We start from the raw sequence: 121,896 nt of genomic DNA, 5'->3' as shown, positions 1-121,896 counted from the left end.
ATCTTATGAGCGATGAGAACGGTATGTTGCAGTTTTGTCAGAGTAATGGAGGAAGAATGGCTCTGTATTTGTAGTTCAGGAGCTCCCCAGTGTGGTGGGAAAGGAGAAATGCAACCAAAAGTGGCACCTTAGTGCCGGTTGACTCATTGTGTGATGGTGGTAATTCATAACAAAAACACTACATATGAAAGAGGGCTTCTGTTTTTAATAGTTAAATACAGTGCATTCAATCAGAATAAAAAAAAAAACCTCACAAAGCAACATTCTTCATCCAAAGCTTGCCATGTACTACAATCAGATTCACTCAGAGATGAATGTACCCGACATTACTGCTTTGGCATTTGCTAAATTAAAGAACAAGAGGGAGAGAAGATAAAGAGGCACAGCAAAGAGATATAAGAAGAGTAAAATAGATGCTAGGAAAAGCAAAAAGCAAAAACGTCAGGAAATAAAAAAACGGCGAAGGCGAGTCTGAGCCAAGTAAGGATAGAAAGAGAAGCGAGGTAGGAGACACAGAGAACCTGAATTATTCTGCTGATTCACGTAACACCAGAACATGGCCTCGTCAGCGAGCAGGGAGCAGTGGAGGAGAGATCAGCTTTTTGCACATTGAACCTTTACAGCATTAAGGGACAACCCCGCCCACTGAAAGAGCTTAAAATCCCTGATCATACCTCTGATTGTAAATAAATATTTGAGCTTTTTCCACCCGGTGTTTCTGGTTTTTGGAATGCACACACACACACACACACACACACATTAAAAACACGACTCCAAATACACTTGTTTTACAAAGAGCCGTTATACTTCAATTTTTTTTTTTTTTTAATCCTACAGTAACCCCGTTGTGCACATTGATTCTACTGGAACTAATGAAGAAAATGTTTCACCTGAATTCACAATGACTGATGAAAGGCGAGTCATTTCTAGATGAAGGCAGATGAGTAAGGATATATACAGGCGTTTTAATCACGGCTATTAACAGTCAGGGTGTTTGCTTCTTGATGAGGCAGCAGAGGAGCAGAGGTCATCAGGGGGCGGGTGTGGGTGGTTTAAAGTGACCAGTCTTTCTGAAGTACCGCACGATGAGAGGCACGGACACCAGGGTGATGCTGATGCGAACCGGAGCGAAGAGCTTGTGGATGGCGTAGGCCAAGACGAACGTGCTCGTTCCTGCTGCCATTTTAGACCGAACGACCGCCTCGCTGAAGCCCACTTTGCACAGCAGAGCCGCCATATCAATCCCACTGGGGAGACGGATGACACAGAAGAACGGTTAGAAGTAAGTACATTGAAATCCCATGTTAGACACAGACACACAGAGTATTTAAAAATAATAAGACATAATCAAGTTAATCATAAACAAAACCAACATTACATTAATTTTCATTAAAAAAAAAGAAAGAAACCAATGAACATCTTGAGAATATAAACACTAATAACAATAATAATACATTTGGACTTTCAGCAACATCAGCCATACAAACTCAGGCCATTATGTGGATTACTAGTCCATAAACGCAAAACAAACCATCTCAAAGAAAAATGAACATTTCAATTTAGAGCCCTATAAATAAGTTCTAAAAGCCTGTAATAACACCTTTTCTTCTTTATCGCCAAGATTTTGCTCCCTTCTGTTTGCATCCTCCAGGATTTCAAAAGATTTAATATAAAAGTAGACAAGTCCCAGCCTCCCTTTAGGTTCAGCCGAGGTAGTTAGGAGTGCAAGTCAACTTTATTCCCACCAGAGGGAGCTGTGATTACAAAAGAGTGTTGTGTCATTTTTTATGTGGCCTTTTGAACCATTTAAACTGATTACATTAGCATAAGAAAAACTACAAAATCAAAAGGGGGTTAAACAAGCTACATGTATCACTGTCTTTGTGAGACAGTTCTGTAGAGCCGTGGCATTTTCATCTGAGCTATTTGGGAAAATAGATATGCAAATAGTGCCAACACAAGGCATAGAGCTTCTTCAATCAATACAAAAGCGCACGCGCACGCGCACACACACACACACACACACACACACACACACACACACACACACACACACACACACACGGGCTATGTGACCTCACAGTGATAATACTGTCACAGTCAGTCAGTCAGTCAGTATAGTTCAAGGGCCATTATCAGCTTCTGTGTAAAAGGACTGTTTACACTGTCAGATGATCTCTCCTGGCATGTGGCCACACAGACCGGCCGATACTCAAACTAAAACGAATGGTTGTTGTGCTGCTTTCGCTTTTCACTGTCTGCCACCATCAACCGAATATTACAAAGAACATAAGATAGCTGAAAGAAGTGTCAAAGATTTTACAATTCTGCATGTTGTTGTAAATAGTCTAAAAGAAACTCATGTTTTATTCAGCATGATTTTAGTGTCTGTTTCTGACTTGGCCAGTAGTCGTATTAGAACAGCAGAATGGCCTTCATAATGTGGCAGACTGAGTGGACCTTCAAGAGCCTGCACTTTGCTCGCTCTCGTATAACTGGTCCCATTATTTGCAAGAGACATTTAGCATTCCTCGGTATAAAAGCAGCTCATGGGATAGTCATTTTACTGTGGACATCTTTTGTAGGAGATGTTGCATCTTCTCACACTGCCAGATAATATTCTAAAGTGTTTTAAGTGTTTGATGCATTCCAGAGCAATTTTATATGTTGCGTGTCTTGCATTTAATTTGTTTCTAGTTTCCTTTCCTTTCAGTCCGCTTTCAACACTTCCCAAAATACTTTGAATTTTTCATGGTTTGTCAATTAATCTTCATTTCTCCTCCTACTGCTGCTGAGAATCAGTATGTCTAGAAATATGCTCCTAATCTTTGATCCAAAACGTCCTGTCAAATCATAGCCACACTTGACAAATCATGACTTCATAGCAAATAATCTCTCTTACAACAACCAACAAGTGTAATAAAAATATGTTCTGTTACAAAAATAAGAAAATACTACCAAATAAGGTCATGGTATGTAACACAATTGTTTATAACAGCGTTTAGGCCTTTTAGGGTGGAGTTGATTGACTTGTACGTTATTTTTACCAATCCCTCATATTTATTTTGAGGAAAGGGGAATAAAGAAAGTAGTCAATCCAGCTGCCAACAGGACGCACTATATTTGGCCACTGGCCTCCCACATGTAGAACAAGCTATAATCTGTGTGTTTGGTCACCTGGATATAAGGAGGTAGAACATTCCCAGAGACATCAGGGAGATCCCAATGTGAAAGGAAACTCCCACTGCTCCATATTCTTTGAAGACTTTCTTTAACTGCTGGGTCTTGTTCGGTTTTCCTTCCTCTGGCTCCGGCTCCCCTGGGGCCTTCGCTGTAGATGAGGAAGTAGAAGAGGCCTCCTTTAAATTCTGCTCGGCCTGGACAAAAAAACAGAACGCAGAATTGAAGGGAATGATCAGGACAAAAAGGAATGGGAGGAACAGAACGTGTCTGTAAGAAGACAGATTGTGCATCTTGGCAAAAAATGGAGGGGGGATACAAATGACAAAGAGGAAGTGGATTAAAATTGTGGGCATAGTTTCCACTTGGCATACAAAGTCGAAAAACTTTTCCTTTTAGTATGCCAAGAACTCCTTCACACTATAAAACTGACGAGCTTCAAGAGGGAGGCTATACTTCTAGTTCAACTAATGTTGCAGAAAAGCTCAAGGAACCAACAAATTATCCTTTAATATCTAGTTGGCATTAATTGACAATGTGTGTGAGGTGTTTGTATGAGTGGTGACACAGAAACCCGACAATGTATTACTCATGGTTCAACAGAAGACTAAGTTGTATTTTTAGTTAAAATACAGAAATGCATGCATCATCAAAATATATAAGAAAAATGTTGCGTTCCATCTAGTTCAAACTCAAGGTCATATTGTGCAAGTAGGTCAAACGGGCCCAGTCAGCTGATTAAACATGGACTGCTGCTGTGTGGTTTAGGAAATTCACATGATGACTTACCCTTTCACACACTCACTTGAACAAAGTCAGTCACTCTCTTACAAACACAGAGCCTCTCATACGCACGCACGCACACACACAGTACTCTATGTTTGTGACCGCCAGACAACACCATTCTCCAAGATGAACAAGTCCCAGACACAATCCAACCGTCTGACATGGAGCAGGCGGGTCACGTCAGTGTGTGCTAGCTGGAAAACAGATAAGTGAGAAAACGAAAACACACACACACACACACACACACACACACACACACACGGCTAGACGTGTGGAGGAGACGTGACTCACGGAGCAGCGAGAGATGCAGGAAATTAAAAAGAGATAAAGCCACCAGTATGTTGACACGGTAACCATGTTTACTGCAGCAGAACCTGTGTAGGAGGTATGCAACGCAACACTTTACAATTTGAGGGAACATATTAAAAAAGGGAAAATGTAATTTGAGTACTGAACTTTCTCAGTACTGAATTGACTAAACAAAAGTTATAATTGCTGTCATATGTGAAAAAGATTATCATATCCCTCCCTCAAAACCTAATTAGCTTTTTGATACAATACTGATTTCTTAGGAAGTGGTTTTAGTCGCTTTAGTCAGTGGTGCTACCCATTTAGGCAGTGCATTGATATAAAACCTCTTCAAACCATGTCTGGAGCAGTGTGTTACTTGAATAATAGGGCTTCTTTTAGGAATTAAAAAATTGGGTTTAGGGATAACTCAGAACTACGGAAGTTTAATATGTGTCATTATGAAGATATTAAAGAATTCTGGATCATGAAAGAAAATAATAATGCTGAATCACATAGAGATGAAGCATTCGTGAACATTTCAGCCCACAGAGAGCCCCGTGTTAAAATAAAAGTATGAATTCAATCAGGAAATATTTTAACCAAAGTAAACCAGCGCCCTGGAGTCTACATTCAGAGCCAAAATGGTGTACTATACAGTTTGGACCCAGTGCAAAGGACACATCTGTTGGTGCTCAAGGTCACCCATTTGTCTGATAATGCTGCTGTGGAAATTAAATTACAACAAAATAACTTTTATGGGGCCCTTGCAGATTAATTAGAGGTTTCGATTATGATTAAGGAAACTGAGGGAAAAAATTATTTCAGCTTTATTCCCTACTATTTTTTTCTTTTGGATGATGAGGGCTGTTAAACTGAAATTGAAACAGTAAAAAGGGCAGCTGCCAGAAGGGCATCGTGTCCATTGGCTTCATCTGATGCCAAGTTATTTTAATATATTTTCTACTGAGAGAAAACACAATCCTTTCCTGAGGACACAGGAAGTAGCTCGGGCCTGTATGGAATGAATCTTATTTGACAAAATATTGACACTATGCCTAAGTAAGTACAACAAAAAGTGCAGTGACCTCTTTAACAAGCAATGTAATATTATAGTAGACGACATGAAGTCAAGGTTAACTTGAACAGTGACAAAATTTAGGCTGATGGAAAATGTGTGAAGGAACATACTGTAAGGGTCTGAGGGCAAGGTAGTGGCTAGAATCTACAGTCCAGCCAGAAGGCTCCACCCACTCCTCGTCAGGTGAGCATTGAGATCAGGTGTGGGAAGAAACACACCTGATCCTGATCTCCTCGTCAGGGAGGTGAACGGAGCAGAGGAGACATGCGACGAGAGGAGAAGAGAGGCTTTCTCTTATCATGAAGTCGATTAAGCCGGTAAGTCGGCTAGCGGCCCGGCTGATATACTTTAGTTTGTGTAGTTGGTTGATAGAGTTCTGGACTGAGCTACTTTTTTCAGTTATTTTGTGTTTAATTAATTAAACTAACTAAATTAACAAACCTTTAAAACCTGCAGAACTGACTGCCTGTGATTGCTGTGCTGCCCTAACTTCTGTGTCCTCCGTACCATCCTGTTACAATACACAGAGACACACATACAGAAATGATAACTAGAGTGGAACTATGCTTTAAAATAGTAACTTTGTCTTACAAAATTAACCAACTGGATAAATAACAAGCATGCAATTCAAATAAAAAACAAATAAGAGCTTTCTCTCTGAAGGGACTAAAAAGGTGAAAGACTGTACTGAAATGTGCCAACTCACAATTATGAGTAACGGCATATTTATTGAACAAACTTGATTTGAACTTTGGTAACTTCTCCAGAAAGTCCTGCGTCCATTCACTGCCGTGTGTGATATTTTTGGCCGAACATACAGAAACTTTCATTTAAATCCTTTCACCCCGTTTTTTTTTGTGCTGCTCTGACATTCTGCTTGCTTCAGAGCGTCTTCCTTTGTAGGCCTGAGTCAGATAATGAATCATTAGGGCAGAAACAATAAGGACGAAGAAGGGAACAGGAGAAGAACAAGCTGATCTTTTCTCTTTGCGGCAATCTGTCTTGCTGAATTTTCTCCCAAGTTGCCTGGATGAAGCCACGGTCTTGGTGACATAGTCACTGGCATGCCAACAATGGACAATGGCAAGAACAGAGTGGGCGAGGGAGCAGGCCTTTGCCTTTCAGAGGCAAGTCAGGCCGAGCTTAAAGTAACGGCAGGCAGCAGTATGGGAGGGTCATGTGAGCGAGCGGCAGGCAGGGCGGGTGTATAGGAGGGGAACAGTGGCACTGCTGTGTCTGATAACAGCTTTTCAGAGACATGAAAACACATGCCAAGTCACCGTGGCATGCAAACACACTTGCAGGCAGAGCGGGAGATAAACGGTAAAGGGGTGAATCCCTCAAGCAGAGGCTAAAATGTGACCGCTAAGTGTTTGGTCTTAATAAGATGATAAAGTCAAACTGAACAAAGCAGTCACTTACGGCAGCAGGCGGCCTCCTACAACAGAATAATCTGATTTATTGTCTTGTTAAAAAGGGGAACAAAGTCGGTTTACAGGTCTTTAAAAAAAAAAAATGTATAAAGCCTTTTGTGGCTCGAAAGGGAGCTGTGCAAAGTACACTAAATTGCTTCAAGTGATGTCACTGTTGGTTGCGTCTGAAGATTGGACATTTAAAAAAAGGATTTTAGTTGGCTACATTAGCAGCTACTTTCATAACACACCTGAATATCCAACCAAACTGTAATTTCTGTACTGCCACGTTCGCCAACGAGTAACAACGTTAGCGTCGATATGATCTCTGCAATAAGAAGCCAATACACATTACTCTCGTCCGAGATAAAACTGTCAGGAAAAGCAGAGAGCTGTACATTTCTATTTGGGGTTTGGAGCCAAGTGCCAAATTTGGAACAGATGTTTTTTGATGCCCAGATGATGAATACAAATGAATCCTGACTTTTCCTCTAGCGCCACAATCAGGTTAAAATTGTATGTTTTTACCAACACTCTGCTTTGTGATTGCATCTCTTAATTGCTTCAACTGTACACTCTCCACATAGCATATGTTAGCATGCTAATAGTGATTGCAACATCAGCATGTTAGCATTCTGGTGTTAGCACAGTTAAGGCATTGGTGGAGCCTCTTAGTCCTTTGTAATTATCTAGCATAACAATTATGTATTTCAGAGAAAGCCTCAAGCTCATGACCTGCATACCAGTAAAGAGAATATAGTGTCACCCACATTTGTATCCACCGATGTTCACTCTCCACAAAAAAAAGGGATTTGCACTCACTTTACATTTTATTCAAATTAAATGGTTTTTGACAGTGACTCACACCTACTATGACTCCCCTGTATAAAAGGAGCCAGAGCAAATTGTCCAGTTTGAGTCAGGTGTCCGTGAGCAAGTTGAACAGTGAGTCAGCATGTGCTCTCTGTAAAATAGCATGCTGCTGCTTCAGATCCCAGTAGTGGAAGACAGATCAATTATGCATGGCCTACTGCGAGTCCCCTGCAAATGTAGACGGCCCACGCAGCTATGCGTGGCATGTGGTGGTTAACAAGCCTGCCTGCTTACAGGATGCCAGTCACCGGGGAGGCCTGGGCGCGCGGCTTTTTGCATATTTCATGTTTTTGAGTTCAATCCGGGCCCCACTGGGACACGTGTGGTTAGATCCCCTCACCAGTAAAAAAAACAACAACAAAAACAGTGTTTACACAGACGGGGACCTGTGCGCTCGTATTAAACTTGCCACTGAGGTTAGGCAAACACTTGAGCTGAACGGTTTAAATTACCCCTTTGTTGTTCGCCGTCTGCTCCGCGTCGGCGTCGCTCTCCTTCTTCGTGGACAAGGCTCTAGTCTGCATTGTCCCAGCGGAAAGGAGTCGACTGAAACCCCGCCAGTCACCTGTAAACAAAACATTCCCCACCGGCTCTCCTCTGCCGCTGTGGAGCCGGTTTGCACGCACGAGCGGCTGCGTGACAATGTCTCTGATACCGCCTTCACTTTGCACGCGCTGCGAGTGGTTCGCAGGTTCAGTCGGCACCCGGTCCAAGTGTCGCCGGTCCAAAGCACACGACGAGTCCCAGTTCTCGAGAGGTAGCCGCCGGTCCGGTTGCCGTTGCCCCAGTTGCGCAAGAGTTGCGTCGACACCTCCGACGGACACGCAGAAACACCGGCACCGCTGAAACGTGTAGCCCTTGCGTAATGTCAAAGTGACGTCCCTCAGTCTGGTCGCTCGGACTTGCACTAGAAACGAGTCCGTTGACTTAAAAGCCTGACCCAGAGCTGCTGAGGAGAGCCTCCCCGTACGGCACAAAAGCATTGTCGACGAACCGAGCAAAGGAAAATATATAATAAAACGAGTGAACCGGAACCACTAATTATGCCTGTAAGTAGCTGTAAACATGTTGTCCTGTGCCCTCTTGGTGACCGATTATCCCCGCCAGCCAATGAGAGCTGACGCGCAATCGCAGACAGCGAAGGGAAGGGAGGGGGATATTTAAAGGTGTAACCGTGTTAACTCCTACGATTCATGTCATGAAACGCCTCTGGAACATAACTCAGAACGCATTATGCATGGTTTTTTATGTTTTAAGTCGGGCAACTCTGCTTCAATTACTCTTTTGCAATGTAAAATGATCTGCAGGTTGTTGACTTATTTGTTGACATAAAGTGTAAAGTTCAGTACAGGCTTGAGCTGTTGCTTATATGACCACATTGTGTCTGCATACATCATGCCAGGTCTTGCATATTACTCCAATTGTCCTCTCTGTTAGAGCAGATCAGAAGATTAAGTGATCCAAACACAATCAAAGCAATTCCTTTATTTCTTAACTTATTCTAACCAGGTAGATTTTCTTCATGATTTTTTTTTCAACAATATAGACCCGATGAGGAAACATGTACATGTATGAGCATGCTGAAGGTAAACAAAGACATCAGTAAAATTAAATAACACAATTGCACAACATTCTTCCAATAGAACAATGCAGAATATCCCACGTTTCATTGTTGGCCCTTATGTTTTTTGGATGTTATGTTATGGGGAGATAACGTTGGTCAATCAGCAGAAGGAAAGACATTGACGACATCTTAAACTGTCAGGATGTTTTAGAGCCATGCATATCTCACATGAAAAATATAATGTAATGTATCAAAACATTGTTTTCTTCTTGTAGTACTACCACACTATAAATAAACCCAATCTTAATAGAATATTAATCATTTATATTGATCATTTATTTTAAGTAGAAGTACATACAAAAGTAGTTGTTTAATCTATATGAATATATAATGAACTATAAAATGATCATCTGAGATCATCCGGGTTCCATTTCGGAATGTCCGGGTTCCGGAATATCAGTTTTTTTCCCAAAATATCAGGGTTCCGGAATTTCCGGGTTCCGGAATGTCTGTGTTCCAGAATATCAGGGTTCCGGAATGTCATGGTTCCATTCGAGAATGTCCGGGTTCCGGAATGTCCGGGTTCCGGTCCGAAACGTCTGGGTTCCGGTCTGGAATATGCGGGTTCCGGAATGTCTGGATTCCAGAATATCAGGATTCCGTTCCGAAATGTCAGTGTTCCGGAATGCCAGGGTCCCGTTCAGAAACCCTGCTTAATGAATGTCCACCAAACCTAAAAAGGAAGTGGTGAAAAAGTCTGTCCTACTTAAAGATTTCAGTTTTGTCTGAGAAGGCTGAATCAGGTCTGTGGTCATTCTTTTCAGGAAACATATATATATATATATATATATATATATATATATATATATATATATATATATATATATTTCTTTAACAGACATTACAGTTAGAAACAACAAAGAAACCGTCAAAGACACAGGAAAGCAGTGAGAGATAAAGAGGGCGGCGTGTTTGGCAGGAAGCCACGAACAACAGCCCACAGTCGGTGCAGCAACGGAGCCTCTGACCTTTCAGCAAAGCAACAAGAGCAACATGTGGGCTGATTTAAAATAGCTCTTCATTTTAAACGCCCCTCTTCATATTTTGGTAAAATATACTGTTATTAATTAAAGAATGAAACAATTTGCCAATAGGGGCCATCACTGTGTGTAAATATAAAAAAGACATTAATAAATCTAAGTATAAGTACTGTAAATAATAATACATTTTTGTCTGGCGCTTTAATGTGAACTTCTACTGCCTCACAGCCGGCATGAAGAGGAAGACATTCACCCAAATTCTTTAAACTGTGATAACGGCTAAAGACGCTACATTCAGAGAGAATGAAAGGGAAAATGTGACTAATGTTCCCCAGAAATATTTAATATTTGGGTCAGAATTAAAATCTTGACACACCATCTTAATGAAGGTCAAGTTGTTGTAAAGGTTCAGATGAGATAACTATAACATTTTTATGACACGTCTTAACATGTTTGTTTTTTATAACGTACTATACTTTGACATTGTTACTGTTCTACAACATGTGTGTGCCATTTTTCATGATATAGTATAGTATGTCATAAAAAATGTAAATAGTGCAACCTTTATGGCATATGACATTTTTAGGGGATATTTTACGAAACACTAAATTGTTAAATGTATGATATACTATACTATGACTACTTTTATGGCATGCTATATATTTACTTTTTTAACATACTGTATAATTAAATTATTTATAGCGTACTATTCAATTACTTTTTATGACATTTTTTCATGACCGTCTGGTATTTATTTATTTAAAAAATTTGATAGGTGAACATTTACTGTTGACGAAGGAAGTGTTGCAGCTCAGGTGACACTCAGAAAACCGGTTACTCTGGTTTCTTGATACAAGCCTTACTGTTTGTGAACATTTTGTCTTTCAGTTCAAATTCTCAGGCCATTTGGTGTGTTTCATAATTCCAACTGCTGGATCATTTTTGCAGCTTCTCTTATTCCTACTGTTTACAGTACCTTCATGGGAAATATATTTCAATAGGTATTGGTAGCTTTTGCACTGACACTGCAGCTCATGCCTGAGAGTCACTGACTTGTTCAGCTCTACTTAAGTTAAATCTGAGTGTAAACCCCTTGGTCGATTGGTTTGTACAGACAGACCTTGACTCGCTTTACTTAAACATCCTAAATTCAAGTCAAATTGACATAGAAGCTCAGCAAAGTGCAACTTATTCTGGGAACCCGACAGACATTCTGACCCACTGAGCCATTCCCCGATCCATCCTTTTGTTCTTTTTGTGCAGCTCTTCTCTCTGTCCAATGGGCTGGCAGTATGGTCAATAGTTTTTGGCCTCCTCCCAGCGCAGGCCCCCTTTCAGGCCTGTCATCCACCCTTCATTTGCATGCAGCCTTGATTTCATCAGTGAAAACATCCCTTCGTTCCACCCATCACTCCATCACCGTGGTCAGTGTCTTCGCAGCTCCTGGCATCGGTTCATTATTTTCCTACTTCATCCTTTCACTCTCCTGACTGCTCCTCGGTGCAGTCCTTCATCATCCCTCCATTTGTGTGAGGAGCTGAGTGGTCAGTATGCGTCTGTGTGCTCGTTCTGGCAGCGAGCCACTTCACCCTTCAGTGGAGAGGACTGAAGGACTGGGACCTGAGCCAGCTGGCCTGGACTCAGTGCAGGCACAATAGCAAAAGCCAGGCCATGCAGATGAGGTTAATGCAGCCTGGATCATGTTTTCAGCACCATTGTCCTCCTTTCTATCCATTTGCCTTCGACAAACTGAGGCGGCTTTAGATTAATGGCTGATTTCTCCTAACATTTACTCAAGTAACATAAAGGACGGTAACTTGATGTAGATGTTTGACAAATTAGTTAATAATGTTTGGGACATAGTAGCCAGTACGTGCTGTGTTATAACAGCCTAATGTATTGTATACTGATAAGCATCTCCATAAAAGACAGACTGCTATATCCGTGCCAGAAGGTGACTCACTAAAACAACAGCAGTCAACGGGATGAATAAGCAACCATTGGTAGCCAGCGGCTTTTAGTTTTTCTGAACTGTCACTGAGGGGAATCTGAGAGTGGAAAAAGTAAAAAAATCTCAAAATGTTTCCCCTTAAACTGTCTTCTTTACTTCTTTCAGCTCTAACCCAGCTGTTATGTGTGCAAAGTGACTACAGGGTGCATCCTGTAGAAATATTGACCCATCTGACCCCACAGCCAGTGAATGAGAGGAAGTACAGAAAGAGGGAGGGGGAAAAAAGACAACACAGAACATCATTGAAGAGAGCAGTTGATGCTGGGCCAAGACCCTGACAGCTGTGTGCTGAAGGACGGTCCAGCCTCTGGCTGTTTCAGAACAGAAAAGAGCTGTAGAAGTAGGGCAGAGAAGGCATACGTGTCGGGGTGAGATCAACTGTTAGTAACCTTCAAATGGCATGCAAACGTGATCTGCACACAGAATATGTAACTTCAGCAATTAATGGTCTGAATACAGTTTTCAGGAAAATACTGGTGCTTCTAAAAGATGAGCAACAGAAAGAGTCATTTGTTTTCCCAACATGGAAGTGATGCCCCCACTTTTAAGACAGTCTTTGAAATGTCTTCAAATGAGAGGTTGGGCATGTTTGCTTATGTTCAGGCCCGCAAGGCACATTCTTATTAAAATAGTAAGAAATCCATTGTATCAACAAAAAAGAGCTTTACTAATTCAGAAGAGACCATATAAAATTCTCAAAATATACAATTTATTCAAAATATGTTAATGCAACGATCCACATATTCCAGTAATTATAAAATCAGTAGTTTTTCGTCTTTATAATCTTTTTGTTATAGAGGCTTGCAGACAAATACAAGCTTTGATCTATACCATGAGAACAGAGGGTATTTTTTAACAGGTGACTGTCCCTTTCTGGCTAATACTGAGTTCACTGACCAGGTCGCAGTTAAAAAATACAATTTAATGTGATTTAGATTCCATTAGTAAGAAAGCAGATCATACATTTCAATTGAATTGATTGCAGCAGTAGGGGTAAATGTGAACTGGAGTAACTCCAGTGAGTTTTAGCCCAATCATAACAAGATGACGCTTTAAAACAATAAATAGAGAAGGAACCAAAAATAGTGGACGTAGCAATCTCTTTGACTGACTTCTATTGTACTTCCTCAAATTGAGTTAAAAAAACGAACTGCCTTCAATGGGGCCGTTGCAAAAATTGCAAAAAAAAAAAAAAAAAAACGGCTGCAGACGCTAGTCACAAATATGATGATGACACCTGGGTGCACTCGACTTTCCAGATATATCTTTAAATATTGGGCTACTGAAGGGGGCTACAACCCTCTACAACCAAATATCTGCTAACAATGTTCCTCAATGAGGGTAATTGTATCTACATATATGTTCCTCAACAGTAACAACACATACATGTAAATGCAGAACACACAGGGGATACCAATTCAGACATATTTACAAATGCATCTGTATACATATTTGCCACTGTCCAGTTGATTTTATGGGGATTAAGTGGCAGTGGCATTGTGTGTCGTCACATGGGGTTGGACATCAGAAACAAACTAATTCATGTAAAGACAATCTTACACCAAAGTTTCACATGCCCCCCCATAAGACTCTTTGGCACTCTCAATGAGTTTAGAGGAGCTGCTATTAGATAAAAAGGAGCAGTTCAACATTTTGGGAAAAATGATTATTCACCTTCTTGCTGAGAGTTGGATGAGGAGATAGAAATATTAAGTTTCCAATCTTCTCATCTAACCTTCGGCAAGAAAGCATATCTCCCAAAATGTCAAATTATGTCCTTAATTAATTAGAGAAGCTACTTCTAGGACTTGATTTTATATTTCATGTTGAAACCACAATGCATTATTGACATATTGGTGTGGGCTCGCTACATACCAAATCCATGTGTGGATTACTGTTTTAAGAATAACTGAGGCAAGCATACAATTCCATACGAACAGCAATTCATTACATAACACTTACAACTTCTGTAATAAAACAAATACAGTGACTGGGAGACGATAAAGCCACACAATGGCCACCAGAAAGAAAAAGAAAAAAAAACATAAACAAATAACACTGTTATTTGTAGTGACACAAATATTAAATCTGTCCCAATAGGATGGCTTATTTGCGTGATTTTAATAACACATAGCAGACAATAACCCTCCTTACACTTCATCTGTTGAACGTTTGATTTTCCACATCAGGAAGTTCTTTACTGGAAGACACGCCAGCTCATTCTTATATTTCATTCAAGCTCTCTACACAACATCCACAAAATAAATACACTCAACTTTAGGAACCATCATTTTTTCTTTACACATTACATTAATTTAATAAATAAAAAAATGTACAGTAATTTTTAACCGAGTTTGCTTAAATTATTTAAACAATAGAGCGCAAATAGAGTAATGCATGAAACAGAGCGTGACCTGTCAGTTCAGGTTTGGTATGAGAGGACGGTAAGGTGAAGTATAGGTGGCAAAAAATATTAGAGACCGTTTCAAACACTAGTGCAGGACTGAAGTCTTTCCTGTTTCCTCTCGCTGTAGAGGTACACTTCCTGAATATGTTAACACTCTTTTATGGCATTCCTTCCCTTTACTTATGCAGGCAGCATTCTAACATGACAGATACTTCAAAGGAGACGTCGCAGATCTCTTTTTGCTACTTTTCTGATATGTTGATGTCCTGGGAAACATCAAGCAGATTGTGTGGTGGCTTTCACGCACATTTGACCAAGAAATATTACATGAAGAAAATGTTGTTTAATTACATTATAACTATATTTTTTTCAAAATATAGTTTTCTATCTTTACCTCTGAGGTCGAACATGCACCTTGTACCTTGAGATCGTCTCTACTTTCCTAATGTTTGACCCTCCAGGGGAAAATATATCAGATTCTTAATGGTGCCCAGGGACAGCAGCTTCTTACTCTCTTTCCATCCATTTGTCTTGTGGAGACTTTTAATTCAAGTGACACCTGGAGGATAAAAGTGGCACTGCTCGTTTCTTTTCCTCCTCTCTGCTACGCTTGACACATGCCTGCGTTTGTGGAAAATGTCTCCTATTGTCGCAGGAGTCACATGGCAGTGAGGTACAAGGTACATTCTTCAGGCTCGCCATCTTCTCTGAGAGAAGTTTAAAGGAGGGGAGGAAAAGGATTTTAAGAGACAGGAACACTCCCTCTTTTCTTCCTTCCTTCCTCTCCTCCTGCAGCACTTTCCTCGCCTTTTGTGTGCAAAACACTTTTGTTCCGTCGACAGTCACATGACCGGGGTGCTATGACATGCAGCAGCAGGTTCGCACCTTCGGCTGCTCGTCTTCTATTGGCTGTTTCAGTTTGAGGAGCGGCGGGTCGCCGCTGGCCGGGGTGTAGTAAACCGCGTTGCCATTGGAGGAGACCAGCGGCATGCGGGGGTCCTCGGAGTTGTTTTTGGCATCAGTGAAGGAGTCTGTGGAGCCGTTACCTAGGTAACCGTTGAACAAGGGGTGATTCAACAATTTGGCGGCAGCCCTCTGTTTCTTGAGCTCGGACAGAGTCTGAGCGCGCTCTCTCGGCCAGGCTTCCTCCTGACTGGACGGGCTGGGAATGGCCCCGCCCTTATCGGACGACTGCGTGTTGCCATTGGAGGGCGGTTGCTGCTGCGGCGTGGACGACGTCGTGGAGATGAGGCCATTCTGTTTGCTGCTGCCATCTTTGAGGATGGTGGGAAGCTTGGGCTTGTCTGGCAGCTCCACAGCCACGACCGGCTTGACCTGCAGAACATCAATAAAGAATACTTTAATCTCTGGAAGGCTTCTCTTTTAGTGCATGCAGGCCCAACTCTTCACAGTGAGATCAGATATCTTTGATCTGGTGTCAAGGATATCAAGCTCATTTTTTTGCTACTATAAAGTTGGTTAGAATGTGCTTTTCCCTCTCAGTATACTACCAATTCAGATTAGTATTATTATTATGTGGAAACAAATAGTTTTCCATCTTCTTTTTTTCCAGACTTATCCAAACAGAAACACATATCGAAGACTACGTCATTATACACGGTCATTGTTTAGGACATACTCCAATTTAGGAAATACCTGCCATACATGGAACCTCCCTGCTATGAGGTTACAATACAAGTCGCTGCACCACCATGACATGCCTTCATGACATATCATACGGATAGATTGCTTTGTACATCCCATACAATGACTTTTGTCATTTTTAAAATGTAATATTTTTCAACACTGTTTTCTTTTTTCCATACTTATTCAGACCTGGACAAATAACCAGAAGACTCACATTAACCACCTGGTTATTCTCCTGTTCAGACTCTTTCTCTTTTTCCTCCGCCTCCTCTCTCCCTCCCCTCCACACGATGGCCTCGGTCTCGTATTCTTTACGGCACAAGTTGTGTCGGTCCGACAGGCTGGCTCGCCGCACTACTTTCCTGTGGACACATGGGTTTCCAGTGAAGCAACAGATATAAGTACAGCCTTTATTAAATATAATTACAATTCATGCAATACTCGTATGTCGATTTTACTGACTGGAATTGGTCCCAGTTTAAACTTTAAGACTAAAAAGAGGCTGCTGTGCTCATATAAACAACAAAAACACATTGACTAAACTGGACATAAGGCAGAACAAGGACCAAAAAAAAAACTGCACTGTACCGGCAGTTCCCTTCACTGACGAGGATTTTAGTAAAATTGAAACAGTTTTTTAAATTAAATTTAGTGGAAGCTATCGGTACAGTGCACAGATTGTGTTTTGTGTAACTTGCCTCAATCTGCCGATATTTCCTTTCTCTTTGGGAAGGAAAGTACATCAACATTGGTAAATAAATACTCTTTGTAGTAGCAGCAGTATCACCAGCAGGTGGCAGCACTTACCCACGACTGCCTGCACTGGATGTCCGCCTACACAGCGAGGTCTTGTGTTTGAGCTGTGATTTCATGATAATGTCATGTTTGTGTTTCAGGTCCAGCAGGATGGCCCTGAACTCCTCATCCTCACACAAATCTTAAAATGAGAAGGATGAAGGACAGGAAGTGTCAGCTTCTTTAAAAAATAAACTGGGATGGTTATGTTTTGATACTCTCTTAAAAGTTACAATTAATTTGTTAAGATAATGATTATCCTTAGTGATGCTACTAGTTCCTAACACTGACTTTTAACATATATTTACGTTCATATACTCAAGTTGTAAAACCATTCACCAACCACCAAGACAAAAATGTAAATGCTGATATAAATAGACCTTAACATGATTTAAATCAGAACAAACGCATGGTGTAAATCTTGCATTGACTGAACAATCTGTAAATGAGACCATGCTGAAACGAGACATTTGTTTTCTTAACCCCCCACCAGGTGTATTGATAAGAGTGCTGAGGTGTAAATGTACCGATGGGGGTCTCGTCCAGGAAGGTCTTGGCATTGAGACTGGCTCCATGAGACACCAGCAGTTCTGCCACATGCATCTGAAACAACAGCAATAGCAGCAAATTATGTTAATGGTTTCGGAAACCTTTATGTGTGCCAGCTTATCTGCTTCCTGTTATGTTGACCTCACCTGACCCCAGCATGCTGCAGCGTGTAGAGGCTGCCATCCGTCGGAGTCTCTCAGGTCCATGCGCGCTCCGCCCTCCAGCAGCAGCTCTGCAGCCTGCACGTAGCCGCTCGCTGCTGCGATGTGCAGCTACGAGGGAAACAATAAGAACAAAGTGCACAGGATTGGTTATAGATATGCTCTGTGCATAGAATCCAGCGTGGATTTCACACAAGCCACAATTTAGATGGTACGAATAATGTACTAAAGACATTACACAATAACCTGTAAAACATTGTTCAAACACTGCTTTCTTTACTTTAAATTCTAGTGGAGATATTACGTTTCCAAAGATACCAAATATGTCTTTCACATATTTACATGTCAACCCAAAGAATTGTTGATCATAGAGGAAAGTCAAAGCCATTAAATATTCATGTTTGAGAAGCATGAATTGATTGATCAAAACTGCTGCCAAGTACGAAGTGATAACCAAAGTCATTGTTTTAGCTCTGCATCATATATTTGACGAGGAGCTGCAGACGCTGATATACAGTCTGTACCGACTGTATGTGATCTGTCTTGTCGAAATGACTGATGGTGATTTTAACAACCTTAAAACTCCTTCAAGGGGAAACGAATGGAGAAAGCCACGCAAACTCAACATTTAAGTGTTTCTTAGTTGCTTTGAATCTTATGCTTGAATGCTATGGTTATTTAAACCTTTTAGGTACAGCATTTTCAAGGGTTAATCAGAAGAGGAACATGTAGTACTTGTATTGGACATTTTCATTTTTTCTAGCCTTCGAATCAGTCTGAGAAACATACACATGTATAAAATGAAGCCGGTCTTCATCTCATCTGCATCAGATTATTTCTTATGCAGGGTGAGTTGGTTGCTATGGAGACAATAACCTTAGACACCACTAAAACTCTGACAATTGAGATCAATACATCTTGGTTTTGATCATAATAGAGTTTGAGCAACTATTGAATTGACAATTGAATGTCGTATCTTTCAAAAGCAGCTTTTTCTGTGAAGAATTCACAACGTTTATAACCCACAGTGAATATATCTACAGCAAAATATCCAAACATATTTGGAAAGGAGAATGTGAAGGCTGCATTCAGTGAATGTCCAAGGCTCACAGACTAACTGAAGTCACTCACACTTTGAGTACCTGACATGTTTAAATGGAGGTTTATCTGAGGTGCTAAAATAACCAGGCATTTTTAAGTGAGACTGAAAATGTACGCCATTATCCATATAAATTGAGTCTTTCTTCTCTCTGAAACCGCAAGCTTTTCACTCCACCTTCCATCTGGATCAGGTATAAACAAACATTAACACACACACACTCATATATATATATATATATATATATATATATATATATATATATATATATATATATACACACACACACATACTGTTGAGGTAGTTCAGCCTGGACCAAAGTGGTGAACCGATATATTGCCAACCCTAAAGCCACCAGCCAGCATCACAAATGTCAAAATGTTTTCATAATGTTTCAGTTTCCTCACACAATATCGCTGATATCTTGGTGCAATATCTGGGGTGCAGCCTGCCTCTTGCCAAAAGCATGTTGGGATAATCTCTCGCTGTCTTCTCCATTTTTTTCTCCAATAGCCTAAAGACAGGTTCAATGTACAGTTCAGGTGAACTGTACATTATAAACAGCTGGTAGATGTCACAGTGAGGCTGTTTAAGTATGTAACTTCCCTTAAAATGTAATGATTTGTATAATTTTCTACCATTTTGAATATGTTTTAAAATGATTTCAGAGCATTTTGTGTACCTTGTGCCTTTTATATAAAATGAATCTTGCATATAAAGTGTGCCTATCGGTATGGTTCATGTTATTTTATTACCTGTGAAAAAAACGTTGCCAATAATTGTTCACATAATAATACTTTAATTTTATATAGCGCTTTTCGAAGTACTCAAAGACGGTTATCACACATGACCTGCAAGAACTGGGACAGTTTAACTTTGTTAATATTTGTTTTACTTCCTTAGATCATCTCTCTGATCTGTTATTGTTAAGTTCTCATTTTTACTGTGTTTTTGATGTAAATTGATCATTTGGTTAGTACCTTGTTTATGCTCACCAACATACTGTAGATTGTACTTTCTCATTTTTTTGCATCACTTACATTTTACTGAGATAACTTTATGAATGAAATAAATGGTCTCCTGTTTGATCAACCCACAAGGGGTGAAAATCATTGCTCCTGCGCATCAAAACAAAAGGACACAAAATGAAAACAAAGAGATTAACCTTACATAACTTCCTACCAGTTCCAGGTCTCTTCCTCTCTTCTTTGCCAGAGATTTTAATAAGGCATGCTCTAGTTTGCTCCATCATGCTCGAATGAAGATTAACAGGAGCCATAAAGCAAGGAGACAAGCAGCTCAATTGGACAATCTGTAGTTAGACTTTAAAGCTTAACAGGGTTATTTTGGGCTACTACCATGTAATGTCCCTCGGCCATTTTAAATCGAGTGATCCGTCACGTTGTTCCCCCAACGTAGATAAATCCCTGATACAAAATAAAGACTTCATTAAAGTCTTTTGACTTCATAAGCTCTTCTCAGGAAAAATTACACTAATGATTTTTTTGTGCTCTACTTGACATTTTCATTTATCAGTGCACTGAAATACACAAAAGAAATGCAGTGACCAGTTTAGTTTACGTGTCTGTGACTCACTATTCAAAGCAAAAGAAAGTGTCTTCATGCCAATCCCATGCATGCTTGGGTCTTCTCTGCTGCGGGAATGTTAGTTTAAAAACAAAATGACGTGACGGATGCATTCATATTTTTTCTTGCCTTACAGATGCAGTTATTGGTATCATGAATATATTTTGTCTAAACATGTCTCACTTTATCTCAATCGGATGTGCCTTTCTTTTTGCTTATTTATGGTATGATATGGGATTGTGTTTATTTTCAGACAGCATAGATTATCCCAATTCTAAGTCAATTTTCGATCCAATTTTATGTATTCGGCAGTGAAATTTTACTTTATGAGTTATTGTTTTTCCCGGAAGCTTGGGGAGGCAATTTTACTTCAGACATTTTTTGTTCCAATTCTCTTGGCATCCCGGCAGCAACCAATGACTCAAATGCTCTGACAAAGAAAAAAGAAAATATGGCATCTGTTGCTGTTGTAGGACCGCTATGAGCCCGTCCAATCATTTCATTCAGCCTGTAAGAAATTATTGGATGGCCTACCTGCCCGTCTACCGACCTACCCTGTGTGCAGTCTGCTGGTGCAATCATGGTGTTTGATGGAAGTCTAACACAAAGCTAAGCTTAAACAATGCCCGTTGTTTAAGTTCATTATGATAATGGCATGTGTTTTCTCACATGTGAATGAGTTGTGAGCTAGTTGGATACGGTTAGTGAACACTCTCGTGGACTCGTCGTAGTACATTCAAGTGTTTCGGGGGAGTGGCTTTAGAAAGAGGGGTTTTCGGTTCAAAATCTAGCTCACTCAGTTGGTTTCTCCGAAGTTGCCGTGCCGTAATGCATACATATTTATCATGAAAGGTTTATTCTACTGTTAGATAGCTTCTAAATGTGATTGCAGGTGTATTCAGGGTTCACAAACAGATCCCTTTCATATCTGCAGAGTATTTTAAAAACATACAGCGGCTTTGCACTTAAGAAGATGATAATGAGTGTCTAAATGCTTGATTAGCTTTAACGGTTTTATAGCCCTCATGAGCCTGTGTTGCAGAGCGCATAACCATTAGAAGGTGAATCTATAATAAAGATGGTCCTCTGAATATTTACACACCTTTTCCTTTCACCTCAGTGCAGACTTGTCATGCCTGATCATTTTAAAAGAGTTGCTTAAACTCTTGTCTGCTGGTTGAAAGGCAGCGATGGAGTTAGTCTTATTTAAAGCTCTGTATTAGTCTCGGATCTTTTTACAGCTGCGAGTTAATGATCAATAATGTCCACACAATTATATGTCCCAAACAACTTTAGGATCATATCCTGTCTTATCGCCACATCACTCATATTCAAATGTTAGCTTATCTAATACATCCCAGTTTCTGTGGCAACATGGTGTGGCAACATGATGAACTGCATGCCACTATGGATGCAGTCTGCTCATTACAGGCGGCTCCAGCTGCAGCTTTGATGAAACTATGTATTGTTTTTAAAGACCAATGGCAGTGTTGTTGTTGTTATTTGTATTGTTGGTTGCTTTAAGCTAACTCTGTTCAAATACAACACATGGCAACATTGATGTATAATTACTGCACATGGTCCCTTACAAATTAAATATAGAAATTGAATAAATGCACATAAAACTAGTAACCTTGCATCATATTTACTGCTATTTTGTACGCGTTTAGAAGTATGTGTGCAAGCAGTATCTTTATTTCTTTTTCCCTGTCATATGCAAAAACCCAACAAACATTTATTGTACTGTTAATATTTTTTCTGATGTTTTGACATTTTCTTTATACCCTAGTCCTAAGAGAGAGAACATTTTGAGTCAGCATTATTTTCTTATACAGGAAAATTAATTATAAACTTGAACTTTAAACAAAAAAAGAAGAAAAAAAAACATTGAGATTGGTGAAGAAAGGTCAAAACTGAGAACAAAGTCTTACCAGCGTGGCTCCCTGGGAGTCCTGCTGGTTCACCTCCTCTCCCTGTCGCAGCAGGTCCTGAACGTCTCCCATCATCCTCATCTCTGTCGACGCTCGTGTCTCGTTGATCATCTCCTGGGTGATGCCTGTCGATCACATACACAAGCGGAACCACAGCGTTAATCACAAGGTGGACCGTTCTTTCCTGACAGCCTTGATATACGACCGCAGCATGCTGACGGGGCGAGTTCCTCGCTGACCTGATGCTCATGGAGGCACAGAGAGGCAACTTGGCCATAACGGGGCAGGGACACATCAGAATGCTCGTCATGAAACTGACTTCAAAGAGTCAACGTTGTAAAGAAAAAATCATTTTCAGGTTCGACAGCAACATTATTACACTGGGGGTTTTCTACAAGCAACGGTTCATGGTTTTCACAATAAAAAAAAAACTTCTCAGAAGGGAATACGACCTTGAAGAACAACAAGAGAGGACACGATTATATTTATATAGAGAAAATGATAGGTTTGAAGGTTTGTAGAAATAAGCGTTAATGGGAAAACAGCAGATACAGACCTATGTTAGTTAGTTTGACTTATCAAAGTCACTAAACCCATGAGTCAAACTAAGACGCAAGTCATTTATAACCACATGAAATAAAGAATAATATAAAATAATGTGGCCAATTAAAATTTGCAGATAATTATTTCAATGTATTTAACTTTGTAAGACCAATACAGAGCTGCCTTCAGAATTGTCTTTGAATGTGAAATATTTGACAGAAATAATTTGACTGTTTTGTCACGGTGGCAAACAGTATTTATCTTTCCTCCTGCCTTTCCAACTACCTTCTGCCAAAAGTTAAATCTGTTTGGCCCAGTTGAAGCTCAGGTGATTCTGTCTGTCACAGCCACTCTAAATTCCTCCTTTAATTCATTGCCTCACTGCCAGGTACGACTCAATACTGTGACAGACTCTCTTGACTTCTTCCCCCACAGCTTAGCAGTCCAGGAAATATAAAGAAATGTATAAAGAAAACAGCCTGTCAGTCACAACCGTGACTCTTATATTCTCACAGTGTGTGACTAAATATGTCAATTACTAAAATTACAATAAATCAAGTGCTGTGGAAGAAAATAAGAGACAACTATTTAAATTCATTTGTCACTTAAAAAAAAAGTCCCTCAAGGAACAGCAGCTGGAAATAAAAGCTCAGAGATGTTTGAATATTCACAAGGATTTGTCATTTGAAGATACAGCTTTGTTTTTGTGGAGCACGAGGGAGAATCAACAGAAACAGGCCACTTTTATTCAAATTAAAAAAACGAAAGTAGACAGACGTCCCCTGACTGTTTCCTGTGACACAGAGTTATACATTGAACCTGGGCGAGGGACGCTACTCAGCCAGCATCACAGCCTCCAGCTCGCCAAATCAAAATCAACTTCCTGTTTCAGTGTCACACTCGTGTTTTCAGCCATGGCCAAAATAGACACTGTGATTCTGAAAAATGGTGAAGAGGAAAATTGTATTCGTCTCTGAATTCATAAGCAGAATCACAGCCCGAGGGCGTTTAAAGAAGCAGGAATCAGGACGACAGTCCCCTTTGTCGACTTAAATGAAATGCATCCCTCCAGCTACTATTTTCTTCCCTGTTTTCTGTCAGCAAGCATCCGTCTCTTTGGTTATGTTTTGATTTAGTTACAGTGATGCCCTTCAACTTAACAATGCCCCAAAGGATTTAAAAACATGTATAATACAACAAACATTCCTCATTGTCACACTATGACAAATGTAGTTAACAGAAACAATGTCAATATATCATCACATGAATAAGAAAACAAGAGTTATTCTTGCAGCTGAAGACGGATCACAGGGCCAAGAACATTGCTCTATGGTACAAACCTGTTTTCCTTAACTTAAAGTGTAACTGAGTCCTGCAATGACAACAATACTTGCATAGTTAGTTGTGGATGAAAACACAACTAGAGGCACTACACTCAATGTCATAACTCTCCTCTGAATCTACTGACAGGTGACCGATGCAGGAGGTGTCGTGAAAAGATTGATTACAATCAAAAAGTCAAAATGTATAAAGCACATTAACTGCTAAGATTTTAAGTCTTGAATGAGGTATGTTTTGGGAGACACCCACTCAACCCACATTAAATCATAAGCTTGTTGCTACACAGAAGGCCAAGATGGCAGAGAAATACATCTAAATTGAATCGGGACAGCAACTAAAGATTATAGATTATTGATTAATCTGTTGCTCCTTTTATCCACTTTGAGCCTGATCTGATATCTGCAAACCGGTCCAAAACAATATTCAATTAACTAAATATACATTTAGAAAATAATAATAATTTAGCCAGTTGGAAGCAGTTTAGTAATTCTAAAAATGTTAATTAAGTTTCAAATCTTAAAAAAAAAATGGCACAAACCTTTGGGTGATATCATCAATGCTACTGCCACGTTTATCAACAGTCTAGGATTTGATTGGGGATCCAAAATGACATTAGCCGTGTGGTTTGACTGCTCTGCATCCCAACTTTATTTCACAAGGTTCAATTTCTGCTCGACGTTTGCCCGTTATCACTGTGATCAACAGGGGAGGATCAAGAGAAAGTCAGATCAGTCAATGGTGTGCGTGTGTGTGTGTGTGTGTGTGTGTGTGTGCCCATCCCTGCGGCGTCTCTGGAGAGAGAATTATAATCCAGCAACACGGTCGAGAACGTTACGGGAGCAATTAGCAGCGGCGCGCTCCCTTTGATCATCTTAATAATCATTCTTCTCACCTACTGTACCGCTATCTGCATTCTGCGGCTCCAGAGATCCCATTGTAAACTGAGAAGCTCATTTTCGGCGGCCTCCATTTTCTCTCTCCAAGCCCCGAGCCTCTCTCCGTGTTTTTTCCAGAATTGTCTGTTGTCTATTTGCACCGTTAAAAAAAAAAATCATTAACCCCATTTACGATGCAGCACTTATCACAACAAGGCTTTTTCAGACCTTCAATTATCTGAGGAAATATGACCGAGCACCTCCGATGCCCTCTAGCAGCACCCTGCTTCCACACTGTTTTCTTCGGTTTACCACTCAGCAGCTCGACTGAAGCATTTGGGATTCACCATTATGCCGAAGGGCACCTTGACCGAGGACAATTGCAGTATGTTTTAACCGCCTCGTCTTTGCTACTCCTTCTCTAGTAATTACATGCGCCACATTGACAGCAACCCACAGCCGGATAGACACATGCAAACAAACACGATGAATAAAACGGCAGGTTGGTCATAGTAAGTGCCTTATTGGATGGCGATTTGTCTGAAAATATAGGGAGTAAACCCCAGGAGCACACACATTAGAAAGTCTGATGAAAGAAATGCCAAATCAGAGATTGAACTGAATTACAGTGGTTAGTGGAACAGAGGCCGTCGACCCAGTTAGCTACTATCGCTAGTTTCTGTGTTCACTTCTGGTCGGCGTCAACGGATAATGTAAAACGGACTTCAGGAGGCTCACGCCGTTTGCCCGGACAAACATTGTTTTGCTCAGAAGTGGTGAAGGAATTGCTAGTATGCTCCAAAGTCAGAATAAACACAATTATGAGACTAAGACCAAGTTTGAAGACCCAGATTGAACCAACCAGCACCCAACCTCAGCAGATACACGAGGGCATTTCTCTCCATCCAAAGCCACAGATTTATTTGTAAAATATAAAATGTTTCTTTCAAAAAGGAGGACATCATTTTGCTCATGAGAAGATCAATACGCAGTAAATATGAGAGAGTGGCATCAATCTTTTCATCTAAATCTCCACCAGGTAACTAACGAGCAGATTTCCCAATTAACTATTCCTATAAACCAACCACACTTCAGCAGCCAACCCCAGCATTCACACTACGGCGTTCCTCTCCACCCAAAGCCCCCGCAGCCACAGATTCAGCCGCTTTGTTCTCCAACTGTGTGCCTGTAGATGGAACTGTTAACAGGAAAAACAAAACAAAACATTGACAAGAGCTTATGTTAAGAAGGGTTGAGTGTGATTTAACTCCGGTGTAAATAAAGCTGTCTGTCACCCGAGTCCCTTTGCATCAGTCTTCATTCACATCACGCAAACACCGACAGGAATGCAAACACTTCTCAAACGCAGCGTGACTTTCCCTCACTGATGTGACGTCTCCTTGAACTTTCTCTCCTCCTCCTCCTCCTCCTCCTCCTCTTCCTCCTCCTCCTCCTCCCTCCCCCTTTCCCTCTCGTCAGACAGACAAACCGTGCAGACTGTGTTTGTTGTGATACAGCATGAATATACAGTATGCCAATCTGCATCCCATCACGAGTGAGAGACCTGTGAATATCTCAGAGCTCCCCGAGGAGTCAATCCTGAATCTCTGTGGGACACTAAGTGCTTTCTGAGGTCACAAACCTGCTGCCATCTTCCTCAACAATCTGTTCCTGTGGCTGACATACTTTGAATGCTGCCAAAGGCTGCAGACACTCTTATCCCGCTGCTCAGGTTAAGGCGGCTTTATACTTTCTGTTACACGTAAGGGAAGAGATCGGGGGTCAAAGACTATCAAATACACAGAATTGTGTAATATTGAACATGATCTAGACCCCTCCCACAAACAGTGGTTGCCCAATCATAGCCTAGCAATGGTCCCGTGGCATGTATGTCAGATGGATTTGTAGCGAGACGAATTTATGAGCTACAGCAGCAACAAAGCGTTGCTGTCAAAGGAAAATATCAATCACCATCCGTATTAAGTCGTTGGTTACAGGTTCCGTTAAATTAAAAGCCAAATTCATGACCAGCAAATCCACCGTGTATTACTTCCACTAACTGGCATATAATTGAAGAAAGTAGACACAGCATTGTGACATAATTACTTTACATGAAGAAACCACATTTTCTCATGTTCAGTCAAACTGTGGACATCGTCGGGAGGAAAAGTTCCCAAACTTGTTAAAGGAAGCAGAAGAAAACGTGTTGATCAACTGAGTGCTACAGCTTAAAGATTCTGACCACGGTCCCAATGTCGTCGGTTGTGCCGTCTCTTTAAATATTTATACTCTACCTCGGTTGGCCATAGCCGTCTCAATGATGTCCAGCGTTGGGTCGTCTTCACACAGGTCGTACGGCATGTTCCCATCAGAGTTGACCCCCAGCAAATCTGCACCGCTGTGGGGAAACAAGCATATAAATGACCGGAATGTTAAGTTGTATAAGTTAAACAGAGTTTTTCACAACAAGTTACATTCAGGTGCAGTATCTGTCATCCAAATATACATAAAAATGTACATACAAGTTTTAAACATTGAAAAGCAGATAAATAGAATACTATAATTTTCTGATAATTTGGTTTGTTTACATCAGCAATGCTTTTAATTATTATAGTAAAAGGCTTATATTTTATACAGACCTGCTTAAAAAAAGAAGCTGATCCATAACTCAAAGTCTTGGCGAAATAAATCTCAGTCGGAGCACTAATTGATGATTCTAATTAAATTCTTTCACTCCTGAACAAGTTGGCCAGCATTTTTTAATCAGTAATTTCACTGTGGATAATGAGTCCGAGTGATATAATGAGTGGATCGACAAGTCCTGCATGTCAACAGATGGCAGCAGTGTGGCTGAATATGTTGTGTGTGTTTCTAGTTATTGCACACAGGCAGAAACAGTTTGAGTTTTCACATACTGTCAGCATCTGTGCATGTCTGTGTGGGTGTGCTGTTATATCAGAGGACCTCATCAAATATCCAATGTAACAATGTGTATGCAACTCTCTACAGAATGTATTCCATATGTTCAGATGTAAATGTGTCAGAAGACAGAAATCAACAACACATGAGGATGTTTTTTAGCACAGAGAAAACCTGGATCAGCATTATTAAATTATGCATCATATTTACATAACAAAGACTGCTAATAACGACTTTGTTTATCAATACATGCCCTCGGGTTGGGTGACAATTAAATATTACCCTTTATTGACTATGAAGATATGATGATTTCACATTTTACCAAATGCAGCCTTAATTAATGTCTCAGAGTAAATTGTAAAACTGTAGCATATCAGATGTAAAAGTCCAATTAAGTGTACTAAATGTCAATTTGAATATTTTATAAGCAATTTTCCATATCACTACATAAACTGATATCATTTAATAATAATGATTTCAACAGTATCTGTCTGCCCCAAAAGGTCCTATGTTTCTTTCCCACACCTGGTAATGGTGTAGGACATTGCTTATATTTTCAAATCTTTGTTTTTAAATAATTGTATTTATTACAATGCAATCATTTTTTTTTCTCTACTGCTATTAGTGTGTGATCTACTCAGCATTGCCTCGATTCTCTAGGTGCTTTAACATCAATGTCTGCTCCTCCAGGTTGCAGCTTCTGTTGTTTTAGGAACAGAAACACCTAATTTCTCCTGCCCAGAACTCAATTAAAAAACTAATTCATAGTTTCCTGCAAACTGCTTACAGTGGCCCACTGGGGACAGTGGTTGCAATCATTTCAGACTGTGGTGTGTGTGTGTGTGTATATATGTGCACACACAGTTTTCCTCTGGAAAGCACTTAGCGGAGACAGTTAGCGCTGCCCACCATTCTGTCTGATGAGCAGCCTCCGCGATTTGTCCAGCCGGTCAATACAAACTTTAAACTAACTTCACTTTCAGAGTCTAAAATAAAGTGTGCGTCTAAGTGTTGAAATCAAACTAATTTTAGCTTGGGGAAGCTTGGAGAAGCAAAAACTCAGATGTAGTTTTTAGATGATGGTTCAAACCGGAGATCTCATTTAATACTTCCTCCAGAAGTACTCTTTATTTCACTTGCGCTTTAAAACGCTGCAGGAAACCCCGGTGTAGCATGTCTGCAAGGCTTACTGTGCAATGAGAACCTTGACCAGTCCCGCGTGGCCACAGGTAGCGGCGGCGTGCAGCGGCGTCCACAGCTCGTTGTCCTGAGCGTTCACGCTGGCTCCTCGGTCCAGCAGGATCTTCACCATCTCCTCATAGTTATCTATGCAACACTGTCAGAAAAAAGAAAGGGGGGGAAATAAGTAATACATTCAATTATATTGTTGATGCTGTAATACTTGCCGGTATAATACCTCAGAATAAGTTAGATATGGGAAAATGTATAAAAGATTGATAAAGAGTGATTTAATGAGATATCAGGAGATAACATGAAAATAGTGTAACAGATATGAGTTAACACTTTGCGGCACGTATCTGCTGTATCATCAAGGAGTGTGAGATCTCTGGCGACAGACTAAGATCCACAGTTTCCTCTTGTTTGGAGGAAATGCATTTGCTCTGCATTTTATTATTCTCAGGCTGATGTTGCATATGATTCTCACAGTCAGTAAGCTGTGTTGCATCGATGCAGCTGCACCGTAATCATCGCAGGAAATGGATGAAAGAGACGTATGGTCGCAAAGAGCACAAACAAACGAGAAGTCCATTACGAAGTCAAACCCAATCTCCTCAAAAGTCTGTTATCGCATATTGCAGAGTGCAAAACTGAGAACACATTAAGCCAATTTGGACAGTCATTCTGACATTTCAGCTGTTGTGTGGGTTGTTCCCTGGATCTGTGACAGAAGCTGGAAATGCCCCCATAACTCACTCCCATCCACAGAGAAAAAGACTGAGACAGAAAGTATTTTCCTTGTTGGGTGTGATTAAAGGGTGAGGTGGAAGGAGAATTGTTCCGTATAAACCATCCTCTCATCTCGCTGCTGTCGGCAACAGCAGTTTTCTTCATCAGAGCTAATTGGTGTGAGTGTGTAAGTGCGACTCAAGTGTATGTATAGTGTATCAAAGAAGAAATGTCATAAAAATCCTTCTTTGTTTCCAGAAACAGCTGCATGTTTGTTTGTTTTTTACCTCAGAGCACATTCACTTTTGTGAGAAGCCACTGGAGTGTTGTCAGCTCTCCACTCTGTGCTTTGAAATCAAAATGAGTCATCGGTTGCTAATCTCCAGGTTCACTGTGGTATCTATAAAGAGAGACTTCACAATTATAATTTGGAACTTAGAAATGCAAGACAGGCCTTCTTCTCTGACATCAAAAACAAAAACAATACACGCGCCTTATTTGCTACCGTGGACAGGCTAACAAACCCTCCGGTGTCGGTAACGGCTACCCTCCAATCCACCTGGGCATGCAATCAATTTGCCTCCTATTTTGCTGATAAAATTCAGAAAATTAGACAAGCAGTCGGTGGCTCCACACCAACCACAGGATATGTGTTGTCCCCATCTTTAAATAGCATCCATTCAAATATCATGACACAATTTTACTCAATTAACCAAAGAAGCCTAGAAGACATTATACAACATCTGAACACATCCTCCTGCTGCTTTGATATTCTACCAACACACTTTTTCAAAAATATTTCACATTGCATGACCGCTGATCTTTTACAAATTGTAAACACATCCCTTCTCTCTGGTGTCTTCCCACAAGCCCTAAAAACTGCAGTTATTAAACCACTTCTAAAGAAGGCTAGTTTAGACCCAGAAATATTGAAAAACTATAGACCAATATCAAACCTCCCATTCTTAAGTAAAATAATGAAAAAAGCGGTTTTTCTACAGCTGAACAATTTCTTGGCCGAAAATAACTGTTTCGATGTCTTCTAGTCCGGCTTTCGTCAGCACCACAGTACTGAAACTGCTCTTGTTAAGGTTTTCAATGACATCCACTTAAACACAGACAGTGGCAGAACTTCAGTCTTAGTATTATTGGATCTCAGTGCTGCATTTGACACGGTTGATCATGACATACTACTAGACAGACTGAAAGTCTGGGTAGGACTCTGGCGCAGCACTTAACTGGTTTGAATCCTACTTGAAGGACCGACAATACTTTGTGTCGGTAGCTAATTACACATCAGAGCTGACTAGGATGACATGTGGTGTTCCCCAAGGTTCAATACTGGGGCCTCTTCTGTTCAACATCTACATGCTTCCACTGGCTCAGATTATGAAAAACAACAAAGTGTGTTATCATAATTATGCAGATGACACACAACTCTACATAACTATATCACCAGGGGACTATAGTCCCATACAAGGGCTGGCTAAATGCATTGAAGAAATCAATAACTAGATGTGCCAGAATTTTCTTTAATTAAATCAAGATAAAACAGAAGTAATTGTTTTTGGTCCCAAGGACGAACGATTGAAAGTCAGCGCTCAGCTTCAATCACTAATGTTAAAAACCTCAAACCAAGCTAGAAATCTAGGTCTAGTTATGGATTCAGACCTCAATCTAAACAGCCATATCAAGACAATTACAAAATCAGCCTACTACCACCTGAAGAATATATCAAGGGTTAGAGGACTTATGTCTCAACAGGATTTGGAGAAACTTGTCCATGCATTTATCTTCAGTAGACTTCACTACTGTAACGGTGTGTTCACAGGCTTCTGTAAAAAGTCAATCAGAAAGCTGCAGCTGATTCAGAACGCTGCAGCTCGAGTCCTCACTAAGACCAGGAAAGTGGATCACATCACTCCAGTTCTGAGGTCTTTGCACTGGCTCCCTGTCAAACAAAGAATTGACTTTAAAATCCTGCTGCTGGTTTATAAAGCACTGAATGGTTTAGGGCCTAAGTATGTTTGCGATCTACTGCTACCTTATGAACCATCCCGGCCACTCATGTCGTCTGGGACGGGTCTACTGTCTGTTCCAAGAGTCAGAACTAAACATGGAGAAGCATCGTTCAGCTTTTCTGCTCCACATATCTGGAACAAGGTCCCTGAAAGCTGCAGGTCTGCTGAGACCCTCAGCTCCTTTAAGTCCACATTGAAGACTTTTCTGTTTGCTGCTGCCTTTAATTGATCCAGATTCAATTACTGCATCTCACTACTGCATTTTATTTCTTAAACTGCACTGCAACTTTTATTCAACTTTTATTTTTTATGTTGCTTTTTCTACTTTTATTTTGCTTTTTTACTGTTTTAATGTTTTCTTAACTGTTTTTAAATCTGCATAATGTTTTGATGCTTTTAATGGTTTTATGCGAAGCACTTTGAATCGCCTTGTTGTTGAAATGTGCTATACAAATAAACTTGCCTTGCCTTGCCTTGATGCGATGGAATGCTAAATCTGCTGACTGCTGTTAATCCCGTTATGATTCTACCCACTGAATGATTTAAACAAAGTGGGGAAAACAGTTGGTAACAAACAGAAAGAAAAGAACAAAATTAATCTATCCATTTTATGAAGCACTTAAGCTGCCAAAAAGATTCCTTTAATGTTAAAATTACAGCCTCTGGAACGTTTCTGTAATTATAGATTTACATAGTGTTTTTGACATGACCAAAAAAGCTAACGGGTCCTGGTTCAGTCAGCAGCCAATGTGGATATTGTATCTTTCATTTTCCCTTTGGGGATCAATTCAAGTTTCTGTAGAACAATAAGACAATCTTGGTAGAAATTGGCAGAGTCAACATCTTGTTTTAAGCTCATCATTCTGTGTCTTCAGCTTTCTTACATACACAAAGAAGACGATGCAAGTGGAAACATTGTCCTTGAATGTATGCCAGATGGCCAGTCCACCACTGCTAGCTAGTGAACATGCAGGCTGCGGTGGTGGAGCAGCAGAAACACAGATGCTGTGCGCTCTAGTTTTTATACAGTGTTAGGGGTGGCAGGATGGCTCCAGTGCATTGTCAAGCCATGATTTAATAAATAATAAATCATTATATATGTTATCACAATACAAAAAAACCCCTGTGATATCATATTGTGGCTTCCTATCGTGACGATATATTATTATGGGACCTCTGGTGATTGCCACGCCTATACTTTGTTTCCCTAAAAGTACATTTTCCCCTCTTACACTATGTCTTTAAATACTCCACCACATAGCAGATGCTCACCATGGAAACCTTGAGAAGCTGAGGTGCGCAGAGCAGACTGTTTAAAAAAAAAAAAAGGATTTACATAGAGGATGAGCTGAAGTGCAATCTCTAGAGGTTTCTAGTATCTGAGAGAAGGAGCAAGAGCAAGTCACAGTAAGACAGCTAGAGAGGCACAAACATTAATTTAAAGTAACAGGGTAGAGATGCCAAGAAAGAGAAGCGGAAGCAGATTAGAAGATATCCAAACGTCAGTTTGGAAAATGCAAACAACAACAGCAGCAGACTCTTTCCTTCAACATCCTATTGACGTCATTCAGACAACGCGCTAACGGCACCAGTAACCGAAAATGAATGAGCAGAAAATGATTTGTCTCATTTCCCACACAACAGAACATAACCCAGCAGTTAAATACACTGGCACGTATTAGATGTTACTTTTCTGACAATAAATGTCCTTGTTGTAATGAGTGGGGAGTGTAATCCAGACAGGAAGAACTGAGCACAGAAGCTGTTATTGTGTGACAAGGCGAGCAGATCTGACTGTGGGATGATTTAATACTGAGGCCGTCACCTTTGGTACCACAAACATCCCTGCTGGCTTTCAAACAAAACCTCAATCTGTCTTCTCGGTCACCTGTAATGCATCTCTGTCTCTGCCTGCCTACCTTTTGAAAAAAATATATCTTAATCTGAGTGCTTAAACAACAATACATTAAAAAAAAGGCAACATTGACGTAAGGAGAACATTAGTTATGTGCATTCGCTGGAGTTTTGTAGCACCGACTGCCAAGGCTATGCAGATAAGGGCACACAAATGAATATACAACACAAGAAGGAAATTAAATTACTTCACAGATGCAGAAGACAGATAGCAGGAAGGCAAATAAGAGGTGAAATCGATGCGTAGAAAACACAAAGGCGGACTGACTGGAAACACTACTGGTTGACAAACACATCCTGGGACGGAGTTTAGTCAGGGGGAAAATAATATTGTAGTGATAGCACATTTAATGCAATTTTACACTCATTTTCACAAAAGAATCGTTGTGCATTTTTATTCCTGAGCCTTTATGAGAGTTCAAATCTAACTGTCCTAAAGAAAGAAAGTCTGACTCGCAGATCATTTTCACGTGATGATTTGTGTCAACAACTAGAAAACAGAAAATGCATCTGCGCTAACCACCTCGAAATCACTGCCCATGTCGCAAATGTCTAAATATGTCTGCAGTGCTCATTAACAGCTTCACCAGTTGGAAAAGCAAGCAGCCAAATCAGACATTTGCAGGCAGGATGAATTAAAGATGATATATTTTTATGCCATAAACAGAAACATTAATTGGTGAAGCGTGGGTGAGACCAAGCTAAGGAGCTTGATGAAAACTTGTTGGTTAAAAGATTGTGGGGTGAAAAAAATAGCTACATGATACTAAGAAGTCAGCACGAAAAAAAAAGAAAAGAAGAAAGACATAAAGACTCCAGTATGAAGGTCTTGGTCACAGAAACACAAGAAGTCCACTTTGAGGTTCCTCTTTTCTGAATCTTTTCTAAATCAATCTGCGGCAGACTTGATGTGAAAGGTTTGTGTGCATAAAAATCACAGCAATTAATTCAGTTGGCCTCTAGTGTCAGTGATGCTCTGCAAAGGAAGACGAGAGACAGACTGAGAGATAAACTGTCAGTAAGATCTTCCTCTAAAGCTCCAAAAAAGCAGAAGTGGTACTGGTGTATTTGTGTCAACTACTTCCGGTGTCAAAAGAGCAGCCGGCACAATGAGTTCAAAGGAAAAGACGGGCGAGCATGAGTCACAAATGTGTGTATCAGTGCGTGTGCGTGCGTGCGTGTGTGTGTGTGTGTGAGAGAAGGCATTCAATTCTTCCTCTTGTTACACCAAATGGTCATTCAGAGAGCAAGTTATGGATTTTCTTTTCTGTCCGAGTCTGGTAATTGGTAAGGCTGGAGATGTAATTCAGGGTAAATTAGCATTGAACAGCCTCATAAAACAGACAAGAACAAGACTCTTAAGCGACATGAAAGCATGTCAAAGACATCCACGACCCGGATGGATTCGCTGGCGTCTACATCTCCATCCTGCAGATGTCATCAAGAGACTGCAACCTAAATTAGTCTCTTAGCTTTTTAACACATTCACGCATACTCACAAGCGAACTAGCATCTACACTGAATTCTTCGCCTTCACATGTCAATCCCACATCTTCCAACCTTCTTCTCTTGCCAACAAGACGACGAGGCAAACAAGGACATAATGTGCCTTTCATGACAAGCATTCACACAAGGATGGGAGTGTGGCTCTGACAAAGGCTCAGATTATGCTGCTGGAAAACAACTGCACAGTCTTGCTGGGATCAGTCAGTGGACTGGGAGGACCGTGGTCTGGGTTGAGGAGCAAAAGGACGATGAAATAACAATTTTGCCAGGGCTCGTACCGTGAGGGCCGTCGATTCAGAGCTGGCCCTGAAACTGAAATACTGAGAGGTTGAATTGGGCACGACCAGGACCAGGAGGCTGAGACTGCAGCAGGTTAAAGGATAAAAGGGCTTTAAATTGACCGGGCATGACAGGACTCATGCAAATCATGAGGAGGGAAGGGGATCTGTGGGCAGGAACTTCAAGAGTCGGGAATTATACCTAAAATGCTAAATTAATTTAATCCGGGCTGTGACGAGCAGGTGGGACGTCAGAAGTGCGATGGATGATTTCTGGGTTTAGTTTTAGCTATAAACACGGTTGCACGCCATGCACTGACCTCTTCGGGCACTCTCCTTTACATATGGTGTAATGGGACACTTGATTACGTCTGAAAAATAATTGAAAAAAACAAAAAAAGTCCAGGAAAGACTAAATGAAAGGTCATTACTTAATTTGGGGAGCCGTGTATAAGAACATGGTACTGAAAGGCTGGATAACAGACTTTATAGTCCTCAAAGTCCACTTTGAGGATTGAAAAGTCTGGGACCACACAGGAATGCGTCTCAAAACTTCACATCTCAAATCCTGCCTCATTAGAGCAGTTAAAAGCCCGCCTCAGTCATCTCTCTCTGCCCGTCTCCATCATCTCCACATAAATATTTGAGTGGCTGAGCCACTGAAGTAAAATGTTTTTAAATGTCTGTTGATGTTCTGGGTCATCGTGCCTGAAGCGGAACACAAAACCTCAGAGCCAGATAACAGCGGTGACTCAACCAAAAGATGGGACAACACGAGTCGGGTGTGTTTGAAAGCATCGGCTGGCAGCGGATACCGGCTCCCTCCACCTCGAAGGTTGTTTGGTGGTTTGGAGGTGTTACTACCGATACAGGTGAGGGAAAAGAAAGACGATCAAGGGGGCTAAACTCTCCTACTACACGCAGTGCAGTCTGGTTAAATCTCTCAGAGTCATGAATCAGCCCACATTGGGCCTTATTGAACGGGAACTGCCGGGTTGCAACGCGCAGAACCTCATTTGGTCAGTCAGCTTTTTGTGTTCGAGGAGCAGAACTGAAAAGTACAACACGATTTTAAGGTTTTTAATAAAAAGGTCTTAAATCGTGGTTAAGAGAAAAACAACATTGTTCACACATTTAACACCCTCATACTTTTACTTTGTGTATGTATTCTCTTTTTTATTCTATTTTATTTTTAAAAAAGCCTCCTGTAGACAGATGTTGGATTCGCTATACACACTCAACACAGTGCATCTGGTTTTTCCTTTGTGCATAGATGTGTGTTAGGAATTCTAATGCCATTGTGATTCCCACATCAAATAAATGAAGTCAAACAGCAGCAAAACGCCCTGCTGACTCGCTCTGCTGTGAGCGCGCTCCGTAGCAAAAGCCAACCACGGCCATCATGTGACGATCTCCCTCAAAGCAAAGTCCTGCTTGATCGGCTCAACAGGTGTTTCTGTGCTGGTTGTTCAAGAAAGATCGTCATGTTTTACCATCAGCCAATACATAGTGAGCTGCTGCTAATACAAACCAAACATTTCCTGCTGCCTCACATCAAAACTGTACTGCTGCTATCACTCAATTATATCCACTGCTGCTATTATTATTATGATTTCTGCTATTACTGCCATTATTATTATCATTATGCTTCTATTATATTCACCGCTACTATTATGTTTTATTATCCCTATTGTAGCTTTTGTGTTATTTTTGTCGCTGTCTCGCTCTCCCTCTTACTACTCCACCCCCCCTCTCTCTCTCTGTGTCTCGCTCGAGGCAGATGGACGCCCACCCAGAGCTTCGTTCTGCCTCAGGTTTCTACCCTTTAAAGGTTTTTTTTCGCCCCAGTTCTTGCTCATGAGGGAATGTTGGGTCGTTGTCAATTATACAGTACAGTCTAGACCTGCTGTATATAAAAAAAGTGTCTCGATGATTTAACTTAGATGATTTGAACAAATAAATCAAATGGAAAAAATTAAAGCTGACCACCAGCAAACCAGCGGGGACTTTTATTGTGAAGCTGGCAAGGCAGATGCAATATATTGGTAGTGGCAGTAATGGAGCTTTTCTTCGATAAAGATTGTATTCCATATTGCAGGAGAGATACAGCAGAGGAAAAGACAGGACGTCGTTAGATCAAGAGCTATGTGTCTGCAGGGATTTGTGTGTAGACAGGCAACATCTTTTACCTTGACATGCTGTCCGGTGGAAAACCCATCGCATGACTTGATGATTGAAGTATCAAACTATTGAAAACAGTGTTCAACCAGTACAATCCTTCACATCATCCCATTGTGATCCAGCCAGCAAACTGTGGAAAATAATATGTTCCCTCTCAGAACTCAAAGCATATGAGGAATTCAGTTTGTCTCAAGGGCCGACATAGTAAATATTGAAGTGGGTATACACCAGGCGTGTTAGGGTGTGTGTGTGTGTGTGTGTGTGTGTGTGTGTGTGTGTGTGTGTGTGTGTGTGTGTGTAATCTGGCACATACAGTTCCCCCGAAAAAGCCATCTATGGATTAATGTCTCCCATCAGTGAGGTGAGACCAACCCTAGATCGGTATGACATCTCATTTAGAGAAACATCACCACCACTTCCCTTCATCTATCTCACTCTCTGCCATATGACGTGTGCGTGTGTGCGTGCGTGTTTGCGTGTGTGTGTATATTGTGCCTTGCCTTGAATGGCTGTATTTGTCAAATTGAAGCAGGCGTGAAAAGGTCTCATCTTGAAGACAGTGTGCAGGCTGGACCGTCCAAATAGCAGATTATCGGGTACACACACACATTCAAAGCCGAAAGGTCAATCCAACCTCTAGGCAGCGAACGGCCAACAGCGTTTAAAAACACCAGCCCCACCAGTGGTGACTGATGGACTTCAATTTTCTCTTCCCCTTGTTCATTTCACTGCCTCCCAGCAGGAAACAGAGTATTAGGCTTTGAGCAGCCGAGAGGGAAAGAGAGGCGGCTGTTTTCGCTGAAGCAGAGCGAAGAGGGAGGACATAAATTGTCAGAGGTGTACAACTGTAGAGGAGAGGAGAGGAGGCAATAAAGCGATTGGATCAATTAATTTGAATTCATGCTTCAGGAATATATAAATAAAATGTAATGATTTTCACGTGAACCTGGGTTATTACGGTACAGAGCAGCCACTGCTTTACTGACCTCCTGTGGAAGTTCATTGTAAATGCAACCACGAGTTTTCTTCAGACACAGGTACAATTTCCACATGTAATGCATGCGCTTATAAAAGTGAAGCGTTTGTTCCCAAAACGCTGTCCGCAGAATGTTTTTTAGAAAGTAAAAGCAAAAGCACAACTGATTCATTCCAGCATCTCAAAGACCTGCTAACAAGCAGCCGAATCATCTTCTCTTAATATCACAACATCACAAATAAAGGTCAAATGAAAACGATGGAGCTGTAATAACCGACTGCTGGTTCCTCTTCAGCTAGGAGAGAGAGAGAGAGAGAGTTGTGTTAAAGCGCGAGCGTCGGCATTGCAACCACCGTTTTAGAGAATTTGAATGGAGAATACCTGGAGCATGCTAACACATAATCGCTGAAGTCGGGCATGAAGTTTGGTTAGGTCTGGCTGGTGTGACCAGGAGTTCTTAAGTTCAACTCAAGGATCTGATGAGTGCAGTCCTGCTCCGTAGTGTCGAGTTAGACCGTTTCACAGTAATAAAGACTTACATTGAGCCTAGAAAATTAGCCACCCTTCCATCATGACTACTCAGAATTAAGAGCCATATCTTCATGGTAATAATACGTCTAACCTGCTGACCGGTCGCACCCAATGACAAAATGTTTGCTAACATTTTAGTGGAACGAGTATTGAGAAGAGAAAAGGGTTCTTAGAGAGTTATCTGTTGTCTGAGATATAAAGCACTTAATTTGGCCAAGGAAACTATCCTGAGACTGACCAGTAAGCAGAAGTACTGCCAGTCCTGCAACATCAAGAAGACACAGTATCTGAGCTCTGCTGCAGCTCGACACTGCACTGAGAGTTTATATTACTGGAACACTCTTTGCTGAATTTTAACAGTAAAATGTCCGCGCAAACTGTTGGAATCTTCCAGAAGAAAAACATGTTCAACTGGAGTAAAGAGAGATGAGCAGTTTGATGTCAGCCACATTGAATTATTTTTCTTTTTTTTTTTTTTAGTAGTGCTGAAGTCTGAGCTAAGCCAAGTCTTGTTTCACCCAATCTGGATTCTGAACAACCGTTTGTACCCTGAGAGGCAGGCGGCCTCTTGTACTGTGCTGACAGGAAAAGACTTCAAGTCAGAGGAATGAAGGAAGACTCTTTCAAATAAAAAGACTGATTTGTGATTAAATGAGACATGCAATGATTCATTATTTACGCAGACAACTCACTGAGCAGTTTTGAGTAAAAGGGCCTTGGAGCATTGATTTGGATGTGGAAGCTTTGATTATGATGCCAGTAATGGTTCTAATTAGCAACTGAACACAAGCCTGATCTCATATAATTTTCCTGCATCAAAAATTGACTAATTTCCCCAATACTGAACTCTTTTCCTCACTATTAAAAATATTTTTTCCAGTGTCAAAAAACCTCAACACTATTCTGCAAAAGGCACTTTAATTCATATTACCAACTAATCACACAAGGAAATGATTCAATTATATTTCAACAAGACTGAGATGGTAATGGTAAAGTTGGAGGTCATTAATAAAAGTTTTGAAAAGAGCCGTCACGATATTGCTCCACAGGTGCAAAAACAAGGAGATGTGGAATATTTGACGACAGAATAAACTCAAGAGTACATCACACTGTTTGAAAGGCAGGTCAAGTCCCTTTTATTTTATCTCAAATGCAATGTTGACATTGAGGAATCATATAAGGAGAACTCATTATTTTGTCTTCTGATAATTGGTGCACGATGTATGAGACATGTTGTACATAAACATCTAAATTCCATGTTTAGCTGCCAAAGGAGATTATAATTGAATTTCAATTGGCTTCAAAAATGGCATGTAAATGGAAGTTCATTTTTGGAGGATGCATCATGCACAAGGTTTCCCGAACATAACAGACTGCATTACTTACCCGCGGGAAGCCGGCATATGCTCCAGTCACTTTATGACTCTCGATACTTGGCTGTGGTTTATTAATACACGTCTATGTTATAAGTATATGAAACGCTTATTGACAGTTCCACTGAAAAGGGTCTGATTCATCATATAACAATCGTGTGTGCCTGTATTTGACAGTGCAGAGGCTGGAAATGAGAGGAGAGAGGGTTGTGACATAATCATTTATAGAGAAAGTTGGTCTAATCAGGAGTTCATTGTCTTGCTCAAGGACACATTGGCGCAAGGATAAAAGAAGCTGAGGATCAAACACAATTTCTCATTTTGTTTGAGATGAGATTCCATCAGTGCCAGAGAGTCGGACACTCTTACCTGATGCAGAGCGGTGAGGCCGTCTTCATTGCAGAGGTCCGGACTCACATTGTTCTTCAGCAGGTAGCGTACTGGTGGAAAAGACATGGAGAAACACATAAGTGGATGTGGAAGTATAGAATAACGGGAAAATACTTATATTTCGGATACAGGATTTCCCTCAGTCGGCTTGAATCACTGCAGTTAAACACTATTTTGTAGCTAAGAATTGAAAAACATTCAGTTTGCGAGTTAAAAGACATCTGTGTTGCGTGGTGAGACGACCATTCAGTTAAAATGAATATTTCAGAAAGATTACAATGCAAAGAAAAATTAAACATGAATCTTGATTGTTCAAACAGCCTTTGGGCGCTCCTTTACTTAACCCTAACCCTAACCCAGTGACATCGCCAATCAATCTGCAATCCATTAATCTCACCGCGTGATCGTGATGCATCCCTGCAGGGATTCCAATCTCTCAAATGATCAGCCCTGTCCAGATGTTACTCAACTGACCTTGGAAATATGGATGAATGTTGGGTGACGGCGAGGGGAGGGTGATGATGTAACGCTGCTTGGGATTACACTGTTTGTCTGCCTCACAGTCCTAAAAGATAAACACTCTGCCCAGACCCTAATTCAGAAACAAATCAGCTATCACAGGCTGCACACTGGACAGCTGCCCGACTGCTAAGACCGCTAAACCTGCTGGCCTGAGCAGGAAGTGGCGGTGGCACACACAGGGCTCCTCTCCACGGCAGTATTATCCCTTGTTTTTGGCAGAGCTGCCATCTGCCTTTGTCTTACAGAGACAAAAAAAAGCAAAAAAAACTGAGCGAGTGGATGAATCAGGTTGTGACACTGAAAGAGAGATGAGAGAGATTGGGGATGATAATTATCACATCTGTCCCTCAGACAGTCACATGAACATGAAGTAGATACGCCGCATGTTTGAGTACAAAAACACAAAATCAAATGGGCAAGATAAGATAAGATATAGTACAGGCATTAATGTTTAACATTATTATATGTATTACCATACAAAGGGGTAGGCTGTATGATGCAACTTAAACATTATGAGGTTCGGACATTTGTAAGAAGGACATTTTAGAAACTGGATCTCTTTGAATTTTAATTAAATACCCTTGGATCAGTCTGTAGAAAAATAACTATTTTGATTATCTGCTACACAATTCCAGCTTATCATTTGTAAGGAGTTTCGGCTTTTGTCTGTTTTATTTAATTAAAAGCTAAATATTGTTTTGTTTTGGACTTTTGGCTGAACGAAACAATAATTTAAAGATGTCACTTTGGGTTTGGGTTTTTTGGGCTATTTTCGGACAACATATAAACCAAATGATTAACCGTCCTTGGTTGCCGTCCTGCTGCGTAGGGAAAGCAGAACATTAGCAGAGCAGCAGCTTGAGTCCTGCGTCGGTCTCGACACAGGATGCGTTTGGGGAGCGTATAAACTACAGCATTATCTTATTGAGCGTAGGCCGCCTGCGTTTTGGCAGCACTCAGCCGAACCCACAAATTGGATGTTACAAATAAGAAAAAACTTACTGTGGTTGCGGCCATTAAGCACAAATGAAACAAAAGTTATTACGCAGCCTGCTGAATGGATTCATTAAGTGTTCAGGCGCGGCTGATTATGTCAGATGGACAGTAAGACGACGCCGTGCAGAGACTTTAGTGAGTAAATGCAAGTTAAACTGAGCTCTTGTTTAAAATACAAACTGTGCTGGTCCGTGCACAATTCAAATATAGTATTACACTACACACGGCTAATCCTTACACTGTATTATCCATTGAAATAGCTTTCTGCAGCACACACGCACTAAATAATACACCATTGTCAAAATGCAAACCCCTTCTGTAGTAAATGACACATGAGCAGGTACTTTGGGAGGTACTTTACATTACTTCACATATTTTGAAAGAAATTGTTCTGAAGTTAAGAACAGTTTGAGCTCCGAGAGGAGTGCCCGTAATATGAACAGCATTTGTATTTGACAGCTATAATAAAAACGAGGCCGGGAGGTGATGACAACAAGATGTATATGAATAAAAAATTGACCATTAGTATAGTATTAATATACGCTGGCTGCGTGTTGTGAGAGTTAAATGTTAGTGCTGTTTCTGGATAATGGCAGCTGGTCGTTACGAAAACACATTGTGCGATCCACGGAACATGGCAGAGGGAGTGCTTTTTCAACAGTAAAGTAGATTGATGGAGATGGAGATGCAGCCATCGCTCGTCTAACGCCATTATCCCACTTCCTGAATCCTGTAGCTATTAGACCTCAATTAAGCTTCTGATAAGCATCGCTGTCAATATCTAACTATGATGTTTGTCTTTTCCAGAACAAGCATCTCAAACATCAGCTGCCTTTTAAAACTGAGGACACCGGACTAAAATGTGAAAAATTACAGTGAGTGCTGAGAGAATTAGACCCAAGGTTATAGAGTGCAAACTCTGTCTGACTGCAGCCAATAAATGTTGCACCCCACCTCTGCTCTGCACCGTGTATCTGGAATGCTTAGTACATGAACAATGTGGAGACTTGATTGTAAACACATCTCAGAGGAACTACAGGACCTTGCATTTCCTTATGCCCTGAGGAGGCCAAAGGAAAGTCATTTTGTGACTCTCAATAAGTGCAGTGGCTTATGCATATATTTGTAATATAAGTATATGAAAAGCATGAATCAGCATGCGTAAGTTACTTCACAATGAGGAACTCCAAAATGTGTTTTTCAACCAAAACAAGCGCTGAAAGGTTTTTACCACAATGTTTGCTGCAACATAGGCAGCTTTTTTTTTAATATAAATTGTGTTCATTCAGACCCTTTCACATTATCTTATTTTGAAAAAAACAACCTTAGCTATCATATTGACATCAGTATTCAGACCCTTAACGTAGTACTTAGTTTAAGCTCTTAAGGCAGATATCACAACCTTGAGTCTTCTTCTACTTTCTGAATGCACTGTACATGTCTGACGTATCGTGACAATCACTAAAGAAATCTCTATAGCGAAACATTACACATAAGCAACTAGATAAATAAACTTACTAAACTAAACAGAAATAAGAGTCAAAGAAAAACCACATTATTATCTAAAATAGCCAATGCCAACAACTGATGTCTGTAAAATAATACAACTTGAAATAAAGAGGTTTAGGTGCCAGCTGAGAAGAAAAACCTTTTGAAACAATTTGATAAAACCAAATGTAAATAAGTTGAATTGAATAGATGTAAATTAATTCAGGACCTCATCACTTCCTGACACAAACATTACTTATTTGCACTTTCCTTTCATTTTCTAGATTCTTAATTAACACTAGTAAATGGGGTCATGAAAATATTTTTGTATTGATTTTTTTGGGGGGGAAAACATTCACCTTTTTCTTGCCCACCATACAGAGAGAGATGTCAGAGTTCAGATAGTGGGGATCCAGTGTTTTGTAAAAGGTACTTCCATAAGAGGAGCTTGAACAAATTCATCTGGTTGAACACCTGTTTCTATAGATCAAATATTTTATAACACCTTTTCAGTCTTTAGGTACTGAAGATTTGAAGCAACGTTTTTTTATATTGTTGATCAACTAAAATATGGTGAAAATAAATAAACGTGGCCTGCATGTACAAATGCTAATGACATCCCCATACACAACAAAGACCACATACATGCCAAAGTTTGGGTACATTGCAACCTATGTAGGTAGTTATATTGTTTAAGATGTGTAGAAGGTGGTCAATATCAAAGATTGTACATCAAATACACCAGATATTTATTAAAAACCTGTCTCGATATACCTTTTTAAGTACGGCAGATCTGTCAAGCTTTGGATTTTTTTACATGCTGAAACTGAGTTAATGGAGTTGTAAGTGACTAAAATGAATGAAGGGTTGAAAGATGAAAGAAGAGTTTGGAAGGTGGTGGTTTTTTTGCCTCTATAGATGCAAGAGCAAAAGAGAAAGAACTGAATTAAACAGTGTGTAAACGTCAGATGCAATTGTTCGCATGTCGGATAACTAGCTTTCAAGAGATGGTCTCTGATCATTTCCAAGCGAATCCTAGTGCGGTTCGATTGAAGTGAGAACATCATCTGACCCTTCTGCAGAAGTCTAAATAAAATCCACTACAATAGAGATGTTTATAAAGTAATTTAAGACAAACTGGAGATGGGATTCGTGCACACTGTAGATCAGTGCTGATTACAGTCAAGTGAAAAAATTTGTGATTCTGGCTAGCCAAACCGATTGTCCCTAAAGACAAAGAAAATAAATATTATATATAATAATATAAATATTTCTACAGTGGTTACTTTGAGACTGATGTCTGAAGTGCCAGAAAGGTTGTGAGGATCTGGATGAACTTAAACTTCAAGTCCAAATGATCAGACATCCCGCTTATACAAAAACTACCCTCCAAATGTACAAATAATCAAAAACCTGGAAAACCTTGCACTATAAAAAGCAAAAATAAAATTGTCCAACAGCTCTGATCAGATAACAGAGATCGAATTACTGTTGCGTTCAGCTTGAAGAAAACTCTTTATTTTGGCATGAGTGTAAAAAAATCCAGTTTCAAGATAATCAATACAGTTTTGGGGAAGTAAAAAACATCAGGATGAATGACGCAGCAGCACTAGATAAATGATACCCTGTCTCTGTTCACTTCACCCGCAGGAACACACAGCTATACATCTCCATTAAATACTGACTGGTAGAAACGGTACACAAAGCTCTGCAGAAGTGTGTGTGTGTGTGTGTGTGTGTGTGTGTGTGTGTGTGTGTGTGTGTGTGCGCGTGTGTGTGTGTGTGTGTGTGTGTACACAAGATTTTGACATTGTTTCTCATTCACACACGGGGCCCTTTTGTGACTGTTTGTGTGTTTAGATTCAACACATACAGAGTTGTTTAAATACTTGTTGTAATCGGAAGGTGACGGCTGTGTCTGATGGCATCCGTCGGAGGCAGAAGTCAGATAGCTCTGCTCTTCAGACTGGAAATTATACAATTAAAAACCAGATGAACCTGCATGCAGCACAGACACACCCGCCACCATCACAACAGCTTGACATGTCATTGTTTTTTAGGCAGAGATGCACCAAAATATATGCATTGGTGCTGAATTGCTTTTTCTGTGTGACGGGGTGTTGCACCGATGTATTAGTTGAGATTAAATAGATTTGAGTTGTGATGCATCTGAAGACCAGAGGTGTGAATGAAAGAGAGCCGCAGAGAGCCGCTTAAACAGCTCGAGGAGAAAGGCAGCGACTTGACTCGTTTAACATTCATGAATATTTCTGTTGTTTTATTTGTTTTCTTTAATGCATATTTTATATTGTGTTGTGTGACTTTTTTCATGTCCGTGTGGAATATTTCTTTTTTGTTTTCAATCTTTGGTCTGTTTGAACCCATTTGTGTAAACATTGTTGAATAAAGTGCTTATGAAATTCAAACGGTCTGCCTTTTATGCAATACAAGGCAGCAGCTACATGAAGGTGATGTGTGAACGGGACGATAGGTAGAAGGTGTGTGTGTGTGTGCGTGTGTGTGTGTGTGTGTGATGGCGATGCCCTCCTTTTTGCACACAGCGACGCATACAAATGCATCAATGCTGAGGCAAATTCAGGATCAATTTCTCCTTGCTTTATTATTCTTTATTACTTTCAAATGGAATTTACTAACATTTACAGTTAGACCTGCAAACTCATGAGGGGTGAAAAAGGTGACACCAGCGGGGCAGTGACGGGAGAGTCGAGAAGCTGACAAACTATGATCATTATGGGTTTTAATTCATCTTTTGTCAATACCCAAGTGTACATATATATATATATATATATATATATATATATATATATATATATATATATATATATATATATATATATATATATATATATATATATATATATGTCGGTAGGGAGAACTGCAGCTCCGCTGACTCGCCGCTCTCCTGTCTGACGTCACACGCTGCCACGGACTCTCCGCTGCCAGAAATCTCACTCGCTGTCTCTCCAACAACGTTAGCTAATGTGTTAGCTAGCTGACTAGCTTCTATTATTAAACTGGTGGGAGGGAAATTAAGCTGCTGTAGACATCTGACACGTCAAAGATCTTCTATTGCTAAGATAATCACGACCTCAGTTTTTTTTCCGTGTCCCACTCCAATCTCAGAAACGGCGGACAGTTGACCCCTCTCCCAAAAACAAAAACTCTTCGGATCTACACGATCCACGTAGGTTACCTATTTTGGTTTCAAAACGGCAAATTTCGCTGGAAGGTGAGGGATTTTCATGTCTGATGTCTCTTTTTGTTTGGATTTTATCAATACATTAATGGAGGTGAATATCCTCACTGGAAAAAGCTGTCAGCACATGTCATGGTAGAGCAGTGAAAAAGAGCCTGATTTAAAAATACAGGAAATTACCATGTAAGAAAGAACAGATCCATTGTGAACAGAAACACCTTTTTTTTTAATGTATTTTCTTGTGGTTAATGGTTACCGTGTTAAAGATTTAGGTTTGTTTGTCACTTAAAAGGATGTTCACTAAAACAAGATGTATGCTGGGATTCAATAAATATTTGCTTCTGAACAGAATGTAAAGTGTTTTTAGTGCCATATCAAGTGTTTTAAGCATATTTGGATGATTATTTTGACCAAGATAATCGTGGCATGACATTTTCAGGGGATCACAGAGTCATTAGGATTCATCCTCTGGGACATAAAGCTCCAAGATGTCCAATTAGTAAGATCCACAGCTTTCATCCACTAGTTGTCACAATGACAGACATTGCCATCCCTAGATTTCAAATTTTGGGCATTTTCGGTTTATAAATGGATGAATTTTCAGTGGTGATGTAATTATTTCAAAGTAAAAGTCCTTTTTCATGCATAGATGATGTTATTTTTCCTCCTACATGTCTCATTAGCAGCACAGACTCTGGCTTAATGACCAACGGCACTTGAAAATGAGAGACTTCTTTACTTTTATCTCACCCGTGGTATATGAGTTTTATGATAAAAGGAAAAGGGATCTTAGAGAATACATCATACAAACCCTGACAGGGAAGTGCCAGGGATAAAAAGTTGTTATACATCACACAGGCAGATACACTGGTACAAAGAGAGGCAGAGAACAAGAGGGGAGGAAGTAAAATAGAGTTGGAGCTGGCGACACAACCCATGAATGCGATTCCTATCTGTCTGCAGTACCACCCAACGGGGACGAGCGAGCGAGCACACACACACACACACACACACACACACACACACACACACACACACACACACACACAAATCTTTAAAAAGCAATCCATTACGTCGAAGGGGTCACCATGGTGATTATCTACAGACACGAAAAAGCCAGTAAAACAACGCTGCAGAAATCTCATGCAAGTCTTCCTGGGCAGGTCCCATGAATTCCCATCGAGGGAGGAGATGGATCTGGACGAGATGTTTCCCAAAAGATAAAAGATATATCAACAAACAAAAGCGCATGAGACCCACCCTTCCTTCCTGTTATCTTACTGTGTGTGTGTGTGTGTGTGTGTGTGTGTGTGTGTGTGTGTGTGTGTGTGTGTGTGTGTGTGTGTGTGTGCGTGCGTGAGAGATGGAAACAAATCCCAAGTGAATGAACTTTGACTACACAGGAGTTATTTAGGTCATACGTTTCCTGAACTCTGATTATCGATAAGAAGTTATTCACAAACCGTAATGTGTTCTACTGAAGTGGAGCCAGGTTCATGAATATCATGAATACTAATAGATTGTAGGTTTCTATAGTTTTCTATGTCGGCTCTTATTAAAACTGTAAATCCGCTTTACTGCAGTGTACATCTCAGAGAAGCTAAAGCAGGTATCTTTCAGTTTGGATGCTGATTTCCAGGTGAAACCAGTTTGCCACCAGAAAAGATCTTAAAGGTCACTGGTGGGGTTTTTTTTTTTAAATCACTGTTTCTGGTCATTTCATTTACTTTTTGTTTTCAGCCATGCCAGAAAACTAATCCGGTATGAATAATATTGTCTTGATGTCCTTAACACATATTTACATAATACAGTTTGTATTAGACAAGTCATCTGCACTCAGATTAGGAAAAGATTAAAACAAATATACTGAAACATAGGACTCTCCCGGATAATGTAACAACCCTATAGGCGTATGTTATGGCCACCAATTTGAATCATTTCATATTTCTTCTGATAAATTGTGTTTTTTTTTACTTTCAGTTTGAGACAATTCCATTATATTTCATTTAGCTGACGCTTTTATCCAAAGCAACTTACAATAAGTGCACTCAGCCATGAGAGTACAAACTCAGAACAACAAGAATTAAGGAAGTACAATTTCCTCAAGAAAGCCAAACTACAAAGTGCTATAAGTAAGTGCCATTTAAGTGCCACTAAAGTGCTACATTTTTATTTTATTCAAGGTATAGTTATATACAACACCATGCGCTATGGAGAAGAGACGAGTCCGAGGCTCAAAACAAAGCTGCTGCACACTCAAAACAAAGTGCTTTGTCATTGCAATTGTAAGATGCAAATTGTGTTCTAATTTACCGTAAAATGAATAAATGTTATTTCCCCCCCGCCACCTGCAAGTAACAGAATTTTAGGCTTCTTGATTGGATGTTTCTTAACATAAAACAAACATTAAAATTGGAGTCAACCTCTCACTTTACTAGACACGTATTGAACATTAATTGCAAAAGGGATGTGCTAAAAAAAATGTTTTTAAAGATCTTTCTTCCAATCAATATGCTGATGTTACACAATGATTGCCTTGTGATCAGGGTCCTGCTATCCTAATAGGGCAGAAAGTTTCCATAAAGCTTCTGACAAATAATCCCCACTGCACATAATATGGATCTGATGCATGTACGAAACAATGGTATTTGTTCATTCAATACTTGTTCATCTGCCTGTAATGCTGTATTGATGTTTATTGATAACAATATTATTCAGATTATCTCAACGATCTTTACATTTCCACGGGAAGTCGAGCTTGAACCGTAAAACGAAAGGAATTGAACCCACTGAGATGTTCAGAGATTCACTTCAAAATAATTGTCCTTTCAAAAGCCCGGTTCGTGGTGTCATCCATCACACTGCTTAAAAAAAAAAACAGTTCTCATAAATCATATCAGCTCACAATGTGAAAGCACTTTAACCTTCCGTCTGCAGCTACACAGATGAGGATCTTTCAGAGATTGTAAAGCCCTCCGAGGCAAATTTGTATTTGTGATTTTGGGCTATACAAAATAAACTGAATTGAATTTCAGGATGAATTTTATGAGCCTACTTATTACTGTTCAGGAAATCCCTGACATATAATTGATGTGGGAGCCTCACATTGCTGCATAGTGCAAGCACGCATGTTGAGACATTCATACCAGTACATAACATCTGCATGCATCTTGTCTATGAAAAGAGCCCCTTTTGCCAGATGATGTACAGTACAGTTAATACAGACGCGTGGATGCTCTTATTGACGGGGTTTAGTTCAGGATGCTGACTCATACTGATCCCCCTGGAGGCTCATATCTCACCGCCAGCGATCGCTGATAAGGGGGAATGGCCGGTGAAGTGAGGATCAAGTAAAGATTGTAATATGAGAGGGTGGGATCAGACACAGAAGTGGAGAATTGATGTTATTTCCAGAGAATCTCTCTTTGCTGTAATGAAGAGACAGCAGTTTGTTGCACAGCAGTAAGAGCTGCCACAGAATCCCTTAAATTTCACAGGTTAGCTGATACCAATGAGAGAATGGTTTATGTAATATACCTAAAATGTCACAGTGGTTTTTAATCCCTCTGGAACAGTGATATGCTGGTGAGAGGTCCAATTATAATGCACTGCAGGCCACACAGGTTACTATAAAACAAACAAATATGTCCAAGTAAATACAGAGATACGGGTGGTACACTTCAAGCTGCTCCCAGTGAGGTTGTTAAGAATAAAAGTCAAACAAAAATGGGAATTTGCCTCACTTTAGTGAATATTTTTCCATTTTTCAAAAGAGGATGAAGTTATTTTCAGATTGACGAAACAAAGATCCACTGTTACAAAGAAAAGTACTATCAACAATCGTGGTGAGATACTAACCAGCTTTAAGATTTAAGCAAAACATTTAGACGCATCATGTTGTTAAGTTTGTGTTTCAATTGGAGGCTGAAAGCTATTTAGCCTAGCTTGCTAACATTAGCACTGATTTCATTTAGGCGCTTTCATTACGATGTTTACTAAATAAATGAAAACAAACTTTATTTTTGGTAAGATATCTGTTCATCCAAGGTAATTCTAGTTGGACGTAAAAGGGGCCAAAGGCCTGCACCATAACTATACGCATTATTATCGAAGTAAACCGTAACCTCTATCAACAACACATTGCAACCGTTTTTTGTTATGTTATATATATTTTGCCAGAAAAGAGGCTTTACTGGTGGATCTAAAAAATAGTGGCAATAAATTGTAAGTTGTCTTTAAATTAATACATCTCATGTACATTAAGTTTATGATCTTTGATGATTTACAGCGTTATGTTTGGCTCTTTTTCAGTATTTAAATACATGAACGATCTAAAAGGACACACTGCTATTTGAACATTTCTCACCCAGCTCGCAATTCTCAGGTAATTGATCAAAAAATTGCTAGTATTAATTCTGGTCATCATGCCACGACCCTGTTACATTAGTTGTCCACTAATTGGCTACAAATGTGAAACGGCTGATGGGGCACACATATTCATCAGTGTGCATCATTTCCCACAAATTAGACCCTTTAATCATAGAACAGCCAAATGGCCCAAAACATATCAAACAGTGCAGCAGTTCGCAGAAAAAAATAAAATAAATAACACATAATAATTACATTCAAAACGCTCTTCAGGCAAGGTAGTCTTCCTTGCTTTGCTGTCGGCTGAGCAGAAAGTAGGCCACTTGGCACCGCCATAAGTAGCAGCCAAATGACATTGGTTTTAGTAGGACGTGGGGAGAGGAGATCATTGATATAATTAGCATTCCACTGTGTGTTATAATTATCCTCCACATGACGAGCTATTAAGGGACTTTTATTGTATGTTACACTGTTTTAACAGATGTAGTTAGATGGCACCGCGCGGAAAGCAATTGGAAGACACAACACACTGTATTGGGATGCAGCAGGTTTTCTCTGGGTCACCGTGAGAAAATTAACGCTGAAATAGAATAAACATAACATGCTCCAGTGAACTCAGCGCTCGATTTGGAAAGATGATGGGAACTCGCTCTAAAAGCAAGACGGATGTAAAGCACTCTTAATAATGTAATGAGCAGACAAATCCTTCAGGTGACATTGTGGACTCACTGACAAATCCCGGATGTCGTCTTGTGGTTCGCAAACATCAGCTGCCACTTTGAAGAATATGAAGCAACAAGGCTCCCCTCGTCAGATTAACTCCAGGTTCATAAATCTCATCTGAAGTAATGGAGATTATTATTATTAGTTTATTTTCATATCACACAGCCAGCACTGTCTGGGTTCCTTTTCAGCGTTGAGGCAGAGCTGTTAAACTAATTCAAACTAAAGATCACACTGAAAGCATTCACAAATAGCCTTGTTAATAAACTTTAAAAAAAAGAACGCTCATTCCCCATCTTCTTGATATTAATAAACCATGAAAGCCACCAGTGCTTAAATTAGTGCTTGTTCATGAGAATTGGCGTTTAATCAACGTCCCAATAATACCATATAAGGCTACCCATTGCCAAATTAGTGCTTGTTCATGAGAATTGGCGTTTAATCAACGCCCAATAATACCATATAAGGCTACCCATCCTGCCCCATATGTCTCGAGGTGTTCATTCACCGAACAGTACGAGGAAGATCTTTACACGTTCTGTGACTTTAGTCCTGCTCTCAGAGATCCATAAAGAAAAATCTATACTTTTTAACACCATCAGCAGTGGAATTAATTAAGGGCCCAGTTTAAGCCAAGGATTTGGAGAAAATAACTAGTCCTGTTAACGGCGTGTCACCTGAGGGTCATACTGTCATTGAAATAAAGAAGAAATCTATATGAAAATTGCTTTAAAAAAGCATCCTGCCACAGCAAGGAGACTGATGACTGCAACGGAAAGGGATCAAGAAGAAGAAGTCTCCATCAGATGGTGATAGATGAAAGAAAATGTGCTATAATAGGTGATGTTTTTTTGTTCGTACCCAAGAGAAGATTAAAAATCAAAAATTGCTGAATGCAGCAAGTTCTCCTAAAGCTTTGTTGAGCCTCCACAGATGACGCACACGCTCCAAGCATGCATGTTTGTTTTGTTTGTTGCATTATTCTCCGAAAGGAGGGCGTACAAACAAAATGTACTGTGAAGAATCAAAATGACAATGACTGTATCGAGCCATAAACGCCATAAACCAACCTCCACAATGCAGAAGACGTATTCTAATTATATGTAAACTCATAATGCATTTTCATGGATTATTTTGATGGCTTTGTACAAGCCCTGTAAATAAATCAGTTTTGTATTAAAAGCATTATAAAGAAACAAAGGTTAATTATCAGGAAAACTATTTTGTTTGGGTGGAGAATATGTACTCAAATCAGAGTGTACACATTATCAGTGAACTATTTGTGTCAGTCACATGAACAAGTTACAAAAATTCACAGGGCCTCCCTTTCCGCATGACTGCAAAGCCATGATTATGTCTTTTTCTGGCGAACGCGCAGGCCACTTCAAAACGACTCTGTTCGTAGGAGTGTTTCTTGCATGAGACACAATGTGATTGCTTGTATGTACAAAAGAATATAAGTCTACAGCTACATGAGGTTGAACTTTGGTACAGCTATAAGCTAAATGTTAACGTCCAACATTGGTCCAACATTGGTCCAACATTGCCATCCTTAAAAATGTGCCTCTGTGACTAGAAACTTAAACTTTATTTGTCATATTACATACTTATTACATACATACATTTCTTCTGCATTCAACCCATCCTTAGCAGGAGCAGCGGGCTGCTGAAAGGACAGTGTCTTGCTCAAGGACACTTTGACATGCAAACTATGGGGAAACTAGGGATCACACCGTGTACCTTGTGGTTTCAGGACCACTGTTGACCAATGAGTTACAGCCGCCCCAGAAATGTACGTAAAAATATTTACAGGGCATTTATTGTAGCATCCCTCATATGAGGCGCTGAGATTAGGAACCAATCCAGGCGTCATAATGTGTCATATCAGTGCAGAGTCACATCAGGTAGAGAAACAGATGGAGAGAGGCAAAACACATTTAAAAAAAAAACATTTTACCAAACATTTAAATTAATACGCTTCTCATCTGTTGCAATCTTCCAAACCTGAAGACAAGCTCCCCTGAAATACCACACAATAAAAAGTAAGCAGCCGGCCGGGGAGTAACTGAGACAAAGGGAGGTTGATTTTAATGACGAATAAAACAGAGCTCAAACCCAACGTGAAGACCTGAGTCACGCGTGGTTCTGGTCCTGCAGAGTGATGCTGTGAAATATGCATGAAAAGAAGTAAAAAAATATTAGAGTAAGTATAGAGGGAGTCATGCGAAATCTGATTAAATGACTCATGTCACTTGAGGCAGCGTCTCTTGAGGCTGAAGATGACAAGTTGGAAAATGAAATAAAAAACTTTGTGTGGAGATAAAACAGACCTCTGTAGCCCGCTCCTCATCTCTGCTTGAGGTTTGCTCATTGAGGCTACATTAGCTGCTGCTAGCACAACACACCCAAATCTCCACCTGAACAGTCTGCAGTTAAATTGCGTTGTGGGTATTGGCTAACGGTTTTGACGAGAAGAATGGTAGAATAAAACACTTAAAAAAGGTAACTGCTGGTTCTACTGCATCAATTCTGATCTTGTATTGTGACTGTCATTGTGAGTCTTACCATGTTATTAAAGTACAATGCTACATAAATACTCTTTTAAAGCCATCGCCAGATGCAGTTCCTTTAATGACCACTAAATGCTGGTTACTAAACGCTCTGACAGTAGTGAAGGAAATTCAGAAACCTTTCTCTTAACAAAAACACAATCAATCAATTCGCAAGAGTTAATTGTACTTCTTCTAAATGTGTCTTGGTGGCAATTTAGAAAAGTGTTCCACTGAGGGTATCTGAGGCTTATAAAAAGGTAGAGTTGTATATTTTCAGCCTTGACTGACAACCCCTCAGGCAGCTGCAGCAGTTGCCATTTGTTCATCCCAGCTCAGCTGCGCTCCACTGCTCCCATTTGGATTGTATAGCTCCAGTATTATCTGACAAAGATGGCAGACAGTTGGGTCGAGGTTATTATTGGTATTTTATCAAAGTCTCACATTTAATCTGCTTGCTGACCCTGCGTTTAATTCCTTTATCAAATCTATATATGTCTAGTTTTCAAAATGTATAAGTAACAAAAGAAATACATGTTTTCACTTCCTCAAATGTCTCAATCAAAACATGTACTTGTTCATTTAATACCATATTGGTCAAATCCCATTAGCTCCAGGGCAGTTTTCTTTATTCAGGTTAGTCAAAACATTTTAAAATGAACTCTCACTCTTCATTAAATTCATGCTCTCAGTCTACAGGTGTTTCTGGAGTTTCATCACATACAATTAAAAAGGTCACTCACTGCGGCTCTCAGGTTTAACGTGATCAATCTTACTGCTGTTAATGAAACACGCTGCCCTGGTTTGGTGAGGTCTAATCCTCGTTGGATAATCCATAATCCTACTGTGGGATTTAGTCTATGGTAGGGGGCTTTTTATTCACTGTGAGTCGGGGGAGGTAGGTGGGCAGGTGGAGAGGCACTGGAAGATGCAAGGTGGTTTAGAACGAGTGGGGGAGCAGCGCGGTGCTGAACAGGCAACCAGGGGATTGGAGCAGTGGATAAAGTCCGACTGGCATTTGAACAACATCGGTAGGCCAAAGTACCAGCGGGCGGGGCTTCAAAAACATAAACGGTTTCCCTGTCTGCATTACTAAGTGAGCCAATTCATGCTTATAACAATGTTAGTTACATTCAATATATTGTAACTGACAAAAAAAAAAAGTTCCTGCAGTCCTGTTGATGGAGGTATCTGCTGCTCGGGTCCATTGTTGCCATGTTATGTCTCATATCATGTATATAATGTCATTTGCATTGCATAACAGCAACAAGTCTTCCCAAAATAAGTGACATCAATATTACATTCACAAGCATTTTATGATCTGACAACCTCATTAACATGATGACATAATTTGTCTGTGCCTCCCAAAACGAAAAAAGTAATCTGTTTCAGTTAAGGTTTGGTTTAGGCACAAACATGGTTATGTTCAGGGAAACATTGTAGTTTTGGTTAAAATGATGACATCGTCATGGTTACATGCAGTGATTCGTTGCTTGCTGCTGTTGATCTTGAGGAGCGTCTCTATAACTCCTTTTTATTACTATGTAAGTGCTAACAGCATTAATAATTCAATTAATAGGTACCTTAGAGACTACTATTTGTTTTAGCACTATTTCCCAAAAGGTAGTAGTCTCAAAACGTTATTGACAAAAGATTATTCACACTCTATCCAACACATCTGACATAATGTTAATTAATTTGGCTGAAATAAAGAAACCTCTACATCCGTTAATTTTGTCAATCATTATCTGAAATCATAACATTAAGCTCTTTCTTTCCCCTTTTTCTCTTAAACACTTGACCACACACAACTTTCCTAATATCCGTTGACTTTGATTTGGGTCACACTATTCATTTCCACCCGTGACCGATTTACTCTAGGGCGAGTTAGGCCAGCAGCCGCATCCACTATCTCCCACATACTATCCCGTGCAGCAGCGGCAGCAATGATGATGCGCAATTTATGTCTTTGCAGCTGAGTAGCTCTGGGCCATGGCTGCCTGGACCTCTCTCCGTCAGCCTCAGTTACCATGGAAATAGGAGTTAACGTGAGAGTCGGGGCTCTCCTAGGATATTTAACTGATGTGGAGAAGGGGAGGAGGTCTCAGAAAGCTGGTTGGCAGACTACCGCTTTAAGTGCAGAACTTTTCACTAAGGACCACAGTGAATAATAACAAGAACAATCTAGCTTTAAGTGAGCAATTTAAAAAAGAAAAGCAAAAAGTCTAATGCACCAAAAAGACACGGCAATGAAGAGAAGAAAATGAGGGCTGTACTGAAACTAGAGAACACAATGAAGCAGGGATAGTCAGTGAAGTGCTGACATTCAATAAATGACCCTTTGTCATTGTGTGACAGTTACACGGCCAAGAAACATGTTCAATTAGGAAGCAAAATGAGCCAACATCCTGATAACTTTACGGTTCAATGCATTCTGCTCCGTCCACTGACGACAGCAACCCCAAACACAATATCACAAACATTCATACTCCACACAATGTTCATACTTAGTTCAACCAAATTACACTGCTTCCACTTTTGTATTTTTACTTTTCTAATTCCAAATGATGTTACATGACCAGGATGAGTCAGTGCCGTCTGCCCGGGCTCGGGCACGTGAACCTGCATGGCAGTGGGGAGGAGACAGCAGTGCCAGTGTGTGCCAGGCAGGGCAGCAACACCCACAGGCCGAGAGCAGAGAAAAGGAGTGTTGTTGAACTGAAGGGTGCCTGAAAACTGCCATAATCACAAAGACAGGAAAGAAAAGATACAAAAATATCAATACTAACAGCAGCAATGGCGAGGACGACAGTCTGCTTGAAAAAAAACACAGTTTCTACCATCCATGGATGTCAGGAGAGTAAGACTAGTCCTCCTAATCACAGAAGCATTCAATACACAATGCCCACACAAGGACACATTTTATCTGGAGCTCTAAACCCCGTCATTGTCGCGGTCCCGCTCGGAGCATGAAGTGCCAAATCCCACTTAAGTAATTAACTGCTTGGAAATGTCAAATCAATGGTGATCGCACAAGAGGAACAAGCAAAGATGTGAAGAGGCGGTGGCGAAGGAACCTTGATTTAGCCATAAGTGAGGCAGCTTCATTTTGGCACCAGGAAAGACTCAGAAGTTGTAAAAAGAAAAAAAATGGTTGCACTTATATTCAGTCTTATGACTGAATGAATAAAACATCCAGAAAGAGCCATGTGGCGTTATACAAGGTCTGCAGATTAAACGCAGTAAATGCAGAATATTTGCTTGATAAATCAAATTGAGATTTGAGTCTCAGATCTCAGTGCCCATCTGAGCTCAAAGCACAGCAAACTGTTTGAAAGCCACAGCGTTATAATATCAAACGTTACTGAAGTAACTAAATATTATTTTCATTATGGATTCATCTGCATTGTATATTTGCAAGTAAATCAAGTAGTTATTCAGTTGATAAAAAAAAATAAAAAAAAAAAAAAAAAAAATCAGAAAACAGTAAGCCAAATACTACAGTAGCTTTATTCAACTAACAGTCTAAATAAAGCACAAAGATGCAGTTTATTATTTAATAAAAATTTTAAAAAAGTAAATCATAAGACATTCATTCAGGAAGCTGGAGTCAATAACTCTCTGGCATTTTTGCTCAAGAAATTACTTAGATGATGAATCAATTATCCAAATTGTTGTTAATAACTCCATCGACTAACTGAATAATCAACTAATTGTTTCAGCCCCAGTTAAATCGTACATGCCCAAAATGACAGAAAGACAAAAAGTGCATTGTAAAAAAAAGGGACGATAGACTACGGTGGGCCTGAAAGCTCAACTGCGACTTATGAAAACATCTAAAAAGATTTTTTTTTAAAAAGGAAATCAAATTTATCTTGTACATCCTAAAATCACAACTCACAAATTTGCCTCAGAGGGCTTTTCAGTCTGTACACATACGACATCCTCTGTCCCGGGACCTCACATCGGAATGGTCTTGTTTTGCAACTCATTTCCGTTCGACCTGCAGTGTGTCTGTGCTTGGTTGTGCTGTCTGTGCATTTCTGTGTTTGTTTTCTCATCTTGCAGCATTGTTTTCTAAATGCTGCGCATGTGTCGTCTCAAGCTGCAGTGCATTTGGCTCCCAGAGTCACTTTAATTAACAGACACTTCATTTTTAGAGCTTTATGCGCACACCCTCTGAGTCCCAAATCACTGCTCAGCCTTGTTGCGATTTGAGTTACGACCCATGACGCAAGAGAGAGACAGGACAGCTTACACTACAGTTGTCAAAGGTCAGAGGTTACATCAGCTTAGATGAGCATGTGAGTAAACAACCTCCTGCTACAGATCGCTAGTTATTGCTGAGCAAAAACATCTTAAAATCCTTTATAAAATCAGTGGCTTTTGAAAGACCTGGGGCATAACAGAGTGTGATCACATCTCGGAGTCAAGATAGTTTAAAAAAAGGTCAAGGCTCGGTCACAAAAACATATCAAACAACTCTCAAAAGATATTTAAAAGGTATCATTATCAATAATCACTACATAGAAAAGAAGAAAGAAGAAGAAGACATGGAGACATAGTTCCAATTAGGTTCTGCATGCGATGAGCCCCTAAATTACTTTACTTTATATCAGATCAAATGTTTTACAGTATTTGAAGGCATTTGGAAGAAGCTTCAGGTGGCTTTTATAGGCTTCTAAATCTGGTGGAAAAGTTTACCAATTCTCCTTGGTGTTGCTCCGACATTATCGTTGCAAACTAACACAGAGAGCAATAACACTGATATTGATGCAGAGCAACTTACATTATTGATGAACTGCACTGTTTGATTTTAACATTGTGACCTTTGCTCAGCCCATCTCTCTCGTTAATGGCAGCAAACGGTTGTTTGTTTAAGGTGCTGATCTGTGACTGGAGTATTATCCTGTTACATTATATTACATTCCTTTGTTCCTTCACTCCTTTTTCTCCAAAGGGACTTTTATTGAGTGCTTTCAACCAAAAGTTGTAAATGCATGCCTCCCAATCAAACAAGAGAATCTCTTTGTAAATAAATGAGACATTATGGGGTGTCTAGATGTGTCGTGGAGCCAGAACAGACAAGAGCACATGCATTTAATTGACTACAATATATATTTCTTTGTCTTAAATGTTACAGCCAGGCCGTTTGTAACATTATTCAACAAGACTACGAGTCTACAGCCTGACTGCTGCTTGTGAGGCTGTACAGTGTTTCTTTGAGCTAAATGCTAACATAAGCATGCTAACATTCTCACAATAGCAACGCCAACACATACTCACACAACTTTAGGGGCAATGTTTGCCACGTTCAACCTCTTAGTTTGGCGTGTTTGCCTGTTTCAATTTGAAAACAATGAACACGTTACTGCAACAATAATTATAATCCAATAATGAAATATACATTATCCTGAAACGACCCATCCTGGATGATGAGTACTTGGTACTTTAAGTATATTGATGCGAATACTTTTGTATTTTTAATATATGAATGCATGAGTTGCACTCTAGTTCTACTCTGTGGTTTTGCTACTTTTACTTACTTTAAGTACTTCTATTCTAAACTGTATAATCATTGAGAAAAGAGGTCAGAGGTCACTGGCACAATGGTCCTAATGACTGTGTGCTTTTCAATCTCATCATTTCTTATGAAACACCATGAGAAGAGCTGGTTAAATCTGCCTTGTAGCATTTGAAATCAGAAGCAAAGGTTGACCAACAAACAGTATGGTAATGTGTTTCCTCCAATAGATAATAAGCTGGGGTCACAATTGACTGAGTAATGTGAATGAGAGAGAGAGAAAGAGAGAGAGAAAGAAAGAGAAAAAGAAAGAGGAAGAGAGAGCAGACAGCTTTCCAAAGGTCAGTGTTATTTTGACAACCAGTTGCATCCGATGTGATGTATTTCTGTTGCACTTATTGTCTTTTCACTCTGCTCGTGTGTCTTTTTAATGCCACTGTTGCTTCCATATGCCTGGGAGCAGTTAAGCCTATCTCTGTAAGGCCTCTAAGGAGAAGGCCTTACCACTCTAATAAGACTGCCGAAGAAGACAAAAGCTCCTCCGAGACCTAATTTGCACACAAATAACTAGAAAGAGAGGGGGGGAAAAGAAGATAAAACAATTTGCAAGTTCTCTTTCCAAAAGGCAATACTCGCTGCTGGAGATATTTTTCTATTCTAAAATCTAGAGTTATTCCTCCTCTGCATTTATATGGTGATGACATGGAAGGAAAAAAAGGTGGTGAACCAACAGTAAGCCACAAGGCTAAAAATGGAAAAGTGTGGCTTCTCAAACATCAAGTTCCCAGTCATGATTTAAAGTGCGGAATAACTGGTAATTAGCGAGCTGGGTGCTGCCATGCGAGTTGGTGAAAAAAGAGTCCAGAGGTGGAAAACACACAGTACTTTAAAATACGAGCGAGTTCAGGGAGGGCTCAAACACATTATCACATGGTCACATCAGACTTCTAGTAAAAACGATCTCAACCATAAAGGAGCTTAGTGAAGAGTACAGTCACAGTCCACCTGTTTCAGGTGACTTGAAGTTCAACAAACCGATTTTAGTTTTTTTGCACAGATGCCATTTTATTTTACACTTTTGACAATACATTTGTAATCATTTAGGTTGAACTGACAATAGAAACAAATAGTATGCTTATAAGAAATGTCAGCTAAAAAAAAATGTTAAATTGAGTAAAGTAAAACAAGATCCCTTCGCAGGTATCTGCTTATTATCTTCTTTCTGTGGATATGTGATGTGCTTCATCTCTTGGATTGGTTTTTCATCATTTATGTATATTATAAGATGTTCCTGCTGTAACTTGTTAGATGAAATGCCTGATGAAGGACGTTGCACCAAAACATTGAATACCAAATTGAAGTTGACAGTGTGCTGCAGTTTTGATTTTACACAAAATTACAAGAAATACAAGTATGAATACTATAAAATTAAGATAGAAAATGTTTTATATTTTATAACTAGGGAAACTCAACATGAAAAGAGAAGCACACAAATAGGTCACAAATAAGTAGAAGCTGTTGAGGCGCCAGTAAACTCAATCAGAACTGCTTCTCAGGTGATCAATCCGGAGCAGCTGAGGGTTCGGTGTCTTACTAAAGGACACTTTAAAAAGCAGGTAGGATTTCTGAAGCAGCTTTTCATCCATGTTACTTTCACCCACTTTCAGTCAGATTAAGTTCACCGAATGTTTACATCAACTTCACCTAATGCATTGCCTTAAACATTACTACTGAGCAGCTTTGCAAGTCAATCTGGACATAAATGAATGCTTATCAATTAATGCCAACTGCCATAAATGTGAATTTAACTGTTCATAAACTAAATGGTTATTTCATGTGACGTGCATGTACATTTGTCAAGTTTAAGTTCCAACTTCATTGGATAGCACAGCAGTGTTAAAAAGGAATGTCAGGTGTGCGTGTGCGTGTGCGTGTGTGTGTAATGACTGTCCTTTCTGACCCTCATTGCTGCTTCTCAGCAGGATAGCTACTCTCTAGAGAGAAGAAAATCTATCAGTCTCAATAGTCAGAAAGCCGCACAGAGAGACACGGAGGTGCTCCACAATAATTCACAGCCATCAACCCTCATCACAGTGATGGGGCAGAGGGTTCAGGACGGTGGCAGCCAGGGGGCAGAGAAATGGACACAGAGTCAGGATGCATCTCTTTCCATCCAATCCTCTCCTACCTACTGTTTCCCTCCTTTGTATTTTTCCTCGGATCGAAGCCTCTTCAGTGCGTCTCCAGCTAGCAGCACACATACAGAAACATTTCTCTATGAAAAACACATGCACTGAAAAGTTCATCGAATATTCACATATTCTCCCTCTCCCTCTCACAACACATCTTCAGCCCGAGTACACACATTGTGTCCTCTGCTCCTTTAATATCTGCATCTCCTCACGGCCCGCTGAGTCTGCTGCCACAGCCTCCAGTGAAGTTGTAACGACAGAGATGTTGTAGCTCAACACACATTCGAAAATATGCACAGAAACGAATACACACACTTAAAACCCTAGCATTTAAACAAACACATTCACAAATCCTAGTTTTAGTAACACCATTGGCTGTTCAGGAGACAGTAGAGCATACAAAATACAACAAAATGCTTCATCTACAAAACATGCATACCGATGAACACGCACACATTTCTCAGCGTGTGCTCGCACACAAGCCCTCCGGTCAACACAGTGATGCTCTGACTGCAACCACGCAGAAGAGAGAGCAGTGAAAGAATCACAAGAAACACCTCACTCGATCCAACCAATCTGGGATTAAGCAGGAGTCAGTCCAGCCAATCCAACCTCTCATTGTGTTAAGTCTGAGGCAGCCTCAGGTCAAAGTCAATCTCAGTCTCTCTGTGTTGTGGATTTGACTTCTCCCTATCTTCCTTTCACTTTCAAGAAAAAGAGGTGATAGTTGGCTCCTTTTATTCCTTTTATAAACACATCTGTAACCTTCCACTGCTCATGTTGGCCTAGCTAGTCGCTGTTCTTGAAAATTAGGGCTCTAAATAACATGTCTAATTTATGAAAATCAATCTTAATGCGAATGGCGATGCCGACGTCCTGTATTTCTAACTCATTTCCATCATGATACACATTCAATTTCCGTGTCTGCTTTTACATAACCCTCTTTAAAAATGACTGCACAAGAGAACAAATGGCACTGTCACATAATATTTTTGCAGAGGGAGCCCAGAGCCTGTGAGCAGTGTGCATTGAGCAGCATGCAGTCACGATGCTTGATGGAGCATTCGGGGACCAGGGGGAATGAGAGCGGAGATTATCAGGCTCCTGAGCTAGCCAGCTGCCACTGGAGCTGTGTGGGCAACACTACAACCTGTCCCTTGCTTTTTTATCTCTGCCTCTTTCATGGTCACCCTCATTAAGCAGCACTGTCGGCAAACATTTCTTTGCCAAGGCACTGTCAGCAGTACAGAGACCTGACGAGGCTTCTGCAAGCCAGTTATCAGCGATGCTCAAACTAAAGCAAAGAAAGCAGCTCGCAGTGTGTCCGATGCTGCACACAGACTGGTACGTTTACTCAGATGTGCGAACATCACATCAAATGTGAACACAGTCGTGCTGAAAACTAACAACTTATTTATTTACGTCGCTGGGCTTCACAGAAATGGGGCCGATAACTGACGTTGATCTTTAACGTTGTGCGAGTGATAACGGCAGGGCTCTCAAGTGTCACGCAGTTCGGTCTTAAGTCCCGCCCTCCCGCCACACATCGTATTTCTCACGCTGGGGGGGTGGATATGTCACTCTTACCTGTCTTAAAAACTTGAGAGCCCTGTAACGGACTGAAATTATGTTGCGGACATATGGAAATGTAATGTATGACGTCATATAAAATACAGCTACTAAAAAGTAGACCAAGTCTAAAGTCATGTTAATGTTAATGCTAACATGTAGCAGGTATAACGTTGAGCATTTTAACCATCTTAGTTGAGCATGTTTGTATGCTAAGATTCTGTGTGTAGCACGAAACATCGTGAGTTTGAGGTAAACCACTCAAAGTTCTGGACAAATTAAAATGATGGTGCAAGAGGAAAACTCAGGATCAACCAAGTTATTACAATTTGTTTTGAAGGGGAAAGAAATGTCAAAGTTTAGGACAATTCATCCAATAGTTATTGCAGTCAAAAAAACAGCCTCATGGTGGTGCTCGATGAAAAGACAGAGGCTCACCAAAGTCATTAGGATTCATCCTCTGGGGAACATGAATGTCTCTACAAAATGTCATGGAAGTGCATGTTGAGATATACGAGTCTTGACAAAATCCCTAGAAGCTTTCCGCTCGCATGGCTGAAAAAAAACACAGTATACTACTGTCACTACAAAGCAAGTTTACTGCACAATGTTTGATTAATGCACATCCACAGCAACTGTCTAGTATTATATACATCTATTCATTATTCATTCAGCCTACTGTTTCAGTATGAGAAACCCTGCCCTCACATTACAATGTAATCTCTAATATCGTTTGGCCGGACAAACACCAGTCGAGGTACTCACTTAAATCATGATAATTATTTTCATCTTAGAAGTCGGCAAATATGGACACTCAAGAGCAGAATGGCCTACAAAATGTGTAAAAATAAAGCTCTAATAGGGGCAGCCTATTGCTTCCTGTGTTTTGACTGTCTGCCCTCTCATAACTGGAAAAGCGGCACACAAAAGCTTTAATTTGCACAATTCCCTAATGACTTAATGCTTTGACCACATATAATTCCGACCTTGAATACATAGAATATATTTCTGATCATTCTTGTAAGTATTGTTATACATATTTCCTTAAAACTGACAGTAAAAAAACACCTTGTGGAATCACATGAACACCAACACCCACACATCCTGGTTTAAAGTCTAATTGTCTCAGCAGACTTCCTGGGAACGAAACTCTGCACAGCAGCGTACGACAAAAATCCCTTTTAATGCTATTCAAATCGTTTCCAAAATCTCTCACACAACACCGCCTGTCTCTGTGTCTAATGAGACAGCAGCAGCAGCAGAATTAGCAACAACAGCAACATAGAAAGAGCTTCTTCTTTTTTTTTACCCAAAAGGTGATATCCTTTTATCGCCTGCTGGTTTTATCAGATCTTTATTTAGGTTACACATGATAAAACTCCAGCCGAAGCCTCTACGTGTTCACAGTCCACGTGCATATGTGTGCAAGTATACAGTATGTGTATACGCAGTGCAGGGCTGCGTCTGCTCTGTGAGAATTATTGTACATCAGCCTCGGCTTTTCCCCATATCTGTAATGACAGCTTGCACAAGCAAATAATGTACAGTAGTACAGCCATGGGCTGTATTGGTTAGGAGAGCTCAATCTAATTTAAAGTTAAAGGGAAGTTAAATTAGATATCGTATCAGAATGATAAGGAGTCTGTTATCATTCCTGCATCACTGGCTCACTGTTAGCACTGCCACAGTATCGTTTGAACTGGAGAAAAACAATTAATATCTCCAAATGGGGGGGGGGGGGCACCATGCGTATACATTTTAATTAAAAAGACTGGCAGAGTTTCATCTCAGTGTGACAACTACATTATTTCACAATGAGAAAACAGTCTCCCAGCAGAACAAATTCAGCTCCAACGGAGTGACTTCCACCGGCAGTTTAAGTGTGCAGGCCCATCTAATTGTTTTCCTGACCTTGGCATTCTGATATCTAGCTGAAGTAGTGAGGTGAGGCTGAAATTAGAGTAATTATTCAAATGTGGCATCACTGAGCTTTGTGCTGGGTTTGACTTCGAGCATATAAACGAAACCCCGGCACATATTTTCAGTGTGTTGCCTCGTTACCATGAGGATAAATCTACAGTAGATAAAATGTGGTGTGTCCATCGATGACATGTTAAGAGCATCTGTGTAATTTATCATTTTCACTACATCGAGTACATGAATCTACACTCCTATTTTCTAATTTGTACACATCATAAATCGTCTTCGCTGTCCCTACCTTCATCTGGATCATTCCTGGCCGACGCCTCCAGAAGAGCCACGCTGGCGGCAAACGACACGTGCCTCTTGGACTCTTGCTGGAGGTTGCTGGCATTGCGTCCCTTCTTGTCAGCCTTTCGCTTCTTGTTGTGCATCTCCTTCTCGTAAAGGGCCCATCTCTTCAGCTGCTGGGTGCGCCGCTTCTGGGCCGCCCGCAGCCTCTCCAGACTGGGCACTTTGTCCAGCTGCTGCAGCTCCTGGATCAGCTCCAGATGGTTGGCCATGGCGCCGGGCGGAGGGACGGCAGTAGAGGATGTTATGGTGGAGGGGTGAAGTTGGGGGAGAAAGTATGATTCTAGCTAGGGCTGCACCTTGGGCCGTGGCCTCCTCCCATCATCATCATCGTTATCATCATCATCCTTCAGCAGCAGTAAACGTCCTGAGTGAGGAGACAGAGAGAGAGTGAGACACACTGTTCGTAAAGATATCGGCCACAAACTTTAACTACGTGGTAGTGTAATAAATACATAAGCAAATAAAATGTGGAAATAGTTTGATGCAGCGTTACACTTCCAGTAAATCCTTTGATAGATTCGCCGACATTCAAAAGTGAGTATTGGTCTGATTCGCCAGCGCAAAGTGCACGGAGATGCCTTTTGGTGTCCTAGTTAAAGAGACGCAAGTATCAAGCAACCAAGCGCTGAAATACTTTGTACTTGTCACATGTTTCCATTCTGTGTCAAGTGTAAATAAAATCCGATGCATGTTCTACAGAACACTCTGTGGTTCACATCAAGGTGAAACAAAAATGAAAGCAATGTCATTCTAATATGCTCAATTTTCTTCCATTCATGACACACACTCCATCCAGATGATGCCTTTAAGGGCTCAGGAAAGGGGACAAATGTACCTCTATGAGAAAAGAGGCCAATTTCTCTATTGGTATCTAAATGACTGATATGAAATATGGCTGAAATGATGAGCAAGGGTTGCAGTCTAAATTTTCCATTAGCTTTGTGAGCCGTTGTAAACATCGCTACCATCCTCCATCAAGGTTAACCGCTTCCTGAAAGCTACAAGTAGACGCCAGTATGATGAGAAACTGATAACAAAATAAGAAAGAAAAGAAGAACTACGAGGGCGGTGAGCTGAAGTGGGGATTCACTCTGATGTGGCCTTGCTGCCTGTTAACATTAACACAGTGTGTCTTGTTTTTCTCTCTGACCATTAAAAGGGATCCTGCCAGTGAAACAACAAAAAAACAGCTTTAGATTTGTGTCGTTTAATTTTAGATACCGAGAAAGCAGCACACTGTATAGCACACTGTATAGATATCTTTACAGCGTCTCGATTGGGAATGAATAGCAGTTAACAACAAAACGGGTCAAAAGCAGAAACATACACATTTAAAAAATACATTAATATAGGTAAATAGAGTAAATACAGACTAAAAGTAGAACATCTACAGCGATTGAGTCTATTCAGACCACTTCCTTGAAACAAAACTCTTAATGTACGGACCCTCTCCTGATAAAAGTCCAACCAAAACAAATACATGACACTTGTGATTTACGTAGATTTAAAAACAAAATTAACATGCGTTATTCATCAAACGTGTTCTTACTTACTATTTTACCACTGCTGATACATATTTCCTCATGTCTCAGTCATGAAACCAGCAGCATAAAATGCTCCACAATGCAATGTGCTACTACATCCAGTCAGCCTGTCACCGACCGTATACTACATTTACTTTGCCGCTCTACCCAACTGCTACATAACTGCTAAAAACATGGACAGGAAACAGACAGTATAATCACTTCCTACAGCAGCATCATCATTTTCAGGTGTGTGTGTGTGTGTGTGTGTGTGTGTGTGTGTGTGTGTTAAATGACTCAATAAATTCAAAGTTAAACAATGGCCATTGTGAGATCTTTACATGCATTAAACTGCACAAAGTTTCCTCTTCAACAGAAATGACACGTGAAATGTCTTTAACACAGTAAACTGGTTTACGGCAAATTATTCGTTAAGATCCAAAGGCCGATCACAAAAGGGAAGAATTTCAAACTAAAAGCCATCACCTCATATTAATTAGAGTTATTTTGTCTAGGTATTTGTTAACATGATAATCTAAATAAAATGAGTTTATGTGTAGGGTAAATTACAGTGTATAAATTATTTTTTGGGGGAAATAATTGCAAAAAAAGTCACATGAAAATTGGTTTATTACTATTACATAACATCAGGGATTTTGAAGAGTGGTATAGCTTTAATGTTACGTTCAAAGTAAACAACACAACGTTTTAAAGAAGCGATAAAGGTATTAATATGTATGGTCATCACACTTGAGGCAACAATAACAACAACAATAATTATTCTAAAAACTCTTGTATGTAAATATATTCTGAAAGCACCGCTATACAGTAATGTCATCGACTGAGGTCATAAATATTTAGATTTGTTCCGTCATCTGCTCCTGACACAACATCCTACTGATAGAAGCACATCTATTCAAGTAATGCCATGAAACAGACTCATCGTGAGTGTGTGCCAGGGCTAAAACAGGAGGTGCACCATGCTGGGTCAACAGCAGACTGCCGGGATGAAGAGGAAGTAAAGCCACACACAGCTCATGTCTTTCCTTTTCTAAACAGACTGCAACCGTAATTGTTTTGCTCACATTATACTTTCATGTATACTTTAAAAAAAAACTTTGCTTCGCTGTAAAGTTTTCACTGCCTTATTTTATATGTGAAATTAAGGTTCACTCAGTTGAACTGCAGCCAAAAAAGTCAGCCGGCCCTCTCCGGTTTATAGGAGCCGGGTTCAGTGAAGGAGCTGATGAAATAATAAATCCACACGATCAAACACACACACATTCACACAGCGCGGTGGCTGCCAAGAAACAAAATATAAAAGATAAAAACGTTTTTGATCGTCGTGAAAGGGCGCCACAAACATCTGTGTAAGTGTCGACGTTGCAACGGTACACTCTGAGGTGTCTTTTATACATACTGCGCCTTATTTTGGACATTAAGATACATCTGAGTGTATTTACCCCTAAATACAGATATATGTTGCACAGCAGACTTTGAGGAAAAAGTCAGTAAAAACTTTTCAAGGCAAACTCACACTAACTCTTTCTCTCTCTCTCTCTCTCTCTCTCTCTCTCTCACACACACTTAGTGAGATGTGAGTGCAGCGAGCAAAGTGAATTAACTTCAGACAGGATGTGTGACAAACAAGGAACATCCATTGTTTTCTTTAGCCGTCTTTGATGGTCAGTGACATTAGTGCCTGGAATATGAAACCCAGGAGCCACTGGTGATCAAATCAGAGGAATTAGAGCAGCGGTAATAATATTACTCATACATACACACACGCGTTTGCACGCATGCAGAGACAGAAAAGGCAGCAAGTGACGAAATCAGACCCAGACAAACTAATAACTTCTGCATTAATCGGCGACGGACGGCAATCATTTGTGGCTATATGTACAGCACTTTGAATGTCCTAGTTTAGGAATACACCTGTCATTTCCTGCTTACACAGATCTCTCACGGCACTGGATTCATGTAAAAGGTTTCAAACAGCACATATATCATGAGCAGAGGCATCATCACTGGGAATTATCAGACGTTTTAGAATCCTACTTTTATCCCAGACTTGTAGAGTATCAGTTTGATTCACTCACTTAAATATCATTCTGACAGTGTCCTCTGTCTTTTTCTGTGTTTGTTGTGCTTTGATGGAGCATGTTGGAGGATGCTAAATAAGTTGTTCATCGGTATGCAAATGTAGCGATTTCATAGATTTAACATTAATCAATTAATTGGCTAAGTCATTCTTTCAAGCACAAATTAAAAAATATATATGATTTGAGGTTCTGAAACTTGAGAATTAACAGCTTTATTTTGGTCTTGCAATATAGCAAACTTAATATTTTGAACTGTGGGTCTGTCAAAACAAGATGTGCTCTAGTCTAGTATATTTTTTGACATTTTCTATGATTTATCTTTTTTTCAGTTTTCTGATCTTTTATTGAACAACTAACTAATATATAATTAACTAATACTTAGTTGCAGCTAAAGATGTCAGTATGTCTTTAGGAATTATTTCAATGAACTACACTAGATTTCATTTGATCCAGACCCATGTTCCTTTTTTTGCATTTTTCCTATTTATTTTTTGTGGGATTAACATGATTTTGGTAAAAGCACCATCGACTTCATCGTGTTTCCCAACTTCTTAAACCAAACCAACGCCCTCGATAGTGATAATGTTGTCACGCATGCAGCAGTATGAGTCCATTCTATGAAGTCCTTCTTATTTCAACACTCTGTCCGACTACTTGACTTTTACCTACTCGTACCAGTCTCTGGGTGGAGAAGATGATGCCAAACAAGCATGAATCTTTCCACGAATACCTCAGATCTTTAGACTGAGCCTTTTCCGACCCGCTCTCAAGCACCCGGATGCCCCCAAACCACGAGTGAAAAGGACGACGAGGTGCCTGAACAAGCGTGCAGCGGTTTCATTGCTCATCGCTCGTCGTGCCAGCTTAACCTTTTCTCATGCATTATTCTGTTGGGAGGCATTTACTGAGAAGTTTCCATTTGACATACCGACTGACGGCTCTCTCACGGATCATGACATTCAAGAGCCCCTCATGCTGATTTGTAGTCTTGCTTCTATAACATTGACAACAGGTGAATGAGGAAATGACATTAGCAAAGCCTTATAGGCTCTTTCTAAACAGCAGAAGCTAGAAGAGAACAAATCGTTTGTTGCCCTGCCGGGAGATTGACTTGCACATTAGGAACTTCAGCAGTGCATGAAAAACCGACAAAGCAAACACGAGCAGGAGGCAAAGACAAACTGTTTGAAGATATGTAAAACTCGGGGCGCTGTGGGTAACGGTAAGCTGATATCACAGCCGGTCTCTGGGGCCAAGGCAGCAAATCACAGATTGACCTCAATCGGCTCTCAGGCTGCAGATAAGAATGTTACACTGCACTCACACTTTGTACTTTTTACGTTCTTGTAAGGATGTCAGACAATGCACACCGAGCAGCCGAAACAATATTTATGCCCAACAGCAGAAGTGGCAATTATTAACGACTCTTACAGTTTTGTCTGTGTTTTCATTCGGGGTGTTGTTTTCATAAATGGCCAGCTGCCTACGCATCACAAAGGCTCCCACTTTGTTGTGATTACAAGATCACAAAAATGCAAACCACATCACTCACAGTCCTGAAATAAATAGAAGTGGTCTGGACTTTAGAAAATGCTCTCTTTGCCAAAAAAGACAACAGACGTCTTGCTGAGGCAGACTTCCCATTTATCTTTTACACTCAAACTATAATTTACTCTATTGTAAAAAAAATTTATATCTGCAGCTGATCTGTCAGAGCAGAACATTAATAAAAAAAAGTACATTGTAAAAGCAATAAAAAGAGATAAAAGAGACAAAAAACACAATATCCTATGAAACAACCCCCATTGTTCAAGTGAAACATCTTAACAGTGAATTATCACAAGCGAGGAGCTTTGAGGACTGAATCTCACTGGGCTGACTGCGAGACAAGCTGGAGAAATGGAAGTAGTCTGGACATTTCACCTGTCATGGCCGCCTGGCGGTTCAGTACAAAGCCTCTGTCACTGAGCATTCAGGTCCATTATCTCCTTTTCATCGCTGACAACTATAACGCAGCTGTGTGTGTTCATGAGTTTCCACACTTATGAGAACCAAATGTCCCCTCAAGGACAGAAACCAAAACTCTAAATTATGGACGTTTTAAGAGGCCTCACTTGATCAAAGAAGCTGTTTAAAAAGAAGAGGTACATCTTTTTTTATTAAATGGGGTAAAAAAAAAAATAAAAAAAAAAAAAAAATCTGAAAATGAATCAGATAATGAAGGCACAAAAAGGATAGCATCACAAAAGTCTGTGTGTGTGCGTGTGTGCGTGTGTCCAGCAGTGCTGACATCAGCTTTAATTCACTAATATCTTTACAAACCAGCTGGATTGAGGTCATTCCGGCCCCTCCATCATCATTATGAAGGTGATTTGGCAATAGACGTACAGTATAGCTAATGGCAGGCAGGATTTCATCTAAACCTCATATTAATATTAACTGTCCTGCTACAATATTTGATACTTAGGATACCTTCACTTCTACTCATCAGGCCTCCTCATGCTGTATGTACATGTTTGTCAACAGCGTGGAGAAATACATATTCAAATTTGACAAAAAAAACACTTCAACTTCACTTACTATCTTTTTTAAACGAACAAAGTTTGCTCAGACATTAAGCTTTCGAAAGCAGAAACATGTTAACTAACAAGCTGGCAGATTTATCTCCATAGCTGTTCATCAGACATGGAATATATAACTATTGCATCCATCTGTTATTTTTTATGTTAATGTTCTTTAAATCTAAATGTATGTTATCGACCCCTGCTGTGGAAAACTACTCACACTGTGTGAAGCAGGGAATCAGATCACGGTTCAATTATTTGATCGACTTCTTTACAAAAACAACTTGGGTTGCTGCTCAACGTTTACTGTGGTATCAAACCAAACGTGCTGTTATCACCAGGAACCACATGCGTCGCCAAATCAACCAGGACTGACATTTTTTAAACACAAGACTCAGCAGCTAAGTCACTAAAAAAACGTAAAAAAAGTATCAAAACTAAGAAAAAGTAAAAAATGCTAACGGTTCATTGTATCTGTATTTACAAGACTGCACATCCTGCAGGAGTAAGAAAACTCCTCCTCCATCCAAATACAGTACAGTCATTGTGAGTTTGGTTCATGAAGAGTTTCACGAGTCAACGGAAAGTGAATTCCCCATGCATGAAGGCAATTTAAGGTATTTAAATCTGCATTTGAATCCATTTGCATTTTTAAGCTGAAGTCGGTCACTTGTGTTTCATGTTTTAGTCGGAGTGCCAAGAGATCTTTGTCTTCAAGCAGACTCTTTTAGAGTGAGAATACATTAAAACTAATTGACTTAAAGCTCAAAATGAGGCCCGGTGGTCGAACACCAAAAGGCTTTGAAATCTCCCTCCTTATCACCTCTACCTCTTCTCGTCACCTTCTTCTAGGCAATTTAAAAAGGAGGCGGTTTTAACATTAGTCCTTTTGTCTCGTGTATTTGAAGAAAGTAGAATATGAAAGGAAGAATTTAATTTCTGCCTAAATTGGTGTCATCTGACTAAATACAACTGACAAAAACAGAATGAAAGTCAAAAGAAATTCAAGTGAAAAGTTATATAATTATAGAGAGGTGCCAGTTCCAGTTGCACCTCTCTATTCAGTAGCTGGCAGGATTTTAATAATACTTCCAATAAAAAACATATTTTTTTAAAAGGTGTTCTATTCCCTCACTTTTCAGCCCATTATGAATGTCTCAAGTCTTTAAAAACGCCCCTATAGACCTTTACAGATACACTTGTCATAACGATAATGGTATTCTTCTTCATGTGCCGAACAGATCTGACAACCAATTACTTCACCTGTTTCACTTCCGACTGCAACAAAGACGAGGACAAAGAGGTGCAAAGCTTCACGGCTGCCCTCTCAGCTATAGCAGACAATTATAGGAGCAAGTTGCCAAAATAAGAAAGACTCATCCCACTGAGGCTGACCCCGTCAATCAGCAAAAAGAGGAAGACGAAGAGGAAGAAGGAGAGAAAGAAGGAGAGAGGCCGAGCACTGGACCACAGAATAGTGAATGTGTTTGTGAAAGTACAGCCGGATTCACCGGCAGCACAAGAACAGTCTCCTCCTCACAGATCTTCTGAGGACACGAGCGCTCTTATCAGTCTCTGTCTGGCACGAGCAGACGCAAAGACAAAGGCACACATCAGGCCGCAGGAGAAAAACACATCTGGGGCAAGAGGATGTCTACAGTAAAACTAAGAGAGAGCTGAAATAATTAGTCCAACGACAGGAAATTAAAATCAATCACAATTTGGAGCCATTGTTCAAGCAAAAGAGGACCGAAATATCTGATGTGTTTCTTACTTTCCCTTTGTTTTATATGATAGTTAATGTTTTTGGATTAATGGTCAGATAAAAGAAGCAATTTGGAGACATCGCCTTGGGCTGTGATGGGCATTTTTTGAAAAAACAGATTTTAGTATAAAAAGATAACAGATAAGAGTTAATTGACAGCAATTATAGGAATAATTGTAAGTTATTTATCAAACAAATAATAATCAGATGCAGCAGTGAAAATAAATGATTGAAGGGTCCCTGCACAACTAATGATTTTCATTATATATCAGTATGACTATTTTCTTGATTCATCAATTAATCAGGACTCAAATGTCTTGCTTTGTCGAAACCAACGGAAAAAAAACAAAGAGATTCAGTTCACAACTGACTAAAAACAGAGAAAAGCTGAAAATATAGTTTCCAAAACATGCCCGGTGTTTTTAACCAGCAAAGTGACTCTAATGGTTTATCAAATTAGTTGCCAAATTGATGCATTTTCTACGGGTTGAGGTACTGATTTATTGCCTAATGGTTTGGACGCATACACAAGAACATAACACACAAACACACACACACACACACACACACACACACACACACACACACACAAACACACTCTGCACTTTGCATCTACAATATGTCGGTACCAGTGCATGACATTTAGCAGTGAGGAGGCGTGTGCTGTGTCAGGACGCTCCGCGCGGAGACACAGTGGCGGCAGTGTCGCACACAATGAGCCAGTGTGTGCGTTTGTGTGTGAGTATCTGCATTTTATCTGCATGTGTGTATTCATGCAAGCTGTACAAACCCCTCTATGTCATGAGAAAGTGTGTGTACACGGTGTTCGCATGCCTGCCTGCCTGCTTGTGAAACTGTGGCCTCAGCAGAAAGACGTAAAGCTGCGTCCCTCATCCTCTGCCCCGTCTCGTCACCATGCCGACCCCCAGACTCCCAAACAATTCATTATTAATTTGAGTTTTTTTATTAATGGGAAATTCATTATAGGCCCCATTGTGAAATACAAGATTTAACGTTGCGAGACTGCAAAGCTTCTCTACGATGACTTTTGGACGGGATTATTTTGTTAAGACATTTGCAATGAAAGAGCTCGATCCAATTTCATGTTTTAAATGAGCAACGACATCTTCTCATTTCATGAATTAGCTGAACCATGAAAGGCATTTGCACAATGACAGCCTGTTCCGAGTTCATAATTGAGCCTTACCAAAGTGTTAAGGTCATCAGAGACTAAAACAAATCCATAACATCAGACTGTGCAGTAATTTTTATCATGCTGTTGCTGTCATTGGTGAAAACGACAGCCTCAGCTGACATATTAGACTCCAAGAGAAATCAATGCATAGCTCCTTCTTTGCATACCAGAAAAGGCTCGACACTGTGGAGCATTTTTCACATGCTAATAGGTGCTTAAAGCACGTCGCACACATCAATTATCTTAGTGTGTTATACTAATCAGAGCTCAGTCATTTTCCAAGCCAGTGACTTTTTACATATGATTGATTATTGAGTTTAATGATTCTGCCTTTTATTTAAACAATAATTCTGGTGTATGCCATGATTTCATAAATGATTAAGATGTAGAAACACACTGACAGGACAATACACATGTTCAGATGATCAGGTGACAGTTTGTAAACAATCCAACAGTTTAGTCAGATTATCTCAAATCAGGGACAAACCCTAACATGAGCTGCAATTGAGAATTCATTCAAATCTGTTAGCACAGTAGTTGATATAGATAGCAATAGACCATATTATATCTAGTGTTTGCCATTCCAAACAGTAAACTTGACTGAACCTACTTTAAAAAGGTTGATTACAGGCTCGACAATTTAAGAACCATTTCTTGTATGAAAAAAATATTGTCACAATAAGTACAATATAATATATTATCTATCACCCCATTTAATGCATCAGCGACAGTAGCAGCCGCAGGTCTTAAACGTTTTTTAGTGCAGACCCAAACTTCAAAGCTGAAGTTGCACCCAAAGGTCCTTGTTATTGGGCAATTAATTTGGGCCCTGAGTCGGTGTTGAGGAAACACTTCACAAAAGGGCTAATGACACAGCACATGGCCATTAAAACAAGAAGCCGTTGGTTTTGACTGCTGCACGGAGATTTGACATTTGACCTCTCTGACAACCGCAGCCATTAGCCGAAACGCGACCCCTGGCCATGTCAGCCCAAAGTCGCCGAAGTCAAACTGACAGAAGCCAGGTCTGTGTTTGGAGAGCCACACACACACACACACACACACACACACACACACACACACACACACACACACACACACACACACACACACACACCTTAAATTACTCCCTGTACACCCACCCCGCGTAGACCTTGAGTTCGTGCTGCAGTTCCTCGCAGTCAGTTAAACACTGATATTTCTAGTCTTCTCAATGCTGTATATAATTGGTTTCACCTGTCTTTTGAATTATAGTGCTTCAATGTCTGTCCTCTGTTACATAATGTATTTATGCTATAATTACTCTAATTATGTATTCTATGTGTTGATCTTTTAATCAGGCTTTGTATTGCTTTAACTAATCACCGACATGGTTTTCATTCACGTTCAAGCTTAAAACCATGTTTTTGTTCAATTGTGTCATGGAAGAAAAAGGACATTTTCAATGAAAAATAACTCCATTATTCTGCATCTCACTCAATCAGCACTTAGTTTTACTTAGTGCAACAACATTTCTTAGCAATATTTAAAAGGAGTCGTCTTCAACAATCTGAAAATGAATATAGCACCAAACAACCGTTTTATAAAGATATAAAAGAGTAATGTCTACCTAAGCATGGAATGCAGAAACTCTCCCTTTGTGTGTTGTTATCAGAGCTTCTCCTTGCTTTGTTGACATACTTGTGCTAGTCATGCATGTTAGTGCATGTGAGCGTGCGCCACTGGCTAACTCACGGCCAGCGCTCTGCACTGCGCTCATACGGCGGAAGCATAGCGCCCACCCTCAGCCTCCCCGTCAGGTAAACACTGTTAGCTCCGTCAGACACTTTGCCGTTGTTTTCACTTTAAGCGATGGGCGGCTCACCGTCGTCATGTTGAGAGCTGTTAAGAGGCATTCAAGATGCTCCCAATCCCGTATATTGCACTTTTAAATTTCCTCTGCCATTACATTGAGTTATGTTATGAATGTGTGTCTCGGCTCCCTCTGCAGCTTCCTTTCAAACCAAAAAAAGAGAATATAGGAAACCTTCATATTCAGAGGATAGCAGAGGGCTGTAAGGGAAGAGAAGAGGAACAGCTGCTGCTGTATGTAAACAGATAAACAGAAAACAGGGCAGGCTTCAGTGAGCCACGGAACTCTTTAAACACACACACACACACACACGAGAACGAAGATGCATTAAGTCACACTGTCCAAAAGGTTAAAAAAAATCCACCTACCAGGGATTCAAGAACTAATTCGGTGTCTAATACAAGCTTGGCTAAAAAGTGCCACCTTTGGTACTTTTTACAGTTTTAGATACTCATTCATGTAAAGGTGTGTTCCTCCGCCCTAAATGTTAGGATCATTCCAGTTGACTGGTAGACAAACCACGCAGAGAACCTGTGCTCAAAATTAGCAAATATAATGTGGAAGAAAGGATGCAAAAACATGTTTTCTAACTATTTGTATATTTACTTTTCATGAAACTGCTTTGAACAGGGTCCCGTGAGATAACTTGTCTTGTGTCAAAAGGTGTGTCGGTGTTGCAGCAGTGCACCACTTTTCCATCTATCCAGTCAATACTCTCTCACTATCTCTCTCTCGTTCAATCTCTTTCTCTCCCTCTATCTCTCTCTTGCTCTCGCTCTCTTTCTAAGTCTATCATGTCTTCCATCCCTCTCTCCCTCTGCGTCGTCTAAGAGGACGTTTTTATTCTGTCTGGATTACTTGTCCTAGTTGGCGCTGGGCGTGCTGGTATAGGGACAGAATTTATTTCCTCCGGTGGAGCCTTGATTTAAAGCACTCAGGTCAACTAGATTCTGGGTCATTGTCTCCCCTGTCGTAATGAACCAGGGGAGAGGTAGACAGCAGCATGCATGTCGATGTTGGGGTGCTACAGGATGCCATAACTGGCCAGCTGCACTCAGAACTAAGCCAAGAAGCATTAACACTTTTTAGGTGGCTCTAGTTTTTGTGCCCAAAAGTAATTCAATATTCCACGGTGATACACATGAATAAGCTCAACTCAGCTGATCAGCACTCAAACTACATCTGCTTATTTCCACATAAGCTGTTTACTGGAATCTTGTGAATACTAAGACCGCAATCTTGCAGTAAATCTAAATTTCTCATCCAGGACTGATCCTGCAGGGCCTACTGACCAACATGTGAGTGACCAACATATGAATCACTGCTACACAACCCTGTTGGCCCGACAGTCATGCAAAGTCCACATTATAATTCCTGTTAACCTAATTCTTGGTTGTACTTCGCCCTGCCTGACACAGCCAGGTCAGCGCCGACCAGGGCCAATAGTCCTGCCATTGTACCGCCTTTAATCCAGCATTTAGCCAAAATGGACAAAAGACCTCAGAACTCATCTGAATGGAAAGGTGTGAGACATGGGGGTCAATAAAGTCCACAGAAAAAAACACTGCAGAATCTGCTATGACACTAGAACGAACACGATCTGCTTATTGGTTGGCCTCACTACATTTTTTCCTCTTTGCTTGTGTCAGCATCTTTCTATATGAAAACAAAGTCTATCTTCTCCTGCTTCTCCATCTTGTTTTGGTTGTTTCAAGAGAGCGGAGGAAACTGATGCTAAATATATTTCATAACAATTAAAAAAGGCCATTTTCATCAAGTTCCATAATGCATCTGAATGTTAAACAACCCTATTTAGGACATATGCAGGTGTCACCAATCATTACTGAGGCGGACATCCAATACAGCACCTAAAGGACACCTTCACTTAAAAGGCGGTGTGTAGGATTTAGAGGGAATTATTAGCAAAAATTAAATATAATATTCATAACTATGTTTTAATTAGTGTTTAATCATCGGAAACTTAGAATCGTTGTGTTTTGTTTAGCTTATTGAACTAATTATCTTTATTAGGAGCCCTCTTTGTGAATTTGCTATGTCACATTTTTATATTACCTGAAGGCCACATAGTTCTCTGACACGCGTGAGAAACTACGGTTACGTGAAGCGCAGTACGCAAAAACGTGGCAACACCAGCCACCGCCTTCCGTTGCTCCTGAAGTAGTGTTATTATGGTATGGATGGTCATGTTACTGCACTCTTGGAAGGGGAGGAGGGAGTGGAGGGGTACACAGTAAATCCAACACATTTGCCCTTTAACTAAGGTCACATGGCAGCTGAATCACCTGAATCGAGGAACAAAACACCGGTGTAATGGGATAAATTAAATTCAAGTTAAGCTAAATTAGTGAATTAGAAAATATGCAAAAGTATGAATCGTACAAAAGTAATTAACATCTACATGGACAAACAATCTTAAACGGATACCTGCTTTGTCTCAAATGTTGAGACGTGGTGAGAAACGCTACCAAACTGCTAAAATGTTATTCTGTGTAGTGTGAATAAAAATGAAGCTGTACAATAAAGAAGAGTAAAAACCACAACAAAAAACACTTTGTATGCTGTCAGTAGGTTCCTGTGCTTTCATATTGGATTCAGCAGATGCATTTTTCTCTCACAATTCTCACTTCTAGCCGATTCATATTTGACCCACAATGGTCTAACTGCCCAAGATGGAAATGATGTGAGAAAGGGCAGATGTAAATAACAAACACACATAGTGTACTCACAAAGCACAGCAACAGGCTGTACATATGTTAGACAACACTTGACCAAAGCTGCAACAATCAAGGCCCAATGTGGCACTTTTTCATTCTTCTTTTCAAAGCCACCATTTTCCATGTGGGAAGAAAATTCCAATTTAGTTTGTAGATTGTCAAGTAAAGTCTCTTACAACCAAACACCTTTACAAAAAGGGTTAAGATCGTCATGGTTTTCTTTGTTTATTATAGATTTAAGTAATCATTACTTAACTGAATAATCATTTTACAACTAGATCTTTTATTGGAAGATCTTCAGAGCAGAGACACAAAACTATGTCAACTGACACAGACAAACATGCTCCATCCCTGCCCAAGCCCACAGTGTCAGCAGCAGGTCAGACGGAGACTGAAGCCTCAGCTTACCAAGCCGAGAGCGAGTAAACTGAAGAATTTAGAGCACTCTTATATCCTTTTTTCCACCAAGTGTGTATGCGTGTGTTTCTATATATATATGAACACAGGAAAACACACCAAAAATAGGCGTTAGACTCCTTTCTCATGCTTGTATACTACGCCGTTGCACGGGCCTCTCTGGGTTTTTTTATCCTGGTGTTTCACGTTCAAGATCACAGACGGCACCGGAAGCAGATTTAGTAAACAGCAAAAATGTTACAGTGGTTATTTCTTTTTTAATTTCCGTTACTAATCCAGCCTCTCTTTCAAAAGCTCAAACTAGAGTTGGTGATTGTTGGAACAGTGGAACAACGAACAAAGACCGTTTTGATGAGTTCTATTTGGTTTCTGTTGAGTTCAAACAAAGTGTGTTTTGCGATCATCGTCAAGATAAAATCACTGATGTCTGACTGGAGTAAAATGTATTGTATGTTTTGTATGTTAATGAATCATAACAGTCCAAATACCTGATGATTATATGTATTATACATTCACTTCAATGTGCATTTCACTGGAAAAGGGGCCAATATTAGTGTTTCCAGCTCAGTGTCATGTCTCCAACACTGGAGCTGTAGCTGATTAATACCTGTGACTACGACAATGTCTTTTCTCCAGGAATTCAGATGTTGGTGGGGTTTTAGTCCAGTGGGAAAGGGGTTTTACTGTGCACCTTGTAAGCTCCTTGATTATCTTTGCAAGTGAAGACTTTCTTGGAGAAGCCTTTAAAAACAATTCAACTTGTATTTTATCATGCAATGTGCCAAAAGGAGATTTACCTCAAATAGACATGAGGTCAGAATCAGTTCTAAAAACTCAAAGGGTTAAACCTCATCAATAAAAGAAGAGAAAGGAATGACTTCTCAAACCCAAGATGACCAAATGGATAATAGCCATCCCTATTACTATTTCTAGAGGCAATGATGTCAAGTGTTAGTCAATCTTTGCCTCCTTTCCACCTTAACCTATACGTGTTTTATTCCCATGTTTGCTTCATGTAAAAACAGGAGCCAGCATTTTTATGCAAGGCACTGCAGCAAGACCTAGTGAGATTACCAGCAATCTCCTTCCACAGCTCTGATGAGAGCAAAAGCAGCAACATTCCCAGGCAAAGCACGCACAAAGTTTCCTTGCATGTTGGTGTGATGAGAGCAAGCGAGTCAATGAAAGAGATTAAAAGGATTCCCTGAGGATTTTTTTTTGCAATCTTCTATATCATACAAGACTACATAAAGCAGAAAATACACAACTGGAAGCTGGAATCAGAGAATGGTTTGTGGTCTCAGCAATGAATCAATCAAATATCAAAATAGTTTCAGATTTCTGCCAAGCCACTCAATTAACTGAAGCTCGAGCTCACTTGACCACTCATTACAGCTCATGCAAAAACATTTTTCCATCTTAAAATCGTGCATTGGTTAAATCCATGTGTGCCAGATTGTAGTCTTCTACATCAGTGCCTTTGCAGGTGCATTACTACGCTTCTTCAACTACTGCAATAACGGAAAACCTGAGGCGGGAATGTGCATCATGTCACCCATGTGCAGACGAGTGTGTATGGTACAGACAAAACGAGGAGCCATAAAACACATTGCTTCACAGCAGCACTATTGCTTGTCGAAAACTTGGTCACAACATCTTTCAACATCTTTCATTACCTTGTCTCTCGAGCCACATACCACCATCTTGCACGTTATTGCATAATCTATTCAACACATTAAGACATATACAGTAGTAGACCTGCGTGTGAACTCCTGAACTTTGTGGGAACTCTTTCCCAGATAATTTACCAAAAATGTGGCATGTTTCCTGTGTGTAAGTAGCTTAAGTCTTCTCATGTAGTCTCAGTCATCTGCACTCCTGTCTTAAAGTCCATTAAGCTAACTTTGAAGGATTATAATTCTCCTCCTCTCACCAGCACTTTGCAGAAAACATTCATGCTCTGCCATGTCCAACAAATTGTATATTCTTCTTACTCTGCTTTGTTGTTGTGCAAGTCTCCATTTTCTTGTCGTCTCAGTTACTGTGTGATGACTCCTTTTATTTCTTGAGATGTTTTTTTAATAAATGGACATCTTTTATTTCATCTGCCCACCAGTTCTCTGTTGCATCAACGTGCAGGTTTACAGCTTTCTAAAAGAGATCCAGATCCTCCTGTCGGGGTTCCCAACTTTTCCTGACAAGACACAACACTGATCCCTTTACTGCAAACCCTTTTTGAATTGGACAAATGTCTTAACTGGTTGTAGTTTTTGCATCAATGGTTTTACAAAAGGCCTCAACTTTCAGTGCAGAAAAAACCTGGCCGCAGACTCTCTGCACAACAGCAGCAGTCCGTGTTCAGGGCCTGCCGTCCTGTCCCGGTCCTGGGTGGGGTTACTCGTCCATCTGCTCCACACTGACATGAGCGATTCATGTTTATTTTAGACAAATCTGTTTATTTATAAAAGGGTTTGACCAAAGCACGCCCTGTTTCACCACCCCCTGCTAAAGTCATCCGGTTCACTCTCATGCGAATTCAGGAAAATCCTCCTTTTCTTTTCTAAATTGTTCCTCCTACTCTGTTTCCCCTCTTTAGTCTTTTCTCTCGATCTCTCTGTCTGGAGCTCTGTCCCACTGTTGAGTCATTTCGCTGCCTAATGATGGTTTGAGTCCCTGGCTAAGACCTAGCCAGAGTAAACAAGGCTTAGACTCAGCCAGCCTGCAGTAAGTGTCACTTCTAATCCACTAAACCAAGATGGGTGTGCAGTGAGCATGCACCGTCCCAGTAACTGCGGTGCCTGGCCAGGGCAAGAGCTATACATGCCGATTTCTCATTTTACTACACTGCAGAACTGTATAGTTTCAGATGAGCTAAGGCAGACAAAACAAGTGAGGTTAGAGTTGATCCCTCACTACATTGATGACTTATGTTGGATGAAAAACTATATTTCTACAGTTTTGTGAATGTCTGATTTAATGCAGTTATAACACTAACGCTGCCAGTTTAAATCTGGGACAGTTAAACTTAATAGATACACTTGTTTCCACTCTCTTGCAGGAAATAATAATCATGCAGAGATTATAGTTGTCTGTTATGTTAACGTGGTCCTCTCTAATTGCAGTATGGTTAATGCAGAATACAATCCGTAATACCCGTGGAAAAGATCATGTAGCTCAGTGGTAGAGCAGACTCGTCATTCAATCAGAGGATCGGCGGCTTGATCCCCGGCTCTGCTAGACCATGTTGATGTGTCCTTAGGCAAGACACTTAAACCCAAATTGCTCCCGCATGCTGTGCCTACAGTGTGTGAATAGTTATGAATGGTTAGTTAGAGTCCTGATGGGCAGGTGGCACCTTGCATGGTAGCCCCCTGTCATCAGTGTGTGTGAATGGGTGAATGGGTGAATGATGACAAGTAGGGTTAAAGCGCTTTGAGTGGTCGGAAAAGACTAGAAAAGCACTATACAAGCACAGGTCTATTTATTATATATGATGAGGGCATTATTACTTATAGCACTGCACTGTTTGCAAGAAAACGCTTGACTGAGCACAAAATAGCATGCAGACCCATCTTGATGCCACACAATATTATCTTCCAAGTAGGGCAGTGGAAGAAATCTCTTTTATTATCCTTTCCTGCGCTCCCTTCAGTGGTTCTCACATCGCTCCACTAACCCCTACACAATTTTCCAAGAATAATTCAAACGTACCACAGATTGGAAACAAAGTAAATAAGTGTGAAGCCAGACTGGCGGGATTAGAAGGAGACAATTGCAACTCAAGTTTAGATTCGAACAAACCCAGTGTGAAGACAGCTCCCTTTTTATATGGCATTTCCAAATCATCTCCAGTGGAGTTTTGTGCGTATTTGAAATAAATAATGCAAACAATTAGGGCTGGGTGATATAGTCAAAATCTTATCTCATGATTAACATAATTTTTGATAATTCAACAAATAAATAGTATATTTGAAAGATTAAGACTATACATATGTACTCTTGTGGTTTGTTCTAATTGAATCAAGTACGTGTGTGCAAAATAATGATTATCTGAGAAATTTGAGTTAGTATTTGCTTGTTATGATCAATTTAGACTACGTAATTAATGATTTCTTCACAATATGAATCCATTGAAAAACAATGATATATTATCATATTTAATCATTTCCTAGCCCTAACAACATATAAGTAAAATAAATCATATTTGTTCTCGATATTGGGATCCAGATTGTTGTTCTTTTTTTTTTTATTCTACCAGGTGGTGATTTTAATGTTTTTTCATCCAAATTTGGTTTTGCATCAATACAGTGTCACTTATAACCATTAGTTTAATATGCCAGAAATGTAGTAGTTCGTAATAAAATAGCAAACAATTATCCACAAAGCCTAATTTCACAACATTAAAAAAAAGATCACAAGATTTCAAATGTAGAGCCACATAAAAAAGGAAAATAAAAAAAAGATTCTTTGAAAGCTGTCAACATGACAAGACATCTTGCAGACAAAACAAACAAGACGAAAACACATAACTTCCTCAGTGGAGCTACTTAGATTGCTGGACTGAAACCCAGCTGAGACTTTGACCCACAGCTCTAGAAAACTGACCATGTTATTGTTTGAGAGCTGGTGCAACAAAAGGCTGCACATCTGCGCCAGCTCTGAGCTACCTGCTCCTTCTTAAAATTAATGTTGCAACGGTTGCTGATCGGGTTAGACACCAGCATCATGTCTAGACTACAACACACTTTAAACTGATACGTTTCTTTGGAGGATTCCGAAAAGTAAGCTTTCAGACAAACTTGTGCTCACTCATCACTATTTAAACAGATCCAGCTGTTCACACTTCAAAAGGAATCCTGCACTCGAGAAATCAGAGCCGAAGGAGCATCGGTCCTTGCTAGTTTATAAAACCTTAAAACCTTAATGGGAAAAGCATTAGTGGTTTACAGAGTGTGTGTGTGTGTGTGTGTGTGTGTGTGTGTGTGTGTGTGTGTGTGTGTGTGTGTGTGTGTGTGTGTGTGTGTGTGTGGTCAAGGGTTTTCAAGCACAGTGAGCCATCGTCAAAAAAGGGTAGAGAAATAATAAAATGGCACACACTGCCAAAAGAGAAGAAACAACACAAAGGGCACAAACCAGGAACACATGCACCTCAGTTGCAGCCGTGGTACTACCAGGCACCACCAAGCACCAGAGTGATCCAATGGTTGGAGAGCGCAGACAGAGATGGAAGACAGGGCAACCCAGACATTAAAGGCACTATCTCAAACAGCAGAGGGAGAATTCATGAGAACAGCCTTCAAAAAGCATACACACACATACACACACACAAACACAGGACCCATTTCAACAACACTTTCAATGTTGGCTGAATTTTGCCTTTGAAGTTCAACAGCTGTGTTCGTCTTATCTAAGAGGCATTTTGCTCATCGGGACAGCAAGAATCTTTATGGGTAGTGACTATTTTTTCAGGCTATAGACTGTATGAGGAACTGTTGGAAAGCACTGCTTTTCCCAAGAAGAGAGACTATTTCATGCTTTCTATATATTTGAATAGATAGCTTTGATAAGACACTGGAAAATCCAAGATTGTCATGTACATGTAAGCATGCGCAAACTTTCAAACTAGACCAGAAAGGCCTACTTGTATGCATTCCACAACAATGTGGGGGAAAAACCTTCACAATACACCCCCCCACCCCCCCTCAGTCAAACACCTTCCTGAACAGAAAGTGCAGGCCACAAACTCTATGAGCTCACTTCCTGTTCACAACACTGACTGCGATTGGTCGGCCTGCTTCTGAAGACACAGTCTGCATGAGATGTTTTGGCTTTGACACAGAAACATGCAATGAGCTACAAATACAGCTCAGGGCCAGAACAAGGATGTAAAAACACGGACTCGAAGGGACATTTAATATGCATGAAAGCCGACAAAGACATGTGTTTCACTTTTGCAACTAGTGCAGAACACTTTAAATAAATTAAGAAAAACAGTCTTGTTGGCATTGCATTTTTTAAATAATATAAAGCTGTTGTTTTTTCTTTCCGAAGGATTGTATGAGCCTTGTATGTGCCAGAGCAAAATTCATTCATTCATTCATTCATTCATTCAGGAGCTAGAGTGAGTTATGGTGTAAAAGGTCATGTGTAATGAGGGTTGTTTTACTGCTAGGTTAAGAGATTTGATTGGGGCAAGAACAATTATTTTAATTTTAGATTAATCATTTGGCATATACAATGATGGAAAATTGTGAAAAATACATATCACAATACTTCAGGATCCCAAGTTGACGTCTGCAAATGTCTTGTTTTGCCTGACAAACATTCCAAAACCCAAAGACATTCAGTTTACACTGACATAAAACAGAAATAAAACAGAAATGATAAGGTGGAACTAAGTATTATTTGCCATTTTTGAGTGAACAATAACTCAGAGGATTAATAAATAATAAAAATAGTTGCAGAATATTTTTCTGACGACGGGATCCGTCAATAATCAACGTATTGTTGCAGCTCTAAATTTGACAATGGACCGGGTGAAGTCTGTCTTGATTTGGTTTCATGTTGCTTTGGGAGTTTTCAGCCCAATACAAATTTACTAAAGTTGACTTTCATGCAAAAGCACCAAACACATTTACTTCCATATTTAGATGATCTTTACATTTCAGATAAGTAATAAATACTAGTGTGCTCGACAGACCTTCAAAAATCATTAAATATAATCATAAAAAGGACAGTGATGAAGAGCCACAAAAACAAACGGGCACACAAACACACATCTATCGATGGGGACGACAGACATGATGCTTAAGCTCTTCTCTACAAAACAATGATGTTTGTGGTTTTATCCTCTCAGTAAGTGGTCACACAGGGGGGTTCAGATATCCCAGCATGCATCCGCAGGGGATCCACCAATATGTCCTCAGATCACCTAACAGCCAAGCAGCACAATCTGAAGAATACTAGTGTATTTCACAGTTTCAAAACAACATCCAGGGACAAATTCAAAACTTGATTACAAAGTGGACAAGAGACGGCGTGGCGGGTTTTAAAGGAGCCCTGAGATTTGCCTGTGTCAGTATTAAGAGCACAGATTAGTAGACAGTGCCGGGTTGGTAGCTGTAATCAGAACGCTGATCTAGTATAATCGCTTTTCGATGGTAATCAAGCACACTGGTTTCAGGCATGGCTCAAAGACAACTTAGGCAGCAGGAGGTCAAGGAACAGATTTCCAATGCAAGCAAGAAAATTCCAGTGAGGACTGGGGAAAAAAAAATAGGGAATTGTATTTCATTTAAGCAAAAATGTCTTTAAACATCTTATGTGGCGGTTGTGTGTCTGTGTTGACTTGCTTTGATGTCAGTCACAGACGGCGCCCGGTTCCACCCCCACACCCACCGAGTTGTATTTAAGGATAAAGTGAAGCCGGTGTCTTTCAGTGTGCCTCCTGGGCCGCTGTTCTGTTTCAATATTTTATGAGCAACAGCCAAATTACCGTGTCGGAATAATTAAACATCAGTTAGGGTACAAAACTACAGAGAATATATTATGGAGGCAGCTCATCAGTGGAGAGGAAGAACTGAAGGAGAGCAGTGGGGCTCCTCAGAGATCATAGACGGCTCACTCAGACACTCAGAGGAATCTCATTTTGCCATTACACTATATAGTATATACAGCCTAATGATTTATTGTCTGAAACACCAGAGGAACTGTTGGCTGTAATGTGGAGGAGGACATTGCTAATGTGGCCATGTGTGTGTGCTTGACTGTGCCATAATAATGGTAAGAAGGCATTGCAATATTTGTTGTTTTTTGTTATCTATGTTGTACTGTAGGAAAAGTACACTAACAAAAGTATCAACCTTAAAAACCTAAACTGGGTGATAGATGGCTACATAAGCAGATGTGGCTGGTGTCACGACACACAAATAGCAGAGGCAGATGAATTAGTGTGCAGACTGTGACCCAAACTCTTCTTGATTGTCTGGTTCTTACTCGTGTTCTTCCCCTCTGAAATAGGTAAATTGCCTCCTTGTCAAAACTGCTTCTTTTTTCCCCTAATTTTTTGATTTTGTACCTCCCCGTCTCCTCAATAATCGATCCTCAGGATTGTGATGGAGATCAATCAGAGTGCTTCATTGTATGGACATCCCAATTCCTAAAATGCATCTCGAGGAGCAAGGAGGTTTGCCGGAGGAACTATTGAGCGAGGACAGACCGATGTATCTTTTGCTTTTTCTGGCCCCTGTGAGTAATAAAAGAGCCGTGTCACACAGCTGTAATAATCTCAAACCATGGCAGGACTCTACAAATATAACTGTTCCTTTTGTATTCATAAATTCTAGTTATTTAAGAGGATCAAACTATCTGCCCTTCATCATTTGTGTAGTGCCTTGTAAGGGTGCTCCTTAAGGTCATTTCACCTTGATATTTCTTATGTTTTAAATGTAGGTTACACGCCAATTCAACTGCTATAATCATGACATGATGTTTACAGATGCAAACGGCTGCTGAATTCAAAATATTATAACAATAAGAACATTCTCTCGCATTCAGCACCAATTTGTATTTCATGTTGTCATATAGATAGACAGGACCGTGTTTGTGTGTTCATCACTTAATCATAAGTCACTATTTGTATAACACTCTTCATATTAACATTTGCTTCACACACTAAAATATATAAAAGCTATAACATGCGTGTTAAATAAACATCCATAACATCTGTACATTTTTGTCGTATTATGCCATGCTGTGAAGTGAAATAAAAGTAAGTAAGTTGTCATGAATATGGTTATGCTCATCTGACAGAGATCATAGAATACAGCAGTGTAATAAAACAACGGACACATGATGCAGCTGTGCCCCATGTCACATTTTGATTGATGTCCCTTCAAAACGACGGTGCCGAGCTGAGGATGTCTAATTTGTTAAATGCCTCGCCTCCTCTCTCTTGGCATCTCTTCCTCGCCGCCTCCTCCGCTCGCGTCTTCCATGGCCCGAGAGGGGCTCGAGGAGAGGAGGCGAGGAAAGGAATCAGGGATACACACACTGGGAAATGAGAAGGGCCCATTGTGACGTAAACCTACACTACACTACACTTTGCCTCTGTGCCCTGCAGCTCCACCTTACAATGAGCACAACGCTTCCTGCTGCCGATCATGTGGAGAGCCAGGGCACAACCAGAGCGTGCTCTCCGTCATCTGGCATCCAACACAAGGTTTAGGTAATCAAACGTTATAGTCTAGATGCATGTTTGTGATGCACACCTGCACACGGTCATTCTCTCGGCACTGATATGTGCAGTAAGTGTGTCTGCATGTAGGCAGATTGTACCCGCATAAGAGCCCAAACATGAGCTGACAGCCAGTGCAGATGTTGAGAGGAACAGCAGGAGAAAGTGCCCAGGACGTCTCCACACATCAAACATTTAAAAAGGTCAACACAGCCGGGCAGGGATACGGATCATCCTTAACAAAGTGCACATCTGGCACAAAGTGAAACTAACACAGTGATAATGTGTCTAGTCTATCGTGTGAGCATAAGGCAGTGACTGTGAGTGTGTAAATGGCTCAGTGCTGGTGTCATCATGGCACTAAAGGAACTAATAGATGTTTAATGTGGACTAGTTTGTATTTTAGAGCAGATTTGATTGGTTGTCAGAAAATAAAACATGTGAAGAGTTCCTGCTCATCTCTCTTTTAAACAATCATAACCCTAACATTGATGGTTTGGGATTGTTGGTCGGGCAAACATTTGAGACAACTTAGACTGTAAAATATGATGAGCAGTTTTCCCACATTTTATAGACCAAACTTATATTTGACGAGAGCTATGTGTGTAACTGGAGTCAAATTCCATGTATGTGTGTACAGAATAAAGCTTCTGATATGATTATATAATCACCATATCATATATATCAATTTAAGTTTTTTATCAATAAAATAATGTCAAACATATGCTGGTTCTAGACTCTCGTGTGTGGATTTTCATATCACTGTGAATGAAATATGTTGGAGTTGTGTACAGCTGACTGGACAAAATAAGCACATTTTCACTATTTTCTTATGCTTTGTGGAGCAAATTACTAATAATTCATCAGACAATTAAAGTTAGCAGCCTTTGACCAACCGATTTTTCGCTACTTATTTGCCACACATATTTTCCGCTCAAAAGTTGAACACTGCTCCCTCAAGTCTACAAAACCTACAACCTCCAGAGCCTCGGGGAGTAGCAGCTCCGTGATAAAGTTAATCCTGCAGCGGGTTCAAACTGTGTCCGAGTGGCCAAAGTGTCTGCTGCAGAAGCGCAGTCGCGGTTGTAGGAGAAGCCATGTGAAACATTGCAGCGGCGAGAAGAAGGCAACTGCCGGGGGAGGATGTTCCGCTAATCGCACAACCGAATCCACGAGCAGCGGAAACGACGGTTCTCCCCGGTCTAACGGCACGTTGTCGGGGCGGTTAGTGACCCGCGAAAGGCGGTAAAGTGAGCTAGTTAGCGCAAACTGCTCCAAGAAGAGATTCCTCCTCCTGCCTGCCGCTTCCTCCTCCACTGAGGGAGAAAAAATCCCTTCTTCTTCTTCTTCTTCTTCTCTTCTTCTTCTTCCCCCCTTGTTTAGTTTCTACCCCCACCAAAAAAACACTGACATGTACATTTGTGCACTCACCTCACTCCGGGTCGTTCACATGGAGGCGAGAGAAACCCGGTGGAGATATCCTGAAGGTTTAAACTTGTCCCGTTAGTAAAGACAGAGCGGGGCTGAGGACAGAAGCTCGGTGTGTGTGTGTATGTGTGTGTGTGTGAATGTGTGTGTGTGTGCGCGTCTGCAGCGTCTCTCTCTCTCCTCTCCTCTACACTAAGTCACTCCTGGTAGGCGGGGCCGAGAGGGAGGAGGAGACTGAGGAGCACCGTGGATGGCAGGGGTGCACAAAGTGGGGTTCCCGAGAGCACCGAGGGGGCCCCCACCCACACGACCCCCATTACCCACACGCCACTGCAGCAAAGATTAGTTCTGTTGTTATTGGGTGGAATTTAAGTTATTGGATGGATGGTTCAATCAGACACGACTGAAGGTCAGATTGAAAGTAAGAACTGTACGGTGGCCCTGACAGATCAACACGCTGCAACTTAAAAATATATGTATTAAAGAATTATATATATATATATAGTTGTTGTTGCCATGGTTTGTGGCTCATAAAGTTATTAAAGTCTGCTATATAAAAGTAGTGGTGTTGGGAAATTAGTTAAGTTACACGTTTTTTTTTGGTGCCCTGGCCTGTTCACCATTTCCTTTGTGTCCCTTGGAAACGGTTTCTCTTGCTGTCGTCTGAGCTATTTGCAGCCCATTTAGATGTTTTCTGTATTTGCAGCATGTTTATGTATTTAGTTGTGTTTTTTTGTTTTTGCCGCCAGATTTGAATTATTTGGCACGTTGTTTATTTACGTTGCAGTGCATCTCAATGTTACCTCCAGGCCACCGTAGAGTCAGCCCTATCGGCAAAGTATCCATATCGCACCAATACATTTTCTTTAGTACATACTGCAGCAGAGTATGTACTGCTGCATGCAGTATGCATTGAGTTGGGACGTACTACTTCCATATAACATTGCACCTTGAACTTTGACCCTCTTGGTCATATATACGACGGGCAGAGGATTGTGGGTCAGAATAGCCAGCGAAGCGAGAGGACGAAGCAGGACATCCTGGTATTTTTGGCATACTGCTTTTGACATATATGTAATGGGACGTACAAAATCTTTTTCTGGCATACTAAATATATGGTACTATGGATATAGGAACTCTAAGGGGCTTTGACTTCCATTTAAGTTGCTCTTATAGTTCCAAGAACAATATACAGAAAGATAGAAATAGGCAAAAATCAAAAAAAAAATACATAGATACATTAAACCTCATGGCCCAAATCATACAATGTCTGCAAGTCAAGTGTTTCTGTACACATGTTGATTATTTACTTTTAGCGAATGTTTAGTACACCAAGAGATTTTATTTAGCTTTACTCTCAACATTGTTGGTAAATAATAGTTTGTGGTTAGTGGTTTGTCATTCAGTAACTCAAACTCTTTTTTTGCAGCTTTCAAAAGAAGATCACTGAGTATTTGGCACACTCATCCTGATAAACAAATACAAATAGTTTTATTTTACAGACTTTATAATGAATGTATTATTTAGCAGTATTTCTTAATGCTCATGACGTGTCAGAAATACACTGAAGCTGATAATAAAATCAGTGCTTTGTCTGTGCAGCCTCTCTGGAGAGACAGTAGACATTGGAAGAGAGCGTCTCTCAGTTTTCTCTCCCACTCTTTGGGATTTCCTCTTTTTCTTTTTGTATCTCTGCCTACTTGCATCTCCTTTCCTTTCAAGGTTTCTCTGCTTCTTGTCTGTACTCCCATGTCTCCTGTCTTTCTGTGGTCATACCTCGAGCAATCAACCACCCACCACATGAAGTGCCATTCTCCTAATTCTAATTCAGAGATCTGCCTCAAGATAGTGCTGCTCTTTTATAGAAAGTTACTGAAATGCACCAGCAACAATTCCCATTTTGGCATTTGCATTTTCTGTTTTTTTTTAATATTATATTTATGTGGCAAATGAAACATTTGAGATGAAACGACTATTTGAGATTTTCTGTTTTTGTCAAAGGAAGACTATTGACAATTCCGATTTAAATGTTTAATTTGTCTGATGCTCATGCAATATGAAAAGTGAATTGCAAGATGACATACTTTTCAGGCTGTGCTAAAAAGACTAGTGTGCAACAAAGAACAATACATAAAATCTGAATTATTTATATATATAAAGGATACAGATGGGTCACAGATGTAGGACAAAGTATGCAATACATTTTGGTAAAGCTGCAAATGAAATGGATTCAGAGGACATAGGCCAATGTGTTTTTGAAATAATCAAAACCCTGACCAGCTCATGATGCCAGTAGAAGGTCTTCAGGAGCCTCTGAATAGACTCTGAATATAACAAACTGTCTGAAGTAGCAAAGATGTGGCCTCACTTAAATTATTAATCATTCAATGATTCAATTGATTTTATTGTAGAGTAATGAAAAAACTTCAGTCCTGAGGGTTCCTCTGGGATGGAAGATATTTTATTCCCAGCCATGTTGATCATCAAAGACTTCGCTTCAAGACACTTTAGGTCAAAGATCAAGACTTCACCAAACTTTTGACACGACAGGTAAGGAAGTCAATCTGCAATCATCATGGCAAAGATAATGATCTGTGCTTCAAGATTTACAGCTTTTACTGAAAAATAATATTCTTCAAACCTGGCAAACAAGCAAGTATGCACATATTGACAAAGCCACCCCGTCTCCTACAAAATTTGCTTTTCATACAAAGTAATTTACTTCTCAATCACGCTTCAAGGGGAACATATTTCCCCCACAGATTATGGTTAATAAACAGCTTGAAACACTTGCTTAACGCTAATTGAAACAAAAACGCTACAAAACTACTTGGTAATTAGTAAAGAAATTAATAAAAAAAATGACGACAAACAACACAACAATGCCACAAAATTCACAAGATTTACATGGGACACGATCCCTGTGTTTTCTAACCCATTCACTACCGACCTTCTCACTATACTCACTCGTCTAAAGCAAACGTAATTCCCTATGTAGTTTTTTGTTGTTGTAAGGGAACGTAAAATTTAGGAGACGGGGCTGTGACAAATGCATATGAATAAAGTGGGGACATCACATTTTTTAACACAGAAACACACTGTGATCTGAGAATCTGGGTCAGCAGTAACGGTTGATGGAGTAAAGTATTTCATTCACTCCCCTTTCTGCTCTTAACCCTAATCTTCCTGCTCCCATGGCAGCCGGAAATGGTGAGTAGGCTTAAAACTTCACCTTTTACATATTTTATGGATTTGTACTTGCCCCACTTCTCCCCAAGAGCTGAAAGGGCTGGTTGTTTTGTTGGGAGTGGCAGGACGAAACAAAGACCGCAAAGTAACACTTAAGAATGAGGATTCGGTCGTTGCAGTGTCCCTCAAGATGCCACTCAAATGTCTTCTTGAGCCATTCCAAATTCCAATGGGAAATTCTTGCCAAGAATGAGCTGAGAAGACTGATACCAATCTCTTGTTTGCGTGCTAAAGAGGAAGCTACAGCCTGCAGCCAGTTAGCTTAGCTCAGCATTGAGACTAGAAACAAGGGGAAACAGCTATAGCTTGGATGCCTAGGAAATAGTCAACCCCATGGAAAGAGGTAGCATGTTGGTTAGTTAGCTTTAACGGTGCTGGTTGGTTGTGTTGCCTTAGGAAAGACCCAATCTAGTCGTTTCCTCCTGTTCCCAGTGTGTATGCTAAGCTAACCAACTTTTTTCTCTAGCTGTATATTCAAATAAATCCAACTTCTGGTGTTAATCTTCTCAATCCCAGTCTTGACATAAAATCAACTATTCTTTTAACTTTGTCCAGGACAGGCCTGACAATGCTGACTGTAGAATGATTAATTTGATCATTAAACGCTAAACTTGAAAGTGAGTTTTCGAGTCAGAGACTTTCCATCATCAGTTTTAATGGTTTGTAGGCAGACAATGAGACACACTGTTGGTGACTAATGAGACTAGAACACATAGATAAAATATAAAATGCTGCTGCATCGCTCCTCCTGTTGCAGGAAAGACAATCTTTCTTTGTGTGATGCTGAAAACGGTATTATGATTGTCCTCTAACAATAAACAGCATGTCTTTGTGCCCTGCATTGATCCAACCTCTCCTTTATCTTGATCTTCTCTCTGTGGTGAAACCTGGATCGGTGCCAAGTCGCTGCTGTGAGCAACGGATCCAAGTTTTCAAGTCCTCCCCTTAAGATATTAGTACATCAAAGCAGATTGAGTATGTTTCTATTGTCAACTACTTCATACTTCTTCTTTTTTTTGCATTCAAGTGCAAATCCATCAGACTGTTCACACACATCACAATGCAATTTAAGTATTAATGCAGTGCCCTTTTTTTTTTTTAAGTGCGTAGCAGCTTATGTTATTGACCGGTGCCGTGTGGTTTTAACTGCACTGAGTGAACAGACATTGCTGTCAAGGCCTTAATGTGCTTTACACTGAGGGTACTTGTGTATTGGAGTGGATGTAACGTTTCACCAGTTTCTGTGTTTTTTTCTGTGTTGAAGTGGATACAACCTCAAGAAATACACGTATCAATAGATGCTATACACTACATTCAGTTTGTGTAACGGTCCGATTACGCAAGGACCCAAAAGCACGACTCCGGAAGACAGAGATAAAGAATATAAGTCTTTTACTGAACAGGTAACACACAGGGAGAGCTAGGTTCAAAAACACAAGACAATCTGGCAGGGGACAAGTGCAAGTGAGGGGACCTAAGTAGTGAAGACTAATGAGGGGATGTGCTACAGGTGAGACAGGGATGGGCCAGGTGCAAGGAATGAGGACTGACGAGGAGGGAGTGACTGATGAAGGGGGCGTGCAGCAGGATCTGAAATGACAGGACAGTTAGTAAACAGACAGGCAGACAGGATGAAAATAACTTAAAGAAAAGTGTGGCGCTGAACCGTGACAGTTTGACTTTTTACTCCATTCATCTGACAGTAGTTACTTTGTAAATGCTGGTTTTCTGAATAAAACATGAGCAGTTTACAGAATATGATGCATTGTTATAGATTAAACTACCGAATAGAATATGAAGTAATTCATAATTTCACGTCTACCAGCTACACCATGGAAATCCTGCTTACACAGTATTCCATCATGCAGGAGCAATACTCTAATAGTACAATACACAATGACATAACATCTGCATAATAATGAGCAATTTTACTTTTGATACTTTGAGTACATTTTGCTGTTGATACTTTTATATACTTTTACTTACGTATGATTTTTAATGGTTTACTGTTGCTAAACTGTAGCACTAATACGAGAGTAATTTTACATTTTAGTATTTGCTAGAGTTGGTTATATTTGTAGCAATTCTCTTTACACTTGAGTTCATTGAACTTGCAAATAAGAACACTTTGCAGGCATGAAAAAGTGAAATAGTGTCGGCTGCTGAACTATCTGTCAGGGCTCCAGAGGGGGGGTGAATCTTCTGGGGACAACGCACAGAGAGATTTGAAAGAACTGTGAAAGCTACAGTTTCTAAGGAAATGAATGAAAGACAAAATAATTGTTTGCAAGTGATCTCTGGTTTATGATTACTCTCACAGACTATCTGCAATGCTCGGTGATAGAAAACCTGTTTTTATGACTATTCAAATGGGTCAAAATGGCTTTGCAGAATGAAATGTTTGAAATTAAATCCCCGCATTCCCTCTAACTCGTTTGACCCTGGCTTTAAAGGGGAAAGACATTTCACTTCTCGCATTTTTCTACTAAAGAACAATTTCATCAGCCATTGACCTACAAACCTGAACACCCTGTAACTATTATTGTTTTTTGTCTTTTCAGTCTCAAAAATAAAAATGTGGTTTATTTCTTTTTTCACTAAACTTCTGCTGTGCAAGCGATTCTTCTGAGAACTGAAAGGATGGTCTCATGCTTATGGCCTAAAGAAAGATAATCCACAAATAAGTGTGTTTCCTGGGAGAATTTACTCTGGGTTATTTGCATATTGCTGATGTCTCAGTTGAAGGGAGGAATCGTGAATTTAGCAGCTGGAACAAAGCCATAAAAACACATTAAAATGTTGCTTTTGGACAGTTTTATTGTCTTTCTTGTATTCTATTTGAACCACTTTAAGCTATTTGATTTGGTGTCCTCCACAAATTTATTACAAGTTTTCTGTGAATGCAGCATCACTATAATCTTTTGATATGTTTGCTGTTTTATTTGATTGTAAAATGTCTGAACTGCGAGCAGTAGAGTAAGAAGTACTTTGCTTACTAAAAGTTAGTAAACGTTGCAACCATGTAATCATACAGTAGTAAAACTAAAAGTACAGAAGTATTATCCATTGTACTTCAAGTATCGAAGGTTCAGCAGAAAAAAGACACTGATTATGATATTATTAGATTGTATATATTACATATACAATTATATAATATATATATATATATATTTTGTATATATGTCTATTGTATAATCAAGTATCATTTTACTGTAGGCAGTTGAGTAGGAGATGGTTTTAACTATACTGTATACACAACACATACAAGATATGTGAAGGGTCACAAAATAAATCTGGGGAATCGTACATTTTTGAATGAGGAACGAAAAAGGACAAACCAAAGTTCTGCTACCCACATGTACTTTCATTTCACTTATGGATTTAATCTTTTTTTTTTTTTGCAACATATTGGACAAATTTACCTCAGTGAAGCTTCAACAACTATTTGAATGAAACCATGTGCGACCTTTGGAGAAGAAATGTCTCCGATGTGAAACTTCTTTCTCTGAAACATGTTTTTTTTTGTAACAGGTCACAAGCCAAAACGAGTGTGAAGCACTGGGTCAATCTTTGTATTTTATAAATGTATCATGTGTTATTCCGTGTCAAATCTTAATCTCAGAAGTAACTATATGAATCTTGTAAAGGTAAAAGTGTATGCTATGTCCTTATTTTAGTGTAAAGTAGTATAATAATTGTACTTATAGGCCTGCACTTAAAAAGTAGATCTATTTTCCATATATATGAAGGCAGGATATTCATTCTGCGTCAGTCAGATTTTGCCACTCAAACAGAGGATCACGCTCCCCTCCATCCTGTCATAGCAACCAATGATTACCAGTCACACGTCACGCTGAGAGGAACAATCATGCAGCTTGGAAGTCAAACCTGCAGGTCTGAGCGTTCTTTTGGAGGATTTGACAGTAAACCAGATTATACTGTGACTCCTATTTGGCAACACAGTGGCATTCTCTTTCAACTGAAGTAGCAACATTACAAATAATTTCTCCTCTTGCCTCTTTTTCTTCTTGGCATTGTATTGCTGTCATATTGATCGTATTGAGCCTATTGAGACATTTGTGCAATGATCATGACCAAGAACTCTCAACAGTGTTGGCAGTTACTGTGCAAAAGTTTCCTATTTCTGTGTGCACAAAATTGACACCGCAGGTTTCCACATTATAAAACCCCCACCAACAACAACAGCAGAGGGGCAATTCTCTCTGCTGGAGGCACGCTGCGGTCTGACTCTGCAGCAAAGCTTCTGCGAGAGCTCCATCGAGGTTTGCAGACACTGACGGTGCAGTTTTGAAAACTTTCTTCTAACTCTTTGAAGATCAATGTTGAATGAAGCATACCTCACAGTTCATCTGACCATATACTAATGCTATAAAATAAGAAAGAAAAAAAATCAATGCGGAATCCCCAGCAATACCAACCAACTCTTTATATTCCCTCAAGCAAGGCAGTCATTCCCAGACACTCCAGAAATCTGGTGCACTCATTCCCTCCGCAGCTATTCCTGCAAGTCATTGCTGCACCTTAAACATGTGTTTGCAGTCAAGTAGAGCCTTTAGTGGGATCAAACATCAACCAGTGAGAGACTGGTTCAGACTCCAGAATATAAACAGCTGTACTTGGAACAAGTCATGGGCAAACATTTCATCAAAAGCAGTTGAATCTCTCCAGGATAGATCAAGAGAAACCACATCATTTAATATAATATACTAAAAATCCCTACATCTACTTAGAATATATGGAGAAAGTTAATGCCGAAAAACTTTAGTGCAGGAAATTTAGCAACAAAATTATGCCATTCACCCTCATTTTACAGAAGGATAAGACCTCCCTCTAGTGGCAATATTAGTAAATTACATATACCATTTTTTAAACAGTGATAAACAAAAAAATGGCAGTTGAACAGTAGCAATATTTATATTGCCAATATCATGTATTGTGCCATTAACACTTTCCAGCCTGTGTGCCTTCACGTCCTGTAGTTTATTTTGAATGTCCTATGGACTACAAATTGTAGTCGTGCTGACTTTTCTGTAGTTCCCACATGATGACACAGGGGGGCGCTGGTGTTACTCCACACACATGAACAACAAAGGAGCTCAGAGGGTTGTAATGTCCACTCATACAGTTTCTACCTACCTCAGAAACTGAGCAACAGCCATTATAGGCTACTGAATAAGAGAGAACAAGGAGGAACTCCAGCGCTGCCTTTGACTGCACCATGCTGACTTAATGCATCGTATTAATGCTGACTATAAACTGAACATGCAGGACATTACGTGCACACGCCTTATTACATTTTCTGTATGGGATTCACAAAGAAGAACATTTTAAATTGACACACAGATTTAAATTATGCAAAACGACTGTGACTTGATATGCATGTATCATAAATAATATCTGTTCTTGACGTTCTTCTGGTGTTACCGGTATTGCTTTTACATTTTTGTTTGTTTAAATGAGCAATTTGGCATGGACAGCCATTTTAAAATGTATAATCTCATGCATTTGTTACTTGTCCTGCAATGGTGACGATGAGCAATTATTGGTAAGAATATATATGCATATATGATTTACACTGGTATGATTCTTTGTATTTGTTGCATTGTGTTTCTGCAGACACCATACCCGTTGCTCACAATATATTTGTGATATTTATCTAAACTGATGAGTTCTTCCATAGGAGTGGAGAGAAAAGAGCAGCCACAGGGCTGGTGAACTACCACAGTTTATATTTAGTTTATATATGTATTAATGTTTTATCATTTTGATATGACAGCAGAATATTTGACAATAAGTGGTTTTGAGCATTCATTCTGAGTTATCATTCTGATCTCAGCTTTAAAATGATTGTATAATAACTATGCAATTGCTCAAACAATTGCCATTTAATTCCCCAAACAAACGTCATTAGAACTCGTGCTGCTGAGCTCACATCCCGCCTCGCATACTTTTGTTTGTACTTAGTCCAAATCAGGGTTAATCCTAAAGCAGAATGTGGTTAAATATAGCAAGTGATTTTAGCCTTGCTTGAATAATGTCCATTGTCTGTGAAGTTATGTAATCAAAGCGCTCATGTTAAAATCCTTCTTAGTAAACTAATAGCAGGAAAATATCCTCAATCTTAAGTATAAAAAGTAGCTGAGCAGACTGTGACAAAATACATCTGAATTAAATGTAATTTGTATGTATCTGTATTAAATGACTAATGTGCACATCAACATCAACATGGAGTGTCAATACAAAGATGAAATCATATTTCTTAACAATTGATTTTCTTCTTTTAGGGCGTAAGATTTATTTGTCTTTTAGACAAGAGACGTGCCATTTTTGCTGCTTGGTGACCTTTTCCTGTCACGTTTTTGCATTCAGAAATGTTGTTAAGAAAAGATAATGATGTTACTTCATGACGTAGCTGTTGAGTCAGTCTACACAGAAACAAAACGCTTCTATTCACAGCATAATCCAGTAGAGCACATAAGCAGGGCAGGCTAAAGGTGCTGTGAAGTGAGACAGAGAGAGTAATACAGCAGAGTTCTGGTCACTACAATAAACCAGCTGAGGGCCTTCAACAATTTATCAATCTAACTTAATGCACATGTCAGTGTGTGAGCCAATGTAAAGACATCCCTGAACATCAACATTTTATTCTGATTAATGCAAACACGTTTCTCTCTGGCCTAAACTGTGGCTCAGTGTTAAAGGAGGCTGACAGATCGTTCCTTACTGCAAACACGGTATCAATCAATCATTTGTAAGGCTTGTTATGAGGTCCCGCATGCATGCACACAAACACTCCCATGTGCAGGTGGGAAAATGCAAACACGTGTACACACATATTTCTATTCTATTTATTTCTCTATCTATTCTATTCATATTTCGTTGTTATTGTCTCCATGTTGCCCTTTCACCAGTCAGATATCCAGGACGTTCTGTATTATTGCCTCGGTGAATGCCTTTCAGCAGGGGATGCAATCATCTGCAGGCATATTCTCTGTCTCCATGGAGACGAAGAGCAGCAGTAGGAGGAGTGGCCCGACGGGAGGGGGAGCAAGCTGATGTCCAGGATTCATAGACTAACCGAGCCTCTTGTGGGTCCCTGAGATGAAACAATGGCAGGAAGAGAGCGGGCTGCTTTACTGGCCCTCTGTGCTCTCTATCGCTGTGTCTCTCTGTCGTTTGTTTTTTCTGCCTCGTTCTGTCGGTGTGTGTTTCCTCCTCACATTCTCTCTCTCTTTCTCTCTCTCTCACATTCTCTCTTTCTCACTCCTTCTCTCTCTCTCTCTCTCTCTCTTTCTCACCCACCCACCCACACACACACACACACACACACACACACACACACACACACACACACACACACACACACACACACACACACACACACACACACACACACACACATATTCATGAAACCCTGGAATGAACTGGACTGTCTGCAAGAAAGCAGAGAGGACAATGAAAACAAAAACAGGATGCCAGAGAGAATGTATCTGACCAGGAGGAATGATCTTTCCAACTATAAAGGCTGCAACATTATGGACACACTGCAGAGGTGGAGTGAATGAGTCAGGCTGAGTATACAGCATGTTGGGAATAAGATATCTACAAATAAATAACTATGACTCCTGCTGCGGTACTGTGTCAACTGCCGTGTGATTTATTTATATGAGTGACGTGAGAAGGCAGAAGTGGTGATGTGTAAAAGATACACTTCATGTGAACATCTTAAACACAATGGAGATTACTTTTCCATTGGTTGGTTGTCTGACGTGTATTAATTAAATTCATGAAAATTGTCTTGCTGGTATTTGTTCATGAACCAAATTCAAGTTGTGACCCCTTAAGGGTTTAGTGGAGGTTCATCAAAGTGATACAAGTCATCCTGAGGGGAATATGAATGTTTGTACCCATTTCATGGAAATCCAAGCAAACTTGCAACAGTTCATTCATCTAGTTCATTTTGAGATATTTCACAGGCTGCTGGTATAGCGCTGCAGGAAATATCAAGATCACCAAAGTAATTCATGTCCATCCTCTGGGGACCATAAATGTCTGTACACAATTTCATGCCAATCCGTCCAGCAGGTGTTGAGATATTTCAGTCCAGACAAAGACGGTGGAGCAACTGACCGAATGACGCTGCCATCTGGGGCCCTGCTGCTAGCACGGCTAAAAATAAGCATGGAGCATTTTTGCACAGCTGTGACTGTGTTTAGGGAAGCGTGAATCTAAATGTGAGTCAGCTGGGGCTCCACACAGGCATGTGCCATTTTAAATAGTCCACCCATTCTTGATTGAGAGCTTGAAGATTCTGTATTAGCCTTGCAGTCTGACGAAAAATCAGCATGAAGTGCGCTTACTGGAAATGATCTGACCTTTAGCTGCATCTGGTGCACGGCCTTGCTGTAAGTCAACCGCTTGCCAATCTTTTTGTCACATTTAGTTATCATTGACTTGTCAGATTCAAGTGCTATTAATATTTCAAATTTGTGACATTTTCTTCTGTCTCCCCCAGCCTAAGCACAATTTCTCATAATCCAAGTGATCATCCTGTCCTGCTTCACATGTGTACAGGTCTTTGTATTTAAACTTGATAGTGTAATGGGTAAACAGTTGATGTTCAACACATTCTGAGTCTCTTGAAATAGACATTTTCTGCATGGCTTTATATTGCAGGGATATAGCTGGAAATGCCTCAATAGAGACTGGTTTGCGTACACAACCTCCCTTTTAGACGGTAATATATCAGTGTGACCCTGTATTCCTGCAGTCGGAGAGGCAGTATAATAAATGCTGTCTTCTGCCTCAGACATAAAACACCTTTATAAAGACATCCAACTTCAAAATACAACTGTGTGGAGCAACTGACATGTTCAGCGGTCTTATAAAATCACACTTTATTTGAGAAATCTATGCTGAAGCTCAGTGGACGATGCCAATAGAATCTATTGAACAAAGAGCCCACGCATATAGAACAAAGACATCCATTATTATAGTACTTAAATGTAAATTACCACACTAACATAGAACTATGAGAATTAGAATCACAAGAACAGACATCATACTTTTAAATCTCTTTAAATGAATGAAGCAGAACACATTTATATAATTGATAATCTTAAGAGACTGAAAGTGTTTTCCAAATGGATGTAAAATTTACCAAATAAAATTGTTAAACCAACAGAAAATTTCCCTTGTTCTTATGTTCATGGTGTTGAATACAATTTGTGACAGATTATGGTTCTGATGAGTAAAATATGTCATAGATTTTGAATTGTGTTTATTTTATTAAGGACATCTACTAATCTTGAGTGATGTGAGTTGGTGGGGTGCATACTATGAATAGTTTTTCATAGTTCTTTTTTTTTTTCATTGAATAGTTTTGTGTGTGTGCTTATGTATTTGATTAGTATGTTTACAGATTTCCATATCCATCCATCCCATTCACAAAGAAAGTAGGTTCCAATACTGCAACACATTTCACCATTTGAATGATTAAACTGGCAAAAGCATTAATTACCATTTGATAAACACTCATGCCACATACACTTAACTTTAACTTTAACTTAAACACACACGTCACTTTAACATACACTTATATTAATGTTATCTGTTGTCTGAGCACTTTATCCTTATCTGATTTAGACATCATTGCACTGTTGCTGTCGTTGATTGTTGTTTGTCTCGTCTAATGTCTAATGTCTAATGTATGCACCTTCTGCCTAACTAAATTCCTCGTTTGTGCAAACATTCCTGGCAATAAACGGTTTCTGATTCTGATTCTGATTTTGATGTTGTTTATATGTGTTCCGTAAATGACCTATAAGAAACTAGTCATAATTAAGAGCTAGAATTAAGGGTGTTAATATTATGTAAGTCAGCTAAGAAGATACATTTCTAACAATCCAGTGTTGTACAGTTTTACTTGCTTTTTACAATAAGTGTCAGCTCAGTTTGGATGATGCTAGAGGCAGCTTTTTTAATATGTATTTTGATTTAGCTTAAATACAAAATGTAATATGTTTACAGAGCAAAATAAGGTAACATCATACACAGTTCAAAAGTATAGATATGTCCAACATAAGAGACAAATCAAGCAGAAGTAATACACAACAGTATAGCAATCATCAGAACAGAAGAAGACAATTAAATGGATTGATAAAAATAGATTGTGGGTTGCAAATGGGAGTAGACTTTAGTTGACTTAATCCAAATTTGTATTATTATTATTATTATTATTATTATTATTATTTTATTTCAGGAATAACAAGAGACCACATACACAGGATTTGCATGCATATGGAGTCAGTGATTTACAATGAGGCATTATACTCCTGTGGACAATTAATTTGAAGTGGCAGGTTTTTGAGCTATTAAAAAAAGAAGAAGAAAAAAAAAGAGGAAAACGTTGTAGAAACCAGAAGTGGTCTTATGGCAGGCACACTGTTGTTGCGGCACAACGTAATGACGTCAGCCGCAAGGTGCGAAGGATAACGTGGACGGTTAGGAGAGCGTGCAGCCTCCCTCATCCCGTCTGTGAAGGCAGGACGAGCTCCTCTTCTCTCCCGTCATCTGTCTGCTGTCGGCGCTCAAACAAGCGAAACTCTTCACTTTTGAAGCTACATGGAAAAATCCTCCTTTCACGCTCAGCCGAGCCTGCGCGCGCCGGAGGTGTCGAGGGCGTCTCCCCAGGTAAAGTCAATAGGCTCAGCTGTGATCTCTTTGTGCTCCGCTAGCTAACCTTTTACAATTTGTTTAGAAAAAACGTACATTTTCCAATGAAAAACACTGATGCTATCTTGAACAGGAGGTTGTGTGTATTATAAACACAGGTACAATAAGTGTGACTTATGTGTTTTATTCGTCTTGCCGTTTGGCTCTTTGTGTTTCTGTTCTCCGGTCAGGAAGCGTTTCTGGTTGCTAAGGACCTGTTGTTATGTGCATGTGTTTTCTTCCTGCACGTGCTCAGCTCAGAAGTGAAGCCCTAAAAAGTATTTCCGTGGTCTTCGTTGCAGTTTATTATTGTAATATTGTGCATGATGGAATTTCCAAGCCGCCCTCACACTATAGCAGACAGATAGTGGCTTTTTGAGATATTTAAGAGTGAAAAAGAAGTCATATGCCTCCAACAACATTTCACATAACATATACAACATTTTTTCATACAGACTAATTTTTGTTATCAAATCATTGTGACCCAAAATGATTGGCAAACAGCTCTTTTTGTTACTTATCGTAAGCAATACACCACAAATAAACCTGAAAACACATGAATTAAAGGAATATTTTGGCTCAGTAATCATCCTAATTGCATTTTTAAAGATAATACATATGTTTGCATCAGTATTGATATGATATGCTTGACTATTAGCACCTGTTAAGTGTTGTCAATTTCAGAAAACTAAATATTTCCTTTAGCTGCAGACTGGCATCCATAGCATGCTGTGTAAGGTGCCTGCACATGTTCAGGCTTTAGGAGTTATTATAATAGTATTGTGGAGTTTTACCATATTTCTAATATTTCCTCAGCTCACTGTCAGTAGTGTACATTGAAGAGAACACATGGCTAAAGGTGAATTAGAAAATACCCAATACTAATATGACACCTTAAGAAAAATGGCAATGGGTTCATGTCTCTAAGCTTAAATAGTAAGAGTCAGTGCAAAGTACTACTGCTCAGAGCAAAGTACTACTGCTCTTACAATCTACTTTTGCGCCATATGGCGAGAGAAGAGAAGGTATTCCAGCTTTGATTGCTCGTGGCTTAAGCCCCGCACAGCTCAGGTGGCAGCTGCTGTGAGTCACGTATGACACATCGTTTGTTTTGGTTGACGCAATAAGAAGTCTGCTTCCAAAATAGAGAATCTGGACACACGAACATGTCATTATGTAAAAGATATGATAAAAGGAGATATAGTCAAGGAAGTTAGTCTAACCTGATCATAAGAAGAGATATGGTTACATGCTACAGTTCATATTCATTTAATATGGTTTTTATGATCATATAAATTTAAGTCAGAAGTTATTTTTAGCATCTCTGTGGAGAACATGCTCACTACCTGCTTTATGACTTGCATTTCAAGTAATACAATTATACGGTGCTGATGATGTAAAGCAAGGACAAAGGAGTTCTTAGTCGTATATCACATCATCCTTTGAGAGCATTTGCTGTCAAAGGACCGGAGGCGGTTATTATCTTTATAGACTCAACAGGCCTGTAAATCTTAGACAAGTCTGAAACATAGAAGCTGAATCTGTGCGTATTTTCAGTTGACAGTTGCCGTGATTATAGATTCTTTTTTAATCTTATAATTTTTCTCACACAATTTATTAAAAACTTTCCACAGTCCTATTTGAGCTCATGTTGTAATATTCTATAGAGCCAACCCACTGAAATAATTTCATAAGAAACATTTTTGACATCAGTAATGGGATGACACTATGTTGTTTTACCCTTTGCACCATTATACCTTTGCGCAGGGGCATATTTTGAATGATGTAAATGACCAAATAATTGAAGCTTTATCCAACTCACTTCCAATCTGTGCTCCCAGAACAAGTTCAGCTACATCACTCTGATGAATTAATGTGCCAAACTTTGTGGCAATAAATAACGATGAGCAACACCCGTGTCGCTCTGGGTGTGTATGCACAAGATAGATATCACTAGTGCATGACTATTTTTGTTCGTTGGCGTGGGACGGCGTTGCATTAAATAGTCGTGACATCGTAATTGAGTGAGCGTATACAATGTGGCATGCAGCCACATTTTGTATGTGTGGGAGTTTTGTGGTATGAGTGACAGGCTGCATGTTCTGGCTCTGTCGTCATTCACTTGTCAGTCAAACCATCTGGAGGTATCAGTGAGTCACGGGACAAATTTTTCTTTTCTCCACGCATTTTACACATTTAGCATCAGTCTAACAGCACTAATGTAATAGATTGTGACGTTGGGGTTTTGCTCCATGTTCCATCCCTCTTCCCCACCTTCCTTCCTCTCCTGTAACCTCCTCTCTGTATAATCCTCCTCCATCAACATTTGCCCTCGTTTTTCTTTTTGTAATTTTTCTCTCTCCGGTATTCTACACCGCTCCCCTCCTCTCCCCTGGCTCTACTAGCCAAGAGGTGGATCAGCAGGACATGAGGCTGAGCTGGCTGTCACATGCCATCTGTAGGGTCACAAGGTGGCGTGCCATCACGTCCACCATCCTTTTCCTCGAGGCATATCTGTCAGCTAAGGAGGATTGTCTATGATGGTGAGAAAGGGCTTGACTTCCCAGGAACAACAGTCAGGGATGATTTAAGAGAAAGGACAGAAACATAGAAAGGAAGGATGTGACATGAGGGAAGTTACAGGAGTGCGGAGATGGTAGTTTTACTGGAACTAAATCAAGGTGAGAGTGAAGAGTGTGACTCAGAGACATAACATAGAGACAACTTCAGTGTTTTAGACTATGGTGAAGTCTCTGGGAGGAGTGAGGAATAAGCTAGTGTGAGAAGAGAAAGAGCTGGCGAGGAAGGCAAACCCAAGAGGAATCCCTGTGGTCTCCCTAATCTGTGTTGATCTGGTTAGAGACAAACTGAGTGTCAGAAGTGACTGGACAAACTGCCAGAGCTGAGCCAGATTATACTGGTCCCACCAGGTCTCTTACACTGTACAGAGAGGAGCCAGTAAGGGTTGTGAATATTCCCAATGTCTAGTGATTTAAAAAAAAGAGAAGTATTTAGTGTGTACACAGTCTGCAATGTCACATTATCATATTTACACCATTGAGTTGCTCACATATGTTAGAAACACTGTATAGATTTCTAATAATTTGAAGATTACCCAACACTGCTGTGGTACAAAGTCCAATCCTTACTTCTCAAAGCTCTGTCTCATTGAGACCAATTTATAAAAATCTCATTGGAATTTTACTTTGAGGGTTATTATGACGTCATACTGAACCCAACATCTGTCTCGGCTCAGTTCAGCTACACGTAACCTTTTGTGCACCATCCCACCAGTGTAGAAATGCAGCTAAACGACAGAGGTCAGGTCTGAGCGGCAGAGTTTCACCTAGAGGGACAGAGAAGTGGGTGACCTTTTCTGCCTCTGTCATCTTGAGAGTAAAATTGCCCTTTTCAAATGGCAAATCCAAATTATTTATCCTCACACATCCACTCTGTTTGTCAAGTATTTCCAAGAAAAGGCAAGACAACGCAAGACTAATTTCTTTGTATATATATATATATGTATATATATATATATATATATATATATATATATATATATATATATATATATATATATATATATACAAAGAAATTAGTATATATGTATATATATAATATATGTATATACATATATGTGTATTTACATATATATATATATGTATATATATATATATATATATATACACTAAAAAATAAGTAAAATTCCATCAATGCATTCCATCAGTAATGTTGAGCATGTAGAGCATTTTTAAGTAGGTATAATTATTCTTCTAATAACATTTTAATAACAGGCAGCAGAGAACATGTAGGCCTGTAATTAAATTAGCATATGCCACAGTTGCAAGATCATTTGTCTGTTTGTTCCTGTCCATGCACAGTATAATGACTACACTTTAACGTTTCGTCAGACTTAAATCAGACTTAGATTTTGGCTTTAAACGCTGTTAAACCATCTTATGTCAAAAATATGTAACAAAGGATTTACAGGTGCGTTGTCTGTCCCCGCCCTACTCTACACGGTGGCCTCCCTCATTGAGTCCTGATCTCATTGAGTCCAAGAGCCACTGGTATTTCGAGTCTGCTTTTAAATGTGTCTGTGGACGAGCTGGCACCTTCCTGCTGTTCATTGATATTCAGCCTTGGATCATGGACTCTGATGACAACCTTAAAGATAAAAGGACAGAGTTCAAGCAGATTCCTGTGTTTGAGTTTGAGTAAAATCAGTAAACGTAAAGTGAGAATGGTGCCAATAACTCAAAGGACGTGGAAGGAATTCACACTTTTCTGAGCCCCAGCATAACTTTATCCAAACAGTTTGTCAAGCCAGCCAGCCAGCCAGCCAGCCGGCCAGTCAGTCAGTCAGGCATGCAGCTGTTGTGTCCTCATGCCCAATCCATTCAGCTCCAGCCATTCAGACAGGGTCTTCCCTCTGCCGGTGTCCCAGCCCCAGTCTGCTATTCAGCCCCTCAGCTCCTCTCCTTCCCAGCCCCCCTCACCCCTCACGCAGACCTCCTTTCCTGCCCCAGGATGCGATGTAGTGACGTGCCCACCAGCGCAGTGAGACCGTCCTTGTTCTAAAGTGTTTGTGCACCGAGGAGATTACAAGGAAATAGCTTGCCAGGGGCAGGCAGCTGCTGTTTCCTTCAGCTTGCAGCAGTTTGGGGGGACAACAGCAGGATGCCGTGGGGGAGAAGCGGCTCTGCGGCCCTGCTGCTTCTCTCGGGCAGAGTCATCGCGTGGGCCAAGGCCAGGTAGGATCAGGCCTCCGTGGACTCAGGGGGTGCTGGGACTTGAAGCTCATGCATGGATTAAGCGAAACAGGCTATGGGTGCTCAGCAAGGCTGTTCAAAAAAGGGTTTCTTCAGACGCCATACTTTAGTTTGACTTATTTTTACACAGCAGTTTCATTATCATTTTGAGTTTCCATGTTTTTTGCTGTTGTTTTAGGGATGTTGGAGACTTTCGATCTCTTTCTGTGTTAATAATTTTCTGTGTCAATGGACAGATCCTGTCTGCGGTGGCAGGCTGTGTGAGCAAACTGTTGCAGTCTCTGCAAGCTAAGAGGCTTGCCATGGAATTCAGCGACGAGGATTAAAAACAGTGTTGCTTTCAACGCGAGCAGCTTTTTCAAGTGGATTACCGTATTTCTTGATGGGGTTACTGTGTGTTGTCTCCCACAGCGCTGAGTTTGAACGTAACACAACAGTTTGACATTTTGTTCATTCTTCTCTCAGTGGATGGCTTCCTGTTCATTCCCTGTGTTGGTTTGGGTCCCATCCAACAAGAAACAATCCCAGCACCACTGACATTTCCAGTAGTCCCTGTTTTTTATTATCTTTTTAAAAAGCAGCGTGTGTCTTGTTTCGTGACTGAGCTTTATAAATTGTTGGCATGGTGAAGAATATTATCAGCAGGTTTAAAAATAAGACAGTGCGGCCTTTGCTCTTGGTTTTTGAGGCAACACAACTTCTCCTCTTCATAGTCTGTTCTCTGAATGTATTCTATAGAGGGTTGGCATACTTCAGTCATTTCAGTTATGAGTTTGGCTTAAGGCTATTTCTATCTCTATACTGGCTAAATGAAAAACCTTTATCCCAGATACACTTTTAGATAGAAAGCGAGTCATCTGACAAACTGTGGAGGGAGGTGAAGTAACTGGTTTTCTCACTTTTCTTCTCATCTCATCAGGCATCTGGTTCTGTCTGTTGACGTCCTCAGTTGATATATCGGCTGTCATCCGATTTACAAGAGAGAATGAAAAAGTGGTGACGAGTCAGTGATTTGGGGAAAGGTTTGAGGTGTTGCAGTGCCGATCTCAGACAATGTTGACCGACCTGTTGCACCTGAGGAACTTGAGGCACTTTCTCTGCCTCTTGCTACTAATACATCACATCCATACTCAGCCACCTGAGTTTTGGGTAAACTGTTTAGTCAAGCGCTCAGGTATGAAGCTCAGGTATGAAGCAAAGGTATGAAGCTCAGGTATGAGGTTTGACAAGGATGTAAGCTGTGTGTGTTGCAATAAGTCGCTTTCTTCTGCACATAAGGCATTATTTGATTCAACACACCACGTTATGAGCTGTCACGGAGTATGTGATATTTGATTTGAGATTACCTGCTCAACCACAGAGTTTGCAAAAGAAGGAAACATCTTCATCCTTTGATCTGTTTGATTAACTTAATTCTTCCAGTTACAGCAAAGCAAAGAGGTGAAAATGGCCTCATTCCCCCCACAAAGAACCCTTGATCAATTAGGGCAAGTTAAGTTAGTGTAGCTTTCCCTAAAAGGCCAATAAAGTGCCTGAGGTATACATGTGAGTGCAGTCAGCGTTTACCCTTGTGGCTAAACCAATCATTGTTTACGTATATTAGACGTCCACTAACACAAGTGTTATCTTACAGCTCACGTCTTTTTGACTAGTTTTTAAAAGTGTCAAAGATTCTGGTTTTAACCAGATGTGATGGCCGTTTGGCAGGGTGTATCCCCTCAGGGTGGCGAGGGAGGGGACAGGTGTGAATGATGTGTTGATGTAGTCGTCACTCCCTCCTGCATTCCAGCTCCAGCTACTCAGCCACACGCTTCAGTGAACAACAACACTTCCTCTCAGCGCACAGAGAAACTGGAGCAGCGAACAGATTTACACAACTCTCACATGTTGTCCAACCAACAGGAATGGATGAAGCAAGGTTTTTCTGCTGGGTTGCAATCCCTGGATTATTTTAGCATTGTGGATATGAGAGTCAGAGAGGAGGAATTGGTGGGAAGGCTCGGATCCACCATGCAATTTCCAAGCACCAGGTTGAACCGTTTCAGGCTTCGACCTATAAGCCCAGCGAGGAGCAAGCGCGTGAAGCCATCCTCCCAAAAGAAAAAAGCCAGGTATGTGTGATGAGAGGGAGCCAGAGCCGGAGCTGGGTCAGCAGGATCAAAGTCATACATGTTTTGGGAAAAGTTTGAATGTTGTCTGTGCTTGAAGTGAAGTTGTGCAGATGGCACACTTGTGTGGTAAAATCCCCAAATAACCAGCGAACTTAAGAGCCACTGCAGTTATACGTGTAGCTCATGCTGTGGAGTCTGTTTGCCTACCTTCTTAGATGGTGCCTATTTTTTGTCATTTAAAACAGACAAATCGTCATTTGTGGGACAGAAAAAAGTTTCTTGAGTCGTTTTAATATCAAATTAATACTCCGATATGTTCACATCATTTTACTCTCACATTAATTTCTGTTGCATTCCCTGTAGTTGAAGTGGATCCAGAGTGCACTGCTGTGAGTCAGCTGTCTGCAGACCTCTGATCTCTCAGGCTTGACGTGTGTTATCCATAAGAGTGGCAGGTTGTGAGCACATGTTTTGGCTTTGGACAGCTGTGTGTGAGGGATATAGTGAGCTAGATGTTGTATGAAAATAATTGTACTTTACTTTATTATGTCGATTGCATCAATGCCACATGTTCTCTCCACATTCTAATTGCCATATCTAAACTCAAGTTATTGGCTAATGTTGATTACTGATCAGGTAGTAGCTACTATATTTTATTTTAAAACTTAAAATATCTGTGTTCTGATGGATATCATTCTTCACTTGTCTGCCATTTCACATGACTTATTTTATTTAATTTTTTTTTACAAGCGGAGACATTCATATAATAACATCCAATATAGGTTTGTCCAAATCATAATTAAAAAAACGATTACACAAATTATGGCGTAACAATCTTACTGTGACTAAAGTATTTCACACAAAGTGCATCCGCCTATAAGTTGAAACAGTTTGTCGATTTACAGAAAATTGGGCAACAACAATGAGAACAACAGATCCATTGTTTATGTAATTTGTCAAGCATTCAGGACAAACATCTGCTGGTTTCAGCTTCATGGTTGTGAGGATTAGCTTTTCACTGTTAGTATGATCCTACAGGGAAATGACAATTACTACTTTCTATTTATCTTGTTCCTAGAGGCTTTTGATGAATTAAGTATCTACTGAAACTCACAACTCATCTCAGCAAACCCCCACCCCACCCTGCCTCCACTCAGAGATGTCTTGAAACTGATTTAGCACTCAAAAGATCACTCAAATCTGATCTGACTTCAACTTCCGTGTTGTTGGTTGTGGCATTCATCTGAAACTTCTCAATCATAACCTCACAGCTCAGAGTATGACAGGTATTTTTTGCTCTCATAGATCGGACAACTATGATTTAATTGTCTTTCTTTGGCATCTGACATTCCTCCGAAATGAGAGACTGTGGTTTGGTATGTCGCTTGTGATTTGCTGACTAGAGGAATGTGACTAAACCGCACACCGATGGAGTGACTCAGCTGACCACTTCCTGTGTCTGATCACCATGTCACGTTTTAGTGCCTGAGGGTGCACCCATAAATGCAGACACACTGCATTTATGTGTGTCCCATTGTTGTAAGGGAACAGTTGTACCATCTCTTGTTGACTCATTCACAAGAAACACTGGCTGCATTCTTTCCGTGCAAGTTTTCAGAAAACAATCTGATATTTTTTTTAATTTTGTTTCATATTCTTCCGTTGTTGTGGGTTTGCAGTCATGTATCTGTTGGATGAAGGGGTGTGACCCATAGGAAAACAGATCTCACATTGTTACAGTGACACCTAGTGGATCTACAGGGTACTATGCCTCCAGGACACATTTTGCAGGAACAATAGAGACCCCCCTTTGTGTCCGCTCTCGCCATCTCGCTCCGCACACCGGCCCTCCCTCCACCCCGCTCCTTTTGTCTCTCCATCTCTCTGGGCTCTCCCGGCTGATTTATCCTCCCCGCACCGCTTCAATCTTCATTCCTCCTTGTGTTTGTATGCGTCTTTGTGTTTCTGCTCGCTGGTTTGCATGCATGCGTGCGATTTCTTTACGTGTGTGTATGTCTGTACCAGAAATCCCAGCCCCACCGAGATGAGCGTGGAGCCCTGGGCCAGCCCGCAGGACCAGGCAGCCGCTGAGCACTCACACAGCACACACGCGCCGTCCTCCCAGGATCAGGAGCAGCACCCCGACAAACTCTGCCTGGATTCATTCTGGAGTGAGGTGGAGACCATACAGCAGGGGAGTGGCTACACGGACCTCGACTGCACCAGGAGAGACTCCAGACAATCAGAGGGTAAATACTGCATGACTTCTCCCGTGCTGATGGGTTAAGAACGAGACAGAAAGAGTTGAGAAATAGAGGTCATGGTGATTCTGATTTGTGATCATGATTGCAAATCATGATGACAAACCATTAGTGTTTAACGCCACTGATATGGAGATACTCCATGAAATGATGTGTGCATGGCAACAGATCAGGTGTCACTCATGCAGCAAAGAAGCGCTCATCACCATGACAACACTATCAAACTCTTTGTGGCAGGGAGTTTTATGTGCAAAAGCCACAAAGCCATTCATAACAGGAATGCCCTTTTTATTGTGCTCAGTAATCCTGGTTGTGTTAATTCTACCCTTTTAATAGATCCTAATCATGGTATGTAAACAGAAACACTCTTTTTAATTACTTTTTCGCTCATGAGGAAACACTCTGAAGTCTGGATTTCGTTGTTGAAGTAAATCTATGCCCATTATTATCAAAATCAGAACCATTTATTGCCATGTATGTTTCAACATACAAGGAATTTGTCTTGGGGGGAGGTGCATTATTTTGTTCTTCTTAATTGATCATAAATATATTCCTAACTACATGTCTTTAGTGTCCAAGACCCAGTTGCACCAGCTCTTCATGGGTTCAGACTTAACACATTTAAAGTATTTTTACAAATCACTACAGAGAGATTAGTTGGTGATAAACATTTACACTCATTAACTGCCAAGTGTAAGTGTTGTGTATCTACGTGAATTAACAGACAAAGCTAACGTTAGCTTACAAATATACAACCCGTTTAGAGTGAAGAGGTAAAGAAATAAGATGCAAAGATTGACAAAAATAACACAACATGCCTCAAATAACAACATTTTATGCTACGTTTTGCTCATTACCGTACTACTGCTCATTATCGTACTACTCAGTCTGAAACACACATATTTGCACTTCTTTTAGTTAAAGACCGGCAGTTATGTTGAATATATTGTTTATGTTCCAGCTGCAGTGACTTCCTGTTTACACAGTCCATTGCTTTTGATTGGACCGTGCTACAGATGGTTCCTAGTTGTAGTTACTACAGACTGAGGAGGAACCAAGTCCAGTCATCTAGAATTAGTTTTATAAATTACATTACATACAATTGTGCATTTCAAATTGCATTATATCTGCATGTTGTTGCTGTTGCTTCCGTGTATCGTTGCCTGTCTGGATCTCTCACTGTCTGTTGCATGTTTGTGTCTCAGAAGGCGAACAGGAAGAGCAGTGGTTGGCCGATGCTGGCTTATCGACCCTCATCAGCGAGGACAGCGAGGATGTAGACAGAGCGTTGCTGCTGTCCACTCTGACCCGGACCCAGGCCGAGGCCGTCCAGCGGCGAGTGGACTCCTACACGCTGTCCCTCCGCAAGAGGAACAAACCGGCCCCGCGAGACGTTCGCGACATCTTTCATTCTCCCATCGCTCAGGTCAGGACTTTGGAAAGTAGCTCTGACACGCTCCATGTGAAAAAACATTGAAAAAGTTGTTCTGTAACTCACCACGACCTCTGACAGCCTGGCAGCTGACATGCTTTCAAATAATGGAAAAATAGCTGGAAAAAGTACAGAATTTGAGAGTGACTTGTAACAACTCCTATGTTATTCGTTTACATCTACCCACAAGAAAATGCAAAGACCGGTCTCAGGCATACTGTTATGCTGTCAAAGCTGCATGCAGAGACATGTAAAATATCCATTTCCCTGGTGACTGTCACAATGAAGGCAAATCACATCTAAAGGCCATGCTTTGTCCTCCCTGTCGGCCTGAGCAGCCCTGACAGGGGAATAGATACACTGTTCCTCTGATCCGTATCAGCCCTTTATCAAAGGAAACACTCTTCATATCCATCTCCATCTGCTCAGTGGACACTATAAAACACGACTATTATTACTATTCCCAGTGGTGGACAAAATATTAAAGGACTGATATTTTTAACAAGAGTTGTTCCTTAGAGAAAGTGTTGTAATTGGGCGCACAGGACATTTATAGCACGTCTGTCCATCCCGCGAGACTCTCTTGCTCTTTTCTCAGTTGCTCTTCCTGAGGTTTATTTCAGTTGTTGAGGATTCTTTCCTTACTCAAATCAAGGGACTAATGCAGAGCACGTTGTGTCCTGTACACAGATTGTAAAGCCCTTTGAGGAAAATGTGTGATTTGTTAGAGTGGGCAGCATAACATTTGAATTGACTTGACATGCGTTTGTGACGTGTAATAAATGCTCTCTTTCCCCAGACCCTTCTTCCTGAGTCCCAGCATAGCGAAGACTCTGCCCAAACCAGCATGGCATCAGTTGCCAAAACACCCCTTTCAGGTAAGAGCTGCATACAGTAGTATTATTACAGTAAGCCAAACATAAAACAAGGAACTATTCATGGGTTTAACTACAAATGTACTTCCTCACGTGTCTTTAAAAAGATATGTATGAAGAAGAAGTCAGTTGAGCAGCAGATTTGTGAGGTACTGATGAAGAATTGTCTGTTAGTATCAGGCAACAGCCCCTTCATCTATCTTCTGATTGGTTCAGATTAATCCCCGGATAACTCCCCATGTCAACATGCAGCTGCTGAAGAACGTCCCTGTACCCACAGGGTTGAGTTCACTGAGTTTACTGGCAACGTTTTGAATAGTATTTAGGTTTTTGTACTGTGGGAAAAATATAAAGGGAAACAGTCCTTTAACAGTGAAAACATGCAGCAGGTTGGTATCTGCAAACCAACAACTATTTGAATGTACACATTGTAGATACAGTCAAATAAAAAGGGCCACAATGATACAGATGCCACACAAATTGGTGACATCTGTATTTGTTTTAACTTTTCTACATGAGTATTGACTCTAGAAATATTCAGCCAAATGTTTTTCTTCCTCTTTTGGTTTTATGATTTCCCTCACAGTTGACTTCCTCAAGTGAACTAGGTTGTCGTGTGTGTGTGTGTCTGTGTTAATGATTGTTTCCACAGCTATGACGCCGGAGCATCATAAAGGCGCTCCAAAAGAGGAATTCTTCATCACTGACGTGGCTTACTGCGAACAGGCCGTCATCTTCCTCAAACAGGCCAAACTTCCGCAGAACAACAGTCAACGCAGAAAAGAGGATGGCACCCTGCCTGTAAGCACCGAAATATCCATTTCCCCTTGACCTTCTTGCTCCCACTGCCCTTTAGGAAAACTGTTTTAAAATGTTATTTCAAACGGGGAACTTGATGTCATGAAATGGGAAGACAATTTGCAAATAGGGCATAAGAGAGAAATACTGATATGAAATACACAGCGTGTATTTAAGTAATTATATGTTGGTGGGTGTGAAAGTACATCGTGCATCTATTTACAGAAAACAGGACATGATAATAGTCACCTGATGGCAAGGCAAGGTACACACATGATGAATATAAACAGTTTGTCTTTGTCCGGAGGGAATATACATCTTTGGTAGTGGAGGAAAAATAAATCTCAGTAATTTGCGGCTTTTGGACTCTTGGATAGAGTTGGATATTCTAACTCAATTTTCATTGTACATGTAAGTCTCTGTTTGGACCAAAGTCTTTTTGGAGTTTTGCGTCATTTTCACGTAAACCTGTTCAGACACACACTCACACACATGTTATTGTTAGCCAATTCTAATCGGCCCTGGTGTAAATAACAGGATTAAGCAAAATACAGGAATGAGGGAATTAGCTCCGTACAAAAGAATAGTTGTTGTGTCACTGAGTCCAGCAGAAGTATTCTTCTATTTCAGGAATAAGTGTCCTCGACAAAAGAGAAGAATCTGTATTTTTAAACGTGTTAATTAAACATGCATGGGTACTGTTGCAACACTGCTTAGAGTATTAATCAAGGGAATGGGTAATACACATTATAATACAATAGTATGATGTATTATGTAAATGATTTGACACTGTCGCCATTTCTTCTTTATCCCATTTTCTCTTCCTTTGTCTTCCTTTACCTCTCCACCTCCACTTCCCATCCATCAACTCTAATCCCCCTCTCTTCACTTTTCACGGCCTTCACCTTCTCAGCGGGTGATCTGCCCCAAGTGCCGTCTAGGAGTGACCTGTATTCAGGATCTCTCCCACTCTGACATGAAGAAGGTTCGTCAGTTGGCTCTCATCGACATGACGGCTCTGTGCGACCTCCTAGAGCTGGAGGTCAAAAGGCACAAAACCGGCAAGAGGAAAATCCCAGGTATGGCAGCACTGACACACAAAGAGGGCACTTTGCAAACACATACACAAGGAAAGCTTTCTTTGTAATGTCTGCAGAGATTTCCTCCCTTTTCCCTGCAGTCTGGAATTAAATCTAAATATGCTCCTGCCTCTTTAATAAATGTTTTTCTTAGTACCTGTTTCTGTATATAACAACACTGAAACTTAACTTTGGTGACATATTCTTCAGGAATACATTAATCAGCCATAACTAATCCAAGCATATTCTTGGGTAGCTTTAGTATGACACACTGCAGTTACTGTGTGTTTACAGGCTTATATACACTATGAGCTATGACATGGCAGTATGGATGTAGGTGTACACGCACACACATACACAACACAACACCGGAAAATGTCTCCCATGTGCAACTTCAGCTGAGTGTCAATGTGAGACAGCTAAATGAAACGTTGTGTCTTCCACAGAGAGCCCGCTCTACGGTGTGCCGCTGGCCACGCTGCTGGAGAACGATGAGAAAATTAAACCCAACACCACTACTCCTCTCTTCATGCAGGCGGTAAGAACCCCAAACAGTTCATGTGACCTTAAAAATCCGTAAGTGTGTGATGAATATAGTTCCACGTGCTTTTTATCTGAACGTAGCAGTTTTAGATACTATCTGTGTTGTACGTGACCTTTTGCAGTTAATTTAGCCGATAATCCAATATGTCTATAATATATCAGATCAGCTCGACCATACTTTGCACAGCATGTGTTCAGCACATTTTTGTTTTTGAACCTGCAAAACATGTCTTCAGATAGAAGCACATAAAGCAACCTCAGTGTCCTCTGAATGTGAAAAGCTTTGACCACACCCTGTGTGTAGCTGCAGTTACTGAGAACCGCCAGCAGAGGTGTGCAAGAGATTCTTATCTAATGATGCTTGACTCTTTGCTAATGTCTCTCTCTCTCTCTCTCTTCTCCCTCACTCTTGCTCTTTGCAGTTGTTGTCATTTTTGGAAAAGAAAGGTGTGGATTCGGAGGGGATCCTGCGGGTTCCAGGATCTCAGTCAAGAATCAAGGTACAATATTTGGATACACATTATTTATGTCATACAAACACTGACTGCACCTAATTACCACGTTCTTTTTTGTAATTGTATGTTTGAAGCAAAGAAATAAAGAAATAAAAAATGTTCATGACCTAAAGGGCGGCCAAGATATTGACACTGTTAAATGTCAAAAGTGCCTGAACAGCAGTGGAGAAAATCAAACAGCTTCACTGAGTTTAAGTATAGTTGACATTTAGGAAAATCCAATGAGACAAAATCAATCATATGAATTTTTTTCAGCTTCTGTTGCCAGATCAAGCTTCTGATACTGTATTTAATTCAGCACATGCTCAGTAGATGGTGAATCGATACAACTAACAGCAGACAGAAGAGGGCGCCATTTAGCATCAGGACAGATTACCAGAAAGAACAATCAAGTACCTTTGACAGATAATGAATTTGGCAACAATAATCATTTAAGAACTTCATATTTTGGCACTTGCTTTTTCTTTTCACAAAATATTGATATTTTTATGATATTCTTGTTCCCAAATTAAATAATAAAAAAAACTAATATCATAAAAGTATTTGTAAATAGTGCCATTTTGTCCCGTTAACAAAAAACAACAAACTTCGGGTCTATGAACTTAATTCAGAGCACAAAATACTATGAAACCTATGGGCTGTATTAGCAACATGCTGTACAATGGGAATGTAGACAGACACAATGTAGGCAGACAAGATAACAGAGCTTATATACTCTGATATGACACAAATAGAGTCTGAAAAACAGTGACAGGTAATTAGTTGTAACCTGTTTGTAACATCCATAGTCATGAAGAGTTGATTAATTATAATCTAAGCTGTAGCCGCAGAGACACGTCAGAGTGACAAACAATTCTCTATATTTTCACTGAAAATGTAACATTTACGAACACTGGAAACGTTCTAAGTGACTTGTAGACTCACGGAAGCCATTATTCATCAATTCACACAGTAAACGATTTCTGTGTTAAAAAAAAAAAGTTTAGAAAATACATCTAACTATAATAAAATATTTCAAAAGTGTTCAAATATTTCAACTAATTTGACTGTCTGGGAGGTGGAATCAACAGTTCATCTGTGGTCATTGTGTTCTACCTGTAGCTGCTGCAGCAGAACTTGGAGACCAACTTCTACTCAGGGCAGGTCAGCTGGGACGAGGTGAGTCCGAACGACGCTGCGGCGCTGCTTAAGAAGTTCATCAGGGAACTGCCCGCTCCTCTGCTCACCGCCGAGTACCTCAACACCTTCAGCGCCGTTAGAGGTCAGTGTGCAACATTTGAGATCTCTTTGAATCTCTCCGTTTCAGGACGCATCGCTGCGTAGTGTAGTTACATAAGGAACAGAGCTGTGATCATACAGTACATCAGGAAGCACAATGGGGACATGTTTGAAGGGATTTTATTTCTTATCTGGCAAGTTGGATATTTAGTGTATAAATCAAGCATACACAACAATTCCTCTTCTCTTCCTCGACATGACTTCCATTACCTGTTACATGACAGTCTGCTGCCCACTTCTCCAGACAGCTCAGCAGGGTTCACATTATAATTACCGGAGTCTCTTCTCCGTGACTGCTTACCTTTTCTGCTCCAGCTGAGAACGCAGCATTAAGATGAAAAGGTTGATAGCCTTTTAAGAGCCGCTGTAAAAGATCTGCTATTTTTACATTAGTTTCACCTTAATAAAAGAGTGGACTGATATTATATTAATTTGATCTGATTGATGACTCACTAATTTAGTTTGCGAAGAGAATCAGTACAAAGTGATAAACGACGTGTGACCACAGAGACATAAGCTAACAAACCTAATGGCCACCTGTCACAATGTCATTAATCTTTAAGCATCCTATTACTCTCAGCCAAACGCAGAGGAAATGAAGAAGAGGAGTGTGTGTGTGTGTGTATGTGTGAGTGTGTGTATGTGTGTGTGTGTGTGTGTTTAGACCTATCTTACTTTTGTTTCCTCTCCCTTCAGACATCACAGAGCTGAGGCAGAAACTCCACATATTGAACCTGCTCATCCTGTTGCTGCCTGAGCCCAACAGGAACACACTGAAGGTAGTCGCTGAAGGAATGCATACACACACACACACACACACACACATACAATATTTTAAATTAGC

The 121,896-nt window shown here is 40.2% G+C and overlaps 3 protein-coding genes across 3 annotated transcripts in view; 1 reads left to right on the top strand and 2 right to left on the bottom strand.

Moving 5' to 3' along the window:
• Nucleotides 1-254: 254 nt before the first annotated feature.
• Nucleotides 255-8,603, bottom strand: fam210b (family with sequence similarity 210 member B; the record flags this gene model as incomplete). The annotated part of the gene is made up of 3 exons (XM_079218287.1): nt 255-1,247; nt 3,178-3,377; nt 8,073-8,603. The coding sequence occupies 3 exons, from the start codon at nt 8,601-8,603 to the stop codon at nt 1,031-1,033; spliced, it is 948 nt and encodes a 315-aa protein (XP_079074413.1). The 3' UTR covers nt 255-1,030.
• Nucleotides 8,604-15,500: 6,897 nt separating this feature from the next.
• On the bottom strand, nt 15,501-66,798 carry ppp1r16b (protein phosphatase 1, regulatory subunit 16B; the record flags this gene model as incomplete). Its single annotated transcript, XM_079218547.1, has 10 exons — nt 15,501-15,977; nt 16,504-16,651; nt 17,097-17,226; nt 17,612-17,687; nt 17,780-17,905; nt 22,412-22,536; nt 27,465-27,568; nt 29,280-29,425; nt 41,147-41,217; nt 66,534-66,798. 10 exons carry the CDS (start codon nt 66,796-66,798, stop codon nt 15,501-15,503), a joined length of 1,668 nt encoding a protein of 555 aa, XP_079074673.1.
• A 45,318-nt stretch (nt 66,799-112,116) lies between these two features.
• Nucleotides 112,117-121,896, top strand: part of arhgap40 (Rho GTPase activating protein 40) — a 12,698-nt gene continuing 2,918 nt past the window's right edge. Inside the window, exons 1-10 of the mRNA XM_079218698.1 lie at nt 112,117-112,271; nt 114,297-114,520; nt 115,738-115,958; nt 116,764-116,842; nt 117,492-117,640; nt 118,551-118,716; nt 119,163-119,254; nt 119,682-119,759; nt 120,876-121,035; nt 121,749-121,831. Of these exons, the coding sequence (XP_079074824.1) occupies nt 112,126-112,271; nt 114,297-114,520; nt 115,738-115,958; nt 116,764-116,842; nt 117,492-117,640; nt 118,551-118,716; nt 119,163-119,254; nt 119,682-119,759; nt 120,876-121,035; nt 121,749-121,831 (1,398 nt within the window). The 5' untranslated portion in view covers nt 112,117-112,125. The remainder of the gene's footprint in view (nt 112,272-114,296; nt 114,521-115,737; nt 115,959-116,763; nt 116,843-117,491; nt 117,641-118,550; nt 118,717-119,162; nt 119,255-119,681; nt 119,760-120,875; nt 121,036-121,748; nt 121,832-121,896) is intronic.

Source organism: Taurulus bubalis (genome assembly GCF_910589615.1).
Source record: "Taurulus bubalis genome assembly, chromosome: 5".
Lineage (NCBI taxonomy): Eukaryota > Metazoa > Chordata > Actinopteri > Perciformes > Cottidae > Taurulus > Taurulus bubalis.
This window is presented reverse-complemented; position numbering and strand designations above follow the sequence as displayed.